Here is a 129,476-nt window from a genome sequence, read left to right on the forward strand (position 1 = left end):
AGCATCTGCCTCCAGATATTATTGGGGGGCCTTGGGGGACCTGGGGAGGTGGAAGTTCCATTTTTCCCCTGGGGAAGGGCACGACAGTGTAGGGCACCCTGCCCGGGGCCTGGTTGCATGGGAAGGTTCTCTTACCCCAGGGAGAGAGCATCTTTACTCCTCTGGGACCTGAGTCCCCACCAACCAAAGGAGATGCTCTTTTGTTGGCTCCCCTAGTGCTAGACACCCCTTGATCTGGGATCCCTAAGCCCATGACTCCCCACGTCCTTGTGTATAATGGGATCAGGGAGTGTGAATACCAGGGCCCTGGAGAGGTCAGTGGGCCCTGCCAGGCCTTTCTAGGGAGGATGTGCTCGCCCGTGTCAGGGCCCCGTGCCTACCCTGCCTCCAGCTTCCCACTTCCTCCTCCGTCTGAGCTGTTGCAGCAGCAGCAGCAGCACCTTCTCTCTCAACACCTTCCAACCCGGGGCCCAGCCAAGTACCACCCAGCCCACGGCAAGCAGGCACACAGCAGTCCCAGAGCTGGCACGCTCCTTGGCTCCTGCCCCTCCCCTCTGCAGGCTCCTCCATCACCTCCCTTCCTCCTTTCTGCATCTTGGAGCAGCTGTGAAGAGCCCCCTGCTCTGTCAGGGCCCCACTTCAGGTCTCCTTCGAGCTGGGGCTTTGTTTCCAGGGCCATGCCAGCCCTTGTGAGCTCCATGTCAATCTGGGCACTAGTGTGGCATCACCTTCATCCTTTATGGTCCCAAGTCAGTGCAGACCCCTGTGACTACCGTGGCTCCATCTCACTCTGTGCCAAAGCAGGCTCCACTTGGATCTACTTCCTTGTGGGCTCCATGATATTCTGAAACAACATAGGCCCTGTATTAGTTAGTTCAAGACCACCCCCCATCAATGCGCACTCCCCCCCCAGCTCCATGTCACTCTAGGTCCCGTGGGTGCCTTAGGGTGGACTGCTGTGGGCTCCTTGACATTCTGGACTAGGAGTTCAATGTTAGCTTGGGTCCAGGCAGGTACCATATTGTTCTAATTCCTTGATCCACTGAACACCATGGATAAGTACTATCTTTATCAGCACCCTGGGCCTCTCAGGACTACTGTGGGTTGTTTGTCCGTTGAGCCAAAGTGAGCTCCATGTCCTTCCTTGCAGATCATGGTTGCTCAGTTTGACTAGTAGCACTGACATCACTTAAGACTTGCTGCAAATGCAGAATCTCAGGCCCCACCCAGACCATCTGAATCAGAACCTGCATTGTTAACAAGATCTTTGATGCATATGCACTTTAAAATTTGAGCAGCACAGTTGTCAAGTTCACATCAATCTGGATCAAAGTGGAATCACGCTGACCCAATGCTATGTGAGCTCCATGGCCCCCCAGGCCAGTGTGGGCGCCATATTAAAGAGCCCCCAGTGCCACATGGGAGTTAAGGTGTTTTCCTTGTGGTTCCCCAGGCCTCTGCTTCCTCCGTCTCTCACCTTTCTTTACTTCCTCCTTGAGACCTCATCTCTAACCAACATCCTTCTTCAAAACCAAATGCTCGTTCCTCTGTCCTGAGTCTCTGGCCCCCTCCGCACAGAACCCAAGCACAGAAGGCTTTTGTCATCCTCCTCTCTGAACTGGGCTTTGGGGATCCTCCTGACCCTCCCTCCCCACCAGCCTCCAGCCGACCTCAGGCCACCCGAGCTGGAGGCTGCTGCTGTAGTTTTCCATCCCTGCTGTTCTCTGCCTTATACACACGTTGCACGGATAGATCCAAAGTCTATATCTATATATACTTCTCACCCCCCCACCCCCGGACGGCGTGCGTCTCCTTTGCCAGGCTGTGGTCGTGCAGTCTGTCGCTCGTTAAAGCACTGTCTCAGATTTGCATCTTTAATATTTTATCCAGGAAGCGCTCCTGGCTGGGGCCCTGGGAGCTGGTGTGAAGCCGACAGAATGTCAGGCCCTGGAATGGTTGCTCACGGGTGGCGGCGGTGGGACGAGCGTCTGGGGGACAGGAGAATGGTGACGCCAGTTCTTGGCTGCCGGTCTAGACGTCAGTATTAAGGTGGGCGTGGGGAGAACACATCAGGGATCAGCAGCTCCAACCTGCACAGAGAGCCTCCTTCCTGGGGCAGAGCCATCGACCTCTGATGTGAACTTGCTGTTTAGGTTCAGTGACTCCTCCAGGTCTTAGTCAATTTCATCGTCTGGGGATTTTCCAGAGGGGAGAAGCCCTTACTCCATGGGGAAGCCACAAAAAGCTCATCCTCTTATCTGGCTTCCCCCAGACCCAGGGTAAACCACGGAGGACGACAGAGTGGGAGGGAGGAGCCAGGCAGGAGAATGGCAGGTCTGGCTGGTGCTGTGTGACCTTGAGGTATCATTGAGCTGGCTGGTTTCTGTGAGTGACAGGGAACAATCATCAGCATCTTCCTCCCCTCCCTGGCATGTTGGAGATCTGAGTTAGTAGCAAGCAGTGCAGAATATTGACAGCGATCCCTTCTGTTCCCAGATATTTGTAAAGAATTTAGCTGGCAGGAGGGGGAGAGGAGGAAGAAAGATGAGGCTCTGGCCCTAGGGCAGATGGAAAAATCTGAAGATGGAAGAGGGGGAGGGGAGAGCAGATAGACACAGGCCTTTCATTCTGACCCTTACGAGGCATGAAATGCCTGATTGTGCCTGTGTCCTGAGGGTTCAGGGGGGCCTGGAGGTCGGGAGGTGGGGGGCAGGGGAAGGAGAGCCTGCTCCATCCCCTAAGCCTCTGGGGAACAAGATCCCCACTCTTTCTGCTGCAGTCTGGCAAGGCTACGCTAGACAGGGCTTCTCAGAGAAGGAGGATGGGGCATGGTCCTAGGCCCTGCCCCCCCACCTCCTGCCAAGTCTCTGGGCCGGGAGGTTTGTCTGTGCGGGACTCAGCCCTGGTTGGGGGCAGGGGCCAGTGTGTGTGAGAGGGTGTGTGTGATTATCCCTCAGCCTGCAGCTGAGACACCCCTCTACCCCAGAGCTGGCTACTCCACCCCCAGGGGCTGCATGGGAAAGTTCTTCCTGGTGTCTTGCCTCAGTTCTTTGTGTGGCCACGTCAGAACAATTACTCTCTATTTTGCTCTCTGGGGGGATTAGAGCCCTCAATTCCTGAGGTTTATTCTGCCTCCTCTACCCAGGAAGAGGCATCATGATCTAATAGGGAAGCCTGAAGGCCTGGTCTGCTTCTCTGGTCCATACCTACATACCTAGAGGGCTTGACCTCTCTGTAAAGTGATATCCTCCATTGAGCATCCCCAGCATCCATTCACTAATAAGGAGCTGGGAGGGGAGCTTAAATGGCCTCAAACACCCACGAAGGACAGCACCAAGCTGCACACCAGAGCACAGACATTTTACAGGTTAGGGAGCCCTCCACTTTCACAGTGCCCCCTATCTTCATCAACAGTTTGCAAATGCCTTTTACCTTGGGATTTTCGGTCCAAAGGATATCACATAAAAGCAGAGAGAAACTAAACCGAGAAAAGTACAGCTGCTGTGGTAGAAGTCAGGGGTGGTGGGCCAGGGAGACCTGCCTGCCCTGCTCCTTGGAAACCTTTCCAACCGCTCCCACCATCCCCTAGGGGCTCCTGAGAGGCCCTGCAGGACTCCCCGCTTGGCAGAGTACAGTTAGAAAAACATTGATCTGCAAATCTAGTTTCTTAACTCTTGGAAGCTGCCAATCAAAGGGAATGGGGGCCGGCAGAGATAGGAGTGTATGTGACAGTCCCACAGGTGACAACTTGATGGCAAAGGAAAAAGAGGTAGAATGATGCTAAAAAGCAGACATGCAAAACCTGAAGGGCTCAAGGCTGGGGCCATTTAGTTTTGGGGCAATTTTGATTGCTCCCCAAGAATCTCCAGGGCCTGGACTCATGCTCAGAGTAGGGGCCTGGTACATCTGGGAGTCTGCATGCTTGGTGGAAAGGAATTAGATGAGAAATTTGAGAAATTGCTCTCCACAATGGTTAAAATATAAAAATATGGAAAAATGTGGATCCTTGAAGGTGAGCCCTGAGCTCATTGAGTATGTTGACTCATTCAAAGAGTTCACGACAGTGGTTCTCAGTTGGGGTGATTTGGGTCCCCCACCCCAGCCCAGGAGACATTTGGCACTGTCTGGAGACAGTTTTGGGTTTTTACAACTGGGAAGAGGGTGCTGCTGGCATCTCAGGGATAGAGAGAAACCAGGGATACTGCTAAACAGCCTATAATGCACAGGACAGTCCCTTCAATAAAGAATTGCCCAGCACACCAGTAGTGCTGAGGGTGAGAAACCTTGGTCTAGACTCAAGACGATACCAGAGTCTTTACTGTATCTATTTATCCCCCACCAGAGTATGTTCCCAGAAGCTGGAAATAATGCCTTCTCTTTGTCTAGTGCATCGGCCTCTGGACTTTATGCAGAGTAGGTGTGCTGTGCTGTTCTCAGTTGCCCACTGTGTCTGATTCTTTGTGACCCCATGGACTGTAGCCCACCAGGCTCCTCTGTCCATGGGGATTCTCCCGGCAAGAATACTGGAGTGGGTTGCCATGCCCTCCTCCAGGGGATCTTCCCAACCCATGGATCGAATCCAGCTCTCCCACATGGCAGGTGAATTCTTTACCGTCTAAGCCACCAAGGAAGCCCAAGAATACTGGAGTGGGTAGCCTATCCTTTCTTTAGGGGATCTTCCTGACCCAGGAATCGAATCGGGGTCTCATGTATTGCAGGCGGATTCTTTACCAGCTGAGCTACCAGGGAAGCCCCAGGCATAGTAGGTGCTTTACAAGTATTTATTAGGTGAATGTGTGAATAAATGACCTTCCTGGACATGGTGAGCAGTTCTCTTCTTCCAATCCAGAGCCCAGTTTGCCTTGGAGAAGACATATGCTACTTCTTCAGTTTAGTTGATAGATCTTGCAGGGGATCTTGACCCTGGGCAACCCGGGGAGAAAGCTGGGGATGGCTCACCCAAAAGTGCCTGAGCTGTTGATTCAAAAAGAACAGATGCTCATTCGCAATGCAATTTACATATCATTTGCATGTTGCTTTGAATATAATTTACATGCTGCTCCTTTAAAGTCAAAAGGCACAGATCTGGCCTGGGCCTGCCTTTTCCACCTCTGTCCCTCCACTCTTTTTTGCTCACTCTCTGGGGAAACATTCAGGTTGGGCCCATATTTGCTTAGATTCCCCAGGGTCTGACACAAAAAGCTTAGGATGAGATGCAAAAAAAAGAAAAAAACCAGCAGACCCCTTGCTTTTTGCCCATTTCTTGTGGTCCAGATTCTGGCCTTTGGTGTCCCACATGTTTGAGTTTCAACTCAGCCTCTGCTGCTCCACATACTGCATGATTTTGAGCAAATTATTTAACCTCGGCCCCTCAATTCCCTCACCTGTGAAATGGGAATAATGATGGAGTTAATGGGATGATTCAGTGAGAGAATCTATTAAAGTGCCAAGCATCTGGTAGGCACACAAGAAATTGTGACTGTTATACTCACTATTAAGCCTGAGTTCTTTGAAGCAGCTGTCGTCAGAAGAAGCTGCTTTTCTGAACTTCTTGCTCTGCTGCTGGTCCCTTAGCTAATCTCTTTCTCCTTTTTGAAACTCTCCCTGCTCTTGGCTTTGTATTCTGAATTTCCTTCCACCTTGCTGGCCACTCTTTCTTATTCTGAGTCCTTCTTCCCTGTCTACCTCTAAGGTTTGGAGGGTCCTAGGGCCCCTCACCTTTTCTCCCTGGGTGTCCCTGGCTTCAAATACTGGCCCCATGGCAGGAACTCTCAATTATTTTTCCAGCCTGGAGACTTATAATCCACACCTACATGGCATCTCCACTTGATGTCTGAAATGCATCTTAAAATCAACATTGTGATTTCTAATCCTTTTCCTTTCCCAGGCATCTCTACTTAGGAAAATGATACTGTCATCTCCCCAGTTGCTCAAGCCCAGAGGCCCAGAATAAGTCTTTGATTTCCTCTCTCCCTCATCCCCTGTTTTAGTTATCTCTTGCTATGGAACACATTATTCCCAAATTCAGTGGCTTAAAGTAATAAGCATTTACTATCTCAAATAATACATGCTTCTTTGAGTCAGGGATCCAGAAATAACTTATATAGGTTCATGGTCTCTCATGAGGTTGTACTCAAGGTGTTAGTGAAGGGGACTTCTCTGGTGGTCCAGTGGTTGAGAGTCTGCCTGCCAATGCAAGGCACATGGATTTAGCTCAGTTGGTAAAGAATCTGCCTGCAATACAGGAGACCCCAGTTCGATTCCTGGGTCGGGAAGATCTGCTGGGGAAGGGGTAGGCTACCTACTTCAGTATTCTTGGGCTTCCCTTGTGACTCAGCTGGTAAAGAATTCACCTGCAATTCGGAAGACCTGGGTTCGATCCCTGGGTTGGGAAGATCCCCTGGAGAAGGGAATGGCTACCCACTACTGTATTCTGGCCTGGAGAATTCGCAAAAAGTTGGACACAGCTGAGCGACTTTCATTTCACTTCACTTCCGAGAAGATTTCACATGCTGTGGAGTGACTAAGCCTGAGCACCGCAACGACTGGAGCCCGTGCTCTGCAATAAGAGAAGCCCCCACAGTGAGAAACTGGCACGCCGCAACTAGAGAAAGCCCTCACACGGCAACGAAGACCCAGTGCAAAGAAAAGCAAATAAATAACAAATAAAAATTTTAAAAGGTGTCATTGAGGATGCAGTCATTCAAAGGCTTGCCTGGGCTGGAGGATCTGCTTCCAAGGGGACTCACATTTCTGTTAAGCTGATGCTGATGGTTGGCAGGAAGCCTACCTTCCTTGCCATGCAGACACCACAGAGCTGCTTGAGTGTCCTCATACCATGCTGGCTGGCTTTCTCAGGACGAGTGATCTAAGAGAGGGCAGAGAGCAAGACGCAGTCCCTTCTCTGATCTTACCTTGAAAGTCTCACACTGTTACTTCTGTCATGTTCCATTCATTAGGTTTGAATCACTAAGTCCAGCTCGCATTCAAGTGGAGGAGAATTAAGTTCTGTTTCTTGAAGGGAGGCATGTCAAAGAATTCATGGGTGTATTTTAAAACGCTACCTAAGTATATCCTGAATTATCTACTTCTCTTCATCTCTACTGCCGCCATTCCAGTCCTAATCACCCTCATCACTCACCTCTGCTATGGCAGTGGCCTCTGGACTGACTTTTTTTGGGAAAAAAAAATTAAAACTTTTAAGTTTATATTGGAGTACAGCCGATGAACAATGTTTTGATAGTTTTAGGTGCATAGCAGAGCGACTCAGCCATACATATACACATATCTATTCTCCCCCAAACTCCCCTCTCACTCAGGCTGCCACATAACATTGAGCAGAGTTCCCAGTGATAGACAGGAAGTCGTTGGTGGTTATCCATTCTAAATACAGCAGTGTGGCTATGCTGATTGACTTTCTTGCTACTACTCATGCCCCTCTACAATCCATTCTCCACAAAGCAGCAGGAAGACTGTGCGACAGTTTCACTCCCATGTGGGGGTTCTAGTTAATGATGATGAACTGCATCTCCTTTCCCTTTTAAGATCCCACTAAGATGGTAGTAAAGAAAGAAAGAAGGTATAAATCCATAAGGACAGAGAAAACGATATCTCAGCAGATAAAGGATTTCAGCAACGTTTTGGAAGATTAGAAGTGGATTGAGGAATAGTCCTAGATTTAGTGATGAGGACAGAGGAAGACAGATGATAATAAGGGATAAGGGCATTCAGAAGTATCAGTGTAGGCAGAGGTGCAGAGGTGAGTCATGGGGTGGATGAACAGTTGACCTTCTGCACAACTGCTCTGCACAGAGAGGCAGAAGATCAGAATTTTCTTACCTGAAGAAACTGAAAGGCTCTGAAGAAAAATTCCATAGAGGAATATTTGGAGCGTTTCCAGCAAAACAGTTGGCTCTTTGCCCAATCACTAAAAAGCAAAATCCACCAGTAAAAAAAAACCCTTACCCCTTCCTGTGGCATTTCCAGTCTGCTTTTTAAAGTTTTTCATTAAATAGAAATGGTTGAGCAAAGATCACCTGACTAATAAAGAAAACTCTTGTGTCCTAGGAAAGACATCAAGAGGAGTCAGAAGTGCACAAAATTTATTGTGGGTAATGCTCGTGGAAAATCTTCAGACTGTGATGTAGGACTGACATGTGAGAAAGAAGTGGCAGAAGGAGAGAGGGCTGGGGAGGGTGAGTTTCAGTCTGTGGTGGGACACACAGTCTCAGCCAGAGCTTCAGAGTGACAATTGCCCACGAGGGGAGACCCTGCTGGGCTGAGACGGCCCAGTGGTAAAACCCCCCACTGTGCTGGGTAATTGGTTGGAGTTGCCTGAGGAAAGTGTGTCCTCAGTTCAAACACTGCAGTTGATTCAGAAATCGTGGAAGCTGAAGTTTGTCAGCTGACAGCCCTCCTCAAGGAGGGCTTTCTTGAAGTGAGATCTGAGTGGCTGCTACAATCCCAGCCTGAAAGAGAAAGACAAAAAAGGAAGAAAAGCTGAGGAAATAGGGAAAAAACTCAAACCAACTTAAACACACCCCTCCCGATAATTAGTATCCTCTAATAATTATTTTAAAAAGAATAGAAAGCAGTGAAAAAGAGCTATAAAGAACAAGAGAGAGAGTTCGTTCTTTATTAAATAGACAACAGAATGGTTGGGAAGTAAAACAAACAAAAATCACCTGGAGAGTAGCAGAACAAAAAGACAAAGAGATGAAATTCATTGAGCACCACTATGTTCTAGTCTCCAATGATAAGCAGCAGACAGAATCCGAAGTGCATGCACTTGAGATACTCCCAAGAAAAGAAACAGGTGGGGAAGAAGGTACAGAATACTTGGGTGGACCAGTCCAGGAGGTTCAATGTTCAACTGATAGGGGTTTCAGAAAAAGAAGGCAGAAATGAAGAGGGAAGGAAATAGACAAAAAGTTAATACAAGAAAATTTCACAGACTTGAGGGACATGAATGTCTGAAATGAATGATCTGAACTTCTGCGTTGGCCTAAGATAGGGTAACAGGGGATAGGTTTACTCTCCTATCTGTAATACCTGAAAAGCCAGACAAAACATATGAAACAATAAAGTTCAGATGTTAGAAATCAGGCAGCACAGGACAATGAGAGAAGAGAGAGAAAGCTATAAGCTCTACAGTTGTCCCAGCCTACTGCCTGGAGTGTTTCCTGGCCACAGGACAGGGAGGGGTAACTCAAATAGAGCCTGGTGGTCTACTTGAGTTTTAGTAAATTTATACAGTTGTGTACCTGAGATGGTAGGTTTAAACTCAACCATTTCAATAATTGCAATCAACATACAAGGTCTAGGGCTTCCCTGGTGGCTCAGTGGTAAAGAATCCGCCTGCCAATACAGGAGACTTGGGTTCTATCCCTGGTTTGGGAAGATCCCCTGGAGAAGGAAATGGCAACCCATGACAGTATTCTTGCCTGGGAAATCCCATGGACAGAGGAGCCTGGCTTGTTAAGGCCCTGGAGTTGCAAAAGAGTAGGATACAATTTAGTGGCTAAACAATAGCAATAATACATAGTCTAGATAACCTAATTAAAAGGCAGATAAAAGGAAAGACCCAACTATATGCTGTCTATAGGAAGCCCACTTAAAGTCACAAGTAGATAAAAAGTAAGAAGATATACCATGCTAACACTAATCAAAAGAATGCTGAAATGGCTGTATTAATAAAGGATATGTCATGCTAATACTAATCAAAAGGGCTATATTAACATCTGATAAAATAAATTTCAGAACAAAGATCATCACAAAGGACTAAGAGGGCCATTTCATAATGATAATAGGGTGATTTCAATGAGAAGATATGTGTTAGTTCTCAGTTGTGTCCGACTCTGTGCAACCCCATGGATTGTAGCCCACCAGGCTCCTCTCTCCATGAGATTCTCCAGGCAAGAATACTGGAGTAGGTTGCCATTCTCTTCTCCAGCGGATCTTCCAGACCTAAGAATCGAAGCCAAGTTTCCTGCATCGTAAGCAGATAATTTTTTAATTTAACTATAGTTGATTTACAATACTATGTTAGTTTCAGATGTTCAACTTCAGGTTCTTTTTCATTATAGGTTTTTACAAGATATTAAATATTGTTTCATGTGCTATACAGTACATCCTTGCTGTTTATTTTATATGTAGTGGTGTGTATCTATTAATCCCATATGCCTAATTTATCTCTCTGCCTCCTCTTTGCCTTGGTAACCATAAGTTTGTTTTCTATATCTGTGAGTTTGTTTCTGTTTTGTAATTAAGTTGATTTGTATTATTTTTTCAGATTCTACATATCAGTGATATCACACAATATCTGTCTTTCTCTGTTTGACCTGTTTTACTTAGTATGATAATCTCAAGGTCTGTTCAGTTGCTACAAATGGCAATGTTCCATTCTCTTTCATGGCTGGGCAATATTCCATTGTATATGTATTCACTACATCTTCTTTATCAGTTCACCTGTGTATGGACATTTAGATTGTTTCCATGTCTTGGCTGTTGTAAAGTAGTGCTGCTATGAACATTGGGGTATATGTATCTTTTTAAAAAATATTTATTTATTTATTTTTGACTGTGCTGGGTCTTAATCACAGTACATGGTATCTTCATTGAGGCGTGTGGACTTCTGTCTAGCCATGACATGCAGGCTCCAGAGCGCGTGGCCTCTGTGGTTGGCGGCATGCAGGCTTAGTTGTCCCGCGGCATGTGGGATCTTAGTTCCCCAATCAGGGATGGAACCTGAGTCCCTTGCATTGGGAGGTGGATTCTGAACCACTGAACCACGGGGGATATCCCTGAGGTATATGTGTCTTTTTAAATTAGAGTTTTCATCTTTTCTGGATATATGCCCAGGAGTGGGGTTGCTGGATCATATGGGAACTCTATTTTTAGTTTTATAAGGAACCTCCATACTGCTTTCCATAATGGCTACACCAATTTACATTCCCACAAGTAGTTTAGGAGGGTTCCCTTTTCTTCACACTCTCTCCAGCATTTATTATTTGTAGACTTTTTGATGATGATTCTGACTGGTGTGAGGTGATACCTCATTGTAGTTATGATTTGCATTTCTCTAATAATTAGTGATGTGGAGTGTATTTTCATGTGCCTGTTAGCCATCTGTATGTCTTCTTTGGAGAAATGTCTATTTAGGTCTTCTGAAGAGGACATAATTCTAAAGGTTTATTTGCAAAGCTTCAAAATACATAAAACAAATACTGATAGAAATGGACATTTATAAGTACAGTCAGAGATTTTAACATTCCTCTCAACAAGTGATAAAACGAGAGAAAATCAGTAAGAATATAAAAGGTTTGACCAGTACTATTAACTAATTTGACATATATACATAATACATATTTATATTATGCTTGAGCTCCCTTGATGGCTCAGTCAGGAAAGAATTTTTCTGCAATGCAGGAGACCTGGGTTCAGTCCTTAAATTGGGAAGATCCCCTGGAGAAGGAAAGGACAACCCACTCCAGTATTCTTGCCTAGAGAATTCCATGGATAGAGAAGCCTGACTGGCTATAGACCATGTGGTCACAAAGAGTTGGACACAATTAAGAGACTACCACTGTCTTCATATTTATATTATATAGTTTTCTATGTGTGTATTAAAAGACGCTCGCTCCTTGGAAGAAAAGCTATGACAAACTAGACAGCATATTAAAAAGCAGAGACATCACTTTGCCAACAAAGGTCCATCTAGTCAAAGCTGTGGTTTTTCCAGTAGTCATGTATGGATGTGAGAGTTGGACCATAAAGAAAGCTGAGCACCAAAGAATCGATACTTTTGAACTGTGGTGTTGGAGAAGACCCTTGAGAATCTTTAGACTGCAAGGAGACCAAACCAATCCATCCTAAAGGAAATCAATCCTGAATATTCATTGGAAGGACTGATGCTGAAGCTGAAGCTCCAGTACTTTGGCCACCTGACGTGAAGAGCCAGCTCATTAGAAAAGACCCTGATGCTGGGAAAGATTGAAGGCAGGAGGAGAAAGGGATGACAGAGGACAAGATGGTTGGATGGGATCACTGACTCAATGGACATGAATTTGAGCAAACTCCAGGAGATGGTGAAGGACAGGGAGACACGGTGTGCTGCAGTCCATGGGGTCACAAAGAGCTGGGCATGACTGAGCAACTGAAAAACAACAGCATGTGCACTGTTATATTATCTGTGAAAACGATTATTTCTTCCATTTTAATCATTATACCTGTTATATAATTTTCTTGTGTTATTGCATCAACTAGAATTTCCAGTACAATGTTAAGTAGTGGTGATAGAGACATCCTTGTCTTATTTCCTATCTCAGAGGAAGGCTTTTGATAGTTTGGCATTTATCAGATTAAGGATATTTTCTTCTCTTCCTACTTTGCTAAGAGTTTTTTTTTTTTTTTTTTAAAGATCTTGAATTGGTGTAGAATTTTTTCAAGTTCTTCTGCATCTACTGAGATAATCATATGGGTTTTGTACTTTATTTTGATAAAGAGATAAGTAACTATTTGATTTTCTAATGTAAAATAAGTCTTGTACTCCTGGAATAAACCCAAATTGGTAGGTATGTACTATTCTTTTATATATTATTATATTGGCTATGCTAATATTTGGTTTAAATTTTTTTCCATTTCTGTTCAACAGAGAGACTGACTTGTATTTTTCTTTTCTTTGTAATATCTCTATCATGTTTCAATATCAAGTTTATAATAGCCTCATATAATGGATTGGGAACTGCTTTTTTCTTTCTCATTTTGGAAGAGTTTCTTGAATAAGTTTTATATCTCTCCTTTAAATATTTGGAAGAATTTACTAGTGAAGCCATCTGGGCCTGGTGTTTTCTTTGTGACTAGACTTTCAATTACTGATTCAATTTCCTTCATGGATATGGAACTAGGCAGATTTTTAAATTTATTCTTGTTTCAGTTTAGGTAAGTTGTGCTTTTTAAAGAATTATCTCATTTTTTCCAGATTTACAAGTTTAGTCATATAGTAATTAATAACATCCTCATTATTTTTTTAAAACTTTTTAGTGGAGGCACAACATGCAAAGTGCACACATCTTACAGCTTGATGAATTTTTCCCTTGGTGTATGGTGTAATCACTCTCAGATCAAAATGTAGAATTTTTAAATTTATTTGTTTTTTGGCCACATGCTGTGCAGTGTCTGAGATTTTAGTTCCCTGACCAGGGATTGAACCTGTGCCCTCTGCAGTGACAGCATGATGTCCTAATCACTGGATAACCTGGGAATTCCCTTCTTTTTTGTTATATCCACTAGTTCATTTTATTATTTCAGTTCAGTTCAGTTCAGTCGCTCAGTCGTGATCAACTCTTTGTGATCCCATGGACTGCAGCACGCCAGGCTTCCCTGTCCATCACCAACCCCTGGAGCCTACTCAAACTCACATCCATCATGTTGGTGATGTTGTCCAACCATCTCATCCTCTGTCGTCCCTTTCTCCTCCTGCCTTCAATCTTTCCCAGCATCAGGGTCTTTTCCAATGAGTCAGTTCTTCGCATCAGGTGGCCAAAGTATTGGAGTTTCAGCTTTAGCATCAGTCCTTCCAACGAATATTCAGGACTGATTTTCTTTAGGATGGATTGGTTGGATCTCCTTGAAGTCCAAGGGATTCTCAAGAGTCTTCTCCAACACCACAGTTCAAAAGCATCAGTTCTTCTGTGCTCAGCTTTCTTTATAGTCCAACTCTCATATCCATTCATGACTACTGGAAAAACCATAGCTTTGACCAGACAGACCTTTATTGGTAAAGTAATGTCTCTGCTTTTTAATATGCTGTCTAGGTTGGTCATAGCTTTGATTCCAAGGAGCAAGTGTCTTTTAATTTCATGGCTGCAATCACCATCTGCAGTGATTTTGGAGGCCCCCAAAATAAAGTCTCTCACAGTTTCCATTGTTTCCCCATCTATTTGCCATGAAGTTATGGGCCCGGATGCCATGACCTTAGTTTTCTGAATGTTGAGTTTTAAGCCAACTTTTTCACTCTCCTCTTTCTGTTTCATCAAGAGGCTCTTTAGTTCTTCTCCAATTTCCGCCATAAGGGTGGTGTCATCTGCATACCTGAGATTATTGATATTTCTCCTGGCAATCTTGATTCCAGCTTGTGATTCATCCAGCCCAGCATTTCTCATGATTTCTGCACGTAACTTAAAAAATAAGCAGGGTGACAGTATACAGCCTTGACATACTCCTTTCCCGATTTGGAACCAGTCTGTTGTTCCATGTCTAGTTCTAACTTTTGCTTCTTGACCTGCATACAAATTTCTCAGGAGGCAGGTCAGGTGGTTTGGTATTCCCATCTTTTCAAGAATCTTCCACAGTTTATTGTGATCCACACAGTCAAAAGCTTTGGCATAGTCAATAAAGCAAAAGTAGATGTTTTTCTGGAACTCTCTTGCTTTTTCAATGATCCAGCGGATGTTGGCAATTTGATCTCTGGTTCCTCTGTCTTTTCTAAATCCAACTTGAACATCTGGATGTTCATGGTTCATGTACTGTTGAAGCCTGGCTTGGAGAATTTTGAGCATTACTTTACTAGCGTGTGATACGAGTGCAATTGTGCAGTAGTTTGAACATTCTTTGGCATTGCCTTTCGTTGGGATTGGAATGAAAAGTGACCTTTTCCAGTCCTGTGGCCACTGCTGAGTTTTCCAGATTTGCTGGCATATTGAATGCAGCAATTTCACAGCATCATCTTTTAGGAGTTGAAATAACTCAGTTGGAATTCCATCGCCTCCATGAGCTTTGTTTGTAGTGATGCTTCCTAAGGCCCACTTGACTTCGAATTCCAGGATGTTTGTCTCTAGGTGAGTGATGAAACCATCGTGGTTATCTGGGTCATGATCTTTTTTGTATAGTTCTGTGTATTCTTGCCACCTCTTCTTAATATCTTCTGTTTCTGTTAGGTCCATACCATTTCTGTTCTTTATCGTGCTCATCTTTGGATGAAATGTTCCCTTGGTATCTCTAATTTTCTTGAAGAGATCTCTAGTCTTTCCCATTTTATTGTTTTCCTCTATTTCTTTGCAGTGATTACTGAGGAAGGCTTTCTTATCTCTCCTTGCTATTCTTTGGAACTCTCTTTCAAATGGGTATATCTTTCCTTTTCTCCTTTGCCTTTAGCTTCTCTTCTTTTCTCAACTATTTGTAAGGTCTTGTCAGACAACCATTTTGCCTTTTTGCATTTCTTTTTCTCAGGGATGGTCTTGATCACTGCCTCCTGTACAATGTCACAAACCTCTGTCCATAGTTTTTCAGGCACTCTGTCTATCAGATCTAACCCCTTGAATCTATTTCTCACTTCCATGGTATAATTGTAAGGGATTTGATTGAGGTCATATCTGAATGGTCTAGTGGTTTTCCCTACTTTCTTCAATTTAAGTCTGAAATTGGCAATAAGGAGTTCATGATCTGAACCACAGTCAGCTCCTGGTCTTGTTTTTGCTGACTGTATAGAGCTTCTCCATCTTTGGCTGCAAAGAATATAATCAATCTGATTTTAGTATTGACCATCTGGTGATGTCCATGTGTAGAGTCTTCTCTTGTGTTGTTGGAAAAGGGTGTTTACTATGACCAGTGCATTTATTATTTAGATTCCACATATTAATGATACCATACAGTATTTGTTTTTCTTTGTCTGACATTTCATTTAACATAACACACTCGAAGGCCACCCATGTTGCTGCAAATGGCAACATTTCATTCTTTTTTATGACTGAGTATTAATCCATTGTATATATATTCCACAACTTTTTTATTTATTCATCTGTTGATGGACACTTACGTAGCTTCCATATCTTGACAATTGTAAACAATGGTGCTATGAACATTGAAGTATGTATATCTTTTCAAATTAGCGTTTTTGTATTTTCTGGAAATATGTCCAGGAGTGAAATTGCTGAGTCATATATTAGTTCTGTTTTTAGTTTTTTTGAGAAACCTCCATTTTGTTTTCCACAGTGTTTGCACCAATTCACATTCTCACCAATAGTATATGAGGGTTTGTCCATATTCTTTTGAATCTGGTTTCTTTCATTTAACATTATGTTTGTGAGATTCACCCATTTTATTATATGCAGCAAAATTTCATTCATTTTCATTGTTGTATAAAATTTCATTGCATGAGTGTTATACAATTTATCCATTCTACTATTGATGGGCACTTGTCTTTTTTTCCCCAGTTTTTGGCTCTACATTTTTTTTACTAGAAATATACATTCATATTTCTCATGTATCTAGGAGTAGAGTTGCTATATCACAGGGTAAGCTATGTTTATCTTTCATGAAAGCTGTCAAGTGATTTCCAGAGTGATTATGTCAATTCACACTCCCATATAAATTCTAAGTTTAAAAAATTTTAGCCATACTTGCAGATGTGCATTGGTATTTCACTGTGGTTGTAATTTGCATTTTCCTGATGCCTAGTGATTTGAGCACTTTTCCATATGTATCTGTTGATATTTGAATATTCTCTTTTGTAAAGTGTATTCAAGTGTTTTTTTTTAAATTGGATTGCTTGATTTTTTAAAGTATTTAGTAAGATTGTTCATGTGTTCTGTGGTTTGCGTTTTCAACTTTCTTTATGGGGTCTTTTTTTATTTTCAAATTTATTTGTTTATTTATAAATAGCTGCTTGAGGGCTTTCTCTAATTGCAGTGAGTGGGGGCTACTCTCTAGTTGAGGTGCACAGGCTTCTCATTAAGATGAATTCTTTCGTTATGGAGCATGGGCTCTAGGCACACAGGCTTCAGTTGTTGTGGGTCGTGGGCTCCAGAGTGCTGGCTCAGTAGTTATAGTTCATGGATTTAGTTGCTCTGTGGCATGTGGGATCTTCCTGGACCAGGGATCAAACCTGTGTCCTCTACATTAGCAGGTGGATTCTTAACCACTGGACCACCAGGGAAATCCTATGGTATCTTTTGATGTACAGAGTTTTAAAATTTTTTTTATTAACTTTCTTTTGGCTGCACCATGCAGCATGTAGGATCCTAAGGTCTTTGACTAAGGATTGAACATGTGCGCCCTGCACTGGAAGTGTGGTATCTTAACCACTGGACCACCGGAGAATTCCTGAGGTTTTTCATTTTAATGAAGTCAAACCTATCAATATTTTATTTTATCTCTAGTGTTTATTGTGCCTGGTTTAAGAAATGTTTGCCTTCCCCAAAGCCATGTAAATTCCTTTCTTTTTTTTCTCCCCAATTATTTTTTTTAGTTGGAGGCTAATCACTTTACAATATTGTAGTGGTTTTTGCCATACGTTGACATAAATCAGCCATGGATTTGCATGTGTTCCCCATCCTGAACCCCCCTCCCTAAGATTTTTTTTTCAGAAGCTTTATTTGTTTTCTCTTCCACATGTATATCTATGATCCATCACAAGTAAAATTTTGGATATGTTAGAGGTAGGAGCCAAAGTTTCATTTTTCCTATGTGAATATTCTATTACACAATTCATTGAAAAGTACCATCTTTTCCCCCACTGAATTGCAGTTGTGCCTTTGCTGTATATTAGATAATGATATCGGAGAAGGCAATGACACCCCACTCCAGTACTCTTGCCTGGAAAATCCCATGGATGGAGGAGCCTGGTAGGCTGCTGTCCATGGGGTCTCGAAGAGTCAGACACGACTGAGCGACTTCACTTTACATTTCACTTTCATGCATTGGAGAAGGAAATGGCAACCCACTCCAGTGTTCTTGCCTGGAGAATCCCAGGGACGGCGGAGCCTGGTGGGCTGCCGTCTATGGGGTTGCACAGAGTCAGACACGACTGAAGTGACTTAGCAGCAGCAGCAGCAGCAGATAATGATATATGTGCTGGTCTGTTTCTGGGCTATATTCTGTACCAATGGTCTATTTGCCTACCCTTGTGCTAGTATATTACTGTAGATTTATCTATCATCTATCTCTTTTTTTTTTTAATTAATTAATTTTTGGTTGTGCTGGGTCTTCGTTGCTGTGCGCAGGGTTTCTCTGGTTTTGGTGAGTGGGACTACTCTTCGCTGGGGTGCACAGGTTTCTCATTGCAGTGGCTTCTCTTGTTGCAGAGTCTGGGGGCTCCTGGCACTCGGGCTTCAGTAGTTCTGGCTCTCCTGCTCTAGAGCACGGGCTCAGTAGCTGTGGCACACCAGTTTCAGTTGCCCACAACATGTGAAATCTTCCCAGACCAGGGATGGAACCTGTGTCCCCTGCTATGGCCGGCGGATTCTTATGCAGTGAACCACCAGGGAAGTCTTATTTATCACTTATATTAAGTCCTGCCATCTGATCCTGTAAGTCTTTTAACTTTGCACTTCAAGATTTCCTTAGTTAATCTAGTGCCTTTGCATTTCCACATAAATTTTAGAATCAATTTGTTCATATCTGCAAAAAGAAGTCCTTTCAGGATTTTGATTGGTATTTCATTCAATTTATTAAAAATTAAGAGAATAATTGACATCTTTATAATATTGAATCTCCTGATTGCTAACATGGTATTTCTAGTTAGGTCTTCTTCCATTTCTCAGACCAGTTTCTACTTTTCATTAGTATTTTGCACATCTTTTGTTATGTTTATTCCTATGTATTTGATTTTTTTATGTTTTTGTATGTTGTACTTTCTGTTAAACTCTATTTTCTTATTATTTATTGTCAGTATATAGAAAATTAATTGATTGGATATTGATCTTGTATCTAGAGACCTTGCTAATTTTACTTATCAATTCTAATAGTTTATCTACAGGTTCGGTTAGATTTTCTACATATAAAGTTATATCATCTATTAATTACAGTTTTGCTTTTTTCATTCTAACATCATATCCTTTCCTTGCTTAATTGCACTGGACGTCATATGGAATAAATGCCTTGTTCTTAAATTAAGAGAAGAACTTTCAATATTTTTCATTAAGTATGAAGCTAACTATAAATTTTTTAACCTTGGTTTTAAGCTCCTTGAGTGAGTGGAAGTCACTCAGTCGTGTCCAACTCTTTGTGACCCTGTCAACTATTCAGTCCATGGAATTCTCCAGGCCAGAATACTGGAGTGAGTAGCCTTTTCCTTCTCCAGGGGATCTTCCCAACCCAGGGATCGAACCCAGGTCTTCCACATTGCAGGCAGATTCTTTACCAGCTGAACCACAAGGGAAACTGAAGAATGCTGCAGTGGGTAGCCTATCCCTTCTCCACCTATCCCTTCCCGACCCAGGAATCGAACCAGGGTCTCCTGCATTGCAGGTGGATTCTTTACCAACTGAGCTATCATATCCTAAAGCACTTTGTATATAATTGACATGCTACTTATATATATGATTAAATTTTTATTGAAGCCTAATTTGCAATAAAATGCACAGATTTTCAAGTATATAGTTTTGACAAAAGTATATATATCTCCGAGCACTTGTCTCATGCATCCAACCTGGACTGGCGGTCTGTTTCACACTTGATAATATACATTTTTCAATGCTGTTCTCTCAGATCATCCCACCCTGACCTTCTCCCATAGAGTCTTGGATGACCCAGAGGGATGGGATGGGGAGGGAGGTGGGAGGGGGGTTCAGGATGGGGAACACATGTAAATCCATGGCTGATTCATGTCAATGTATGGCAAAAAACCACTACAATATTGTAAAGTAATTGGTCTCCAGCTAATAAAAATAAATGGGGAAAAAATAAATAAAATCAATGAAAAAAAAAGTATATATATCTCATGTGTATACCACTACCTCTACTTTTTAAGTAGAACATTTCCATCACCCCAGTAAGTTCCCTCATGCCCCTTTTCAGTTAATCTCCAGAGGAGGACTTTCCTGGTGACCCAGTGGTTAAGAATCTACCTTGTAATACAGGGGAAAGCAGTTCAAACCCTGGTCAGGAAAGTTCCCACATGCTGCGGGGCAAGTAGGGGGCCAGTGTGCTGCAACTACTGAAGCCTGTGCGCCCTAGACCCTGCTCTCTGCAACAAGAGAAATCTGCAAACTATGGCTAGAGAGTAGTCCCTGCTCACTGCAACTAGGAAGAGCCTGCATGCAGCAACAAAGACCCCAAAATAAATAAGTAAATAAAATAAAACAGTAAAAATAACTAAAAAATATTCAGAAGAAACTACTGTTCTTATCCTTCTCCCCACAGATTGAAATTTGCCTATTTTAGAACCTTATATAAATGGAATCATTCAATATGTACTCTCTGTGTCCAGCCTTTTTACTAATCATAATATTTTAAAATTTATCATATTCTTGCATGCAACAGTAATTAATTCCTTTTTATTGATGAGTACTTTTCCATCTTGTGAATTTCTCACAGTTTATTTATTCACTTACCTGTTGATGAACCTTGAGTTGATTTCAGTTTGGGGCTATTATGAATATAGGTGCTATGAACGTTCTTGTACAAGTCTTTGTGTGGACATATGCTTTCAGTCCTCTTGAATAAGACCTAGGCATGCTGGGTTATAGAGTTGACATATGTCTATTTGCCCAACTATTTTCCAAAGTGGTTGTACTACTTTACATGTAGGAGAATTCTAATCGCCTGCATCTTCTCAATATGTAGTATTTTCAGACTTTAATTTTAGTTATTTTGATATGCATACTGTTGTGCTTTTAGTTTGAATTTCACTGGTGACCGAGGACCTTGAATGTTTTTTCATTTGCTTATTTGCCATTCCAGTATCTTTCATGAAGTGCCTCTTCCAAGTCTTTTACCTATTTGAAAAATGTATTGTTTCTTTCTCTTACTGAGTTATGCAACTTATTTACTTATTCTGTATATAATTCTAGATCAGATATATGTTATGGTTATTTTCATAATCAAATCATCACTCAGTGGCTTAGTTTTTATTTGGATGATATCCTCATTTGGTGAACAGAAATTAAAAATTTTAAAGAATAATGTTTGACCACCCGTAAACTAATCCCATCACCATAAAACCCAAGACTGCAAGCCACGCGGGAGAGCAGTTCTCCTGGGTTCCCTTACCTACTGCCCTCCACCCGGGTGCCCTTTCCCAATAAAATCTCTTGCTTTGTCAAAATAAATAAATAAATAAAGAATATTGTTTAATTTGGCTGTGCCAGGTCTTAGTGGTGGCACACAGAATCTTCAATCTTGGTTGTGGAATGAGGGATCTTTAGTTGTGGTAGGCAAACTTTTAGTTGCGGCATGTGGGATCCAGTTCCCTGACCAGGGATGGAACCCAGGCTTAATGGATTGGGAGCGTGTAGTCTTAGCCACTGGACCGCCAAGGAAGTCCTAGAAATTTTAATGAAATCCATTTTATTATTTTTTTTTCTCTTTTATGGTTAGAACTTTTTGTCTTAAGAAAATTTTTCCTACCCTGAGGCTGCAAAATATTCTTCTATGTCTTCTTGTAGAAACTTTATAGTTTTAGCTTTTGATATTTAGGTTTATGACCTATTTTGAATTAATCTTCCCATGCATGGTGTGAGATGAGGGCTGGGGCTTGTTTCATTGTTTCAGCATCAGAACGTTCATTTTCCCATTGAATTGCCTTTATGGCTTGTCAAAAACTGATTTTCATTATATGTCTATGAACATGCTGTTCCATTGATCTGTTTGTCTATCCTACACTACTACTACACTATCTTCATTGTTATATCTTTGTAGTAAGTCTTAAAATCTGATAGTGTAAGTTTTCTAAGTTTGTTCTTCAAAATTGTTTTGGTTATTTTAGGTCATTTGTATTTCCCTACACATGATAGAATCAGTTAGTCAACTTCTATTTTTAAAAATCTGCGAAGATTTTGTTTATGATAGCACTGAATCTATCGATCAACATAGGAATCATGACACCTTGACAATGTATCTTCCAATCTATGAACATGAGGTGTCTCTTTATTTGTCTTTTATTTCTTTAAGTAATATTTGTATTTTTGGTGTAGAAGTCTCACACATTTTCCATGAAATTTGTTTATTAGTATTTTATGTTTTTTTTATATTGCTAGTGGTATTTTTAAATTTTAATTTTCCTGCTGTCAGCTTATAGAAAGACAATTGATTTTTGTATGTTGACGATGTTGTTGCTAAGTTCACTCATTAGCTCTAATAGTTTTGTAGATGCCTTAGGATTTTGTTTGTATGCAATCATGTTGTATAGAAGTCAGATTTACTTCCTACCCAATCATTTCTTCAAGTTGTTTTCTTTCTTTATTGAGCTAGCTAGGATAATGTCGAGATAGAAGAAATAAGAGTAGATATCTTCATTTCTTCCAAATATTAGGGAAAAAGCACTCAATATTGCACTATTTAATATGATGTCAACTATAGGGGTTTTTCTGACACAATGGTTATCAAATTGAGAAAATTTCCTTTTATTTCAGTTATCTAAGAGTTTCAAAGTTCATGAATGGGTATGAAATTTTGTCAAGTGCTTTTTCTGAGTCTATTGAAAATGGTCAGGTAGTTTTTCTCCTTTATATTGTTAATATGATGAGTTACATAGGTTGATTTTGGAATAACAAACCAACTTTCATTGCTGGACAAAACTGCATTTGGTTATTACTATGAATAATAATAATAAATAAATATGAATTTGATTCGGTATTTTTGTGTAGGATTTTTGTGTCTCCGTTTATTAGAGATATTGGCCATAACCTGCCTGTCTTGTAAGAAGCTTATCAGGTTTTGGTACCAAGCTTATTCAAGTCTCAGAAAATGAGATGAGAAATGTTCCTTTTTTCTCTATTTTCTGAGTTTGTGTAAGGTGGTATATGTCTTGCTTAAATGCTTGGAAGAATTCTCCAGAAAAGCCATCTGGGCCTGGAGTTATCTCTGTGGGAAGAGTTTAAATGAAGAATTCAGTTTCTTTACTAGATGTAGGCCTCTTGTAACCTCAAAATTCAGCATATTCTTTTGATATTTTTGGATATTCCTGTGACAGTTTTGGTAAGTTGTGGCTTTTTCTTTTGGAGGAATTTTCCCATGTTAGTAAAATGTTCAAATGTTGACATGAAGTTGTTTTTAATATCCTTGTATTATTTTTTAACATCTGTAGGGTCCATAGTAATGTTTTAATTTTTATTCCTAATTTACTTATTTGTGCTACCCCCCACACCAGTTATTTTTCTTGCTAGGGTTTTTTTTTTTTAATCAATTTTAGTGGTCTTTTCAAAGAACCAAATTTTGGCCTTTGTTGACTTTTTTAAATTGCATTTTTTTTTTTTTCTATTTTGTTGATTTCTACTCTTGTCTTTACCATTTCCTTTCTTCTGCTTTTTTTTGGAAGGGTGGTTAATTGCTGTTTTTTGTCTAAAGATTCTTTAAATGGAAGCTTGTCATTGATTTTTATCTTTTATGCTTTTCTAATACATAAATTTAAGTCTATACATTTCTATTTGAGCATGGTTTTAGCGTATCCCATTATGATTCAGTTAAAAATATTTTGTAATTTCCATTGTGGTTTCTTCTTTAGTTCCATTGGTTATTTAGACTCTTATTAATTAATTTCTAAACTTTGATGAAGGGAGGTTCTAATTATCTTTTAGTTACTGATTTCAATTTCACTGAGTTCAAAGAATATACTACGCATGATTTTAATAACTTGAAATTTGTTAAGATTTGTTTTATGGCCCAGCATATGGGCAATTTTGTTAAGTGTGAAAATTGATATTTGAGAAGAATGTGCCTTCTGTAGTTGTTAGCTCCCTCTTTTTTTAATAGTAGTCTATAAATGTCAGGGAAATTCATTAATTATGTTGTTCAAATCATCCATTTCTCTACCAATTCTTAAAATCTACTTGTTCTATCAGTTGCCGAGAGAAAGATGCTAAAAATATAAACTACAATTGAAGGTTTATCTATTTCTCCATTAATTCTATCAGATTTTGCTTTATGTATTTTGAAATTATATTATTAGGTGCATATAACTTTAGAACTGTCATGTATTTCTGTTGGATTAACACTTTTATCATCATAAAATGTGCCTGTTGGTTTTTAGTAGTACTACTAGTCATAACATTTACTTTGTCTGACATATAAAAATATCTTAATCAAAATAAACACCAACTTTATTTTGGTTGGTGTTTGCATTGTATCTTTTTTCATCCTTTAACCTTTCTGTATTTTTATATTTAAGGTATGTCTCTTGTAAATAGCATATAATTGGATTATTTGTTATAGTTTCACATCTGTCTCTTTTAACTGGAGTATTTAGCCCACTTACATTTCACATAAATACTAATGTGTGTGTGTGTGTGTGATTCCATGGTCTGTAGCCCGCCAGGCTCCTCTCTCCATGGAATTTCCCAGGCAAGAATACTGGAGGGGGTTGCCATTTCCTACTGCAGGGGATTTTCCCAACCCAGGGATCAAACTCGAGTCTCTAGTGTCTCCTGCATTGGCAGACGGATTCTGCACCACCTGGGAAACCCAAGTATTAATATAGTGAGGTTAAATCTATCATAATCTATTTGTCTCCTATTTGGTCCTATATTCCCACCGGCAAAGGTCACAGATTGAAATGTGAGGATTTGATTGGAGAAACACTTGAACAGAAACAGGAATACCAGTTAAGAGATTGTAGCAGTTGTTTGGGTGAATAAAAAGGGCAGCTTGGATTAGATTCATGGCAATAAGGTTAGAAGAGATGCAGACAAATTAGTTTTTACAGGTAGGAAATACAGAACTTAGTGACTGGATTTAGGTGTGGGGTGAAAGAGAATAAAGAATCAAAGAAGACTCTTAGATTTCTGGTATAAGCAGCTTGGCAGATGATAGCTACCATTCAACTTAAAGATTCAGGAGGAGAAAGAGGACTAAGGGAAAAGATGATGAGATTGGTTTTAAGAGAGGCCTGATATGCATTGAATATGGGCTTCCCTGGTAGCTTAGATGATAAAGAATCTACCTGCGTTGAAGGAGACCTGGGTTCAATCCCTGGGTTGGAAAGATCCCCTGGAGAAGGGAATGAGAACCCACTGTAGTATTCTTGCCTGGAGAATTCCATGGACAGAGGGGCCTGGTGGGCTACAGTCCATGGGGTTGCAAAGAGTCAGGCATGACTGAGCGACTAACATTTTCACTTTCACGAAGGACTGGAGGTAACATCTGAGCTGGAGATATTTTTTAAATATTTGTTTATTTGGCTGCACAGGGTCTTAGTTGTGGCATGTGGGTGTTTTAGCTACAGCATCTGGGATCTAGTTCTCAGACCAGGGACTTGGGCCCCCTTCATTGGGAATGTGGAGTCTTAACCACTGGACCACCAGGGAAGTCCTGGAACTGGAGATATTAAATTGGAAACTACTAGAATATGTGGTAATTAAAACCACAGAATGTTAGGGAATTAGGATAGAAGCAGGAATTTGGAACAAAAACTTGAGGAACATCTAATATTTGAGATGAGCCAAGGAAAGTAAGAAAAAGTGGTCAAAGAGATAATAAAAGGAGAACCAAGAAAGTATCGTGTACAGGAGGCTGGGATGAGAGTATGTTTTAAGAAGAGTGCAGTAGGGACTTTCATGGCAATCCTGTGGTTTCGACTTCGCCTTCCAGTGCAGGGGGCACAGTTTGACCCCTGGTCAGGGAACTAAGATCCCACAGGCCTCAGGGCGAAGCCATAAGGTAAAGAAAAATAGAGGTGGGCAATAGGTAATTGGTGTATACTGCTGAGAGTTCAAATTAGATAGGAACTAGAACAACGGGGAATTCCCTGGTGGTCCAGTAGTTAGGACTCTGAAATTCCAGTGCAGGGAGCACAAATTTGATCCCTGTTTAGGGGAACTAAGATCCTGTATACTGCAGGCACAGTTAAAAAAAAAAAAAAAAAAAAGGACTAAAACAGGTATTCTACAGCATTAGAAAGAGAGTTTGATTGGAGTCAAGGGGAAGGGGAGGTGTGGCACAAGGCTGGAGTAGGTGGTGGAGGGGGAGGTGAGGAAAGAAGATACATTGAGATCACTACACCAGTCAGAACAGTCAGAATAGGCTAGGTTTTACTACGGCAATAAACAACCCTCAAATTGCAGTAGGTGCTTTTGAACTGTGGTGTTGGAGAAGACTCTTGAGAGTCCCTTGGACTGCAAGGAGATCCAACCAGTTCATCCTAAAGGAGATCAGTCCTGGGTGTTCATTGGAAGGACTGATGCTGAAGCTGAAACTCCAATACCTTGACCACCTCATGCGAAGGGTTGACTCATTGGAAAAGACCCTGATGCTGGGAGGGATTGGGGGCAGGAGGAGAAGGGCACGACAGAGGATGAGATGGCTGAATGGCATCACTGACTCAATGGACATGAGTTTGAGTCAACTCTGGGAGATGGTGATGCACAGGGAGGCTTGGCGTGCTGCGATTCGTGGGGTCGCAAAGAGTCAGACACGATGAGCGACTGAACTGAACTGAACTGAAAGCAGAAACTGGCAACTTTTCCTGCCAAGGGTCACCTAGTAAATATTTCAGGATCTGCAAGCTGCAACTACTATCACAGTCTACAGAGACTATAATCTCTGTCACAACTACTCAACTTGGCCATTGTAATGTAAGAATAGCCAAAGTGTAAGCAAAGGGGTGTGGCTATGTTCCAACAAACCTATATTTAGGAAAAAAGGCAGCAGGGTGGACTTGGCCTGTGGGCTGTAGTTTGCTGACCCCTCGGTTAAAGAACTCTGAGGATCATGAAAAGTGCTGCTCAGATTTCCTTCAGGTAAACCTACCATGTGGAACATGGTTGATGGACAGCCCCAGCTGCCACCCCTATGAATCCTTCTTTGCATTTATGTTGAGACATGTTTCCCCTCTGCTTCTCAGTCCCTGGGGTACTAGTGCTGGCCCATTCCTGTGGGGGTTGGGACTCTTCTAATGGGTAATCCCTCCATCAGATTTCTGAAAGCTTCTCTTTCTGCCTAATCCTTCTCACCTCTCGAGGTGTCAGAATTTCCTTGTGGTCTGATGACTCTCCACACCTACTGTGGCTCCTAACCCTTTCTCCTTCACAGGCATTTGCCCCAATAAATGTCTTACACATCTAACCCTATCAAGAATTCTGCTTTTTAGAGAAACTATCATAGCATCACGGCTTGTGTCTTGCTTGGGCTTTGTGGCCATCATGGGTTGACACGAGGCTCTGATTCACAGCATTCTCACATCAACCCCAGTTGGATGGAGCCTCCATCAGCTAGATTACTGATGGTCACTCTGGCAAGGGGATTGGAACATGGTAAATTGTGCATTAGTTCTTAAAAGCATCCACCTGCAAAGTGTTAGTTGCTCAGCTGTGTCCACTCTGCGACCCATGGACTGTAGCCCGCCAGTCTCCTCTGTCCATGGAATTCTGCAGGCAAGAATGCTGGAGTAGGTAGTCATTCTCTTCTCTAGGGGATCTTCCCAACCCAGGGATCAAACCCAGGTTTCCTGAATTTCAGGCAGATTCTTTACCACTGAGCCACCAGGGAAGCCCAAAGAACCCACCTGGAAGTAACACATGTAACTTCCATCCATCTTTCATTGACCAAAGCAGGTGACGTGGCCATTCCTAACTTCAAAGACTGGTGCAGTGGAATCTTACCACGTGCCAGGAAAAAAGAGACACAGAATAACAATCAACTGTCCTCGTGACAACCGCAATCAGTCTTCTAGAAGTATAAGGAGAAGTGGCAGATATTGAAAGTGCTTTAGAGATCAAGAGACCATCAAACATAGGAAGATGTTTGAAACCATCTTCCTGGTTTGAAACCATGTTCAGGCTCCATGTAACATCAAGAACCATCCCTTTCTTTGGTCCCTGTCTTTTTGGCTGTGTGTTTTTGTCTAGTAATACTCAGCTGCTTAGATGCAGGCATAGTGAAAGCAGCGAGTTGGATTCATTCATTTTTTTGATACTTTTTTTTTTTAAATGATGCCTCCACCTACTATGAAAGTGGAGGTTTTGTTTGTTTTGTTTAATTCTATGCCCCAAGCCTAGAACAATGATTGGTCAGTAAAGGTACTTAAGGGTTAAAAGTGGATTCCCTCTCATTGCCACTTTCTTAGGGATTACAAATTGTGTGGTGTATGTGTCCTTCCAAACCTTTTTATATGCATAGACATGTACTTTAAAATTAAAAACAGAACATATATACAGTCTTCTGAAACCCCTCCTTCCAAAAAAACTGAGTAAACATATTTTTTGTTGTTTACATGCATGCACTGCTTTATTTACTTATTTTATTTATTTGGCTGCACTGGGTCTTTGTTGCTGCATGTGGGCTTTCTCTAGTTGCAGCGAGCAGGGGCTACTCTCTAGTTGCAGTGCACAGGCTTCTCATTGCGGTCTCACGGACTTCAGTAGTTGCAGTACAGTGAGTGGCTCATTAGTTGTGGCTCGCAGACCCTAGAGTATGCAGGCTTCAGTAATTGCGACTTGAGGGCTCTAGAGCATGGCTTCAGTAGTTTCAAGGCATGTGGAATCATCCTGGACCAGGGATCGAACTCGTGTCCCCTGCCAGTGCAGGGGATTTCTATCCACTGTGCCACCAGGGAAGTCCCTGAGTAAATATTTTAAAGGATAGATTCAATATTAGAATCGTTTTGGTTTGCAAGGGACAGAAATGTCATTTAAATTGGCTTCAGCAGAAAAAAAACATGGGCGAAAAGGCTTTATTTATTCACATACTAAATTCCTACGGATAGCTGACTTGAGGTCCAACTGGGTCCAGCTGCCCAAACTTTGTCTTCATGAATTTTTCACCAGTTCATGGCTTTGATTTCCTCTGTTTGGCTTCTTGGATCAACTGTTCTATGTGAAGTCAGATGGCCATTGAAGTTCCAGATGCACTCCACTGGCTCTTCTTTCTGGAAGACTGGAAAAATCACAAGGTATTCTCTAATTTGATCCTCATTCAGATCATATGCCCTCCCCTAAACCATTCAATTTGCTTGAAGGAGGATGACCACACTGATTGATCAAGCTGAAGTTATGTGCCTGGGACTGGGAGGTGGGGCTGGCCCCACCTAATAAGGGGTCTGAGAATAGGAGAGGAGGGGTTCTCCAGAGAATGTTGGGTGGACAGGGGCTGTTTCTAGCAGGAAGGGAAACAAGTACCGGAAAGCTGAAACCACAGATTTCCATTAAAAGTGGAGTTGTTTTTCTCAAAGGATTTAACATTTTGATGAGTACTAATAAATACCCTCCAAAAGTGTTATACCAGTTTGTAATCCCACCAACAACAATGTATGTATTCTTTTCTTATCCTTACTCATGTGAACACTGAATGTTATCAGTTGCATTAATTTTTTGCCAATTTAATGGACAAAAATGGTAGTTCATTATTGTTTTAATTTGCATTTCCCTGAGCCTAGTGAATGTGAGCAACTTTTCTTATGTTTATTAGCCTTTTGTATTTAGTCTATAAATGGTCTTATTACTTTTGCCCTTCTTTTCAATTGGGTTTTCTAACTTTTTCTTGCTGACTTACAGGAGCTTGTTGTATATTAAGGGTAGTAATTAACCTTATCTATGTCTTAAATGTTGCCAATACTTCCAGCTTAGCATTCAGTTTTTAACTTTGTGGGACTTCTCACTGTAATCAAATCTGTTGATGCTTTTCCTAGTTTATGAATTTTACGTCTCGTAGAAGTCCTTCCCATCCCCAAATTATAAAAAAAATCCTTCTATATTTCTTTCTGGTGCTTTTATAGTTTGACTCTTCATGCTTGGATATTTAATCCATCTGGAATTCATTTTTATGTATGGATTTCACTTTTTTTTCCATAGATAGATAGCCACTTGTTCTAGCACGGTCTCCTTTCCTTGCTGGTTTGAAATGCTGTTTTTATCCTGTGCTAAATTCCCATGTGGTGGGAGGGGGAGACAGAGACAACTCAGAAGATAAACTGAATGGGAGTGAGGGGGAGAGAGGGATTCAGGGTGACCACAGGGCGATGGTGTAAACTGTGAAATAGGGAGAGGAAGATGAATAGGGAAAGGGAGTAAGGTGCTTAGGTCACTTTGGGGCATGTTACCTTGAAGTGCTCGTGGACATGAAGGACATTTTTAATAGAAAAACATAATAAAGCTTTATCTTATTAAATAATATTCACCATACACAGACTGCTTCTGGATCTTTCTGTTGACCTATTTGCCTATTCAGGTACTTGGTCATTCTGGACAGGCTGGGACCTGGGACCTGAGACCTTTTGCTGCAGTGCTACAGTGCTTGTGCTTGGACAAACGTCTCCTTGAGCAACAAAATAAAAAGAAATTATAAGGAACTAAAAATAACTGCATACATGCACAGATGGGGCAAATTCTGGATAACAAGATACAAAAAGATAAAAAAAAAAAAAAAACAACACCCAGCCACCACTTCTGAAGAGCTAGGAACAAAAGCAGAGTACTGTAAATGCCCCTTGCTCTCAACACCACCTAAGTAACCCCTCTGCACCAACCCCTAGACACATCCCAACCCCCTCCCCATATAAGGAACCAGCCTGCCCCCCTCCTCGGGGAGCGAGCAAAGGAAACTCTCACTTGTTTTCACTCCCCGCTGCTAGAGCAGGGGCCCCAATAAAGCCTTGCCTGAATTTCTTGTCTGGCCTCTAATAAATTTCTATTGATTGAGGAAGGCCAAGACCCCTGGTCGGTGTCAATCTACAAATGTTTGGGAAGGATCTACTATGGATGAAGATAAATCTTGTTCTTACGGCAATAGCAACTGCTTGATGGTACATTTCGATTAGTGGTGATGCAAGCAATCTGCACCCAGCCCATTATCCACATTTTTAAGAAACATTTTTTCCTCTTGGTACTCATTTATTCTTCCAGATGAATTTTAGAGTTATCTTTCTAGTTTTCATCAAAGGAATTGGAATTTTAACCTGAAGTGCATTGGATTTATAGAGTAATTTGGAGAGAATTGACAGCTTTACCAAAGTTTTCTCCCATTGTAAGAAAGTGGCATACATCTCTCCATTTATTCGGGTCTTCTTGTAAGTCCTCAGTAAAATTTATTCCTCTGTATTTCAGGTTTAATTGCTGTTATGAATAAAATCATTTTTCTAACGTTTTAAAATTGGTTTTTGTTGGTAAAAAAGAAAGCTATTGATTTTTCTATATTTTTCTCTTAACTGGCCATTTTACTGAACTTGCTGATAAGCTCTACAAGGCTTCAGTTGAATCATTGACTTTTCCAAGTAGATGATAATATAATCTGCTTGTAGTGATGATTTTACTCTTTTTCCAATACCTATATCTCATTTCTTTTTTCAGATTAACTCTTTTGTTTTATTTGATTATTACTCCTTTTTATTGACCTTTGTATAGCTTTATTGATGAATAATTGATAATACAAAGAACTACTTGTATTTAAAATGTACACTTTGATAAGTTTTCATATATACCTGTGAAGGGGCTTCTCTGATGGCTTAGTGGTAAAGAATCCACCTGCCAATGCAGAAGTCTTGGGTTTGATCCCTGGGTCTGGAAGATTCCCTGGAGAAGGAAATAGCAATCCACTCCAGTATTCTTGCCTGGGAAATCCCTAGGACTGAGAGACTGGCTGGCTACTGTCCACGGGGGTCACAAAGAGTCAGATATAACTGAGAGACTAAACAGCAACACCTGTGAAGTTATCACAAAGTCAAGATAATAAGCATATCCATTGCCCAAGAAGATTCCTTGTTTCCCCTTTTAATCTCTTGCTCTTAGTGTCCATCTTTTCCTCGCATCTGTTCAGTTCAGTGCAGTCGCTCAGTCGTGTCCGACTCTTTGAGACCCCATGAACCGCAGCACGCCAGGCCTCCCTGTCCATCACCAACTGCCAGAGTCTACACAAACCAATGTCTATTGAGTTGATGATGCCATCCAACCATCTCATCCTCTGTTGTCCCCTTCTCTTCCTGCCCTCAATCTCTCCCAGGAACAGGGTCTTTTCAAATGAGTCAGCTCTTCACATCAAGTGGCCAAAATATTGGAGTTTCAGCTTCGACATCAGTCCTTCCAATGAACACCCAGGACTGATCTCCTTTAGGATGAACTGGTTGGATCTCCTTGCAGTCCAAGGGACTCTCAAGAGTCTTGTCCAACACCACAGTTCAAAAGCATCAATTCTTCGGCGCTCAGTTTTCTTCACAGTCCAACTCTCACATCCATACATGACCACTGGAAAAACCATAGCCTTGACTAGACCGACCTTTGTTGACAAAGTAATATCTCTGCTTTTTAACATGCTATCTAGGTTGCTCATAACTTTTCTTCCAAGGAGCAAGGGTCTTTTAATTTCATGGCTGCAATCACCATCAGCAGTGGTTTTGGAGCCCAAGAAAATAAAAGTCTGTCACTTTTCCCATTGTTTCCCCATCTATTTGCCATGAAGGGATGGGACCAGATGCCTCGCGTTTGTAGGCAACCACAGATGTGTTATCTGTCACTATAGATTAGTTTGTGTTTTCCAGATATTATTAATTCATGGAATCACACTGGGCATACTCTTTGTTGTCTGGCTTCTTTCACGTAGCGTAATCATTTTGAGATTCATCTATGTTGTTGTGTGTATCAACAGTCCATTCCTTTTTGTTGCTGAGTAGTATTCCATTGGTGTTGGAGAAGACTCTTGAGAGTCCCTTGGACTGCAGGGAGATCCAACCAGTCCATCCTGAAGGAGATCAGTCCTGGGTGTTCATTGGAAGGACTGATGCTGAAGCTGAAACTCTAATACTTTGGCCACCTCATGAGAAAAGTTGGCTCATTGGAAAAGACCCTGATGCTGGGAGGGATTGGGGGCAGGAGGAGAAGGGGACGACAGAAGATGAGATGGCTGGATGGCATCACCGACTCGACGGGCATGGGTTTGGGTAGACTCTGGGTGTTTGTGATGGGCAGGGAGGCCTGGCGTGCTGCGATTCATGGGGTCGCAAAGAGTCGGACACGACTGAGCGACTGATTTGAACTGAACTGAGTATTCCATTGTATGGATATTATAATTTGTTTATTCATTCACTTATTGATGGGCATTTGGGTTTCCAGTTGTTGGTTATTACAAACAAAGCTCTTGTGAATGTTTCCATAGAAGTCTTTGTGTGGTTATATGCTTTCATCTCTCTTGGGTTGATAACTTGTGAGTGGAATTGCTGGTCATAGGGTAGGTATCTGTTTAACATTTTAAGACACTGGCAAACTGGTTTCCACAGTGGTTGTACCACTTTACATTTTTGCCAGCAGTGTATAAGAGTTCCATTTGCTCCACATTCTAACCAACATTTGGTACTGCCGTTAAAAAAATTTTAAAGCTATTCCAGTATTGATATATCACTGTGGTTTTCATGTGCATTTCCCTAATGACTGATAATGAACATCCTTCCATATGCTTATTTGCCATCTGTATATCTTCATGGTCGAAGTGTTTGTTCAAATCTTCTGCCCTTTAAAAAAAAATTCAGTTGTTTGTTTTCTTATGACGTTTTAGAGTTCTTTATATATTCTGAATGAAACTCCTTTATCACCTACATGCTTTGAAAATACTCTCTCTTAGTCTGAGACTTGTCTTTTTATATCTATAACAGTGTCTTTCAGATAGCAGACAGCTTTAATTTTTATAAAGTCCAATTTTTCAATTTTTTCTTTTAAAGTGTTTTATCTAAGAAATCTTTGCCTAACCAAAGGTGGCAAAGATTTTCTCCTATGTTTTCTAGAAATTTTACACTTTGGGGCTTATGTTTAGGTCTTAGATCAACTTTGAATTAATTTTTATATATGGTGTGAGGTATTTTATTTTGAATATGGATGTCCACATCTCCCAGAACCATTTGTTGAAAAGATTATCCTTCTTCCCCTTAGACTGCCTTTGCATCTTTGTTAAAAATCAATCATCCGTGTGTGGGTCTACTTATAGACTTTCTATTCTCTTCCTTTGGTCTATTTGTCTATCTTGATGCCAACATGCAATAGCTTCCTGATAACCTTGAGTTTACATAGTGTAAGTGTTTCAACTTGTTTTCTTTTTTATTTATTTATTTGGCTGCATTGGGTCTTAGTTTCAGCTCCAGTTGAGGTACGTGGCCTCAGTAGCCCCGCAGCATGTGGGATCTTGGTTCCTTTGTAGGGAATCAAGCCTCTGTCTCTTGCACCAAAGGGCAGATTCTTAACCCCTGGACTACCAGGGAAGTCCCAGCTTGTTTTCTTTTTAAATGAGGCAATTTATTAACCCAGCATTTGTTCTGGAAATGTTTTTAAATTTTTATTTATTTATTTATTTTTGGCTGTGCTGGGTCCTCATTGCTTCTTGGGCTTTGCTCTAGTTGCAGTGAGTTGGGGGTACTCTCTAGTTATAATGTGCAGGCTTCTCACTGCAGTGGCTTCTCTTGTTGTGAAGCAAGGGCTCTAGGGCACAATGGGCTTCAGCAGTTGTGGCTCCCAGGCTCTACAGCACAGGATCAATAGTTATGGCCCATGGGCTTGGTTGCTCTGAGGTATGTGGGATCTTCCCTGATCAGGGATGGAACCCCTGTCTCCTGCATTGGCAGGTGGATTCTCCACCACTGAGCCACCAGGGAAGCCCCCAAGCATTTGTTCTAATGCTTCTCATTGGCAGCCGCCCTGTCTGACATTTTTGTCCATATCTCTCTATCTCTGAGGTGCCAGCTTGTGACCCCCATTTGCTCCTTGTCCACCATTTTCAGCCCTTCCAGGACTTGGAGGAATTGGCAGGCCACACTCTTGGAGCCCCAGTGAAGTTGCTAGATGTAATATGGCTTCTCTGATGTCCCCATAGATCTTGGTCATGGAACCTATCTAGTACATCTCCAGAGATAGAGGTGCAGCACTGTGGAAGCCATTCCACAGGTCTCACTGGAGTTAGTAAGGTCTTTATGCTTGGCTATTTTGATGGTGTCTGCCCATCCAGGGACTTCCAGCTTCCCGGAAAAAGGCTGCCAAAGCCCTGATGAACTCCTGCTGGTTCAACTATTTTACAGCAACTCCAGGCGCTGTGGTTTCCTTACTGCCTGTCATGGGGACGTGCTCTCCAATGTTCCCCTCTTCTTCCTTTTTGAGGTTGTTTTGTCTATTCTAAGTCCCTTGTGTTTCCCTAAGAATTTTAGAATCAACTTTTCAGTTTCTAAAAAAATCCTGCTGGGTATTTGACTGGGGTTGTACTGAATTTATAGACCAATTGGGGGAGAATTGATATTTTAACAATATCAAGTCTTCTGATCCATGAGCATGGTATATCTCCATCTTATTGAGTCTCTTGATTTTTCTAAGCAGTGTTTTGTAGTTTCCAGTGTACAGGTCTTATGTATCCTTTGTCAAGCTTATCTCTAAGTAGTTCATATTTTTTGATGCTACTGTACATATTTTTAAATTTAAAAATTTTTATTATTATTATTTTTTGGTGGGATCACATGGCATTCAGGATGTTAGTTCCCCCACCAGGGATTGAACCCACACCCCCTGCAGTGAAAGTGTGAAGTCTTAAATACTGAACCGCCAGGGAAGTCCTGGTATTTTTTTTTTTTTAATGGCAATTTCCACATGTTCATTGCTAGAATATAGCATTGCTAGACTATTGATTTTGTAGATTGGTCTTACATCTCATGTGCGTGAGTGCTAAGTTGCTTGAGTTGTGTCCAATTCTCTGTGACCTTATGAACTGTAGCCCCCAAGGCTCCTCTGTCCATGGGATTCTCCAGGCAAGAATACTGGAGTGGGTTGCCATGCCCTCCTCCAGGGGCTCTTCCCGGCCCAGGGATAGAACCTGAGTCTCTTATGTCCCCTGCACTGGCAGGTGGGTTCTTTACCACTAGTACCCCCTGGGAAGCCCCATCTCACAGTCTTGCTAAACTCATCTATTCATTCTAGTATCTATATTTTTAGGTTCCATCAGATTTTGTACATGGACATTCACACTGTCTTCACATAAAGACAGTTTTAAGTCTTCCTTTCAATTCTAGATGCTTTTTCCCCCTTGCCTTAGCACACTGGCTAGAACCTCCAGAACACTGAATTGTGATGATGGGAGTAATATCTTTGCTTTGTTCTTGATGTTAGCAGGAAATCTGAGGTCCTGTTAGGAAAATTCACACTTTGAGTAGCTCCCTCTATGGGGTCTTGGATTCCTCCTCTCTGTAGAGTCTTCTGATTAGTACAATGCAATGTGCTTTAAAACTCCAGTATATTTTTTTCTCTGTCATTTTCAAACAGATTTTTAAAGATGATGTGGTAAACATATGTAGCCTTCCTGAATCAGAAATCCAGGGCTTTATCAGGCAAATGTAAACACAAAAGACTGAAGGTAGAGAGTTAGATGATCTTATAAAACAGAGACTCTGGGCTGAAAAAGGAAGAAAACAAAGGCAGAAGGGAGCTGATGGATGGGGAAAACATCTCTGGGTCAGTTGTCAGGGGGCTGAATAACAGTTGTCCAAAGAATAAGTGAACTAAAGGAGCAGAAATGAGGTCAGAGAGGAAAATGTGAGCACTTATAGGTTGGTGAAAATGTCTAAGATGTGAACAGGGGTGTAGGCAAAGGAGGAAGTGATTAAACATGTGAAGGTTGTAGAATGCAGAGGCTGGGACTTTAGAGTTACCCAGGGTACACTAGGAGGTGGGATGCCAAAAGACTTCAATAAGCTGAAAAAGGCAAGGTCAGTAGACAACACCAGTGAAGAGGGTCGAGGGTGGCACAAGGCTTTTACAGAAAGTGACAGAGTGATGGAAGCAGCAATGGGGAGCTAGAAGGACCTGACCTCACCTTCCAACCTTGGCCCTACTTCCTGACCCTGAGGTTGGGGATGAGATTGAGTGGGTGGCTGCCCCAAGAAGGGGTGACAGGACCAACAATACCCTGGGAGGTGCAAGACTTTTTCCCCACTTCTTGGGTCCCAGCTGCCCTGCCTTTGTTTAGACCTGAAGATTGGAGTTCAGCCCTGACTCAGAGCCCAGGGACAGCAGGGCTGAGCTCAGCTGGCCGGCAGCTAAAAGCAGAGAGGAGCAGGGTCTTTTGTTTCCCTCAGGGGCTCACTTCACTCTTCTGAGCCTCAGTTTTATCAGCTCTAAAATAGAAAGGTTTTAGGGAACTCCTTGGCAGTCCAGCTGTTAGCACTCCACCCTTCCATTGCAGCGGGCAGGGTTCAATCCCTGGGTGGGGAATTAAGATCCCATGAGCTATGTACTGTGGCCCCAAAAAAATTTTTTTAATTATTTTAAATAAATAAAATAGGATTTTATACACACAGAGGATTAAACAAAATAAAATAGTGTCCTAAGTGCCTAAGAATGGCCCCAACTATGATTATGTTATATTCTTCAGGTTAGGCTCTAACTTCCCCTTCTCCCTACAAAGAGCACCCTGATTTTGACCAGAAGCCCATCCACACCTGACTCAGGTTGAATCCACCTCACCTCTTGACAGTAAAAAGCTGGGGCCCAAAAAAAAAAAAAAAAAGCTGGGGCCCATTTCTCAGGACTGCTTTCGAGCCTTGAGGGTCATCCCTGAACCACCAGCTGTCACAACCTCTAAGATACTAGCATCAGATTTTGGGCTGGACTCAGATGGAGTCCACCACAGGACCAGAAGCAGGGGCTGCACGTCCTGTGAGGAGAGGGACCAGGAAGCAAAGTGCCCGTCCAGGCCACAGGGGCAGTCTAGGCCGGCGTGGCGGGGGAGGAAGGAGCTTTGCTGGTCTCACAGCCGGTGGGGGAGGGCTGCTCACCTAGGGGACTGGCAGTGACAGAGTACATGGCTGGTTACTCCGTGTGAAGCGTCTCCGCTCTGGGATCCTCCTGTTTTCTAGATCCACAAGCAGAGAAGTCCAGAGAGAACTGCCCAAGAACTTAGTGGGAGCAATTATGGAGTCTGATCTCTGTGTCCATGGCTCACTCCCCTCTCAGTCCTTGCCTTCGTATCCACCTTGAGACAGCAGATACTGGTTTCTTTTTCTCTTACCTCCCAATGTCTAGAAGAGGGTCCTGCTTCTCATAGATGCTCAGAAAACATTTCTTGGTCATTGAAGGACTGTTGAGCACTGTACCAAGTGTCTTATATCTGCATGCCCTCTCTCTAATCTTCCCTCATTTTACATATGAGGAAGCTGAGGAACAAAGACGCTAAGTGCTTAGAAAGGTGAGTAGGTGTGAGAAGAGATCTGGGTTTAAATCCTGCCTCTGCCACTAATTAGCTTTGTGTCCTTGGGCAAGTCACTTCACTTCACTTCTCTGAGCCTTGGTTTTCTCATCTGAAAGTAGCTCATCTCATGGGATTGCTGTGGGGCCCTAGAGTCCTGGCCCAGGGTGGAGACAGTGAGAGAGGGCTGAAGATTAGGGCTTGAGTCATTTCTTTGGGAGGGAGCCTTGCTTCTTTCCTGGGAGGTGGTGAAAGGTAAAGGAGACGGGTTAGGTGAATGGACAGACCTGAATTCTTATCCCATGCACATGTTGTGGGACCTTAAGGAAAGAACTTATATTTCTTTCTACTTTTCTATTGAGATTTAAATTCAGTTTCCACATCTGTAAAAAGGGGGGAAAGCCTCTTGGGTTTATTGTGAGGATTAAATGAGGCCATCTTGCGAGTGCCCATAGTAGGTGATTAATAAACATAGAGACCAGGTGTCCCCTCTACCAACCTTCCAGAAGAATCTCTCCAATGCAGCCTCTGTCCTGACCTTGTCTCCTTTAACCTGGCAAGTCTCTAACAGCTCTGTAAAGAGTTCATTTCTCGTTTTGGTCTCCCCTTCCCCAATCTTGTTTGCTCCCCCAACCAGCCAATGGGAAGAGGACATGGTCTAGGTGGCTGGCAGTTCAAAGAGAATGCTCGCTCACTCACTCCCAGCTCCCCAGCGCCCCCTTGGGTGACTTCCCCCTGTCAACTGCTATGGCTTCTTTCTGAATCATGGCACTTAAAAGCCTCGTGGGCATATGCAGGGTGCACCCCAAGCTTCTTATCTGGGCATTCACCATCAACAGCTCCTTCCCCAATGTTAGGAGAAGGCAATGGCACCGACTCCAGTACTCTTGCCTGGAAAATCCCATAGACAGAGGAGCGTGGTGGGGTGCAGTCCATGGGGTTGCAAAGAGTCAGACATGACTGAGCGACTTCACTTTCACATTTCACTTTCCTGCATTGGAGAAGGAAATGGCAACCCATTCCAGTGTTCTTGCCTGGAGAATCCCAGGGACGGCGAAGCCTGGTGGGCTGCCGTCTATGGGGTCACACAGAGTCGGACCCGACTGAAGCAACTTGGCAGCAGCAGCAGCTCCAATGTTAACCTACCCCCATCCAGTCTCTCTTGCTGCCATTCCTGCTCAGCCTTCTATACCCCCCATCTCCTACCTCAAGCATGCCCCTTGGCTGAGAACACGCTCCTCCATCTTTTCCACCCAGTAAAGTCCTGCTCTCCTTTCAAGGCCCACCTCAAATATCAATGATCTCTCTAATAAAGCTTTTCAGACCCATTTCCCTGTAGGAAATTGCTCAGCTTCTGGGCTGGTCATACACACTGTTCACAGGGGCAGCGGGATGGTGTCCACGGGTGACAGCTTTCAGCTCCTGCTTCTCTGGGAGGAGGGCAGATATGACTGGCCTCCTGTCCATTCCCCTTCGCCCCTACCCATGTCCAGGCAGCTGAACACTTGCCCAGAGCCCTCCATGGCCTCCTGGGCTTGTCCCCACCCCCATGTGGGCTCTGAGCCCCAGAGGTAGCAGGTGTACCTTTCATCCGGCAGGAAGGCTCCGACTCCACCCCACTTGGCTGGGTGCGAAGCTGTGTAGTACAGATGGGGATGTTGAAAATATCCGTGACATATTCCAAACTGGCCTACTTTCTTATCACGAGAGTCTGAGACTGAGACGGGCGAGGATGAGTGAGATGGGAGCTTGGGACCTGTTCCCACCTCCTTCTTCCTCTCTCGGCTCAGTTGTTAGACAGGAGAGGGGTTTGCAACCTCTTCCAGCCATCTCAGTCCGGTTCTGGGGCCGTGTAGTTGGGGTGTTGGTGGGGAGGCGCTATTGAAGGAGTGAGGCTGCAGTGGGCCTGGGGAGGTGGGTGGAGGAACCAAGGCCTGGGTCCTAGCTTGGGAAGCTTCCAGCCTCGGAGGCAGGACAGTGGAGGCCATCTCATTGGACTTGGGGTCTGAAGGCTTGACTTCTAGTCCTGGTTCACCTGTGAAGACTCAGGCAAGCTTCTTAACCTCTCTGGGCTTTGGTTTTCTCATCAGCAAAATGAGCTACTCAAACCTTGCTTTCCCTCCTTGAACCCTTGAGTATGGGGTTGCTTTGAAGACTGTTAAGGGCCCTGCCTTAATTAATCTACTTCTCCGCCTTTCCACCTTGGCTAGGCTGTGCCCCGACATAGTGGTTTAAGGGGTCACCAGTTCCAGCCTTCTGCCTCCCAGCAGGCCTGGCAAGGCCTCCACCCTTAATCCTGGCTTAATGATCCCTGAGTAGGGAGTCACCCACTGTCCCTGCCTAGAGCCAGGACTGTGCCTTGGACAGGAAGTTCACAATGGGAGCTAACTTCAGTCTCCCATGCTGACATGGGACACTTTGGGTGTCCTCTGGCTTGTCTCCTTCATATATGAGGTGGTCATTATTTTAGTTTTTCTCTTTGGGGGCTAGAAAGTGAAAGTGAAAGTAAAGCCCCTCAGTCATGTCCAACTTTTTGCGACCCAATGGACTGTAGACTGCCAGGCTCCTCCATCCATGGGATTTTCCAGGCAAGAATACTGGAGTGGGTTGCTATTTTCTTACATCCCCTCTTTCCCTGTTTCTCAAGATGGGCAGGATCCTTGGGGCAATTTTCTAACTCTGGGAAACTGAATGTCTTCCTGCTTACAGACCCCTTGCCCAGGATCTGGGATTTGAATTCTCCCAGGAGCGGGGTAGGGAGGTTGTTTGCGTCTCTGCCTCAGTTTTTCCAAGTCACACACCACAAGAGAAGTAAGTGGCCAAATTGGGAAAAACTGGTTGCTATGGTGCCATTAGTCAGAGCAAAACCAGAAGTAATGGTTCATATTTAAAACAGCTATTATGCACATACCCTTTATCCAGCTATTCTGCTTCTAGGAATTTATTGTACATATAAACTCACATTTTGTAAAATAAAGTAACTGGCAGGGTATCGCTTGCACCACATCTGTCAACAGGGTACCTTCATATGTGCTTGCACAGAACAATCTCTAGTTTATATTGTTGAGTGTGTATTGTCTGCTGCCATTTGGATAAAACAACACAAAAGAAATGCTTGTGAACATATAGGCAAGCCTTGAAAGACCAAAGAAGCTGGGAGTGATTATTTGTTTCTGGGCCTGGAGCTGGGTGACTGGGAACAGAGGCAGTGACAGGGAAGTTGACTTTTCTTTTTGCACCTTTTGAATTTTGCATCACATACAAATAGAATTTCCTATTAAACAACAAATCAAGGACTTCCATGGTGGTATGCTGGATAAGACGATGTCTGCCAATGGAGGGGACACAGGTTCCATCCCTGGTCTGGGAAGATTCCATGTGCTGCGCGGCAGCTAAGCCTGTGCCTTGCGACTCCTGAGCCCGTGTGCCTAGAGCCTGTGCTCTTAAATAAGGGAAACCACCACAGTGAGAAGCCCGTGCCCAGCAATGAAGACCCAGGGCAACCAAAACCCATACAAAACAAAACAAAACAAAAAAAGGAAACCAGTCAGATTAAGTTTTCCAGCCCTTAAAGTCTTGTATGTATTAATATTTGGCCCCAGTCATATACCAGTGGTTTTTACTGAGAAAGTCTGACCTCTAATAAGGAGAGTGAAGCCAGGGATGGACGGCGCAGGGAGTGGTATACGGGCCTGGATCCTATCTTGGGAAGATGCTCCTCCAGCATGGAAGCGGGGCACATGGAGGCCCAGCCACAGGAGGACCCCAGAAAATCAGGACAGCAGGTTGCCCTAAATCCGTAAGCACAGATGTTCTGGAGGATGGAGAAGACAGGGGGGACCAAGGGGACGAAAGCTTTGCCCCCAGAGAAGCAAACCAGATGGTCACAAATAAAGCTAAGTGAGTGTTAAGAAAACCCAGGGGAGAGGGACTGTCAGCTAGAATGTGTTTGCATCCATGTGCCTGTGTCTGAGGAGGGCAGGGCTGGAATTGGGAAGGTTTTATTGAGGACATGGAATTTGAGCTGGGCCTGGAAGTGGGTGTCAGGTGTCCACAGGTGCAGAGGAAGGAAAGGACAACCCCAATGTGGGGAACAGTATGGACAAGGCCATGGAGTGTGAAGGGAAGACACAGGACGTGTGTGTATGTGAGTGTTATTGCTGGAGGTAGCCAGAGATGAGGCTGCAAAGAATGGGGCTAGAGCAAAACATTTCCAGCTGTGAACTCAGGTTGTTTTTTATAAAACACCGCAAAAATGATCATGCACTAGGATGTGTGGCAATGTCAAATCATGATAAAGTTTTCTCAAACATGATTCTTCATTTCTGTACTCATCTTGTGGACCACACTTTGAGAAGCCCTGCCCTAGGGGTTCTAGGATGGGCTGCAGAAGTCAGGGAGGCCCACGTATTTCTTGCAGCTGGTCGTGTATATTTATTTGTTTAGGGAAGGGGACAAAGCTTTTGTCAGGACCTCAAAAGGTTCAAGATCTACAAAGGACACAACCCTCTGCTCTAGGGAGTGGTCACTGAAGGTCTTTGAGCAGAACGATCTAGTGAGGCTTTAGAGCTGAGGGGAGCAGAAAATGTGCCTGATTCAGCCTGAGACCCCTCCTTTCCCTGCCCATATCCAGAGAGGCTAGCCCAGGGCCAAGCTCAAGGGAAAAGGATTTGGGGGGGAGTGAGAGATGCCAGAGAACAAGGGGCCCATTTAGGGGGTAATTAAAATAATCTGTGGGAAAGAAAACTGGAGGACTTTTTCAAGCTATGTTTGGAGCAAGATGATCAGGGAGGGGTGGGCCAGCCTTGAGGGCAGATGGCACGATGTTAGCTGAAGATGGGAAGCTGAGCTCCTCAACACTTGATCAGGCATCTGCTGCCTGCCTGGGAAGCAGGAACCTGAAAGGGAGGCTCCCTTGGGATGGGAGCCAGGCAGAGCAGGAGGCTGTCAAGATGCAGTCTGGGTCCAAAAGAACTGCATCCCGGGGTCCTGTGATCGTCTTTCAAGTGTTCAAAGTGGATGCCTGGTGCCCCAAACCCTGGGGAGTGGCTGTAACTCACGTGGGCACAAACTTCTGTTTCCAAAAAAAGTAGATTCTGAAATCTGCAGATGGGTCTACTTAATGAACTCCCTGGAAAATGCCTACTACATTTTTTTTTTTTTTGAGGTGAAATTCACATAACATGAAATTCACCATTATAAAATGAACAACTCAGTGGCATTTAGTGCATTCACCATGTTGAGCAACCACCACCACTATCTAGTTCCAAAACATTTTCCCAAAAGGAAACCCCATATCCATTAGGCAATTGCACCCCATTTCTTCCTTCCCCAGACAAATCTCTATGGATTAACCTATTCTGAATATTTCCTATAAATGGAATCATACAATACCTGACTTTTTGCATCTGGCTTCTTTCACTTAACACAATGTTGAGGTTCATCATGTTAATCGTGTATTAATACTTTATTCCTTTTTATGAAAGAATAATATTCCATTGTATGGATATATCACAAATTGTTTATTCATCCATTGAAGGACATTTGGGCTATTGGGTCATATAGTAATTATACGTTTGTCTTTTTCAGGATTGCCAAACAGTTTTCTATAGCTCCTGAACCATTTTATACTCCCACCAGCAATAGAGGAGTTTCATTATCAAATAGGTAATTCTGTGACCCTGGAAGGTGGAGAGGGTTTCCAGGTGCTACCATGGGTAAAATAAGTGAGCATGATCCAGTGCCCACCATAGGCTTATAAGACTGGTTGGCAAGTCTGGGAAGGATGCTGGATAGAGTTGGAAGGCTGCCTTTCCTTTCTTTCCCAAAGCAGGTAGATCAGGTGGTGAAGTCTAGGGCCTAAAAGTCAGCTGGGTGTGGTCCTCTAGGAGTTGGGCTTGTGGTCCACCTGGGCCCCAGTAGCTCACAATATGGCCTCTCAAGGAGAGATGCAGAGTGCCTTCTTTCTCCCTGCTCTAGTCTCGTCTTCTCATCTTTCTTCTCTCTTTGCTTCCTGTGTCTAGGCAACTGAGTAGGAAGGAAGGAGGTGGGATGCTACATGCATGTTTGTGGACTCCATCCACAAGCCCTTCTCTCTACTTAGGCCCCAGGAGGTCATCCCAAAGTGAGGTGACATGCTGGGACCCCTCTCCCTCACCTTTATTCCCTCCTCCTCCCACGAGAGGGGACCCACTGGCTTCTGCAGCACCAGCATGACGCATGCAACTGGGCCATGAGATCCAGCTCTGGCCATCTCCAGCCCTCAAAGGTCAAGGTGGGGGCGGGGGGAGTCACCAGGGGCACTTACAGTGGCCGGGATTGGCTTTGGTGTTGGTTTAAGGAAAGGAGGGGGAGGTACATTCACCTGTGTTACAGAGTTCTCCTGGACACTCCTGTGTCCACAGGAGTCCACATTCCTGGACACCACAGGCCCTGTGGTGGCTTGCCAGTTGAGCTCCACTAGCAGGCAAAGCCTGAAACTGGGCAAGCAAGAAGGTGGTCTCGACCCCACTGGTTCTCAAAGCGTGGTTCCCCCGCATCAGCAATAGCCACTTTTGAGAGCTTTGTCAAAATGCAAATTCTCAGGCCCCTCCTCAGACTTACCGAATCAGGAACTTTGGGGCGTGGGACCTCCCCCGATTTTCACAAGTCCTCCAGGTGATTCTAATTCTTGCTTTGGTTTAAGAACTGCTGCCCTGCCCTGAGAGAGAGTCCTAGTAACAGAGAGGGACTCAGTGCTCCCAGTCTGATGGGAGAGACAGGACCCTCGCTGGCCATCTGACAGGGAAGACAGAATCTTGTGCTCAGAAAATTCTCAATCAGAGGGGGACATCTAGGTTTCTCAGTGCAAGTCCCTCTAGTGGGGTCCCTCCCTGCTGGAAGCACCACTATGAGTTTCTTTGGAGGGAGCTGGCTACAGTTAGGACCTCAGAGAACCCCCTCTCTTCCACTTTTTCTCTCCATTCCTCAGAAAGTGGGTTTGATGTGCTAATGAGGACATCAATTATTGAGCTTCATTAGCATTCATTACAATAACAAGCAAGGGAGAGGGGACCTCAGGGAACAGAAGAGGGTCTTTTAAAACTTACAGCCATTTACTCCTCTCCTTGGGGTGGGAGGGGGGATGGGAGAGTGAGACACACTGGAGGAGAGGCTTGAGGTTCCTGGAGACTGGGCTGTGGTCAGAAGAAAGCAACCTCCACCTCCTTGGCTCCCCAAACCAAACCAGCCCCAGAGGCCAGCTCGCTGCCCTGGTCACTCTTTCCTGGGAAGAGGGCTCTTCACAGCCCCCTCACTGCCTTTGGGCCACCCTGGTGGAGTCTGGATGGTCCAAATGGGGCTTATGATGTGCCCTAGACAGACAGTCACCTTCCTGGCAGGGTGCTTTCTCAGGGATCTGGGCTGGGGCCCTCCAAGGTGGCTGAGCGCAGTTTGGGATGTCCCACTATCATTTTCACATCACCTTTTCCCTCGTGGCTTTCCCTAGAGGCCTGTGTGCCCCTCGGCCTATAACCAGGCCCCTTCTCCCTCTTCCTGCCCAGATGTTTGTCCAGGTGCAACCCTGGCTCTGAACCCCCTTGGGGAGGGAGGAGTGATGCTGAGAATTCTCACTTCTAGGGTGCTCCCTCATGACTTTGCTCCCTTGGTCTCCCGGGAAGAGGTGAGCAGGCTGGGTGGAGTGAGAAGGGCCAAGTGGGTGGTTACGATCTGCTGCTGCTCTGCTGTTCCAATATCTCAAACAAGCCAGCAGCCCCCTCCCAACCAAGATGCAGCCAGTAATGCAGGGGAGGAAGGCCAGACATAAGTTACCTGTTGAGGAATGAGGGTGGGGGTGGGGTGGCACCTGAGGCATCTCAGGTGGAGGCAGCTGGCACATTTCTTGTGCCTGGGCACCACGCCAGCTTCCAGGAGCAATTCTGGCCTCTCAGCTGGAGAAATAATACCTGTGTTTCTCTCGCTCCGATCAGAGGTGATGGCTTCCTCCAGACTTCTCCCTAGGAGAAGGAGCTTTGGTTTTTGAGATTGGATAAGAAGGGGAGCAGGAACCTACCTTCCCTGGGGGGTGGGGGCAGAGGATTTGTTGCTGCTATTGTTCGGCTGTTAAGTCCTGTCTGACTCTGCGACCCCTTGGACTGCAGCACACCAGGCTTCCCTGTCCTTCACCATCTCCCAGGAGTTCGCTCAAATGCCTGTCCAGTGAGTCGGTGATACTTAGAGGACGGGGCAGGGTCAGTGAGGGTGGCTGGTGTCAGGCCATCTGCTTTCAGGCTCAACTCAGGCCTCAAGGATCTTTGTTTCCATTCACAAGCTGTATTCCTTCTCACTTCTCCACAGGACCCATGGAGTCCTGGATTAAGTGGAGGAAATCCTGGATTGAGGGGGGGGTTCAAATGAGCTCACAGCTATGAAGATGATCAGAAATGTTTAGGATCTGTCTCTAACAAGTGAGCCACACAAAAAACGCTACCTGAATCTGATTTAAGCTCCTCACTATGAAGTGGCCTTCGTGATGTGGGAGGTCACCCTAGGGTAGTGACTGATGGATGCATTGTCCTGCTGACACGTTTGAAAGTATTCCCAATCTCTGGGGGCTAGTTCCCAGAGTCCCCTTCCCCAAGCCCCCAAGCCCGTGGCTTATTGGAATCTAGTGTAAAGGCCAGAAAAACCTCCATGTGACAGGACAAGCATCTTTCCAGTCTTCATCCAGGGGATTATGCCCAGTTCCTCAACTCTGACATAAATAACTAGTCTAAAGCTTCAGTCACGTTCCTGTGCTCAGTTCTCTTCCCTTCCTGTAAGGTCATGAGAGTGTGTCAGATGTTGGGCCTCACCGTCAGGCAGCCCACCGGGTTAGGAGATGTGGTGGTGATATAAACGGAGGCTGGGAGCTCTGGAGTCAGGCATGTCTGGATTTGAATTTCACCTTTGCTACTCTTAGATTAGGCAAGTGGTTATGCCTCTCTCTATGGGCTTCCCTTGTGGCTCAGCTGGTAAAGAATCCGCTTGCAATGCGGGAGACCTGGGTTTGATCCCTGGGTTGGGAAGATCCCCTGGAGAAGGGAAAGGCTACCCACTCCAGTATCCTGGCCTGGAGAATTCCATGAAATGTATAGTCCATGGGGTTGCAAAGAGTTGAACATGACTGAGCGACTTTCACTTATGCCTCTCTGAGCCTCAACTCCTTTCTCTCTGAAATGGGGCTGAGAACAGCCATTTTCGCAGGGTTGTTGAGATGCTTAAATTAGAGAATATGAATAAAGCATATTAGGTGTGTGTGTGGGGGGGGGCTTCCCCCATGGCTCAGCAGGTAAAGAATGCACCTGCAATGCAGGAAGCACAGAAGACACAGGTTTGATCCTTGGGTCAGGAAGATGTCCTGGAGGAGAGCATGGCAACCCGCTCTAGTATTCTTGCCTGGAGTATCCCATGGACATAGGAACCTGGCAGGCTACAGTCCATGGAGTTGCAAAGAGTCGGACACGACTGAATTGACTTAGCATGCACACATATTAGGTGGGCACAATATGGAGAAGAGAGGAGACCTTGTCTCGTGGGGGGGGAGGTAACCTGAGGGGGAAGGGAGGGACAGCACCCTATGTGGTTGAGTTGGGGGCCTGGATGGAGGAGGAGGAACAGCAGCATCAGTCCCTAGCCTCTGGGCTCTGAGAGGCTTGGGAGGTGGCGTCCATGCAGCTGAAGGGAAGCCATCCCTCCCCTTGCCGACCCTGCCTCTACACAGGGCTTGCTGCTTCCCATGCCCATCCTGGGCAGGCAGCCAAGCCGGGAGCTGGATGAGGGCCCACAGCACGCTCAAAGGCCAAAAGATGGGCACCGTCCAGTTGGCAGAGGGAGAGGCAGCTGGCCCAGGAGGGGAGAAGTCAGGGAGCCGACTGCTGGGGTCGTGTGCCCAGACGGTGTGTCCAGGACGCGCTTGGCTGCCCTCCTGAGCTGTCTGACTGGAGTCCCTCCTCTTCCTACCCTGGCTGGGCCACCTAAGTTACTGTAGCTGGAGAGAAATTTCTAAGGGCATCAGGCAGTGTGCTTGGCTCAGGGCAGACCTGGGGGCGGGAAGGAAAGTGGAAGAGAGAGTCTTGGATTAAGGCTGCAACTGGGTAGACCAGGAAGTGGGGAAACCGGTTTGCCATTTGGGCCACTTGGGGGTGGGGTCTCCTTTCCTGCCTCTCTGCCCGCCTGCCACTCTGCCTGGTGGCCTACAGCAAAGAGAGCTACTGTGTCCCTTCCTTGCTCATCTAAGCTGGCTTTGGGAATGCCAGGAGAAAGCAAAAGGGACAGGGGTCTTGGCCCACTTTCCCCTCCCCAAGAGAAGTTTGGGAGAGAGGGGACAGGACAGAGAACCGGAGGGAGAGAGGGTGCAAACAACCAGGACAGGAGGAGGGGACAGAGCCACCTGGAGAAGTCTGTGGAGCCAACAGGTAGGCTAAGGTGGGACAGGGAGGGGGTGGGAGTAAGGCAGGGCTGAGGTAGATCTGAAGCTTTGCAGGCTTCTTGGAGGTGCCCACGGTGTCGCCAAGTGAGGTGTGAGAAGGGGCAGGAGCTGGAGCGCCCTCTTTTGGGGTCCTACTTGGCCGATGGGCAGAGACTCCCCTCACTCACAGCGCTGGCCCCTGCAGTTTCAGCAGACGCCTGCAGGAGGGGCCGCAACCCGAGCGGAGGAGGGGGGGGCGGGGAGGGGGGAGGAGACAGCCCAGCAGGGGGCTCCGGGGGACTGGGTCCCCTTGGCCCAGCCAGGTCTAAGGAGCGGACCAGGGGAGCGTCCCAGCAGAGGAGGGTCCAGACTCTCTCTGCATAGGGAGCTGTGGCTTTCGGAGGTCACCTTGGCTGAAGAGTAACCCCTGGTCCCTCCCTGCCCGTACCTCCCCCAATGTTTCTTCATCCCGCGGCGCGCCAGGGCTTGGAGAACAAGTTCCCACACCCTCGAGATGCAGCCCCCTCCTTCGGCTTTAGGCAATTGTCTCTATCATGGCTTGAGCATTGCTCAAGGTCTGAGAAGCAGGTGCAGCGGGGCGGCAGGCCTGAGCGCGCCCCGCATCCGCCGCCCGGCCGCGAGCCGCCGGATCCAGCAGTGTAACTGGAGGGCGGGAGGTGCCGGCCCCCTCCCCTCCCAGCTCCCCGCCACCCCAGAGGCCCTTTGTACGTTCCAGCCACACGCGCGTGCCCGCGCCGCGCGCGCTCCCGCCCGCAGTGACACACCCGCACCGGCGCCCGCGCGCGCGCGCACACACACACACATACACACTCGCTCTCGCACACTCGGTGACACGCCCGCGCGCGCGCGCGTACCCACACGCCCGGCCGCCGGCGCCCTCCCAGCTGGTCCACCCCGGCGGGGCCCGCGCCCCCGGCCCGCCCGCCTGGCACCGCGCCCCGGGGCTGGGGCCCAGCGAGGAGCCCGCGAGGCGGCGAGAGGGCAAGCGCCAGGCAGGCCGGCCCGGGGCCCCCGCCCCCCGCGCCCCCGCCCGATGGGGAACGCTCCGTCCCAAGGCATGTCCCTGTCTCTCTCCTTCCTAATGTGCCTCCATGCTTAAGTGGAAGGTATTTCTGTTTTCTTTGTGTGTTTTCCCCTCGGCCGGGGGCGGGGGCGGCGACCGGACCGGGGAGGCGGCGGCCGGCGGGGCAAGGGGTGCTCGGGTCGCAGGTGTGTGGGGGGCAGGGGACCGCGGCGCGCCGGGCTCGGGAGAAGGACCGGGCGAGAAGAGTGCTGGGTCCAGAGAAGGGGTCCGGCATTGGCGAGGCTGGAGACCGGGTGGGGAGGGCTTCGTGAGGCCCGGGGAAGGGAGCCCCGGAGAGGTGGGCTTCAATTTTAAAGAGGTTTGTGCGGGGCAGGGAAGGAAGGAGAGAAGAGAAAGGGGGATGGATGGTGAAGGGAGTGGGGGAGGGAGTGGTCCATCCGAGGTGGGTGAAGAGGAGGATGCTGAGAGGCGAAGGGAATGGAGAGGTGGTGGGAGCATCAAGGGCCTCTTTCCCCCCAGGTCCCAGAATGGGGTGCACGCCCTTGGATGGTGGTGGTAGGCGCTTTGCGCCAGCCCCCCAGGGAAGGAAGGGGATGAATGTATTCTGGGATTGGCTGTGTTGCCAGGATACCAGCCTGTGTTCCCGCCCCCTTCCCCTTTCCTTCCCCCCCACACCCCCCCACCCTCCCGTCACCTCGAGGCCCTAGCCCTGGAGACCTGGGAGCCTAGGTAGCAAGATAGCAGTTGCAGAAACTGGGGACCCGCTCCCCTCTCGACTGGCGGATTGGGAGGGGTCGCGAGAGGGAAGGACTGGGGGAGGGGCCATGTGATCTTAAGCCCTCCGGATGAAGAGGCCAGAGGGCGGGAGAGGGCGCCCCCAGCTGGGGAGAGAGTCTAGGGTGAGTGAGGAGGAAGGGACTGAGGGAAGCTGAGCGGCAGAGGGCGGGGCTGGGGAGGGGCCCCGCTAAGCCCCCCCCTCCCCTCCCACGCACCCCCATGCTACGTCAGAAGCTCCTGGGCCAGCTCCGAGTCCTGTCGGTGGGGGCAGCAGGATGCTGGTGGAAGCAGAGGGGGCCGGCCGGGTGCCTCCGCAGCTCGGCTGGCAGGGCCCGGCGGGGCGTGTGCGGCTGCTGGTGCAAGCCCCCCCGCCCCACCCCTCCCCATGCAGCCCTGGCAGTGCCTCCGGCGCTTTGCCCTGGCCTGGTGGGAGAGGACAGCGGAGGGCAGAGCCCGATCTCCCAGGGAGGAGGCCGGACCGAGGGACCCCGGGGGCCGAGGGGAGCCAGGTGAGCAAGAAGAGGGAATGTGCGAGGAGATCCCGGACTGGCAGCCCCTCTTCTCCAATACTAGGGAACCAGCAGGTCTTGTAGCCCTCAACTTGAAGGGAAGTGGTTTCCTGGCTGGAGCCTTGCAGAAGATGTTTGAACTCCTGTTGTTTTGGGAAGGGAAAAACAGATGAGGGCTGGGAGAGGGAATAGGTAACCAGACTTCCAGGCTTGTGAGTCTGAATATTCATTGGTGTTGAGTTGGAGCACTTGGGGGCGGGGATAGGATGCCTTCTTTCCAACTCTGAATATCTTGGTCTGGGTGACCTTGAGCCAACTGCTTTGCTGTCTAACTCCGTGCCTCAGTTTCTCATATTCCCTTCCCTACCCCTCTTGCTGTCTTCAAGAACTGATGAGGCATTTGATGGAGACTGTCACTGTGAAAATGTGGGGCTCCGTCATCACTGGTGGCAGCTGTGGTGGTGGTTTCTGGCATGGTTGTGCGTGTGTACGAACGTGGGGGGCAGTTTATGGTTTATGTGTGAGGTCTGCTGGTTGGGGCCACTGTGGGCAAGTGTCAGGGTCCGGCATTCATACAGGAAGGAAGGCTCCGGGCAAGCTGGGAGTTGTTGAGGCAGAGACTTAACTGGTGGCCTAGTGTAGAAGCAAGGGATAGGGCATAAGGGGAGGGGGTTCCAAGAATAAGATTCCCCCTCCATCCAGACTGCCTGGCACCCAAGCACCGTTGGCAGCGAGTGCAAAGGCTTTGCCCTGGCTTCCTGCCACCGTGCCTTGGGGACAAGAGGGTCTTTGTCCAGTGCCCCCCCACCCCAGCCCTGCTCCTTCCGTCCTTACCATGATGGCCAGTTCTCTGTGATGCCCCTCAGGGCTGGGATGGAGATGCAAGTGTGCTCTGGAGATCTGTATGAAGCAGCTGTGGTCTTCAGGCAGTGCTGAGTGGAGACCAGGAGCCCTCCTAGGGGAAGGTCCCTGGGAATTGGGAGGCTTGCCCCCCGCCCCTTGCTTTCTACTTGCCTCCTTGTCTCCTTGCCTAATGAGGAGGGGATGGTGTCTGGGGTCTTCACGGCCTGATTCCTGCTGGGAATCCAGGGTTCCAGGTCTCTTAAATATGTACAGGGTACAGAGTTGGGTGCTGTGATGCAAAGCCTCAGGTGATCTCTCTTTCTCTCTGGCCAGGGACCCACCCTGGAAAAAAGGTTTAATTAGAACCATTGATTCCTTCTTTGGCTGTGGGCATCGATCTCACCGGTGCGGTGAGAGCTGGGGCTGATGGTGGCATGGCTGCCCAGTCCGAACAGGGAGGGGGCTGGGCTCTTGGAAGTATCACATCTGTTTTAGTCCCGTCTCCACTCCAGGTTAGGTCTTGGGGAAGGAAAGGAGATGGGCTTGAGGTTTTGACCTGAGGGAGCTGTGTTTGGAGTCCCAGGATCATCCCTGAGTAGTGGGCCAGGCTCGGGAAGAGAGGGGCTGCTCTGTTGGAAGAGACAGTGGGCCCTTGAGGGGGCAGGCAGAGAGTTCAGGGACGGATCTGGAGCTTGCCATGAAAGCTTTGCTTTCGAGGAATCCCAAGCACTTATCTCCTCCAACCCCTGGCAAGGAGATCTGATTTCTTCCTTCATTTGTGTCTTCGAGGCCCAGAGAGGGACAGAGACTGCCTCCGAAGCCCAGTGGGCCTGCGTCTGGCCTCTGAGCCTGGCAGTCTGACCGAGCAGCCCCTGACTAGGCACAGGGGGCCGAGAGTGAGGCTTCGGCAGCCTCCCGCTGGTCTCTGGGTTTGGTGGGAGGTAGCGGACAGGTTGTGCCCCCTAAGCCCTGGCTGCCTGTCGTGGGTGGGCTGGTGCAGGTGCAGGCTTCAATAAGCCACTCAGATGCTCTTTGAAGAATCCCTTGCTGGCTTCCTAGGGCCCATTTGAGCAAAGATAATAAAAATCTGGCCGTCAGCGGGTTTGAGGGCTGCATTTGCTTCCCCTTCTTTCATTCCCAGCTCTGAAAAGCGGAGATGAAGGCTTTGGATTTGGCTGGGAAGCTGCGCTTGCCTGCCCCGAGGGAGGGAGGGAGAGGAGGAGAGCGGAGGGAGGCAGAGAAGGGAAGACCGATTTCCTGGCAGCCGGGGGATTTTCTGGGGAGGTGGGCAGAGGGGCAGGGACATGGTCCCGGACTCCCTCCGGCTTCAGTGGGGCTCCCATGCCCCTCAGCCGGGCTCCAGCCTTATCCTTCAGGTCTGGAGACTGGGAGCCCCCCTCAGCTCCACTGTTCCTACATTCACCCATTCACCGCTCTGCTCCTCAGACTCCCCACTTTCTTCCCCAGTCCCCTCCACCCCTCCATCCCTCCCGCTCTGCCCTTCCAGGGCTCTCCCCTCTTTGTCTCCCTCGCTGGACTCCTGAGTCTCCCCTTTTCTCCCCGTCTGCCCCCTCCAATCTGTCTGTCCGTCTTCTTTCCATAGCATCTGTCCTGCTTTCTAGGACCAACTGGAAGGCTGAGAAGCCAAGTTGGTTGGGGGGCTGGGGAGGAAGGGGAGCTGCAGCCACAGAAGGGATGGGCTTGAATGGACTATTATGGTCTGTCAGGTATCATAGTTACCAGAGGCCAGGCGGAAGGGGGCTGCTGAGCACTTAGAGATGTGTGTGTGGTGAGGGCGCTGTCCCCCTCCCCGCACACAGCGGGCACCTTGCCCTGACATTGGGCTTTAGACACTCAAGTTCTCCTGCCACCTTCTGCTGTTTGGCTGCTGGGAATCCAGTGCCTCGGCCTCTGGCCCCTCTCCCCTCTGATCACCCACTGCCCCAGGCATCATTGCCGCCCTGGCCCAGGGTTCCCCCACACCCACTACTCAGGCTCAGATGGGGAAGGGAGGTGGCCAAGGGAACCCTGTACAGACCCTGGGACCCCTTCACCATCATGTAAGCCCCCCATATGGAAAACAAGACTGTCATGAAAGAGCACTGGGCTGAGTAAAGAGACCTTCTTAGGATCCTTCGTTAGCGCCCAAATGTCCGAGTGACCTTGAGCAAGTCCCTTCCTGGCAAGGGCCTCTTTCCTCACCTGTGAAATAAGGGGGCGGGCTGGCTCCTCTCCAAGGTCTCTTCTGTCATTCCACCGATGTTGTGTCTCTCTTCTGGGTTATTTGCATATGCTTTGCATACATTAATGGTGCCTGCTTGAAGGGGGAGGGTGCCGCCCACAGGGACCAGAGTCCAACCCACCACTCAAGACTCCCCTTGCCCATTGGCCCAGGCTGTCACTGCGGGAATCTCCCAGAGGGATGGAAACCGGAGTGGGTGGGGGGCCGGGGCGGGGGGGGGGGGGGGCTCTGAGAATTCCCTAGGGAGGTGGCTCCTGTGTTCCAACCCTGCTAGAGGCAGAATAGGGGGGTAGCCCTAGTGGAGGGGACCCCTACCCTTGTCAGTCCTGCTCCAGAAAGTCCAAACAGGAAAGCCAAGTGGGTGTGAATTCCCTGCAGTTGCTTGTGGCTACCACTGGTTGTGTGAAACCCCAGTGAAATGGGCAGAGGGGCTTGGGGGTCTCCGTCCTCTGTTCTCAGGGCCTAAGTACCCTCTACATGCCAGGAGCTTAGCTAGGTGTAAGAGTCCCTCCCTCTGGTTTCAGCTGCCTCCCACAGCCCAGGACAGGTCCTGCCATCTTATGCCCCTACTCACTTCTACTCAGGCACCTGGGCTCTAGCTATATGTGGGTAGGAATTTGGACCTGAGAGATGGTCACTGAGACCAGGATCATTGCATGTCTGGGCGCTGCCCGGTCAGCACACTGCCTGCCCTCACGGGCCTCCTCCCCTGCCACCTGCTAGGTGCTGTGTTTGGTACAGGCCGGTGTCCTGCATCTCAACCCTCCACCTGCCTCAGTTTCTTTCACCCATCCCCTCATAATGCCCATCACATGGGGCAATACTGGGGTAAAGGTTGGCAGCATGTGCAAGATAAAGTGGGCCACTGAGTAAGATGGGGGTTTCTGAAGACAGGAGCAAAAATCACCTCTCCACCGCCACGGAGGATGGACCAGAGGACATGCAGCAAGAGGGATCCAGGTTAGATTTAGTCTCAGGGAGGAACTGACCCAGCAGGCAAATTAGTTTCTGACTATAGAATTATTGTGACGCTTAAGTGAAACAACGGATGAAAATGTCCAGCACAGTGCCTGTCACATAAGAAACAATAAATGGTATGGGGAGGGGACAGCTGTCTCTGAACGCAGTGGAGACCCTCCCCTAACCCGAGATGCAGGAGTTTGCAGGGAACGAGAAGCTGGAAGGACGATTCCAAGAAGAGCTGTTTCTCCCACGTTCAAGCTGCCGCCGCAGCCCTCCTGCCCCTCGCTCAGCACACTGGGCCCAGCCACCCTGGACACTCTGCCCTCATCCTTTCTGCTGTAGGTGGGAAGACAGAGGGTTCGGAGGCTGGGAATCCTGTTCTTCTCTCCCTCCCCCTGTCTTTGCTCAGGACAGCTTGAGAGGAAACAGGCCCACGCTGCAGCAGGAGGAATCGAGGTTAGATGGGAAGGAAATCTCACGGTGCATGAAGGGTGGCTGCTCTGAGATGCTGTTTGTGCATCTTTTCCCTCAATGATAGGTGTATAGGCACGCAAGTAGGCTAGTGTTGTACCTGGGTGCAGGGGACTGGTTAATATGACCTTTGAGATGACCTTTGGGCTATTGTCAGGAGCTTGGTAGGTCCATTTTAATCTCGTGTGGCTGTGGTAGTTGGCAGAGTGCAGGAGGCCATGATGGAGAGGAGTTCAGAGCTGCTGGGGAGGAGAAGGGACAGGGAAGTCAGTCTGATCCCCCAGGGCAGAGAGGTCAAGTGCAGGGTAAAGAGCAAGCATTGGATGGTGCCAGGTTGCCTGCCTCCCTACTGCTGTGTGACATTGGGCAAGTTAGTTGCCTCCTCTGGTCTTCAGTGTCCCTGGTGTGAGCAAGAGGATGGAACTAGAGAATCTAAGGTCCCTTCAAGCTGTCACAGGTTCTACCCATTTCCTCTCTCCTGAGACAGTACAGGCCTTGCCATACAGAGAGTGGGAATAATACTTCCCAGCTCCAAATAAACCAGGAAAAATGGAGATTTGGCCCAAGAGAATACTGGTGCTTTCGTGTGTCTGCACATGCCTTACAAACAGTCCCTCCTGCTCCAAAGGCACACCTTGTCTAAATCTGTCCGATAGACCCAGAGGATGGATAAGGGATAGGCTATAGGATTCAGCTACATCCATTTTCCTCCCACCCCAGAAAGGCTTTGCCGCACTCCATTCCAACCAGGGACTATAATCCAGTCCATATTTTCTTCTGCGGAGGCACTTCCAGCTGGTGGCTCATCTCCCCCACAACCTTTTCCTGGTTCCTGGTAGCCTCAACCACCTGGCCCAGTTGCTTGCACATCCCGGAGTGGATTAATGTTAAGACTGGGAAGGAGCTGGGTTTTTCACGTGCCTGCACCTTGGCAAACATCATCATCCCAGCACCCTGGCCTCTTTTCCACTCCAGCAACAGAGCGTGCTGGAGACCTCAGACCCAGGGGCCCACATCGGCTGTGGGGGAGCCCAGAGCCAGAGACCCCCATGTAGTGGCCCTTCCTGGAGATGTTTGTGCAAAGCCTAGGAGGCAGAGAGGGTGTGTGTCCTGCCTTCTCCTTCCACCCCGGGTGACTGATAATTGCAGACACAGCAGGCATCTGTGGCGTCACCCCAGGCCCAGCATCTGCCTCATTGGGGAAGAATTAACGATCCCAGTTCATTGGGAAGGCATGCCACGGCTCATTGAAGCCCTTGCAGATACATCCGGGCCTCTCTGCCTTCTCTCCTGGGCTGTCCCCATGCCAGTCCAGCCCCTCCCTGTGGTCAGGCTGGCCTGATGAGTCCCCATTCTTGCCTCAGCCTCCTTCTGAGTTGAAAACTGGAACTCTGGGGAAAAGCCAGGGCTACTAGGACTGACAGTGACTCTCGCTTTGCTGCCCCTGACTTTTTAGACTCTCCCTAGTCTGGGTGCTCAGGAGGACTTCTGGATGTTAAAATGAGAAGAGACCTTTGAGGGGCTTCCTGGAGCTTCTTGGTGACTGGGGAGTAGAAAAGGGCTCCTGCAGAGCCAGAAGTCATTTAATGATGAAGCTTGGGAGATCCTGAACCCACTTCTGAACCCAACAGCTCATCCCCTTCCCCTGATTCCTGGTCCATCTGCAGTTGAAGGTTAGAGTTATCTGCCTCCCACTCCTAGGACGAGGCAGAAAGGGACGGAAGCAAAGCCTTCTCTTCCCCTACTGTCCATGAAAGATAGTTTATCCTGGAGCCTGGGATGGAAGGAAGTTAGACTTTAGGCAGAACTTCCCAGATGGCACTGAATGGGAGGCAGACTAATCCTGGGGGAGGATGGATGGGAAGCAGTTCAGATCTAGAGTCAAGAGCTCAGGCTCTGGATTTGGACAGATCTGGGCTGGCTGGCATTCCAGCCCTGACACTCACTGTGTGTCTTGGGGCAAGTCACTTCACCTCTCTAAAGTTCAGTTTCCTCATCTGTAAATTGGGGCTGATCACAGTGGTTTCCTCACAGGGTGGGTACCAGGATTAAATGAGGTAATTTAGGCGTAGTTCCTGGCACATTGTGAACTTTCAGTAAATAGTAATCTTTGTCCTCATCCTCCTTACTGTCCAACTGAGAGTGAATAATGGGCCGTTCCCCCAGGAAGAAGGGGCATATATGAGAAAGTCTCTTTAGTCTTACTTAAAACCCAGATTCTCACCTCAGCCTGTTTGGGGCTGGGCCCCTGGAGCTGCCACTTAAGGATAGTGGTGAGAAGGGAGCTCGGGCTCTTGAGGCCCCCAACTCATGCCCCTCTGTCCAGCTGCCCCTTCTGGGCCCCACCCCTAACCCCACTGCCTTGTCCAGGAAGCCCTCTGGGCTTAAATATGTTAGTGAACATTTTTGATTTCTTCACCCAGTCAAGGTCCCAACATCTGGGTACAACATTTGCTTCTCCCCAGGGTGCCTGCGTCTTGGGTAATCAGTAGGAAAATTGGAACCATGAGATTGGCAGGGGGCTCTGAGGATGCTTGCAGCCAGACATGATGTGGGTGTGGATGGGTCTGAACCAGCCCAGTGAGAGCTGGGCCCAAGAGGACGCCCAGGGCACAGTGCCTGCATGCAGGCAGGTCATAGCGCTGCGTACCCCAGGATGAAAGGCAGAAGACGGGCGGCGTGGCCCTGGGGGAGGCAGCACAGTTAGAAGGACTTCCTGCGAGTGAGAGGGAGGCAGCGGGATGGACAGCTGAGAGGGGCCATGCTCTGGCAGGTTGAGGATTGGGTGAGCATGGGAGCGGGAGCTGGGCACAGGGCTTGGGCGATATGGGCAGGGGTGCCATTTTCCGGCACGGTCCCCATCACAGCGAGCGTGCGTGCGCGCTTCTCGGGTGTGAAGTACCCCTGCTTCCTCTGTTGCAGACAGAGAAGGGGGCCTTCCTCAAGGTTAGGGGGTGAGTGGAGCCAACGGGGGTCTCTTGGGCTGGGAGGGGGTTTCAGCAGAGCAGTGAAGGGAGGCCCTCAGACTCTGAACCCACCAACCTTCCCGAATGGGGTGGCCTTGGCTGGGGGAGGCAGATGGGCCCTCCAAGGTGCTCTCATCTGGGGTCTTGTGTGGGCCCCCAGTAAAGAGGCTGTCCCCATTTCTGGGAGGAGAACCAGGCCTGGCTTGTTGGCTGTCTGTCCTGGGGACCCCTCTCTGAGGAACCCCATGTTTTTTGTGTTGTCCTGCTGTCTGTCCTCCTGTCTGTCTCCTACCAATGTCTCTGTCCCTTCAGCCCCAGCTCTTGACCCAGCACCCCATCTCTGTCATGCCTGCCCCCCAGCCCTCAGGGACCATCCCGATTTGGGAGCCCTGCCCCCGCCCCATCCATTCTCCAGCTCCTCTCCTCCGGCTCTGGCCTTCATTCACACTTTCCTCCTTTCCTGTCCCTCACCCAGGGCTCCAGCGTGCAGCGGGAGGGAAGGCTCCAGGACTCTGTTCCCTCTGTTTAAAGTCTCCAGGTTGGTAAGCCAGGAGGGGGGTCTCTCCCTACCATCCTGCCTCCCACCGCTCCCCGGCGCAATGGGGGAGGGGGCTATCCCTGGTGGGCCCAGGCCTTTGCTCGGGGAGAGGGCAGCAGAGACTTGACTCTGGGGAGGGCACCTTGCCTGGCAGAGAATGTGTCCGTGTGTGCACGTGTGTGCATGTGAGTTAGTATGTGCGAGCAAACACGTGTGCATGTATATGTGTGTACTGGCTGCAAAGCTCCGTGTGGTGGGGGCTGGGCAGGGGAAGGAGAAGGCAACCCTCTGTCGAGGGACCTGGAGACCTGGGGAGAGGGGTCAGGAGTAAGGGGCCTTTCTTATGGAGGACAGCCCGTGTTCCAGCAGCAGCCAGTGGAGGGGGATGGGAGAAGATGGGACCATGTTGACTTCAGCACAGCTTTGTTGAGTTTATAGGTGCTTGTAAATCTGTGATCTCATTTCATTTGTTTAATGGTTTATTCGTTTATCCATGCATTCCTTCATTCAATATGGACTTATTGAACACCTTCCCTGTGCCAGGCACTGGGCTAGGCTTAGAGGCCAACAGTGACGAAGACAGTGAAGGTTCTTCTGTTGGTTAAGTGGTGTGGGGATAGAGGTTAAGGGGTGGCAGAGTTCACTGGCTGTGGGGCCTGAGGCTGTGGCCTGGCCAGCTGACTCGGACGGGCAGTGACCCTCTGTCCACTGATGCTCATCCGCCCCTGCTCCCCCTGCTGGCGGCTCCTCCTCACTGCAGGTCTCTGTCGAGCATCCCAGTGGCACTCCTCTCATAGTGTGGTTCCGCCAAGCAGGCAGTGACTGGACGTCCCAATCCATGCAACCTGGGGACTGTGAGCAGCATTGTTGGGCCAGAGCTGAGGCCACTTCAGAGGGCCTCTGGGAGCCCACCTCCCACTTCTGCGCCCGGAACCAGCAGCCTAGAGCCCTGGACTTGAGAATCAGCCTGATCTGGGTTCAAATGCTCACTTAAGCCTTGTCTGAGCTGCTGGCCTTGGAAAAGCCACATTTCCCTCTCTGAGCCTCAATGTCTTTGCTTATAAAATGACAGGCTGGTTGAGAAGAATATAGAAAAAGCAGCAGCCGGACCAGAGCCTGGCCCACAGCAGAGGCTGCCCCATTGCGGCTCCCTGTCTGCGCCTCCCCCAGCCCCTCCCTGGGGTGGGGCAGCTACTGTCTGAGTGCTGCCCCTGTCTCACCTTGAAGAGGGGTTGCATAGTCCCTGTCTTGGCTGTTTGCAGGCTCCGTGTCCCCCAGCCCTTCTCCACTCTCTGAAGGATGCTTCAGCTCTAGTCCGGGTGGGCAGATGGGGCAGGCAGCCCTCCTTGCCACTGTGGCTGCTGCCGCCTTGATGGCTTTTTAATAACTTTGCTCGGAGACAATCTGCAGAGCGCTCGTTTGTCTGCCTCTTAATTAAAATTACCGTTTTCCTAAAAGAGCAACGACGCTGCTCCCTTCCCTCCCCTATCAGTGGCTGCTGCCAGGAGAAGGCAGGAGTGACTTGAAATTGCTGCCTTTCCCCTCAGCCCCTGTCCTGGTCACACAAGTCACCCCCTGCCCCTCGCCACTTCTCCACACAAACAGATGGGCCAAGGCTGAGGGTCAGGAACTAGGAAAAGAGGATAGAGTGAATGTCTTCTTTTTTCACTTACCCTTTTCCGGAATACTCCCAGAAACAGGGAGTTCGGTCCCTCCCAAGACTTACTTTCTACATCTGTAAAGAACCAGAGCAACCCCTGTCCAGCTTTACCACCCAGAGTGGAATAACATGTGGGGAGGGGGGTTGAAAATGTGCTGTGAAGGGTTTTTAGATTGTTTGTGGTGGGGCAGGCATCATCTGGGGCCAGAGGCCTCCATGGGCCAGAGTCAGCTCCTCTCTGCTGACTCTGGTTAGAAGACACCTCCACGCTCCCTCCGTGGCTTAGAGAGAGCAAGGGAGTGCGGGGCTGGAAAGGTATGGGGGGTTCATTTAGTCATTACTGAGTTTGGGGGGGGGGAAAGTATTCCTGGTAATAATAAAAGTACAGATGACCAATATTTACTGAACATTTGCTGAAAGCTGTATGAGCCCTATGCTGGATCCAGCCCTGAACCTGTGCTCCCTCATTTCATCCTCATAGCTGTCGCGTGAGCTCGATGCTGTAATCTCTATTTTACAGAGGTGGTGACAGACCAGAGAGGTTAAGTGACACGCCCAGGGTCACACAGGTGACCCACCGTGGTAACTTCAGCCCTACTCCCCCTGCTGCCATTGTGCCTTCCACCGGAAGTCTTCCTTAAGTCTAGCCCCTGTCCCTCATGCTGCAGGTAGAGAGCTGTGCCTTTGCCTCACTCTCTGCACCCCTGCAAGCACGGTTCCCTGTGTTCCAAGTCACTGGGAATCCACTTCCCTCCCCCTACCGCATTCCTGGGTCCACCCCTGGGGGAGTCTCAGGGGCTTCCTGACCCTGAAGTCAGGGGTCAGAAGTGGATTGGAGGTTAGAGAATTCTCATGTGCACACCTCCTTTCGGTTCTAGCCAGAGTCCTTTTTCACTCTGGTGGGGGTGGGCTGCGTTCCTCTCCGTGGGGCCAGGGAAGAGACCCAGTGATAGGCTGGGGCAGCAGATGCTGCTCGTGAGGCGAGGGGACATGGTCATACATCATAGCTCCACCAGCAGGACTCGCCTGGGAAATGCTCTGGAGGAGCAGAAGGCGCTGTAGCCTGAAATCCAGCACTGGGAAGGACCCCTCGAAATGCCTCTGTCTCCATCAGCTCCCCGTGGGCCCCGCCTTTCCCTCTGTGACCCTCTGCTCCTGTGCCTCCTCTTCCAGGAAGGCCCTCCCTTTGTCACCTCCCACCTCTGCTCCTCCCTGAAGTGTCCCTCCCTGACCATCTTCAGGCTTGCCCCTCTGAGCACCACAGATGTCTGGTGCCTTAAATGCAATGAGCTTTCTGTTTCTGGAGGTATCCAAGTCCCAGCTGGGTGGCGTTCCTGGAATAGGGAGGACTTGCAGTTCGGTGTCGCCCCTCTGAGTTCACATTCACTCGTGGGGCAGCAAACCCAGTGCTTTCAGGGGCCAGAAGTGAGTGAAGCAGTGGATGAGGACCATAGGGAAGTGTGCTTATGTTCCTTAAAGGCATTAAAAATCAAAGAAACAAAACACTACCAGCCAAACAAAGTGCCTACCCCCCAGCGTGGCCTGGACCCATGCCTAGACCCAGTGTGGTCTTTGCTAAACTGCGATTCACTTACCTTGGCATCTTCATATTGCCCAGCGCACAGTAGGTGTGCACGCATTGTTTGTTGAGTGAATACGTGATCATATGTGTGTCAGCCACTGTGCTAGATACTCTATATATTTATTTTTTCCCCTCTGCTCAAGGTGGGCAATATTTCCCCCGTTAGAGAAATTGATCTCCAGTGAAGTAAAATAACTTATTCAATGTCACACTTACGGGAAGGGGCGTTTTTTTATTTGAACCTTGGCATTCTGTGTCCTTCCTTGAGACACCTCTATGTGACCCGGAGCACGTGCATTCCATACCTGGCCTGGCTAACAGGGTGCTCTGGTGTGGCAAGTGGGCATCTGGTTGACATGCACTGCACCCCTGTGGGGAGGTAGGGTTGAAGGAAGTGAGGACTGTGGAGGCTAGGAGGGAGTGATGCCCATCACCCCAGTGAACCCTTCCTCCCTCCGCTTCCGGTCCCAGCCCAGCAGCCTGGGGATGGTGGCGTGGTGACAGGTGCCGAGCTGCAGAGATGACAGTGCTGCTGATTCCCCCATAATTACTGTCTGATGAGATGCCAGAATTAGCCACCGTGCGAGCATGGCATGCAGATACGGGGCAGAGTGCTGGGAAGCAGCGGGGGGTGAGGGAGCCTCTCCTTCCAATTCAGGGCCCTCTGGCAGTAGGGCAGGGTCGGGTGAGGAGGAAGTAGGTTAACAAGGAGGAAGCACTGTGTGGTTAACATGCTTCAGATGTTATCATGTGGGCTGTGGTTTTCCAGTCCTTAGAGTGGCTGGACACACCCCTGCAATGCCTGGCTGTTGGACAGGGTATCAAGGGCCTCAGGCCACTAACCAGAGAATTATGGGCAGAGCACGCTGCCCACTCAAACTCCTGGGCAAAGGCTTTGGTGTTTGGAGCTGGGATATGCCTGGCTGGGGCTGACAGGGCCATAGTTGCTAGGAAGGGGCTAAGACCCCGAGCAGACTCCTGGAATCACATTAGTGAGGCCAGGCATCAGAAGGCAGAGGGAAGTGCCTCGAAGGAGCCGGCAGGTTGAACTCACTTTGCCAGGAATCATCCATCCCTGGCAGGAAGAGTCAAGTTGGCCCTTAGGCCCGAGGTCAGGGGAAACCCAAAAGTTAGGAGCAGGGGATAAGGAAGGTCCATCGTGGTCCCAGAGCAGGGCTGTGTCTGCCCTGGCATTGATTTCTCCTGGCACATGTGCTGGGGGCAGGAGGAGGGCTGGTGAATGCAGACGCAGAGGGCTCACCTGGGCTGCTCAGACCTCGTCTGGACAATCGGAGCAGTTCTGAAGGCCACCAGCTAACAGGAGCGGTTCCAGCATGAGGCTGACCCAGCAGAGGGCAGTGCGGGGAGCCCGGGGCTGAAGCCAGGCCACAGACGGAGGGACTTGAGGTGTTGGGCTGGGAAGAGAAGATTTGGGTTCAGGAGCCTTCATTCTGGCCACAAGGGAGAAGTCATGACCTACCCCGGGTCCCTCTGAGGGCCGTGGGCACAGACTCCGGCTCACTTTAAGGAAGAAGGGGCCCCACAAAGTGTCTGGTACCTTGGACATAATGAGCTCTCTGTTTCTGGAGGTATCCAAGTCCCGGCTGGATGGAGTTCCTGACATATGGAGGACTTGCAGTTCAGTGTTGGCACAGCCTGTGGCAGAGGCTGGGGGTGGGGTTCTCCACCGAATTGAGGGGTGGGGGAGGGCTGTGGAAAGGTGGGACCCCCTTCCCATCCTGGACTTCAGGGGCCCTGGGGCTGCCCTGCTCCCTGCCCCTCGTCCTTTGTCAGCCTTGCCCCGGGGAAGGGTCCCTGATCTTCTGGCGTGCGGTCTCCCCAGAAAGGATGGTGTTGAGGGTCTCTGTGCTTCACTAGGGAGGGGGCTATTCGAGTCTTCCTTCTTAGGAAGCTAGACAGACTGAGGGGATATAAGGAGCTCTGGCCCAGGGGCTGAGACAAAAACTCAGGGATGAATCAGCAGGGCATAGAGGAGGGAAGGGGGATCCCGGCTGAGAATCCCACAGTCGAGACCAGGGCTTCTCCACTTACAGCTCTGGCTGTGGGCAAGTCACCCCTTCCTGAGTCTCTGCTTTCTCATCTGTAAAATGGGAGAGAGCAACCTCACAAGGTGTGTCTGAGAACTGAATGAATAGCGGCTATCGGAGCCCCTTGGGGACTGTCCTGAGTGTGTGCCTGGTGGGAGGGTGGGTATCAGGAGTGCTGTCTTTCACGGTTGGTCCGTTTCCCCCAGAGCACCCAGCAAGCCTGGTGCTGAGTTCACATCTCGTCACTCCACACGGACGGGTGGATTTAACTGAGATGGAGGTTGGAGTCTTGGAGTCTTTTGCAGATGGAAGAGAAACTGTGCATTTCTCCCCTGCCTTCCAGCTCATGCGCCACCTTCCCAGATGCTGCTCTAGTGGGGCGGTTCAGGCTCGACACCAGGGAGAACTGAAAGATGCCCCTGGAATCCAAGTAGGCTTCCAGCTCAGGGTGGACCCAGCAGTCAGGCAGGAAACCCTGAGTCTCCTTCTGCCTTCTCAGGCTCCGCCTCTTCCATCCTCCAGAGTCTCTCCCAGTACTAACCTCAGCATCCCTAGGGAGGGAACCTAGTGGGATGCACATTTGCTGTTTGTTCTCACTCTCTTGCAGGACAGTAGAGTAGTTGACCTGTGAGGTGAGGGCTGAAACTCGCAGCCCTGTCCTTCACCCTGTGGCAGCAAGTGGAAGTGGGTCCAAGGCCCTCCAGCTCCTTGCAGGAGGCTGAGCACCTGTAGGGGGAGACAGGGCCAGGTGTGCCAGGTCTGGAAGCAGCCTCTCGGTCCTTGGCATCGCCTGGCTGGGTAAACATTGGTAAGAGTGGAGTGGCCTTCATGTTAGGACGAAATGTAAACACTTTCAGAGACCCTGAACTTGGCAAAGCAGGAGAGGGGCCACGGAAATCTCGTCTCTGAGAAGGGGTGGCTGGATTCATGATGGCAGACGGGGTCCCCAGTATCTCTCACTCCAAATTGGAGGTGCCTCAGACTAACACTTGAGGGAGCTCCCACGTGCACGGGATCTGTCAGGGGATGGTAAATGTACACGATGCATGTGCGGGCACCATGCCCTGCCTGTCCGCGTGGCATCAAAGATGGCAGAGTGGTGGGTCAGGGTGGCGGCTCTGTGGTGACCCAGTCCCAGCTGGGCCCAGGTGTGCCTTTGTGTGTGTGGATGCCTGTGGTGGGTGCAGGGGAGCCCCTAGTAACTGGGCACGTGTCCGTGAGCCTGGGCTGGGCATGTGGGCCTGCGCCACGGGGTACGCCACGTTGACGAGCGGAAGCGTGGCCTGTGGTGGAATACTGCAGGCACCAGGACCCCATCATCCTGGTGGCTGAGGGAGCTGTCTGGGTGCTGGGGCGTGGGGCTGGAAAAAGCCTCCCAGAGAGAACCTGACCCCACGAAGGGCGGTGTCTCATAGGAGGATGTGGAGGAATCCAGCCGGGCTGAGGCTCCTGTCCAACAGTTGGGAGACCCTTGAGGAAGCCTGGGTGTTGATGACACTTCCCTGTGGGGAGCTGGGGTGCATGGTGGGGCTTCCACTCCCTCGCCTCCAACAGATTGGGGTCCCTCTTCTTGGGAACAGGATGCCTCCCTCTGGGCTTGCTTTCAGCCTGAGGCAGCTTCAGGGGTTTGGTAAAGGTCCCCTTGCTCACACCTGCTGGCGAGGCCTTAGCACCCCGAGGCTCGAGCTCCGCCCCAGGGGATGGAAGGTGCTCTGACAGCCTCCCCGGAGCAGTGGCAGAGCTGGAGCACAGGCTTCTGCTTTCCCGCCTCCCCCCACCTCCCTCCGTTCCTCCCTGCCTGTGTTCCTCTCCGCTGCCTCTCCAAGGAGATGTGGGGCTGACAGGACACCTTCCCTGGGCGCGTTATGGTGGTGGAGACGCCAGGCAGGAGTCAGCTTGTTAGCGCGGGCTGTGTGGGCACATGCCAGGGCTGTTCCCAGCTTCTCCAGCGAGGGCTTCAGACTAGGGGTGACATGCTCCCCTCTGCATCTCCGCCCGCGCCCTTCCTGGGGAAACACATTAGCCAGATCTTCATCAGTCGCTAAAATGCAACCCCTTACCATCCTGGTTGTGATAAAAGCCTGACTGTGGAGTGAAAGGAAGTCAAGGGATTGGGCAGGTCAGGAAGGGACTGTCCCCCACCCGCGCCCCTGGCCGGTGCCTTTGTGCAGTGTACAACCTGCACACCCGTCTGAGTGTTAATACTTTTTTTAAAAAACAAAAACAAATGAAATGACTGAGGCTCCAAGAGGCTGCTAGCATTCTCAAGGTTACACAGCCAGACAGTGGCAGAGCTGGGTTTGAACAGAGCTCTTTCTCCCCCCAAGTTGAGTGATTTTTGGTCATGCCATAGCTTCACCTGCTTGGGGGAGGGTTGCATATCTGAAATTCTGAGCAGGAGGCTGGCTTGTCAGCCAGGAGTGGGGTCTTGTCTGAGGAGTATGACTCAGGTGCCACGTGGGGACATTGGTTTTTGTGCGGTGAGCAGCTGCTGGGCCGGGATGGGCACCTGAGGGGGTGGCTGGACTGTGACCCATGGCCCTTCTCCCTCTGGGGCCCGGGGTGCCATGGCGTTTTCCTGCTCACTGCTGATCTCTCCTAAGGAGCTTGTTAGTCTTGCCCTCCTGGGGTCTGGGGCCTGGAGAAGGGATCCCCTGGCAATTGCTTTCTGGGAAGTGGCAGAGAGGGGTGGGAAAGTCCTTGTCCCTGGGGGCCGGGATGCTCAGGCTCCATTCCTGGCTCTGCTTCCAGCTCCTGTGTGACTCAGGTTCACTCTCTGGGCCTCGGTTTCCTTCCCCGTGAGAGGCATTTGGCTGGAGTGAAAGCAGACGCAGGCAGGGCTTAGCTGAACAGTCTCGAGACATCTCTCTGCTTTGCTAAGAGAGAAGAGCCATCACCTCGCCAGGAAGAGGGCTGTCCTATGGTTGCGGGGAGTCACGGAGAGAGGGCAGCAGGTCGAAGGGGACAAGGACTCCACGGTCACGTAGAGCCAGGGCACTGAGGCCAAGCCTGGCATCTGACTGTCCCCAGGCCCCCCCCCACTCCTGAGGTGGCCTATGAGTCTCTTCGCCCCACCTAATTCTGTCCTGCAAGACCACCCAGTCTGGGTCGAGGGGGGGGGTACCTCTGCCTCAAGGAGGCCCCAGTCTAAGGGGGGCTTGCCCTGAGGGAGCTTCTAATCCAAAGAGGTAAATGGGGCCCTATCTAGTGCCCCCAGAGAGGAGGCCCAGGTCCTGGCCAGTCTAAGGGGAGACAAGGCTCTGTCCTAGGCGAGCCCCTAGTCTGATGGGGCAGACAGGGGCCCTGCTCTGGGGTGTCCCCAGCCTAAGGGGGGAGCACAAAGGCTCTAGTCTGAGAGAGGAGGCATGGGCCCTGCCCTGAGAGGTGCCCAGTTGGAGGGAAGAAGCCCTGCCCTGCGGCGCTCCCGGCCTGAGCAAGTGGACAGAGTCACGGGACAGTCAGCCTGTGGAAGGGTGGGAGGGAAGAGGTGGGGCAGGGGCCCTCTGCCTGGGGCAGTGCCCGCCCCACCCCCAGGGAGCCCGACACCCTCCCTCTCTCAGATGCCCTCTCCCTGGGGAAAGCTCCAGAACCCAGGCAGGTGAGCTCTCCCTCCCCCAGGCCTGACAGGTCCTTTAATTAGATTCCGATTCGTTTACCAACTAAGTGGCCTTCGGTGGGTTTTAAATCTGTGCAAATTGGTTTGTGTTTTTCTGCCTGCATGAAGCTGTGACTGGCAGAGCCCTACGCCCTCCCCTGCCTCCCGGCTCCCTCCCGGGCGGACTCTGTGGTCCCCACCCCACTCCCCGCCTAGAGTCTAGATGCCCAGCTTCCCTGGGGCTGGGGGGGTGGGGAGCAGGGTTCCCTGAGCAAGGGGTTAGAAGAGTCTAGGGGGGTCACAGTCCTCTTCCTCCTCTCCCCCCAGCCAGGGAAGGGAGTCCGCACAGTTAACTCACTCAGCCTCCCCCGTCCTCGGTTTCCCTGCTGTACTGCCAGGAGAATCGACCCAACCCAGGCCCTTCTCCATGGTGGCTCTGTAGATTAGGGGTGGGGGGTGGCGAGGGGGCATCCGTGTCACCAGCCAAGGACCATCCTGCCTCTGATACTCTCTCGCCTTGCACCCATCCCCCAGCACTGCCCTGCCTTGGGGAATTGGTCCATCGTGGGGATGGTCTCCACCTGGCCTCTTCCCACGTATATGCCTTCCTCCCCAACACCTCAGGAACAAGGGAAATGCCTTCCCTGGGGGCCCAGCGATGACAGCTTGCCTGGCCTTGCCCCTGTGCTCCCAGGTTTCAGGGAGTCACCTTTATTGTCTGACCATCGCCCGCATGCTTTCAAGTCCTCTCCCTTCCCTCCCAGGCCTCCTTGCCATGGGATCACCTCTCCGCTTCTTTGTCATCCCTCCTGGCCCAGGCAGAGTCTCCTGAGGAGGCCCGGCCTTCAGGGGAGTGGGGCTGGGTTGGTGGGGGATGGGGGAACACGGCGGGGGCAGGTGTGGGGGTCCATGCCAGGAGCTGGACGTGAAGCCCCATCCTTAATCCTCTTCCCCTGATGCCTGTTCCTCCCTCTGCCTGCCCCCACCTCCGAGGCTCTGGTTGGAGGGACAGGGAGACTCAACAGGGTGCTGGGCATTAGCAATTTGGGGGGATATTACACAGGAATGTTTACAGAAAGGCAATTGCCCGGAAAATGACTTTGGTTGCTGTGGTATGGGGCGGAAAAGATGGTTTTAGAAAACAGACACAGATGGGCTTCTGCTCCAAGGACCCACAGACAGACAGCTGAGTGAGGGCCGTGGGCACACAGGGGGCTAGAGCCAGGGGCGCCTGGAGACTGAGGGGTCAGCTTCTTCACCGAGGGAGGGGTGGGAAGGGATGATCCCTTCACCTCATCCAGGTTCTTGAAGCCTCTGCCAAGCTTGACCTTTGTCCTCTGGCCTCTGACCTCCCAGCACAGTGCGGTTCCTGACTGCGCAGCCAGCCGCCTAGCAGGGTGAAATTGTCAGGCACAATCGATGGTGGCAGTCGCCTCAGGGCTCCTCCTGGGTGACTGGGCTCCTCTTGCTTTGGCTGAAGATGGTGGGACTTGTGCTGCATGTATTCAAGTGTGTGTGTGTACGCAGACAGGGCATTTTGGGGTCTGAGCCAGGCCCTCCACCTTTCTGGCAATCTCCACACACAGCCCCCACTTCCCCACCACTTGCCCTGCCTGCCGACCTCACTGGGATCTAGCCCCAGGCCCTCTGGACTCCCTGAGCTGGTGCCCAGGCCACGGTTGGGGTCACACCTGTGAGACCTCGGGTCCCCACGGGAGGGGCCTTGTCCAGCCCTCCTGATCTCTGGGGAGAGGGACCCAGAGACCTGAACTCTGGTCCTCCCAGCAGGGGCCCCAGTGAGACCCTTCTTTTTTCTGTGGCTCGTGGCTTTGTTCTTCCCTCTATTTCCTCCCCTTCCTCTTTCTTCTTCCCTCTCCCTCCCCCCTCCCCTTCTCCACACCCTCCTCCTCTGAAGATGATGTCATGTGTAAATGTTGCCCAGTGGCAGCCAGAGGACAGAGCGATGGTGACATCTGGGGTAAAGATGCAAGGTGGGGAGGGGCTGGATGGCTTATGAGACAGTGTCACTGAAACCTTGGGATCTTAATTCTCATCATGAGTTACAGTGATCTCATGTGAAAGAATGCAGTGAGGATAAAAATAAATTGGGCTCATAAATAAACGTGGAATTTGGAATTGGTGGAGCAAATAACAATGTCGCTCTCTTCCCAAGCACCTGCGCCTTTATCCGCAGCTGGCCACTGGGGGGCGCCCACTGCTCCCTGGTCATCCCAGCGTCCAGGCAGGTTCATTTCCCCATGGCTCAGGCGGGGAAGGCAGAGCTGAGGGAGGCGACAGCAACCCCCCACTTCCCCACTTTCCCTTTCCCCTCATTCTGAGCTGGATTCCACTAGTCCTGGGCATCTCTCCTGTAGCTTGAATCTCTGACTCAAAAATTATAGCTGGCGTTGCACACAGGATTCTTGGAGAGATGGCAAGACCTCCAGCTTACCTCTCCGACTCCCCCAACCTCCATGCCTCAGGGGCTGTCTGTCCCAAGGCCCCTTCCATCAGTGTACCCCAGCTCTGCTTCCCCATCCAGGGTCTCCCACTTTCCCCCTGCATCCCCTGTCTCTCACCCTGCCCCAGTAGAATCCAGTCTGCTTACCGTCTTCAGGCCTCCCTGTCCCATCTGCCTCCCCAGGTGCCCCCACCCACAAGACCCCTGCCAGATAGATCCCTCAGCAGCCTCTGCCGGTGAACAGAAGCATCGATCTGCTCAGGGCCACTGCTACCCAGAGCCACTGCTGGCTAGATTGGAATCGATCTCCTTGGCTTTTCACCAGGCTGCTCTGTCTGGGGAGGGTCAGGGCCACTTGAGGCCTTGGTGGTGGCTGAAGCAGGTCTGGGGCAATGGGAAGGCTGTCCTGCTGTCCCGACAGCCCACATGCCAGGAATGTCTTTAATTCAAAACAATGTGCTTTCTCCTCATTGTCTTGCCAGCTTCTCACCCACTGCCCAGGAGGGGGATTTAGAAATGTTGTCCCCATTTTACAGATTAGTACCCTCAGGCTCTGAGAGAGAAGAGGCTTTTAGAATGGAGAACTAAAAGAATGGCTAACCTGGGACCCCTCAGAGGAAGAGCTGACTCTAAACCAAGGAGGTCTCTGGTCTGGGCTTTTGTTCTCCCAGTGTTGTGACCTCGGGCGCCCGGGGCTGAGGTAAATTCTTACCTGAGCCCTCTGAGCCCCCAAGGGTGGCGCCCCAACCAAGAATCCCAGGCCAGTTGTCTCAGTCTACTGGGGCCCCACAGAGAGGAGAGAACTCTGCACAGAGCAGGGAGCTAGGACTCCTGGGTCAGGCAGCTACCTCACCTCTTTCCCTGAGTTTCTTTGTTAAGCCAAGGATCTCAAAGGTTCTTAGTTTTCAGAAGAGTCTAAATATTTCAAATCAAAGCCCCACCTCCCCTCCGAGACAGCCCGTTGTCTCTCCTACTTCCTCTTCTCCCCCGCCACCCCCAGAATCCAGGTCCTGCCTCACCCATGACCCTGCACGCACCTGCCAGTGTCCGGGCACCTGAGACTGAGCCCTGTCGTGGAGGAGGCAGGGAGGAGTTGGTCCTTGCTCCGCTGTCTCTGGGCCTGCTCAGCGGCCTCCTCCCTATCCCCAGCGCCATCCATTGCTGTGAGGTTTACGGGGCTGTAGTCATCCATAGGGCTGTGGGCACACGTTCACTGTCTGCAGCCTCAGCCTCCCCGCTGCCTGCTCTGACAGCCCGGACCCGTACCTGCCAGCCCCACCTCGGCCCCTTTAATCAACCTGGGAGAGCCTGGATGACCCTGGACCTCCCCACCGTCCCTGCTTCTCTCAGGCTGGCATACTGCCTGCCCCACCTGTGTGCACTGAGACCCCGCCCCCAGGAGCCAGGGAAGGGCCCTGGCATAGAAGCCAGGGAAGGACGCTGGCACAGCTCCCCAGAAGCTGGCACAGAGGGTGCAGGTGGGCATGAGGAGCTCTTCTGAGTCCAGGGACGTGGAAGGGCAGGAGGGCAGATGAGAACTGACCTTTCCAGTGCACCTAGGTAGCCAGAGCCCTAGGTGGCACGGTGAGCCTGGTTGGCTGGCGCAGGCGGGTGGGGGGCGCCCTCTGGCTCAGGCAGGGCTCAAGCTGGGCTTGAAAGCTGGGCTTCCAGCAGTGAGGCTATAGGCAGAATCCACCCCACACTGGGCAAAGGAAGATAACAAAGTAAGTATCCAGGGCGCTCCGCCATGGAGGGTCTCTTCCAGCTCAGCAGTGTCCCATGAGGTAGCAATCCTCCTGTTGGTGGTGAGGGTGAGTGGAAGACAGAGTTTAAGGGTCATGGGAGGCAATCCCCTGACTCTGGTTGGGGCTATTTTTCCAGCACCCAGAGTACCAACCCCCCGTCCTGGCCCTCCTTCTTCTGGATGATTTTCAGGTCACTTCTTCCCAGCCATATTCACTGGCCACCATGGGTTGCCACTAGTGCCTCAAGAGCAAGGGCTGGGTCCCCATCAAGATGGCCCTGGGGCTCCCAGCCTCAACCAGGTGCCAGCTTCAGGAATTTTCTCGCGAACTTTCATACTGTATTAATACAAACTCAATTTGTTCTTCGTTAACTCACTTTGAATTTAATGCATTCACTTAAAAGGAAACCTTAGCTCACTGCCATCCCAAGGAATGATACCCATGAAATCAGGAGTTGGGCCTTCTTGTTTTTGTTTTTGTTTTTAAATCCTTGAAAATAAAAATAGAACTATTAATCTCTGAAGCAGCATTCCTCCCATAGTCATCTCTTGAGTGTCTGGACCTCACTTTGGGGAGCACAACCAAGGGACAGATATCTGGGGGAGGGAGGGACCCCAGACCCAGCACCAGGGTGGGGAGACAGCAGATAAACAAGGAGTGCCAGTGGTGTCATTGTTCCAGCGGTAAACAGCTGTCATCTGGCTGGAAGGCGTGGCGAGAAGGGGTGAGGTGAATCTAATAAATATTGGAGTCAAAGCTGGCCTCTACCACTTACTGCAGATTTGGGCATGTCACTGCACTTCACTGACCTCAACAGTCCCATCTCTGAAATGGGACTACAGTAATACACCCACAGCGGTGCAGCGAGGTTTGAAGGCCATGATAACTGATCAGTCAGACCCTTGGAAACTTCAGCGCGCTGGGTCTCTGGGAGCCGTTCTTCCCTTGGTTTGGGTGGGAGGTGCTGGGTCGCCTGGGTGTCTGTCCCGGAGATCTACACGCCTCGGCCACATCCAGGGAGGAGTGTGTGTGTGTGTTGGGCAAAGGGTGGCTTTCCCTGGAACGTGGCTGAATGTCCTCTTGCCTCCTGTGGTGGACAGGAGGGGCCTGAGGAACAGTGGATGTGTGGAGGGAGGGGGCCAAGAGAGGTTGCGCTGGAGGGAACCTGGCCAGGTGCCAGAATCCTCAGCGCCCCCACTTGTGCCCCCATCGGCCCCTGCATTGGGCTGCCGGTGTCTGCTACAGTGCCGGCTGCTTTCAAACCGAGGCACCCTGAGGGTTTCACCTTTGAGGCTAGTGAATTGTGAGGCTGGGGTTATGCCGGGAAAACCGTGTTTGTCTGCTAAGTGGATGATTTCTGGAAATGAGGGAGGGCAAATTCGTGTTGTGACCAGGAATATGGCTCAAGTAAACCCCAGCAGTTCCTCCCATCCCTGGTGTGGGTGACACCTTGGAACCACCGTCCCTGCTGGGCTATGGGAAGGTCAGCATGGAGGCTGGAGGGTGGGAGACCGCAGAACTGGGCCTGGGGAGGCCAGGGGAGGGCTCAGGGCTGGTGGGCAAGTGGGGACGGGCTTCAGAGTTCTGCATGGAGACCTCAACCCCCGGCCTTCTCTTTTTTTCGCTTCTGTACTGTCCTTTGTCCCCTGTGCGTCCCTTATAGGTCTTGAACTTGTGTGTGTTGGGAGGGAGACTGAAGGAAGGGAGGGGGTGGGGAGGGTCCCAGCGGGGAAAGCTTGAGCTGTTCTGTCTGCTTTCTTTGAGTTTGTCCCCAATCCATCTCTCACTGTCTTCTCTGTGCCCAGCCTCTCCTGTCTGTCTGTCTGTCTGTCTTGGGGATGGGAAGGAAAAAGGTGGTCCCAAGCCCCAGACCCTGGACCTGCATCTTCTTCAAGTGTGATTTTTGCCCTCATCCCCCCCCCCCCCATTGTTTCCTAGTCCTGGCCCTTTTCCAAGCCGACTCCCAGCCTAAAGACAAGTGTGTCCTAGACATGCTAGTCTGAGGGAGGAGGTTAGCCTCCACCCCACTCCCAAGAGGATGCTCTTGAAAGAAAGACAGTGCAGGTTCCTTTCCACAGTTTGCAGGAAGCATCTAAAAGGAACCCCGCTTCCCTCCCCTGTTCACCCCAGCTTAAGGAAGGAGGAAGGGGATGTGCGGCTGGGAGAGGTGCCCAGGACCCCTGTTCCCAGCCCCTTCTTGGCTCCTAAGGCCAGCACCTAACCCGCATCATTATCCTCCAAACCCTGCAGAAGAGCAAAAAGCTGGACACTGCCTTTGCCCCCCAGCCGTCTTGCTTGCCCCCGTTCTGCCTCTTCTGTTCCTAGTGCCTGTCGGGCAGTCCCTGCTTCACCCCAGGGGCCTCTTGCCGCCCTCCTTAGGTCAGCCCCTCCTCGCAGTGACCCCAGTGGGGGATGGGCAGTCCCAGGCCGAGCACGCACCGTGACCCCGCCGAACCCCCTCTCCCCCTCGCAGATCCGGAGCGGAGCAGCCCCCCCATGCTGTCTGCAGACGATGCCGAGTACCCGCGGGAGTACCGGACCCTGGGGGGCGGGGGCGGCGGGGGCAGCGGGGGCCGGCGCTTCTCCAACGTGGGGCTGGTGCACACGTCCGAGCGGCGGCACACGGTGATCGCCGCCCAGAGCCTGGAGGCGCTCAGCGGGCTCCAGAAGGCGGATGCCGACCGCAAGCGCGATGCCTTCATGGACCACCTGAAGAGCAAGTACCCGCAGCATGCCCTAGCCCTGCGGGGTCAGCAAGACAGGATGCGGGAGCAGGTGAGTGGGGCCGGCCGCGGGCTGGGGAGGGGGTCTGCCTTGTGCGCCCCTGACGCCAGGCTCTTCCTGATTCTGAGACGCCTCTGGGGCAGAGTAGGGGATGCGGAAGTCTGCCGGTTGGCTCTGGGGAACCTGGGGAGGAAGGGGGTGGGGGCTCAGCGCCCAGACCTCTGCCTGCAGGCTTGGAATTTGGAGCATGGGACTGGGCAGAGAAAGCCCAGCCTCCAACTGGGGCTGGTGGACTGAGAAGGAAGGCTGTTTGGGAGCTCAAGAGAGTGGTGGGAAGAAGGGATCGCCTCCAGGGCTGACTGTTCTGGGTCTGAGAATCCATCCGGTGCTGGAGTACCTTGGGGTGGGCACCTCTGTGATATGGTCCCTAAGGGAAGGTCAGGCCTTGGGAGCTTCAGAAGGCTGGGTCTGCTGTGCCCCGAAAGAGCCCAGAATTCCTGGTGCCTTTCCCTCCTCCCCCATTCTTCAGCTGTTCCTTCCCCCAAGACTTGCTGGGTGAGTTTGAACTAGAGGACTCCCCACTCTGCCTTGTTTCTCTCCTGCCATCAGTAAGCCTTAGAGGGGAGTCGGGACTCCAGCTCCCCTGGTCCAGGACTCGTCTCCTTCTACATGAGGTGCGATGTTTCCTTTGTGAAGCTCTCCCAGATCCTTGGTTCCTGGATGTATCTCTGCATCCGAGTAAGGCCTTCTTGTCTGCAAGGAAGTTCTTTCTTGGGACTGGAGAGTCCCACAATGGTGCGGGGCCTTGACAGCTGCTGCGTGTTGGTTGTTGAGACTCAGGCGTTATCTACTCTGGGGAAGAGTGGAGGGAAAGGGAATTGTTTCCATCAGCACACAAGCATCCTTTCAGCCAAGCGTTGGGGTGTCAGTCCCTGCTCCCACAGATGTCTGGCTCTGTCCGCCTTTCCAAGTACTGCTGGGCGTGGCTGGGTAGGGGGAAGACTGTGCCCACCTCCATCTTCACTGCAGGGAACAAAGATACATTGGAGCATATCTCATACCTTATCTGCCTCTCATACCACCTCCAGTTCTGTCCAACCTTTACCTTTTCCCATCTCCAGAGCACTCCCGGGAGCAGAGTTCCAACTGGGATAAGGGAGAGTTGCAGATGAAGGCGATCAGGCCTTCCCCTTCAGGGGTCCCTCTCAGTGGATTCCTTCTGCTGCTCTGACTTAGGAGGAGGGGGCAAGGCCCTTTGTGATCTAGATGGGGTGAAACTTAAGTATAAGGAGCACAGTCAGTCGGAAGAGGGTTTGGAGGAAGGGAGATCAGGTGGACAGCCCTCGTCAGGGAAGGCTTCATGGAGGAAGAGGTACTTAAACTAAGCTTAGAAGGATGAAAAGGGTCTGAATGGTCACGGAGGAGGAGAACAGTTTTAGGAGGTAGGAAGATGGGAGGTGAGTATAGATCTGAGTTGCTTTGGGGACTGGCATAGAGGTCCAACAGGCTGATGCAGAAAGCTCAGGGTGGGAGGCTGTGGGAGGTGTGGGGGGCAGATGGTGGAGACTAGGAGGGCCATGGTTGTTTTTAGATGGTGAATAGGAGGGGGCAGGGGGAGTGTCTGGAGGCAGGGGCAGAAAAGCAGGAAGAGAGTGTGTTAGGGAGGATGAAGGGAAAGGGATGGGGTGGGGGTGGGGTGGAAGGAAGATGAACAAGGCTTGTTTGCTGTCTGGATCCAGAAGGCAAAGATAGAAAAACCTGGGTGATAGGGAGATGGTGGTGGTGCTTAGGGGGAAATAAAATGGTTGGGAGGGAAATATTTGAGAGGGTGAGGGACTGGAAGAGGGGAGATGAGTTAGAGGGGGCATAGGAGTGTTTCACCGGGATGTCTGTTTAAGCACTGAATATACAACTCAAGACTCTAGAAAGGGGGTTGAGCATGAGGTGGGCAGAAATGGAAGTGGGACTTGGGATAAGTGTAGTCACCAAGGCAGAATGGAGTCTGAGAAGAGAGAGGGCTCAGGATGGATGGGAAGAGGGGAGGGACCAGGAATGTCCTATATCCCCAAGGAAGGGGAGGAAGGCCCAGCAGGAGGGCCCCCTGCACTTCTGAAGTCTGGAAACAGCCCTTGGGACCAGCCAGGATCTGTGGATCCACAGGGTATAGAGAACTCCTTTCTCGAGCTATGATGATGTAACGGGCAGTGTCAGGGGTTGGAGGTGGTGAGGGAACAAGACTCCTGGGCTGCAGACCTGTCTGGGGAGGTCTGGCCAGAAAAAAAACATGAAGACAGACTGGATGGCAGCCTCAAGGGACAGCAGGCCTGGGAGAGAGGATGTGGGCATGTTTGAGAGCCTCCTATGTGTCTGACACGTTCACTGGCACAGAGCAGGCGCTCAGTAAATACTTAGTAGATGAATCAAAGCACAGCCACTCACAAATTCATTCATTTATTCCTTCACTCTTTCATTCCCTGCCATGCGTGTAAGTGGGTAGGATCTACCGACGTTTCACTTACATCTAGTGCTCAGTGCCTAAGCCTAGCTGGGGCTCAGTACATGTTTGTGGGGTGACCGAATGAGAGACGGACGACTTTGAGGATGCTGAGGGGGAAGAGGGCCTAGAGGAACCAGGAAGGGATGGGTTTCCAGTCTCAGGTGTGGTGTGGGAGAAGAAAGCGGTCTCCCTGAGATGGGGGGAGGAAGGCGGTGCTGCAGGGCAGGGGTACACTGGGGTGAGGCCCCCTCCTTCCCACCTCTGTGGGGTAGGAGGTGACAGCTTCAGCCAGGAGGGAGTGAAGAGCTGGAAGAGGGGAGAGGTGAGGGGCAGCTCCCTTGCAGAATGTCCAGAGAGGCAGTGAAGAATTGACGAACAGGACTTCAGGAGTATCTGTTGGGGAAGGCTTTGCCCTGGGCTCAGAGAGCCTCCAACCGGGGGCTTCTGGAGAGAAAGACCCGGAAACAGCTGGAGGGCCCTAGTTAGAGGCATAGACTTGGTAAGGGACTAGCCAGTGTTGCAGGGTCCCTCTGCAGTGTGAGCTCAGCGCCAAACTGGCCCCCGGAACTCCCCGCCCTGCCCGTCCCAGTGCCCCAGCGGCTCCTGCCCGCTCCCCCTAATGGGGTGTCCCCCGCTTCGCACACACAGGTTGGCGGCTGGACCGTGGACCCCGTGTGCCTTCTCAGCTCCCTCTGCTCCCACCTCCACGGCGACTCCGCCCCCTCCGGGGCTGGCCAGCCGGCCCAGGTGAGTCACCCGCCTCCTCCCACCCCCCAAACCCATGGCAGACTTGGGCTTTGGGGAGGATATTTTTTGGGAAAGGGGAGATCCAGGATTTTAATTTTGCACCCCTTGCTCTTATATGGAGCCCGCATTTTCAGAAGACTCCTATGCCCTGTACTCTCCCCTGATAGTCTAATTCCTACCGTTCCCGCCCCACAGGGAAAGGGAAAGTGTTAGTCACTCAGTCGTGTCTGATTCTTTGCGACCCCATGGACTGTAGCCCACCAGGCTCCTCTGTCCGTGGAATTTTCCAGCAAGAATACTGGAGCAGGTTGCCATTTCCTTCTCCAATTACCTCCCCAAACCTGTGCCAAAGCTTGGCTCTGGGGAAAGAATTTTTTTGAGGGGTATTTCCTCAAATTAAAAAAAAAAGTTTTTTTTTTTTTTTTTAATTCTTCTCTCTTTTAAACTGGAGTATGTCTCTCCTACCCTCCCCCACTGGTTTTCAGGAATCTCTCGTGCCCAGTTCCCACCCCACTGCAGACCATCTCATTTCTCTATCCCCACCCGCCCTCCATCTCTGAGCAGACCCAGCCTTTCCTGATGTCTCATCAGCAGGAAGTCCTTCATGATGTCTTTCTGTCACCCCTCTCGCTACGTCCGATGCTTAATTTCAAAATTTGAAGACAACCTTGGCATCTAGCCACTTGTTCTGAACTGATTGCCTGGTTCTTCATCATGCCTCAGTTTCCCTGATGGGAAGATGGACAGGGACACCCAGAGACAGTATCTTAAGGGCTCGGCCTCCCAGCTCAGGCCTAGACATTTCCGTGGGAGAAAAACAGGCATCTGAAGCCCCAGAGGGGAGGAGGGACCAGAGAGTCAGAGTTGCAACAGGCCAGGGGCAGCCCTGAGGAGGCCTTGACTTGAGGGTGGCAGCGGAGGCACTGTGGCAGAGAATCTAAGAGGGAACCATTTCTCTCCCTTGTGCATCCTTCTTCCTCCCCCTGGAGAAGGGCAGGAAAGAATGAGGAGAAGGAAAAACGTGACAGCCTAGGAAATGGCTCCAGAGCAGGGACTCTTAGCTGTGTATAACTCAAGTCTAGCATGAGATTGGCATGCTTGGCATCACTCACAGGGCACCCAGCCCACTGCCCTTCCTGGCTCTTGGCCCAGTATTGACTGAACTTAGGGACCAGAGGTGTGTCTGCCCCCGAGGCTAGACAGCAAGTGGAATGGACTCATCTAGAGTGGTCACATGTGCGATAGAGGTCAGACTGGGACAGGGATGGGGATGAGGTGTGAGCCCCAAATGGAGCAGATGGAATGTCTTGAGTTGGAGTGGTGGAGGGAAGTGAGGCTGGATTTGGTGAACTTGGTGTCCCAGGTTATGGGGCCCCAGGCCTGTCCACATCTGGAATCTACTCTGTTGGAGGGAAGGGGAGAGCTTGAAGGGGTCTTCACCCCCAGGGCTTTGAAGTACAGAGAACAGTGGCCGTGCACAGGATCTTGTCATCACTTTATACCTAGTCCTTATTGAACTTCTCTTTCTGGATGGCTGTGTCTGAGGCCCCTTTTTGTGAAGTGCAGGACCAGAGACGTTCAGCAAATGCCAGAGTCACACAGTCGAGCAGGATCAGATGTCACCGAGGACATTTAGGCATCCTAGGTCGCCCAGGCTTGGCTCGGAATTGAATCACTGGAGAGCTAGAAGGGTCACGGTGCACCGCGGAGACCCTGGTGGGGAGAGGCTGTAAGCTCAGAGGGTGGCGGGTCCGGAGACCGGCCACTCTCCTCCCCGCCACTCTAGGCCAGATCGTTAGGGATGGAGGCCTGAAGAAGACCCTGGGAGGACCCGAAGGCCAGATTCCAAGTCGCAGCCCCTCCCCCGCTTCCACTAAGCTGTCTAACCTCCCTCTCTCTTGCTGCAACCCGAGTCCCGGGCGGCGGGCCGGCGTATCGGGTGACCGCGGCGACGCAGCCACCAGCCTCCGCCGTTCCTCGGCGGGCCTGCGCCGGCGGGGCCGCGCCGGGGAGGGGGCCGGGGAGAGGATGTGCTCGGCGGCGCGCCGTGCCGCGCCAGGTGGAGTCGCGGTTACCGGGGCGACCGGGGCCCGGGCCGGCTCGGCGGCGGCGGCTCTCGCATTGCAGCAAAGGGCACCGGCGGCGGCGGCTGCGGAGGCGGCCGGGGGAGGGGAGAGCCCGGGTGGGTGGGAGTAGGGGGCCGCCCTCCCTCCCCCTGCCCGACGCGCGACCTGGGGCTGGGGGCCCCCGGCGCATACACCTGTGGCCGCAGGTAAGGGGGAGCGGCTGCGGGGGCCGCGGTCGCCGCCTCGGGTTCCGCGGGGCGGGGGCGCGGAGACGGGAGGCCCTCCCACCCGGCTCGGAGGGGCGGTCTGGGGCTGGGGGTGCGCAGGCCGCTGAGGTTCCCGATCCCTGAGAAACGCCCCCTCCCCTCCCCCATCGCGTTCGCCGCTTTCCGCAGGGGACCGGCCCCTACCCCGACGTGCGGCTGGCGCCCCCTCCCCCAGCCTCAGAAAGTCATGACCTTTCCGGGGTGCGCCCTCGCCTCCGGTTCAGCGCCGGTCCCGCAGCACCACCACCCCCGCCCCCCACCCACACTCTGCATGGGGAAGGGGCAGGAGGCGGCCGCGTTCACAGGGGAGTCAGGCACGTGCGTCGCGGTGAGAGGCTGGAGCCCTGGCGGTGGGGGGGGTGCGTTAAGGAACCCCAGCCTGGGACGGGGTGGGGGGCGAGTGTTTACGTGGACGCGTGTTCACTGGAGTTAGGAGGTGGGTGTGTGCGCCGGTGCACGCGGAGCCAGGGGACTGGAGCTAGGGTCCGACCCATAGGGTGCCCTCCCTCTCCCGAGGCTGCGCGGTCGTTGGGGCTGGAGGTCAGGGAGGGGTAATGCACTCACCTAGCCTGCAGGGGACATCTGCCCAGGGGAGGGGAAAGATCTCAGCTGGCGGGGCTGAAGCTCCCAGGGGACAGGGCCCCGCCCTCCCAGGGAAGGAGTTGGGGAGAAAGGACCAGCTGCAGGGGGAGGGAAGAACCACCCCCACCCCCACCACCCCACCAAGGGTGCCTAGGGTGGAGGAGGCAGGATGTTAACTCCTAACCCCCCCGGAGGGAAGAAGTTGGTTCCTCTTCTCACCTGGGAGTTTGAGGACCCACTGGCACTGCTTCCTTGGGTCTCCAGGAATCTCCTTTCCCATATTACTGAAAGCCTGGTCCCTACAGAATGGATGGTTGACTTCCATATTATCCCCTTAGAACCCTCTCATTTTGCTCCTGCTCCCCTAAGACTCTTCCCTACATGTGATGACCCTCAAGTGGCTTTCCTGTGCAATCCTTCCTTTTTTCCACAGTCTCACTGTCCTCTGGAAAGGTGAGACACCCCCTTTCTGAGTCTGGGGGAGGGAGACAGCTTTACCCTTGGGTTGGGGAGCCAGCTCTCTCTGGGCCCTTCCTGCCCCCTGTCTTCCTTCCAGGGGTTTCTGGTGCTGGGCAGTTCCCAGGGAAAAGACCTAGAAGGCTGAGCAGTGCAGGGTGCCAGGAGATGGAGAGTGGTGCCAGGGAAGGGCATGCAGAGATGCACCACCCCACCCCCCTGCCCATGGCTGGTCCAGAGTTCTTGGCAATGATTTGTGGCCAAATATTTGTTGAGAGGGCCTCTTACACCAGGCACCGTGTGGGGCAGGGCAGGAGGAGCTGACACCAGGAAGAGGGTGAGGAGGAAAGGGTGCTGACAACTGCATGAGGAGAGTCCTACCTTCGCAAACAGGAGGAGCCTCTGCTCCTCTCAGTCACCCAAGGCTGTCCCAGGGGGTTAATACCCTGGAAAGAGACAGACAAGGATGCACGACATCCCCAAGGCCCCCTCCCTACTACGATTTTCCCCTCCAAGGACACTGAGTTGCCAGGAGACTGTCTCACCCTAGTGAGGACACCCTGAGAGGACCATCCTTCCCACTTTCCAGGGGGGACGGAGGGGCAGCATTCTGCGTGCCCTACGAGCCAGCGCCCCGAGTCCCGGCACTCTGGTCCCAGCCTCACTCCAAGTTCGCCAGCACAAAGACAGCTACTCTTCCCTCTGCCCGCTAGTGGGGCTTGGCTGGCCCATCCTGTGGCCCTGGTGCCACCCAGGCCTCTCCCCTGGGCCCAGCTGGTGATGTCTCCAGGTCTGAGTGCCCCAGGGATGTGCCTAGCGGTGCCTGAGGCAGGCCCATGTTGGGGGCCCACCTAACATGGCTGCAGCCGGGACCCACCCCTCTTCCACTCCCAGAGATGTGAGGTGGGCACCAGTCACATACTGAGCCTGGTGTGTTGACTTTTGGGGCTGGGTGGGGGAGGGGCATTTCCTGCTTCTTTTGAATCAGGACACATGATTGTCCTACCTGACACATGGTCTGGGACATCACAGGCCTGGTACAGTGGCTGTGGTGGCCAGAGGCACCGTGACCCGGCTAGTGGGGGGAGGGAGGCATGCGACTCTCTCTTTGTGTGTGTGCATAGTATGTGTGTGTGTGGCTTTGTGTGTCTCTGCAGTTGTTGTGTATGCGTATGTATATGTGTGAGTGGGCATCCCTGTCTCTGTGTGTTTCCATGGCTCCCTCGGGGCTAGGGCTGGGGTGGGAGGTGTGCCTCTGTGATTCTGCTTGTAGAAGTGTGTGTGAGCAGGTCAGTGTCTGGTGCAGGGTGGGGGTGGGAATAGGCTGTGCATGTTTGTATGGTTGGGGTTGGTCCACCTATGGATATCTCCGTCTGAGTTTCTGTGGTTCAGACTGTGGCCGGCTCTTCTCCGAGTGTTTCTGTCCCTTTGTGGGTGTGTCTGTTGCTCTGGGTGTGTTTGTGGTGAGGTTCTCATGGGAGGTTGTCTGAGAGTCTGTACACAGCTCCGTGGGTGGTCTGTGTGCACACCGGGGACGTGCAGCTGGATGAGGGACGGCGGCCTTCTCTGCAGAGCCGTCCATCACCACTGGGGCTGCAGACATGACTCTCATCATAAACCTTCCCTTGCCCTCTGCCTGGCTCTGCCTCCCCGTCGCAACCTCTATCACATGTCCACTCCCTCTGCTCCCCCTTCCCTTCCCCAGGCCACGGGCAGCTGTGGCTAGAGCCTGCTATTCTAGCCCCTTGCCCCCCACTCCACTCAGCACCCATGGGTGGAATGTGTCCATAGATGGTTCTAGTTACTGGCGAGGGCACAGACTTCGTTGTCCCCTTCCTCTGTCAGGCATGTGATTATTTTTTTGCATCTCTTGGAGGCAATGCCGGAGGGAGGGGTGGGGCTGTGGCCCAAATGGGATGGTCCTGGTGAGTAACCCTCTTCATCCCAGCCTTAGTGGCATCTTCCCCACCCTAAAGGTCTGAAGCCTCCTCCCAGCAGAATCCCTCTCCAGCTCCTCCCTGCCATGAAGTATTCAGACCCACAGGACACCCCACCGAGGTGCCCTCTGCCATCAGGGAGCCTTGGTGTCCCTCTCCTCTGCCAGCGGCTCTGAGGCCTAGGGAATCTCATCTGCTGGTGCCAGGCACCCCAGGGCCAGGCCATCTGCTGCCTCTGTCTCCCTGCTGAGGCTGGCACCGGTCAGCAGGGTGCCCTCAGCTTTGCCAAGAACCAGCCTAGCCTCAGGGCCACTCCTCCCTGTCCTTAGCCATCTGGAGGGGCCTTCTGGTCTCCGGAGAAGGCAGGGTGACTCTAGGTTATTGTGAATGAGGAGAAGCCTAACACGCCCATTCTGGGGGAGCAAGGAGCCCTACTCTCTCATCTGTCCACCCACAGGACATCGCCAACAATCCCTTGCTGCCCGTGGCTTCCCATCCATTGCCCAGGGCTGTGGGGTGACAGGCATCTGTCCACTTTCCCTGAAACCTGGGTCCATCATGTCACACAGGCCTGCTTGCCCTGGCCTTGGCTCCCTGCCTCTTCCACTCCCTGCCCCGTCAGCCTTCCTGTGGTCCACTTCCCATCCCACCTGGTTTCACTCAAATGCTTTCTGCTTGTCCACCTCGTTTAGTTAAGTCTAAATTCTTTTGCTCAGCATTTAAGGGTACCGCTCTAGCTCCAGCCCCTTCGCAGCTTAATATGCTACTTTCCCAGGCTCTGCCCCAAACAAACTGGACTGTCCCCTCAACACACCCAGCTCATGCCTGCCCCAGGCCCTCTGCCCTTGCTCTTCCTCCCAACCTCCAGCTGCTCATTTGTTTATGCCTAGCTCCAATGCCACCTCTTTCGGGAAGTTTCCCTCAGCTGGCACAACCAGATGCCATTTCTCTCACCCCGCAGCTCTGATTCATCTCTGCCAGCATCTCACGTGTTCTCATATCATGGTCATCTGCGTCTTTTCCTGCCTGTAACTCTCTGAGGACTGTTACCGTGACTAGATTGCGTGACTTAGAAACATCTGGAATGGCTCTCCCCTCCCCCGCTAGCAGGCCTGGAGCCTGCTCAGGGCCATCCCTGGTCTCCATAGAGAGTGGGATGTACCAGGCATGGCTTCCTTCCTGTTCCTGGGAGGGTGGAGGGCCCAGGGCTGAATGCTGAGCGCCAAGGGTCTCTAACCTACCCCTGGCCCTAGTCTCCCCTCCCAGCCCCCACATAACCATCTCTTCTCTTGTTTCCATCAGCAGCCAAACTACTGGAGTTTCAAGGTCAGTGGTGGTGCTTCTGCTTCTGTGACAACTGCATGTGCTGTCCCGCCCTCACCCCTCCCTGCACATGCTTTGCACAGGGGTGTGCGTCTGCAGGGGACCATCTAGTGTGGGCGGTGGGCCTTGGGTCTGCAGGCTGGGGCTGCTGCTTCGAGAGAGCCTGGGTTCGCCTGCCAGGAGCTTGTGAAGCCAGTGTGGCAGCTTGGGCCACCCCTACTGGAAATCTGGGTGGGGGATGCTCAGGCTTACCCTGAGACACAAGGGCATTTGGGAACGAGAGAGGCATTTCCCCCTGCTTGGAAAGACAGCTGGCTCAGAGGGAGGGACTTGGATCCCATGATCTTATTGAGGGCCTTGTTCTCTGAACTCAGACTTCATTTTCCAAATCTGGAGGAGGAAGGCCCCTCCAGACGGGAGGCCCTGTGACTACAATAGGTCCCTCATCCTTTTCTTACTTTCCACTATGGAGAGAGCTGGTCATGCCAGCAAGAGACTCACAGCCCTGCACCCCCCAAACCTGTTGCCCAAGTGGAGGGCTGAGCTCAAGGATGGTGCTCTCCTGCCTCTGGAGAGTTCGGACCATCCACAGCTAGATCCGTCTGTGCCCTCCAAGGACATCCTGCTGACCCCTGGCGGAGCACACTCTGGGACCTCCCCATCTTCTTTGGCACCAGAGTTAGAACTAAACCACGTTAGCCTGCTGCTTGCATCCTGGAGTCCCCGGTTCCTCAAATCCTGGGCATCATGACAGGGGGTGGGAGGCATACATTCCAGACTCCCCCAGTGCCATCTTGCTCCAAACATCTTGTTTGCATGCATCCTCCCAAAGAGAAGTTCTTGAATCAGAGAACCACAGAATTGTAGATTCGAGGTGTCAGGCATTATAGGCTTTTTGCAGGAAGCAGTAGCGCATAGTGGTTCAATGCATGTGGCTGAGGGCGTAACTGCCGGATGGTGAATTCCAGTCTGCTACTAAATAGCTGAGCGACCTGGGCAAGTTATATAAATTCCCTGAGCCTTGGTTTCTCTTCCATAAAATGGAGCAGTATCTATGTCATAGAGTTGATGTAAAGTGAAGGGACAAGAGACTGCATGTCCTAAATACAATGCCTGGCTCATGGGGAGCCTTACCTCGTTAGCTGTTAGCATCATGGATGCTGACATGATTCTCCACTCAGAATCACCTTGGGAACCTGTCAAAAACCTTGAACCCCAGGCTCTCACTTCCAGAGATTCAGATTCAGTGAATGTGAACCCTGGAGAGAGTGTTTTTAAAAGCTCCCAAGTGATTCTGCCCCCATCTGTGGACAGCCTTTGGGAACCTCAGGTCCTAGTCTGACCACCCCTACTCAAAGTTCCCTCTGTCTGATGTCTGACTAGGAGTCATCAGTTCCTCCCTGGAGCATCTGCAGGGACCAGTGCTCACTGCTTCCCATCTTTGGGAAGCCCTTTGCTATCTTTGCGGAGCTCTGTTTGAATGACTGTTTTGTTCTCTTCCCATCTCCCTTGTAGTCAAGAAGTCCTTCTGGATGTCTCACTTTTTCTCTGCTCTATTGTCCCAGCTCAGGGCTGGAGAGACGCGCTATTGCGCTTTCTCTCTTCTCAAGAGGGTTTTCTACAAAAGCTGTGAGAATGGAATAAGAGCCCAGAAGACCAGGATGGAGACTGGAACTGGTGGGGCAGGGAATGTGGTGTGTCTTCTCCCAGGGTTCCCTGGACAAGGGGCTGCCTTCTCAGTCCCTAGGATCCCTAGTCCCCTTGATTCTGGCTCCTGTTCCATCTTCTTATTGGCAACTTATTTGTGTCCCCCCGAGGTGATGTGGCCACCCCCTACTCTTCATCCCCGATAGCTGCCTCATCTTGCCTGAATTCTGTAGCCCCTCATCCACACTAGCCTGGCAACCACTGACCTTCCAGTTGCCTGGCAACCTCATGACCACCAGGCCAGGCCTGGTTCCCCACACTGTGAGGAAAGAGAGGGGCACAGGCCGGCCCTGGTGATCAGCCTAGAACTGAACTGCAGGCTCCAAAGTCTGGGCCCAGGCATCCCCCAAGTGGGCCCAGTTCCTATGCAGCCTCCCTCCTCCCCAGACCCACGACCACGTGCTGATCAAAGCATTATGCTCGAAGCTGGATACCCACTGATGTCCTTAAATCTGATCTGCAGCATCCTGAAGCTCTGAAGCCACTTTGGGGACAGCTGGGCACATTGCTCATCAGAAGAAGATGCTTTCTCTTTTGAGAGTGCTAATCCGATTGGAACATTAAATTGAGTTAATAGGAAGATGGAGATTAATTAGGGGTTAATCAGGATTTAGGGAAGGAGGGAGCTGAGGAGGAGAATAATTCCTTTTTAGAGATACTTTTACTGTTTGTTTGTTTTTTTAATTATAAAAATGAGGACTTCCCTGGTACTTCAGTGGTTGAGAATCCACCTTCCATTGCAGGGGATGCAGGTCTGATCCCTGGTTGGGGAACTAAGATCCCACCTGCTGTGGGGCAAGCAAGCGGGCTGCTGCAGGGCAAGTAAGCGGGCGTGCCACAACTACTGAGCCCAAGAGCTGTAACTAGAGAGCTCCAAGCGCTGCAATGAGAGATCCCCAATGCTGCAAAGACCCAACTCAGCCAAATAAATACATAAATATTTTTAAAAGACACTAGCATTATAAAAAACAAAAAATATAAAAATCATATATTCTGATTGTATAAAGTTCAAACAGCCAGGCAATGTATAAAGAGAAAGGTGTGTTTTCAGCCCCAAGATAACCAATGTTAATGGTTTTGAATGATTTGTGGTTATTAAACTAGGTAATTTATTTTATAAAAAAAAATACAACTGGGCAACATGATCTTTTTCTTGATAACATGTATATGTGATACATCTCATATATATATAATGTTGCATAACAGAATGATGTAGATCTGATTCATTATCTTTCACCCTTAAATAAATGAGTTTCTGACAGCAACCAGGTTTGAGGGGAGGAGCTGGGGCAGACTGGAAGGAGCTGTGGCTGAATGAGAGCTCCAGCCCTTCCGCCAAAAGTAGGTTCTTGAAGTGCAGTTGAAATCAGGGTGTCCCCTCTCCTAGAGAGAGGGTAATCGAACTGTCCCTGGGGCAGGGGATGGTCATTGGGTGACACCCTTCCCTAGCCCCAGGCAGATATCACCCTCGGCTGTAGCTTCAGGACAAGGGCTGCTGTGATGAGCTGGAGGAGGCCTTTCTGGGCCGCTAGCCAGGCACACTGGCCATGTGACAGCATGTGCCATGCAGGGAGGGGCTAGGCCTGGCACTTAGGCCATGCGCTTGTGTGGACTGAGCATGTGCACTGCATGCACTAGGCAGGTAGTCTGTTTGAAACTGGGGTCCAACTGGTTTGGGGGGTTTTGGGGTGGTTCTTCCAGTCACCCTAGGTCCAGGACATTGTGCCCAGCTCTGTGAGGGGCCACGCCTCCAAGAACTGGGATCCCGGGGTCCCTAGCTCTCTGTTTTCTGCTTGGACCCTGTTTTCCACCCCCACCCCAACCCTCTGAACTCCACGAAGGATAAATTCATCACTCACAAAACCGCCGCTTAATTAATGTCTGGAACTAATGCCCCAATTTGCTCAACGATTCTGCTGCTCACCTCGGTGACAAATTTGTGTTGTTGTTGTTCTTTGGAAGCTTAAAATAGCAGGCGTGCCCATGGCTCCCCGCTCAGATGGTTTCTTGTCTGGCTTCCCAGGGTGCCTGAGTCCTCTGCCCAGTCCTTACCTGCTGGGTGTCCTGGGGAGACCAAGGCCCCAAGAGGTTGGGGAACTCTCCTGCAGCCACACAACAAGTCTGAAATCCAGGAGACCCTCCTGTGTGTGTGTGTGTGTGTGTGTGTCTCGCTGGCTGGCTGGGGCTCCCCAGGCCTGGATGGGGGCAGGGGACAGAGCAAAGGGGCTGATGCCTGGTTCCTGTCGCCCCCCACCCCCATCCCTGCAGACCCGCAGCTCACGCCACACTCAGGGAGCCCAGCCTGGGCTGGCAGACCAGGCGGCCAAGCTGTCTTACGCCTCGGCCGAGTCACTGGAGACCATGTCAGAGGCCGAGCTCCCCCTAGGCTTCAGTAGGATGAACCGCTTCCGACAGAGCCTGCCCCTCTCCCGCTCAGCCAGCCAGACCAAGCTGCGCTCACCAGGTACTGCCTGTCCATCTTCCCTCCTGGCCACTGGCTCCTCCCTCTGGTCTGCCCGTCCCGGCATCCTCTCCCTCCCCTTGACCGCTTCATCTCTCAACCACCTTTCTAGGAAGACTCTGGCTCCCCTCCCCCATCCCATCTTCCCGCCCACCCCTCCGCCTCCAATCTCCTCCCCTCAGGGCCTCTCCCTCCTCACAGCTCTCTTACCAGGCTTCTCCACCTCTCTTCCCTCACTTCTGTCTCCCTCCGCACCCCCTTCCCTGTCCCTCTCTCCCTTTCTAAGCCTCCCCTCTCCCACCCCCTTCAGCAGCCCCCCTTTCCTTCATTCCCCGCTTCCCTCATCTCTCCCGCTCACTCAGTTTTTGCCCCAACTGCTCCGGCCCGAAATTCCATTTCCTCGTCCGGACTCCAATCTGCCTGGGGTCGGGGAGGTACCTTGAGAGGCCGGCAGCATGAGGAGTGCCTGGGTGCACCTGCACTCCGGGGCGGCGTCCGGCCTCAGACCCTGCCTCTGCGGGACCGGCGCGACTCCCGAAGGCTCCCCGAGCCGCCGGCGTGGTGGCGGTGGCGGCCCCGACACCAAGGGTGGCGTCTCCTTTGCAGGGGTGCTGTTCCTGCAGTTCGGAGAGGAGACTCGGCGCGTGCACATCACGCACGAGGTTAGCAGCCTGGACACGCTGCACGCACTCATCGCGCACATGTTCCCGCAGAAGCTCACCATGGGCATGCTGAAGTCGCCCAACACAGCCATCCTTATCAAAGATGAGGCTCGCAACGTCTTCTACGAGCTGGAGGACGTCCGGTGGGCGTGGCCCCGGGGGGAATGGGGTGGGCTCCCCGATACTCCTCCTCCGAGGGGGGCTCGAAGCCACAGGTCATTCCCCAGCCTCCTCCTCACCTAGCCTCAGCCCTTTCCCCCTCTCCTCCCGGAGCCCTTCCGCCCCGCCCCCTTCTTCGGTCATCTCGGCCCCACCGCCTCCCCTTTAATTCATCCACCCCTGCTGGTTGGCCTTGGCTTGAGCCAAACTGAAAATAGTTCGTGAGGCCGAGGTAAACGGGTAGAAGATGCTGGTTGTGTGTTGGTGGCAGGCAGCCTGAGATTCACTGAGCAAGGGGTTAAGGGGTTGGCTTGCCACCCCTTGCCACCCCTCTCCCCTTTGCCTGGAGGTGCCCCCTCTCATCGCAGGGCTGGGGGATGGTGACCCTCTGCACCCCTTCCTCCCCCCAGGGACATCCAGGATCGCAGTATCATCAAGATCTATAGAAAGGAGCCACTCTACGCCGCTTTCCCTGGCTCACACCTCACCAACGGGGACCTTCGGGTATGACTGGGGAGGCCCAGGGCATGGGGGAGGTTGGGCAGATGGGTCCAGGAGCAGAGCCTAGCCACTTGTCACCAGGGACCAGGGCCAGCTTTGGAGAAGGGAACGTGGAGGCTGAAGCAGAGGATGGCCTTCGTTAATTGTGGAGTCCTGGAGGTGTCCCTCCCCTCATCTGCTACTTTTCCCTCTGGTCAGATCAGGATTTCTCAAACCTGCCTCTAAATATCCTAGGAGACCGCTCTCAGGAACCGCCCCTTCCTTCTTGGCTTTCCACCCCCCACCATGGGGTGGGCTGGAGGTTTCTCCTCTCTCTGGTGCCTAGCCCTCTGCCACTTCTTCCTCCGTCCTGGGATCCCTGACGGGAAAGGGGTCGAAGATGCAGCAGGAGGGTGGGAAGGCAGAGAACAGAAGGGACTTCCTCAACGTCACGGGGTCGGGGGAGCAGCTGGCTCCTTAAGCAGGAGGCTAGGGATCCCCTTTGTGACCGGCTTGTGGGGTTCCGGGATTGTCTTCTGCACAGAGAGAGATGGTGTATGCGTCGCGGGAGTCGTCGCCCACGCGGCGCCTCAACAACCTGTCGCCAGCGCCACACCTGGCCTCAGGCTCTCCGCCGCCGGGGCTACCGTCGGGGCTGCCGTCGGGCTCGCCGTCGCGCTCGCGCCTCTCGTACGCCGGGGGACGCCCGCCCTCCTACGCCGGCAGCCCGGTGCACCACGCGGCTGAGCGGCTGGGAGGCGCCCCCGCCGCCCCGGGCGTTAGCCCGAGCCCCAGCGCCATCCTGGAGCGGCGCGATGTGAAGCCGGACGAGGACTTGGCGGGCAAGGCGGGCGGCATGGTGCTGGTGAAGGGCGAGGGCCTCTACGCCGACCCCTACGGGCTGCTCCACGAGGGCCGCCTGAGCCTGGCGGCGGCCGCCGGCGACCCGTTCGCCTACCCGGGCGCCGGTGGCCTGTACAAGCGCGGCTCGGTGCGCTCGCTCAGCACCTACTCGGCCGCCGCGCTGCAGTCCGACCTGGAGGACTCTCTGTACAAGGCGGCGGGCGGCGGCCCGCTCTACGGCGACGGCTACGGCTTCCGCCTGCCGCCCTCGTCGCCGCAGAAGCTGGCCGACGTGACCGCGCCCCCGGGCGGACCCCCGCCGCCGCACAGCCCCTACTCGGGGCCGCCCAGCCGCGGCTCGCCGGTGCGCCAGTCCTTCCGCAAAGACTCGGGCTCCTCGTCCGTCTTCGCCGAGAGCCCCGGAGGCAAGACCCGCAGCACCGGGGGCTCCTCGACGGCCGGAGCGCCCCCTTCCGAGCTCTTCCCCGGGCCTGGGGAGCGCCCGCTCGTTGGATTCGGGCCGCCTGTGCCAGCCAAGGACACGGAAACCAGGTGAGGGAGCTGGCGAGGCTCGGGGATGCGCGGGTGCGGTGGGTTAGAGGGACGCGGCAGAGTCCGTGGCAGGCTGTGTCCTGGACTCTGAGACCTGGGAGCCCTTCTAGACCCGGAATATCCTTGAGGGGTCACCAGGGTTATTTTGGCCGCGGCAGGGCAGGCACTGGACAGACATTTCATCTGCAAGCCCCAAGGTATGGATGAGAGGCCCGGAGACCTGGGTTTGCATCTGGTCCCTGAGCCTTAGTTTCCTCAACTAGAGTTGAGACTGAGACAAAACTCTTTATTTAATGCCTTTCCTGCTCGGGCACAAAACGTGCCGCCATGAGAGCTGTCCAGCACAAGGCCGGCTGAAATCCACTGGGGAGGGGGTGATTGTAAGAAGTGGGGATGAAAGAGGTACATTTCTTTAAGTAGCCTCCGAGTTGGGGAACTCGTGCCTATCACCCAGCTCCTTGCTAAGGGTGCAAGGCTGGAGGAGGTAATCATGGCACCTGCCTTCCTCTGTCCTCAAGCAGCACTGATGAGAGGTGAGGAGAAATGATTCATTCACATAGCTTTCTTGTGGCCTGTGTGCCAGGCACTGCAATGGGCACTGTTTATGCCACGTTGGGCAAACTCAGCTCCTGCCCTGTCTAGTGGGGGAGACACAGTTAAAAACAAACAAATTTGTTCTTCCCTTGGGAGGGTGTATTCCTCAAGGCAGTTGGGGACTCTGGGATGGCTTCAGAAAAGAGGTAGGGAGAAGGGCGTGCCTAGCAGGGGGAATATATGTGCAGAGGTCTAGAGGGGGCCTGGGTGAGACCCATTAGGGAGCTAGTGATGAGAGATGAGTCTGGAGAGGGAGGGGTGACTGTCAAATGCTGCTGCTCCTGCTAAGTTGCTTCAGTCGTGTCTGACTCTGTGTGACTCCATAGATGGCAGCCCACCAGGCTCCTCCGTCCCTGGGATTCTCCAGGCAAGAACATTAGAGTGGGTTGCCATTTCCTTCTCCAGACTGTCAAGTGGGGAAGGGCATTTCCAGTTAGGTGTGTGGGAGGGCTGTGGACTTGATCCTTAGGTGTTGAGACCCTTTGAATTGTCTGTGTGCTGGTGGCTGAGGAGGAAATGGTTTTCCTCTAATTATCAATCTTAGGAGAGGGGGGCTGGGCAGGAGGGACCCCATGAACAGAGATGGAGTTGATCAAGGCCACTGTCTTCCCTAGGGAGCGCATGGAGGCCATGGAGAAGCAAATTGCCAGCCTCACAGGCCTGGTGCAGAGTGCCCTACTGAGAGGTTCGGAGCCTGAGACCCCCAGGTGAGGTTCTTTTCCCAACACCACTGCCAAAGGCCTGTGGTTGGGGCAAGAGGAAGGGAAAGTAAGCAGCAAGAGCCCTGGGCTCAGCTCTGCCCATGTCTCATCATGGTGCCCTGGGTGAATCCCTTCCCTTCTCGGGGACTCCATCCTGAGACCAGGGGACTGGAAGAGTTTACGTTAAAGTCTCACCCAGCTTTGACAGTCTGGGGCCAGCCTGGACCCCGTGATGGCCATCTTTTCCCTGTACCACAGTGAGAAGATTGAAGGCTCCAATGGAGCAGCCACCCCCTCAGCACGTGAGTGACCCTTTCTTCCTCCCCCAGAGGTCCTTGCACTGTCTTAGCCTCTCTGGTCTTTTCCTAGTCTGTAAAGGGGCTACATCACCAGGCTTCAATGGGTAAATGAGTAGTCACCTTAGAAAGGCTGACCACTGGTTGGGGCAGGGAGCCAGAGCTATGCTACAGAGCTGGCTACAGTGTGGGGCCACGAGTGGGGAAGATCTTACCCCGATCTCTCCCAGCTCACGATTCATTCCCTTTCTCCTGTCTTTGTGGTCCCTGTCTGCAGCCTGTGGGTCAGGCAGCCGGAGCAGTGGGGCCACCCCAGTGTCCGGCCCTCCCCCGCCTCCGGCCAGCAGCACCCCTGCGGGGCAGCCCACTGCCATCAACCGTTTGCAGATGCAGCTGCACCTGCGTGGCCTGCAAAACAGCACGAATGACCTGCGCAGCCAGCTTCAGCAATTGCGAAAGCTCCAGGTACCACCACCTCTCCGGGGCCCCGCCCCCTCAAACCGCGCCCTACCAGAACCCACCTACTCGCCTAAACTCCTTCCCGAGAGTCTGCCCCATCCCGAGTCCCCCGCCGTTTACTGGGCTGCTCTCCGAAACCCTCCTCGAACTCCCGTCACCCCGCTGAATCTCTATTCCCTCACCAAGCCACCACCCCTGGCCCGTGTCCCCCTGTGGGCCCTCTTTCCCTTTACCTGAATCCTTCCCGCCTTCCTGGAGCCCCAGCTACCCCACTGAGCCCCCTCCTCCTGTCAGTATCCCTCAGGGCAGTCCCAGTCCCTTCCCTTCTCTCATCCCCTCCCTTGGGCGGAAGCCTTTCCCCCAGATCCCCTCAGCGTTACCTTCCTGAGCCCACACAGCCTTCCCCAGTCTGCCCTGCTTGGCAGATGGTTCTACCAGTCAGGAGCCTGGCATCCCTGTGCCCGCTCCTCGAGAGTGCCCCGGGGCCCATCAGGTGAGAATAATGAGTAGAGACAGGCTGGAGAGGGGGCAGAGAGTTGCCATCTGGGCAATGGGTAAGATCTCGGCTCCCCCCACCATTGCCTCCACTCGGCCTTAGAACTAGGTTCAAGTGTTAGTTATGTTCCGGTCCCAGCCAAGGAAACTGTCAAACCACAGTGCTTGAGTCCTTCATCGAAGCCACAGCCATGCAGCCCCAAGGTGGGCAGGGCCCTGGTAGGGTCATCTCTTGCCCCCAAATATCCCCTACCCCGTTCTCCAGCCTCTAAGATATTTCCCCAGAAAGAAACCTTGTCCTCCTCCCCCGACCTCTTCGCTGCAGCTAACTGCCACAGTCAAGCAGCCGCACCTTCCTTACGGCCCAACTTGGCATTCCTGCCTCCCTCCACCATCCCCAAGCCATTCTCCTTTTGCCTCTATGCTTCCCCAGAAAGTAACCCTCGGCCTGTTCCCCCTCACCCCCACCCTTTCGCTGCTGCTCACGGCCACAGCCGAGCAGCAGTATCGTCCGTGGAGTTCGCCCCGCGGTCGGGCTGTCCTCTGCCCGCCTCCTCCCAGTCCTCTCCCCGCAGCGCGCCTCCATTCCCTCCCACCCCCGTCCACCGGCCCATCTGCGTCCCGCAGCTACAGAACCTGGAGTCGCTGCGCGCGCTGCTGAAGGGCACGGAGGCGGAGCTGAGCATGCGCGTGTCGGAGGCGGCGCGGCGGCAGGAGGACCCGCTGCAGCGGCAGCGCACCCTAGTGGAGGAGGAGCGGCTGCGCTACCTCAACGACGAGGAGCTCATTACCCAGCAGCTCAAGTGAGGCTGGGCGCAGCGGCTGCGGGGAGGGCTGGGAGTGCGGCCTCGGTGGCCCGCAACCTGGTATTACGGGGAGGCGCAACTCGCTTCTTTCTGACTCCTAGGTGACGTGGGTCTGTTCCGAAGCCTGATTTTCGTCTCCTCTGTGGTCTGATGTCTCTGTGACCCACAAACCTTTGACCCTCTGGCAGGAGTCCTATTTTCTTTTGTTCTGGCTTGATGCCTGCTTTTGCTGTGGTCTCACTCCCTAATGGTCCAAGGTCCGGCTTCCCCGTGGCCTGCAGCCTTACTGTCATGTTTCCAGATGTCCGGTTTCATTTCTGTCCTCTGCCTGCTTTCGTTCTGGCCTGTGATCCTTGCATACTGATCCTCGAGTAGAGTTCCAGTGGGCCAGCTTGGTCACTGTTGCCACCCTCACCACCATCTCTTAGACCCGATATAGCCAAGGAGAACCCTCCTCCCATCCTACTGCCGCTGAAACAGGACTCCGAGAATAGAGAACACCCCCAAAGACTTAGACATGGAAGGGTTAACAGAAGACAGTTCTCTGATCCAAATTTAGTAAATAGCTGTCTGGCCAAGATTCGATTGTCTGGCACCATTGCAAGGAGAGGCTGCCTTCCGCTGTCCGTCCACTGAGTGAGCAGCCCCAGCCGCCTGCAGCTTTCCCTGGTCAGTCCCTGGGTCTGAGACAGAGACCCTGCTCCTCCGCCTGGTCTCCCTCTTGGCACAGGGCAGAGGGGCCCGAGCTCCAGCTCCAGCTCTGAGCAGCTGGGCGATCAGAGCAGTTTCTGCCCATCTCTGTGCTTCAGCTTCGACACCTGTGCCCAAGGTTAAGCTTTTCACAGTTCTTTCCAGAAGGGGCTTTGGCTTCTATGGGTCAACTACTCAGAACTAAGGAAGACTGCTCAGAGGAGCTCGGCTTCCTCACCAAAGTCATAATTGGCTGTATCACTTGCAAGGGGCTCCTTGAGAAGGATCCCTGCTCCTCAGCCTCGGGCCCACACAGCCTGGAGATCCATGTGCATTTCAGTGACGCACAGGGCAAGATTCCCATGACCCCTTGTGGTTGAGATGAAGTAAGGGGCCATCCCACTGCGTGGCAGTCAACTGCATCACCCCTGGTGTGAAAGCTGAGTGACAGCTCCCGTCAGATCTCCAAGTAGACGGATGGCTACCATCCCCCCTCACCCAGGGAATTCCATTTACCTAACTTTCCTGTCCTCTTTTCCCCCTTTTTTATTCAGCACAGAGGAACTGGATAGGAATTTTCAAAGGGAACTTTACTGAGACATTAAAGGAAAATAAAAGGAAATATAAAAGTACAGAGGAGGCAGGAAGGATGAAAGAACGTATTTATGCTCCTGTCATATGAGTGTCTGGTCCTCAGCTTCCTGGGGCCTCAGTTCTCCAGGAATACCAGTCTCCCTATGTGTTGCCCTGCTATCAAACCCATTGCTCTGACTGCTCACTTTAGAGAGCTTGGGGGCTGATACATTGCTTCTGGCAGGGTTCTCCATCTACTTCGAAGGTGACTTTTTGGGTGGAATCTGGACTGGGCTGCACATCAGTGCTGCAGTGGCTTTGGTCTGACCAGGAGGGACCTCCCTGCCTAGTTTCCATAGCCTCCCTGGGATTGGATGGCCCTGCTGGCCCATCCATACCCCTGCTCTAGCTTACCAGCCTCTGTCCACTTCCTTGGCTTCACTCTACCCCTTCCTTTTGCCCTGGCGTCTTGCTGGAAGTTACAGCTGATTCTGTGCTTCACTCAGCTTGGCCTACTCACCTGTAGCTCTAGCCAAGCACATTGTTTAGATGTTGCCCTTAGAGGCAGCCTCCGCTGACTGAGACCTTTGACCTCTGGAGTGTAACATAGCCCAGCCCAGCACCAACTTTATAGGCATGTGACCTGTTATTCACACAGGGTCTCATGCTTGTGTGGGCCCGTACTTGGTTCAATGCTCTGCTGTCATTATCTTGAAATTCTTAATTTTTATACTAGGGGAAAAAATCTTTATTTTGCTTTGTGCCACCTCACATTTTGTGGTTCTGCCCTGATCCTCACCTCTCAACTGTTTCAGAACTAAACCTGGGTCTGGAAAACCCCACCACTTTCTGATCCCAATGTCTAGACTTGCGCTGGTTTGGACTTTCTTGCAGAGCCTGCTCAGATTATCGGCCCCCAAACTTTGGCAGATTGTATGATCAGAAGACTGACGTGCTAATTGAGCCTAAGGGCTGGGGCCGGGGGGGGGGGCGGGGGGGGGGGGCGGCTAGTGGCTTTCCTGTATGCAGTCATTCAGGGACCCAGGGTAATGGAAATAAGTGTCTTCCAATAAGGCATATCTTCAATACGTGCCTTCCAAGATTACCCTCAGGGTCACTGTCTTTCAGCCAACAGGAAGGGGAAATGAGCGTGGAGGAGCTTACATAGGAGGACTTTAGAGAGCCAGACCTGGAAACAGCATGTACCACTACCACTCATATTCCATTGGCTAGACCTTATTTGAATGGCACTTCTACATGCAGAGGAGGCTGGGGAATGTAGTTTAGTAGCCGAGCTACTTGTTGTTGTTTAGTTGCTAAGTTGTGTCTGATTCTTTGTGACCCCATATGCAGCACATCAGGTTTCTCTGTCTTTCACTATCTCCCGGAGTTTGCTCAAACTCATGTCCATTGAGTTGGTGATGCCATCCAGCCATCTCATCCTCTGTTGTCCCCTTCTCCTCTTGCTCTCAATCTTTCCAAGCATCAGGACCTCTTCCTTTGAGTAGGCTCTTTGCATCAGGTGGCTAAAGGATTGGAGCTTCAGCTTCAGCATCAGTCTTTCCAATGAATATTCAGGATTGATTTCCTTTAGGGTTGACTGGTTTGATCTCCTTGCAGTCTGAAGGATTCTCAAGAGTCTTCTCCAACACCACAGTTCAAAAGCATCAATTCTTCCGTGCTCAGCCTTCTTTATGGTCCAACTCTCACATCCATATGTGACTACTGGAAAAACCATAGCTTTGACTATACAGACCTTTGTTGGCAAAGTAATGTCTCTGTTTTTAAATATGCTGTCTAGGTTTGTCATAGCTTTTCTTCCAAGGAGCAAGCATCTTTTAATTTTGTGGCTGCAGTCACCATCCGCAGTGATTTTGGAGCCAAGAAAATAAAGTCTGTCACTGTTTCCACTTTTTCTCCATCTATTTGCCATGAAGTGATGGGACCAGGTGCCATGATCTTAGTTTTTTGAATGTTGAGTTTTAAGCCAGCTTTTTCATTCTCTATCTAGGGATTCCCTGATAGCTCAGCTGGTAAAGAATTTGCCTTCAATGTGGAAAACCTGGATTTGGTCCCTGGGTTGGGAAGATACTCTGGAGAAAGGAAAGGCTACCCACTCCGGTATTGTGCCCTGAAGAATTCTATGGAATGCATAGTCCATGGGGTTGCAGAGAGTCTAACATGACTGAGTGACTTTCACTTTTCACTGTCTTCTTTTACCCTCATCAAGAGGCTCTTCACTTTCTGCCATTAGTGTGGTATCATCTGTATATCTGAGGTTGTTGTTATTTCTCTCAGAAGTCTTGATTCCAGCTTGTGATTCACCCAGCCCAGCATTTTACATGATATATACTCTGTAAGTTAAATAAGTGGGGTGACAATATACAGCCTTGACATACTCCTTTCCCAATTTTGAACCAGTCCATTGTTCCATGTCTAGTTCTAACTGTTGCTTCCTGGCCTGCATACATGTTTCTCAGGAGACAGGTAAGGTAGTCTGGTATTCCTATCTCTTTAAGAATTTTCTTCAGTTTGTTGTGATCCACACAATCAAAGGCTTTAGTGTAGTTAATGAAGCAGAAGTAGATTTTTTTTTTTTAATTCCCTTGCTTTTTCTATGATGCAGTAGATGTTGGCAGTTTGCTCTCTGGTTCCTCTACCTTTTATCTGGAAGTTCTCGGTTCATGTACTGTTGAAGTCTAGCATGAAGGATTTTGAGCATAACTTTGCTAGCATGTGAAATGAGCTTAATCATACAGCAGTTTGAACATTCTTTGGCATTGTCTTTCTCTGGAATTAGAATGAAAACTGACCTTTCCCAGTCCTGTGGCCATTGCTGAGTTTTCCAAATTTGCTGGCATATTGAGTGCAGCACTTTAACAGCATCATCTTTTAGAATTTGAAATAGCTCAGCTGGAGCTGTTTGTTCCACTAGCTTTGTTCATAGTAATGCTTCCTAAGACCCACTTGACTTTGCACTCCAGGGCATCTGGCTCTAGGTGAGCGACCACAGCATCATGGTTATCTGGGTCATTAAGCCTTTTATGTATAATTCTTCTGTGTATTCGTGCCACCTCTTGTTAATCTCTTTTACTTCTGTTAGGTCTTTGCTGTATCTGTCTTTTATTGTGTCCATCTTTGCATGATTCCACTGGTATTTCCTTTGGTATCTCCAGTTTTCTTGAAGAGATCTCTATTCTTCCCCATTCTATTGTTTTCCTCTATTTCTTACTCTGAGCTACTATTTGTATGTAAACTGGAGATAATAATGGTTCCCACTCCCAGGATTTGTTGTGAGGATAAAGTGAGGGGCTGAATGTGCACCTGGCACGCTGTAGGCACTTAGTACAAGATACCTCTTTAACTGGTAGTGCTGACTCACAGAATTTTGGCCTTGGCTCCAGTGTGGTCTGTTTTTTCACCCACTACTTGGATGAAGATTTATAAAGCATGCTGATAAGTTTTGCTGATGACACAGAGCTTTGAGGGGGAGCAAATCTGTTGGATGGTAGAACTGAGATTCAAAAGTTGTTCCTCCCTGGATTGTTGAGCTGAAATCCAACAGATGGGATTTGACAGGAATATATGTGATGTCCTGCATGTGGGTCAGGGATATCAGTGACTCAGGTGCAGAACTGGGATGACCTACCTGGGCAATAGTTCCTTCTTTCACTTATTCATTCCTTCCATAATTACTTACCAGACCTCTGTTCTGCTCCAGGCACCATGCCAGGTGCTGGGAATCAGAGATGAATCAGAAAGACAGGGTATCTTATTTTCTGGTTAGAGCTGCTTAGCCCAGCAAACAGGAGCTCCAGGCAGGAAGCAGACCCCCAACACCAAGTGTAAGGGGAGAGTTTCCCACTGGGACCTGGGGGTGAGTGGGAGTTAGTCACATGCGTGCATGGGGGGTGGGGAGGTGGTAGTAATGGAATGTTCTGGGCAGAGGAAATGGCATCATAGAAGCCCAGGGAGAAGGACTTTCCTGGTGGTCCGGTGGATAAGGTCCACGCTCCCAATGCAGGGCGCCTGGGTTTGATCCTTGGTCAAGGCAACTAAGCCTGCGTGCCGCAGTGGAGACCTAGTGTGGCAAACAAGACCAACCAACAGGGACAGCAGCACATACAAGGACCTCAGAGAAATTCTGGATGGTTTGAAACAGAAGCAAACCAGATGGAGAGGAAGTGGATGTGGCTAGAGAGGAACTAAGAGCAGCCCCCAGGGACTGACCCCATGCATTAGCTCATTTAATTGCTTTTCATCTCATTTAATCCTCATAGTGGCCCCAGGGGGGAGGAACTCTTACCATCCCCATTTTCTGGGGATAAGGAAACTGAGATCTGGAGACAGTTGGTAACTTCTCCAAGATCTCTTCTGGGTCAGGCAGAGTGCGGGCTGGAATGTGAATCTGTCTGACTCCAGACCCAAGTTTTCAGCTACTACCCCCATGCCTTTTGTGGCTGCACTTGAAGAGTTTGGATTTTAGCCTCAGAATGTCGGGATCCATTTCGGGTTCAACACAGGCGGCGGTGACTTGGTCTGATTTACATTTCAGAAAGATGTAGGGTGTTAAAATGACACAAGCTCAGCATAAGCCATCTGAAAATAGGAAGCAGCTTTGTCATTGAGGAAAGAGGCTGAGTGTCTGGATCATTTGAGAAAAGGTGGATGCTTCCGCGAAAAAAGAAGAGTCTCTTAGGGGCACACACACCTGCCTCCAGTTCTTTGAAAAGCTGCCAATTTCTCTGCTGTGTCCTTGGCTAATGAGAATCAGAAGGTGTGAGTCCTAGGGAGGGAGATTCTGGCTAATGCTGCTAAAGATGAGAACTTCAACACGGGGACCTGGGGCACCTGTTACGGAGTGCTTCTGAAGTCTCATCTCTGAGGTCTGGCTTTCTGATTTCACTTGGGCTTGTGGCCTGGTGGATGGCTTTTAATTTTGATCTGACCAGTGGCCTGATTTGTTCCCAGCTGTTCAGTTTCAGGGGGCTGGGCTGGGGCCAGAGGGGCTGAAAGGGTCTTTCTGTGACTGCAGTGACCTGGAGAAGTCGGTGGAGAAGATCCAGAGGGATGTGTCCCACAACCACCGCCTGGTGCCCGGGCCTGAGCTGGAAGAGAAGGCGCTGGTGCTGAAGCAGCTCGGGGAGACGCTGACCGAACTCAAGGGTGAGCCTCGGGGCACCCCCCAGCCCCACCCAAGGCATTGCACCCCCACCCCACTGCCTGTCCTCCCCGCTGTCCAGAGCTGTTCCCTCCTCCCGCTCACTCCTTCCCTTCGCCTCAGCTCACTTCCCAGGCCTGCAGAGCAAGATGCGGGTAGTGCTGCGTGTGGAGGTGGAGGCAGTGAAGTTCCTGAAGGAGGAGCCCCAGCGCCTGGATGGGCTACTCAAGCGGTGCCGGGGGGTCACGGACACCCTGGCCCAGATCCGAAGGTCATTCTATCCCTGACCTCCTATCTCTGACCTGCGATTTCCCATAGGGTCACACACCGAGCCCAGATCCCTTATTCTGACTCCCTGCAGAGGTCAGCAGTGTGCTGACTGGCTGTGACCCAGCACTTTGACCTGTGACCCCTTGCATGTTGCAGGCTTGGCGCTCCCATTTCCCAGATGCAGTCACCCCTACCCAGGCCCTTCCATCTGTCCTGCAAGATCCCAGAGCCCCCCTCACACCCCGCCTCCCCCAAGCCAGGCTTCCCTCCCAGGGAGCCATGACTCTGCTGACCTCACAGCTGCCCCCAACTCTCCCACCCCAGGCAAGTGGACGAGGGTGTGTGGCCACCCCCCAGCAACCTCCTGAGTCAGTCCCCCAAGAAGATGACGGCCGAGACGGACTTCAACAAGAGCTTAGACTTCGAAATGCCACCCCCTAGCCCTCCGCTGAACCTCCACGAGCTGAGTGGGCCAACCGAGGGGGCCCCTCCAGCCCCCAAGGCGGGCAACCCCACCAAAGGCCTGGACACTCCTGGCAAGAGAAGCGTGGACAAGGCTGTGTCTGTTGAGGTGCTGGGCCCGGGATGGGGGGGCCGGAGCTAGGCTCACACATTCTCACCACTGACCTACATTGGCCAGTGCCGACACGTGGGGACTTGTTCCTCGGGAACAAGGGAATCTGAGAAGCATACTGAGGGTGACATCAGTCCTGCTAGGCAGGAAAGCATATCATAAACCTGTGATAATCAAGGCAGTGCGGGGTTAGCACAAGAAAAGATTATGTGCTCAATGAAATAGAATAGAATGTCTAAAAGCAGGTCTAAATTTCTTCTGAGAGTACTTGGTTATGAAGGTGGCATTCCAGGCTCACAGCAAAGGCATGTAATACTCAAGAGAAGCCCGAGGCTCGGATCAGATGGGAGGCTTCCTTTGCATTCCTTGCATGTGTGGCTGAGGCCCCAGAAGTCCAGGAGCAGGGCAGCTGCTTCAGTGCTGACTGTTGGCCCTCCTCTCAAGGCTGCTGAGCGGGACTGGGAGGAGAAGCGGGCAGCCCTGACCCAGTACAGCGCCAAGGACATCAACCGGCTGCTGGAGGAGACACAGGCGGAGCTGCTGAAGGCCATCCCTGACCTAGACTGTGCAAGCAAGGCCCACCCGGGCCCAGCCCCCACCCCGGACCACAAGCCCCCCAAGACCCCCCACGGCCAGAAGGCAGCCCCCCGAACGGAGCCCAGTGGGAGGAGAGGTTCAGGTATGGGGCAGGTAGGGGGTTGCAAAGAGCCCAGAGGAGGGGAGCCCCAGCCTCAGAAACTCTCAGGTTGATGAGGGAGGTGCTTGGGAGTGAAAATCTTTGTGGGTGGGCTATTAGAGAAGAGGGGGGTGCTGACCTGACCCTTGGCCACTCAGGGGAGACCGAGACAGATGGGATAGTCCTGGACTGCATCCAGGGATTTCCCCACGGCTGCTGAGAGGACCACGCTGGGAGGATGAGAAAGCTCAGGCAGAGGGTCGTCCTCCTGCATGTTTTGTCCAAGCATGTGTGCCAGGAGCCAGGCTGTGCTGAGATGGGGTGCAGCACTGAGTGATGCAGATGTGGGTCCTGTGCTCCCCAAGCCTCTGAGCTCACAGGGGAAGCAGAAACCTGAATAGGAAATGGCAGTTGTCACTCATTCATTTATTCATTCTTGCCACCTGTATATTTGTTAAGTGCCCACTATGTGCTAGGGCTTTCCAGGTGGCACTAGTGGTGAAGAACCCGCCTGCCAATGCAGAAGACATAAGAGATGCAGGTTCAGCCCCTGGGTTGAGAAGATCCCCTGGAGAAGGGCATGGCCACCTACTTCAGTATTCTTACCTGGAGAATCCCATGGCTAGAGGAGCTTGGCGGGCTGCAGTCCATAGGGTTGCGAAGAGTCAGACACGATTGCAGTGACTTAGTGTGCATGCACACGTGTGCTAGGTGCTGGGGATAAGGCTATGACTACTTTCAAGGAGCTTAAAGTGTAGTAGGAGAATAATACTAACATCTGTGTTTATCAGGCACTTACTGTGCAGCAAAAAATAACCCCAAATGCTTTCTGTATATTAATTCATATAATTTTGCAACAAGTCCAGGAGGTGGATACAGTAATTATTCCCATTTTACAGGTGAGGACACTAAGGCTCAATGTGGTTAAGTAATCTGTCCCAGGCCATACCCAGTATGTAAATCAGAAATAGGAGGCAGGTGCTAAATGCTGTCCTACCGGAGACCCTGAGAGGGCAGGAAGTCCTTCCCATGGGAGGGGACTTTTCACTGGAGTCTTGCATTTCCCTGGCCAGTGAGAGAGGGCATTCCAGGGAGAAACATCATGTACCAATGCCTGGAGATATGTGTTTGGTGTTGCCCAGCTGGGTCCAGGCCCGAGAGTAGCAAGCAGAGCTGAAGCTGAAAGGTTGGCAGGCATGGAGGTTTGGAGTTGTGGGGACTCACTGGGGGATCAAAGGGCAAGGAATGTCAGGCTTGAGTGACTTTTCTGCAGGTTGCCCAGGAAATAGCCCCCACCCCAAGGAAGAACTGGGGGCAGGGAGAGCCTGGTGGGCAGGGTCAGACTCTTGCAATAGTACTAACTACTCTCTCCTGATGGAGGAAGGATGAAGATCTGTGCCAGGGCAGAGCTGAGGGGTGGGCGGGAAAGTGGTAGATTAGAGTAGCAATTCTCAGACTTGAATGTGCATGTGAAATCACCCAGGATCTGCTGGCACATGGATTCTGACTCAGCAGCTCGGGGTGGGGCCTGAGCTTCTGCATTTCCAACAAGCTCCCAGGTGCTGCCAGTGCTGTTGTTTTCTGGACCAGGCTTTGAGTAGAAGGGATGAGAGTGCTGTAAGCGAAGGAGTGACAGGGCTTGGGGCTGGATTGCATGGTGGGGAGGAGAGGAGGAGGAGGGGGCCTGTGTCCTTTCCTCGAGATTTCCCCTCTCCTCCTCCCTGGAGGAGGAAGCCAGGTTTACCCTAACCTTGGAGTCAGATGTGGCGCACAGACTCCAGGTTATGGGTCCTCTGACCCCCAGCCCCTTGGCTGCCCACAGATGAGCTGACAGTGCCCCGATACCGCACCGAGAAGCCCTCCAAGTCACCCCCGCCACCCCCTCCCCGCCGGAGCTTCCCCTCCTCCCATGGCCTGACCACCACACGCACCGGAGAGGTCGTGGTCACCAGCAAGAAGGACTCGGCCTTCATCAAGGTACCACCCACCACCTTGGGTAGGGGACAGGTATGTGGGGTTGAGTGGGAGGGATGCCTGAGAGGACCTCTGGAGACCCTCTGGAGTGGTCCCCTAGCTCAGAGGAGGTGGAAGGAAAGAAAGGAGGCTGGCCAGTGGTGACTCTGCTTCTGGCTCGTGCTTCCTCCATGGGAAGGGGGCCTGGCAGATGCGGAGCTGGGTGGGCAGGTGGGAGATAGTCTGGAAGGGATAGGACCTAAATGGTGAGCTGGCTGGAGGCAGACAGAGCCTGCTCTAATGAGGCCCGGGCCTTGCAGAAGGCCGAGTCCGAGGAGCTGGAGGTACAGAAGCCCCAGGTGAAGCTGCGCCGGACTGTGTCCGAGGTGGCCCGCCCAGCCTCCACACCCCCAATCATGGCCTCTGCTATCAAGGATGAGGACGATGAGGACCGCATCATCGCAGAGCTGGAGGTGGGTCAGGGGTCCCCAGGTCATCAGCCAGGTGCCCCCCTTTCCCCACCATGTGGATCTCAGGGTGGGGTGCCCAGGCTAGGATGAGGGGCTGGATTCCCGGCTCCCCCCTGAGGCTGGTTCCGGATTCTGTCCTTTTTGCCCCAGTTTCTTCTCCATTGTACAATGGGGGAGGGAGTGTAAGTCCCTCCCTGCATGTTTGAGTTTTTTGTTGCAATCTCTGAGACCCCTACTGCCCTGACACCTCCTCTGCTCTGCAACCCCACGCCCTAATATTCTGAGAATGAAGCTCTAACAACCTCCATTCTTGTGACTTGAGCCCCTCCCAGGGCTGTAAGTCCCCCAGACTCGAGTGTTCTCAGCGCCCCTCCCCGAGAGGCTGGAGACCTGCACCACCAGGGCCTCTGGGAAGAGACAAATCGCAGGGCAGAGTGACCGGTGGCCACGATGAGGGGCCAAGGAGTGAGGCTACGGTCCCCGTGCCCCCTCGTCCAAACCTGCCCCCACCTTCTGCTCCCCAGGTGTTTGAGAGAAGCTCAGTGTCTCCCCTCCCCCCCACGCCCCGCCGCCAGCCGATCCCCACCTTGCTGTCCCCCCCGGACCTGGGGCCCCCCAGGGGCTCAGCCCTGGGCCCCACATGGAAGGTAACGGGCTGCCCCCCACCTCTCACAGCGCTCTCTCTGCCTGTGCCTCCACGCTTCCTCTCCTCACTTCTCACGCTAACCCGCCAGAACGTGTCACGTGCCCGAGTCCCGCCACTGCCACAACCTCACCCCGTGGACCACCCCTCCCCGCTCCAAGGACAGGAGCATCACCCTTCCTTCCCTCTCGAGACTCCAGCAGCCTGGCATCTGGTGGCCCCTTGGGCCTGCATTTCCTTACAGGCCCCTGGTGGCTTGGGTATTTTCTTCTGATCTAGAGCCAGAGTTTTAGGTCTGGCTCGAAGCCCAGGTTCTGTCTGGGTCCAAGATTGGAGTTTGGGTCTTGCTTGCTACATGACTTTAGGCCCAGCTCAAAACCTGACTTTGTCTTGAAGCCTTGCCCAGTCCCTGCCCCCATCTCCCCACTCGGCTGCCTGTGCCAGGCGGGGGCTCTGTTTCTCTGCCTAGAATCTATGCCTTGTGCTGGGGGCCAGGACACCCAGGAGGAAGGCTCCTTTACAGCCTCTCTCCCCAACCCATGGCCCCACCTGGTCAGAGAGCTTGGGATGGAAGAAGTCCATGCGCTTCCTTGGCTGCTGGTTCTGTCTTTCAGCATCGGGAAGTTCTCCCTTCACTCTAACTTCAGTCCTTGCTGCTGTCCTGCTGCTCTTATTTCCTTTTTATTCTTTCTTGGGAATTTGCGGGTGACCTGCTGTCTGCACCCCAGGGGACTGTGCTTGGGGAGGGGGAGTCGGGGGGCAGTGGTCTGAGCATCTCTCCCTCTGCCCAGTCAGGTTGGAGCAGGAGGGCCTCTGGTCTGGGGAGGCACACGCGTGGTCACCTGTCTTGTCTGGCTCTCTGGGCCCAGACTGCTGGCTGCCACCTGATCTCTAGCCTGGCTTGAGGCCTGGTGGTGCTTTGGCTCCCTGGCGGGGGGAGCAGATGGGCGGTGAACAGGTAGACAGGCGGTCTGCTGGGCAGAGGATGGGCACAGAGCAATCCAAGGAGTCGTCTGGGGGTGAGTGGTGTGGCAGCACTGCGCTGGGCCGGCTGTGCCCTCAGCACCTGGGCACGCTGCACCCAGCCACTACTCCTTTCTGGCCCTGGAAGCTCCTGAAGGGGTCCGACGGGCAGAGCCCCTCCACTGGCCCTTTGGGCTGGCTGCCCCCCTGCATCCTGAGGCGCCATCAGGCAGTGGAGCCGGGTGGGCGTGGGTCGCCCTCACTGACTTCCCAGTCTGCACCTCCCACATCCAGGTAAGCAGGTGGCAGAGCTGGGTGGGTTCCCTTGGGAGGGGGGCTGGGGGTCCCTGCTGCCCCCCACGTGTCTCCCCATGGCTCATTTTAGTGGCAAGAGCACTGGACTTGGAGTCAGACTTCTTGGGTTCAAGTCCTGGCTCTGCCACTAGCTAGCTGTGGGTAAGTGACCTTGAGTAAATTACCGGACACACCCTCACACACCTGTTTCCTCATGTGTAAAGTGATAAGAATAGTAGCCGTTTCATGGGGAACAGAAAGGATTAAAGATGAAGGCGTATGTGGCAGTTCCTGGTATAAGACTGCTCAGAATTAGACCAGAGTTTACTCGACTGGGGTAGGGGTGATTGGGGGCCTCTCTCTGTGCCCCCATAAAAGCCAGAGCCAGGGGTGCTCACCCAGAGGCGGGTGCTCTAGCTCTGCCCAAGCTGGTGCAGCAGAGGACTTGGCTGAGCCCTGCCCACTGTGGCTGTGAAGCCCTCTGAGAAAGCTCAGAAGTAGGGGGTGGGCATGAGGAATCTGGCCTAAGATGAGGATGTCAGACCCATGCTCTGAGGCCAGAGGCCAACACCTGGTCTCCACCCCCATGGGGCTGCGGGTCTCGGACATTCAGTTCTATGTTACGAATAGCTAACATCTATCAAACACTTACACCGAGCCGGGCACTGTTCCAAGCACATGCCCACATTAGCTCACTTCATCCTCCACCAGCCTCGTGTTATTGTTACCCCATCGCACAGACAGGCAAACTCCTGGCAGTAACCATGAGACCTGCTCCCAGAATTTAACTTGGCTGCTGAGAAGTAAACATGTATAGTGGGACTTCCCAGGTGGTCCTCGTGGTAAAGAATCCACCTACCAATGCAGGAAACGTCAGAAGCTCGGGTTCAATCTCTGGGTCGGGAAGATCCCCTGGAGGACAGCATGGCAACCCACTCCAGTATTCTTGCCTGGAGAATCCTTATGGACAAAGGAGCCTAGCAGGCTCCCAGTCCATAGGGTCACAAAGAGTCGGACACAACTGAAGTGACTTATCACGCACGCATCTGTGCTTCTAAGTAAATTGGCATCTCTGCCAGGAGGTGGAGACGATAGAGTGTGGTGGAAAGAGGCCTGAGTTCTAGTCCAGCGTTGCCTCTAACTTGCTGGGTGAACTCAGTCAGGACCCTCCCCTGCCTCAGTTTCTCCATCTGCGACAGGAAGGGACTGGGCTCACCCACAGGCACCCCCCTCCCAGCTCGGGGGTGTTTGGTTACAGGGATCACACCCTCCCTCATCTCTCTTCTCCCTTCAGGCTGCCGCAGGCCCGAGGCCCTTCTCTGTCCCCCGGATCATCTTGATGGAATGTGCCCCCCACCCTCCCTCCCCACCAGAGACCAGGCTTGAGGAACCCGGTCTCGGAACAACCCCCACCCCACGACCCCGGACCTTGGCCAGCGGCCTCCTGGGCCGGGATAACCCACCAGCCCTGCCAGGGGTGGTGGCTGCGGCTTCCCAGGCCTGGAACAGCCTGATGCTAGAGAAGGAAGGGGCAGCCCTGAAGACACTGGTGACAGAGGACTGCAGCCCAGAAAGGGGAGGAGCTGGGATCCCCAGCCCTTGGGGACCTGCCCCAGAGCGGACCCAAGAACCCTCCACTGCGGAGACCTCCCCAGAGGAGACCCACAAAGACTCTGGACACCACACCCCACCCTGCAGTGGGGAGCGCAAGGCTCAGCGTGCTGCCATCACCCAGCGGATGGACAGCCTGGAGGAGACACTCCGGGAGCTGGAAGCCACTCTGAGCCAGATGGGCATGGCCTCTGCCACGGGGCCCCCTGGCAGCCCCCCACCTCTGCCCCCTGACCCCCAGGTGGCTGCCTGCCACTCCATCCTCTCCGCTTGTCTTCCTGCTCCAGTCTCTGTCTTCAGAGCTGGAGGGAGTCGGGGTCTGCAGGAGTACCACGCCAGCTCCCCTCCGCCTACTGGCCTCTCTCAGCCCCGCCACCCTCCTGGGAGCCTGGTGCCAGGCTGGGTTTGTAGGCAAAGCCCCTGGCAGGCTGGGAAGCTGGCCTGCCCAGGGATCAGCCTAACCAGCCCTGGTGGTTAGGCTCCCTCCCCTTCGTTCTGTATCTGTAAACCAACAAATAAAGTTCTTTCCCCCTTTTCCGTCCCCACGCTCCCCTTCTCCTCTCCTGTCTGACTTTCTCTGTCTCTGTGGTCTCTCTGCCTGCGCTTCTGGATCCCCAAAGCCCTTCTGGGCAGGCCTGGTCCCTGGAGTTGTTCAAGGGGGCTGGACTTGTCTGTCTCTAGGGAAACTTCGCCCCTATTCTCCCATTCAAAGGAAAGTGTGGGCCTGGGGCTGCCAATCCTACTTTGTTGGCAATTATAAAAACTGCTGGGCTTCCCTGATAGCGCAGTTGGTAAAGAATCCGCCTGCAATGCAGGAGACCTGGGTTTGATTCCTTGGTCGGGAAGATCCGCTGGCGAAGGGATAAGCTACCCACTCCTGTGTTCTTGGGCTTCCCTTGTGGCTCAGCTGGTAAAGAATCCACCTGCAATGCAGGAAACCTGGGTTTAATCCCTGGGTCGGGAAGATCCCCTGGAGATGGGAAAGGCTACCCACTCCAGTATTCTGGCCTGGGGAATTCCACGGACAGTATAGTCCTTGGGCTCGCAAAGAGTTGGACAAAACTGAGCAACTTTCACTTTCATAAAGACCCCTCTCCCAAATTTCGGGTGTGTTCTCCAGGGCCCAGGATGGAGCCCTTGCCAGGAGTGAGGATGATGCCAGGGACCCTCCCCTTAAAAACGGTCCCCCCAGAAGGGCACCAGCTGCCCCTGGGCCACCCAAGGAAACCACCAAAGAGCTCTCACTTGGGAGTTTCTGGGAATCTGGCTGGGGTTCTGTCCCCTCCCCTGTGGGGAAGCCTTAACCCTGGCCTCAGAGAGTGGGCCTGAGTCCTGGATGGGGGTTATGAAGCTCTGGGGAGGGCGCTCCAGGTCTCAGAGGGCCTACTGTACCTAGGGCACCTGTGTGATCCCATCTGCAACTCTGACTCTGTTCCTCTTCGTGCAGAGTGGCGGTGGCAGCGTGCCCCCCATGAAGGTGGTGACTCCAGGGGCCTCTCGGCTGAAGGCGGCCCAGGGCCAGGCAGGCAGCCCCGACAAAGGCAAACATGGCAAGCAGAGGGCCGAGTACATGAGGATCCAGGCCCAGCAGCAGGTAAGCCTAGGCACCGGGTGGGGGCAGGGCCGCACCCCACACAGACCCCACCCCCCACCTCACCTCCAGCCCCGGGCAGTGCTGTGCACCCCAGCTGGGTGCTGGCTGTCTCCTGCCAGTATTCTTGTGACCACCCACCTGCGGCTGTCCAGGGAGGTCCTCCCAGCCAGGACTACCCTACCAGTCCCTCAAACCATTTTCTGCTTCCTCTCTCCAGTACCGGTGCTCAGGATCTGGTTGAGAACATAGCCAGATCACTGATCACTCCTCTCGCAGAAGGCACCTCACTCAGGGCCAGAGAGGGCCATCTCCCCTGCTGCTCCTGGACAAGGCAGAGTGGGCAGACCCCAATGCCTGGGCCCTTCTGAGGCCGGTGCCCTGGGGTGTGGGAGGGGCCTTTACTCCTGGTCTTCTGACCACTCTTCCCCCTCCTCTGCTTCCTGCCCTCCGCCCTCAGGTCCCACCTGCTCCTTGGCCCTCTTCTCTCAACTCAGCCTCCCTCCTGGCTCTTTAGGCCACCTCCCAACTGAGGGAAAAACCAGTCTTGTGTTTGGGTTGTAGCAGGATGCATAGAAGTTGTGAGGGTGCTGTACCCTCTTTGAGATTAAAGGATGGTATGTAGAGGTGACAGCCTCACCCATGGCCCACCTGTGGCCTGATCAGAAGATGCAGGGTGGTCTAGATGTCAGGAAAGACCTTTAGTTCACTCATGTGGTTCAGAATTTCCAAGCAGCTCCTGTATTCTAAGTGCTAGGGGGGATTGGGGGAAGGAAATGTCCAGATGCTATGACTTGGAGAAGGATCTAGGCTCAGAGGCAGGAGGTTAGAGATGGGTAAATCTAGTCACCTCCTTGACAGAGCAGGGGACAGCTCAGAAAAGGAAGGGAACTTCCCAAGGGCCCACAGCAAGGTGGCATCAGAGCCAGGACTGGGACCCCAAAATCTCAAAGCTCTTCCCACTGCATGGCTCTGCTCCGCCTTGGGCACACAGGCCTGCTGGTTCTCTCAGAGTCCAGTGGAGACGGGCCAGCCAGGCCTCCACTAGCTCCCTGCTGGCCTGCTGTCTTCCTCACGGGTCCCCAGACACACCCAGCTTTTTCATGTCACCACGTGTATGAGTTCCCTTGTCCTGTGCAGGCTGGTCTCTCCCTCGGGGTCTAGAATGGCAGCTGACATTCTGCCAGACACACATTAACCCACTGCACACTCCCCACTCTGAGGAAGGGCCTTATCCCCATTTGACAGATGAGGAAACTGAGGCTTTACCGAAGGTCATACGGCTGACAAGTGGTGGAGGGGGTTTCAAATCCAAACTGTCTGACACCTCTGTCTCTCACCCTCCACCGCTGCCACCCCTCTACCCTGGCACACATCTGCCTGATCTCCTCAGTGGGCGTCTCCTTCGTCTGTAATTAGGTTCCCCATCTCTCCCCCTGGCTCCCAACTCCCCCAGAACCCAGCTCCTCTGCCTACTGCCCTCTCTCCTGCCCCTCCAGTCACTTGCATCGCCTCTCCTCCATTCATTCCTCGGCCCAGGCCACTCCGAGCTTTACGCCTGGGCTCGGCTAGGTCTCCAGTGGCCTCTTTACCGCCCTGCAGTCTGCTCACCTCTCTGCAGCGTGTTGGGCATACAGTCTGCCCCCACACACTGGGGGCCATGGGACCCTCCTCTGCTTGGCATTCCACCCCCCTCCTTGCTAGCCCTCACCCGCCTCCTGGCTCCTTTCTGGGAGACTCACCTATGCCCACCTCTTCGTTGCTCTGTACCCAACTTCCTCCTCAGCTTCTCACACCACACACTCCTCTCCTTGGGTACCAGCTGCCATCTCTTCTGGCCCAGGTCTCTGTTCTGAGCTCAAGCCTGCCCCCTTGCTCTCCCCTCAGGAAAGTCACCTGCCCCAGTCATCCACCTAAGCCCCATGGGGGCTCTCCTGAGCTACCCCCTACCTCAGGGATGCGGTGGTTTTCTCCTCCCACATGACTGGTCTGGCTCTCTCTCTCTCCCTTTCACTTCTCTAGTAAATGCTTTTTCTTTTTAAAAAAAAAAAAAGGGGGGGCATCTTCTCTCTAATGAAGTATTACATGTTTCTTGTAGAGATGTTTTAGTAAAGAGACATCATAAAGAGGCAAGGAAACAAATCACCCAATGTGGCAGTACCCCAGTGCAAGCCTTCCTGAGGTTTCCCTGTGAATTCTGTGACCTCTCACCTATCCTCCTAGACCGCAGGGTGGGGAGGGCTATTTTAAAATGCAGATTGGGTTGTATCACTGCCCCCAGCTTACCACCTGTGCCCTGCAGCCCCAGCTGGATTTAAAAAAAAATCAAAACTCCCTCACTGGCTGCCCTGACGCTTCACCTCCATTCGTTCCAGCTGCCCTGCATCACCTGGCCTTCCGTCCTCCAGCTGGGGCACCGTTTCTCCCAGCTCTGTTTGTGACCCTGGTCAAAGTCCTCTGCCTTCTGCAGGCTCTTTCCTCATCTGTATAATGGGGACAAGAACCCAGGGGCAGGCTTCTGAGCTCCTGTAATACTGGGTGTGGAAAATAGCTCCGAAAGCCACAGCGTGCTCTCCAAAGAGGAGTCACCCCTGTGCTCGACTGCACTGTCCCTTTGGCAGGGCCAGGGGCTGGGCGGAGGCCTCTCCCTCACTTCTTGGTTCTAACACTAGGAGCTCCAAGCTGCCTTGGCAGTGATGAAAGAGAGAGGAATAGAAGCGCCAGGACCAGACACAGAAATTGGGGTAGAAGAGTGGAGAAAGGGGTACAACTGGGCCTGGTATTACAGAGAAATCAGGGGAAATGATTGAGGAAAAGCGCTTGGATGATGTGCTCAAGGGAGCAGGATGGACTTTCCTGATGGTTCAGTGGTTAAGAATCTGCCTGCCGATGCAGGGGACATAGGTTTGATCCCTGGTCCAGGAAGATTCCACATGCCTCAGGGCGACTGAGCCCATGCTCCACAACTGCTGAGCTTGCACTCTAGAGCCTGTGTTCCACAACAAGAGAGACCACCTCAATGAGAAATCCTAGCACCGCAACTAGAGAGTAGCCCTCACTTGCTGCAACTGGAGAAAGCTAGTGTGCTGCAACAAAGACCCAGTGCTCTCTAAAATAAATAACTACATTAAAAAAAAAAAAAAGATTCAGGAGTGGGATAAGAACCAGATTCCCAGGGGACAAGGATCAAGGGCTTGGTGCGAGCATGAAAACTGAAGACACCCTCTTATACTTGGGCTAAGCAATCTGCTGAATACTTAGTGTATCTCCTTGGATGACTCCAGTGACGAGGCAGTAATGAAGTGAACAACAGGAGATGTTCAGGCACTCAGGGACCAGTGAGAGCTGGAAGCTGGACCTCCTTGGGGAGAGGGACCTGGGAGTTTAGGGAGTCCTGTGAGAGCTAAACGGTAGGCGCTCTAGTTACAGAGGGCGCAGCATGCCTGCAACATACACCGAATCGGGAGGGAGTAGAGGAGAAACTTTACCCCCTCTCTCCCTCCCCACCCCGTCCTAACCTCCACTGGCCAAACTCAACAAGAAGCCAGTCAGCCAAAGGATGGCGGGGTCGACCAACCTGGCCGCAGAGCAGAAATCAGATTTGGGGAATGCGAGGAAAAATAGAAAATAGCACTCCTTTTCTGTACCAATTTTTAGCATATATATCTTATTTAATGCTCAGAACAACTGTATATCTTCATACGTGCATTAACCACTTTGTCACTGCTACATGCCTACAGCACCTAGAACAGTTCTCGGCACATGCAGGCACTCAGTAAATATTTGTTGGCTAGGTGAATGAGTGGTTGGATGAATGAATGAATTTGCCAGTGATCAGGCCCAATCCAAATGGAAATATACAATGCAGACTTGAAATATTAATATACTAATGATATGATAATAATAACAGCTACCATTTATTGCCTGCGTCCTGAGAGCAGGCACTGGGTCTTGGGCTCTGTGTATAGTATCTCAACCTGATTCCAATGCTGTAGGGTCTGTTATCCTTGCTTAGTGGGTGAGAACATGAAGATCCAGAGAGATACCTGCCAAAGGTCGCACAGTTAGGAAGTGGCAGAGCCGGGGGCTTGAAGCCAGATTTACCAGGTACAAATGCTGCTGTCCTAATGCTGCATTCTGCTGCTTTGGCAGGAAGCATAACTTTGTGGCTGCCACCAAACTTTGGGGAGCTGCTACTCATGATGGGGATGCTGTTGATGAGAACATCAAGGGAGCAATTTTGGCCTCACTTGTGGCAGTTTGAGTAGTTTTAGCCACAAATAATAGAAACTCCAGTTCAAAACGGCTTAAACAGCAAGGAAAAGTTTTACCAGAACAAGAAGCAGGGAGGCTCCAGGGTTGGGGAATTCATATACTCAAGGACATCAGGACCTGGGTGCCTTCCATATTTTGGTTCTGTTGACACATCCTCCCACCCACACCCCAGCACAGCTGCCTTCATTTCAGGGCTGTAAGTATATGGATCATTTCTTTTTTAAAGCTTGATTTTTAAAAATTTATTTAATTTTTTTTGACTGCTGGGTTTTGGTTGCTTGCAAGGGCTTTCTCTAGTTGTAGCGAGTCAGGGCTACTCTCTGATCGCACTCTGCGGGCTTCTCATTGTGGTGGCTTCTCTTGTTGCGGAGCACAGGCTCTAGGCACGTAGGCTTCAGGAGTTGTGGCACACGGGTTTAATTGCCCTGTGTCTTGTGGGATCTTCCCAGACCAGGGATTGAACCGGTGTCCCTTGCATTACAAGGCAGATTCTCAACCATCAGACCACCAGGAAGGCCCCCAAAGATCATTTTAGAAGCAGGAGAACCTTCCCCAGAGACTCCCAGCTGATCTCCCCTCTCTTCTGATTACCCATCCCTAGGTCATCACTGGCTAGAAGGGAACAGCCTGAACTGCCATTGGTTCTATTCACCCTTGGGCTAGAGGAAGCCCTGCTTCTTCTGGCAGCCCAGTGCCTGATTCAGGCAAATAATAAGGAAGAAGGGCATGTGGGCAGGGGACGGTGGCACCAGGAATGACCCTGGAGGAGGCACCAACCCGGCTGGCAACATCAAGATGATCTGTTATTATGTGGGTGATGGTGCTCAGTCGTGTCTGACTCTTTGCCCCCATGGACTGTAGCCTATCAGGCTCCTCTGTCCATGGGATTTTCCAGGCAAGAATACTGGAGTTGGTTGCCATATCCCACTCCAGGGGATCTTCCCAACCCAGGGATTGAACCCGAGTCTATTGCATCTCCCGCATTGGCAGGCAGAGTTTTTACTCTTCAGCTACCTGGGAAGCCCCAAGATGACCCATACTTGCTTGGGAATCTGTGTCTCATAGCCTGGAGGGACAGGTCAGCATGCTCAGGGTGCCTGGTGAAGGCTAGACTCTGGCCCACAGGAAGAGGAGGGGTGTGGGGTTCAGCCCTTCGAGTGGGTCTGGCTAATGGTTCCTGGTTCCCCCCGCTAAAAGCTGACCATCTGGGTATGAGGTTTCTGCCTGTCACAGAGGTGGCAAAGCTCTTTCTCTGGACATAATTAAGAGCAACGGGGGACATAATTAAGAGCTGGTGATAGGGAAGCAATGAAAACCTTCAGAGGCAGCAGCTGTATCAGCCGGGAACTCTGAGCAGCATAGGGCAGGGCCACTGGGGACGGTTGGACATGTTCCCTCAGCTTCAGAGGAGTGGTGGGTACTCTCCTGGAAGGGAAGATGGCCTGAGAGGATGTTACAAAGCAGATGCTCACAGAGCAAGCAGAAGAGCTGTCCATGAAAGGCAGGGGCTTCCACGTAAGCTGGTGACTGCTGCTGCTCCATGAAGCTTAAAGGCCTTGCACCAGCTATGGGAGAAGAGGGAGAGGGCATCTTCCCAATGAGGACACCTCGCCTGAGTGAACGCGGGGTCACAAGGGAATGTGAAGAGACTTGGGAGAAAGTGGACAGGTCCCCTTGCCCCCCTGGGTTTGGGAGAAAAAACTCTAAATGGGAAATGGTGGGAGGGGAGGGGTGGGACTGGAACCCACAGTAAATGATGAGGGAGTAAGAGAGCTCCTGGTTGTCTTTAAATGAGTCCGTCTCCAGGCTGGGGTACCGGGACCCCTGCAACACAGGCCATGCCAGGCACATGGGTTCCACAAAGGGCTGAGCAATTCGAAGGATGTGGGGGCTGCGGGCCTGGAACCCCTCTGAGAAAGGAGTGAGCAGCCACAGTCAGGATGAAAGGGGTTAGAAGACCCAAACAGTGAACTCATGCCTGGATTTTCATAAAGGGGAAAATGTAGACCGCAGACCACAGTGTGGTGAGCAAAACCCAGAGATAGTTCGCTGTGCACATGTGGATGAAGAAATGTGATCAGCAACCTCAAGGGCAGATTCACTGTCAGCCAGTCAGGTGCCTGTGGTCACTTCCCTTCCCAGTGGCGGGGGGCATCTTGCTTTCCACTCCCCCACCCCCCTTGCAAGGCATCTGATAGAGGCTGCCAAGCAGCCAGATAATTATGTAGGTCGAGGAGAAGCGGTGTGGCCATGCCCAGGCGGGACCTGCAGGACGTCTCTGGCAGTGTGCCAAGCACTCTGCTTCCAGTTCACATCCCTCTTTTCTTAAATCAGGGCAGTTTGGTTATCACATGAGTAGTGGCTAACCAAAGCTGGGAAGGACAGTGGATACACCTACAGGGAGAAAACCTGGTCTATGTTACTCTAACCCAGTGATCTCAGAGTTAACTGTGTGGCAGGATCACGTGGGGCGCTGGCCTAAAATGCAGATTCCTGAGCTCACAGGACAGATGGTTCCTGGGGCAGGGTCCAGGAATCTGCATTTGTCAGAGGTCATCCCCTCCGAGATGCAGATGGGTCTAGAACCCTCTCACATCTCCAGGACCAGTGTAGGTGCCAGGGGTCTGCTGGAGGTGGGGAGGGGGCACGGCTGTTTCTAACCATCAGAGGTGACCAGTGAGTGCCAGACACGTCTTGAGAGGGTGGCTCCCCATTACCCACGAGGCACAGCTCAAAGCTGGAAGAACACTTGTGGGGCAGGAGGTGGGGGTGGGCGTGGGCATCCTGAGGGTTCCAAGAGGACAAGTTCACTCTTCAGCTGCCACCGGAAGACCTCCTGCTGAAGTTGGAAGGGGCCCTGGTTGGGCTGCTTCTCCCCTCCTGCCTCCGTTTTGCAGCTAATGTTTCATTTCTTCCTTCCCTTCCTTGCCCTCTCCCCCTCCCACCTGGTCTGGTTCTGCTCCCTCCCCTGCTCCCCATTCTGGTCCTGGGCTGGCCTTCCTTGTGCTTCTCCAGTCTCTCTTCAGCCTTCTGTCTTTCCTGTCAGTAACTGTGGACTTAACCGCCCACCCCAGGCCCTTTGTTCCAACCTCGTGTTCCCCTTTCTACCCCTGCTCTGACACCTTCCTGCCCTGTCTCAGAGGACCACTCTCTCCAGATGCTCCTCTGGTTTCTGTTTTTTGCAATTAATTTTCTCTTGGATTTGTGGAGATTTTTCATTTTTCAAAACTGTAGGGTGGGATAAATTGGGAGATTGGGATTGACATATAAACACTACTGTGCATTAAAGATTGGGATTCCCTGGTGGATCAGATGGTAAAGTGTCTGCCCGCAATGCGGGAGACCCGGGTTCAATCCCTGGGTCGGGAAGATCCCCTGGAGAAGGAAATGGCAACCCACTCCAGTACTCTTGCCTAGAAAACTCCATGGATGGAGGAGTCTGGTGGGCTACAGTCCATGGGGTCGCAAAGAGTCAAGACACGACTGAGCAACTTCACTTTCTTTCACTTTCTATGTATAGAACAGATAACTGAGAACCTAAAAAAACTAACTGGGGGCCAGCACAAAGGCTCCCCTTCTCTCTGACCCCAACCTCTGTTTTTGTTCTAGGCCACTAAACCATCTAAAGAGATGAGTGGTTCGAATGAGACCTCAAGCCCAGTCTCAGAAAAACCTTCAGCTTCCAGAACCTCCATCCCCGTATTGACTTCCTTTGGAGCGAGGAATTCTTCCATCTCCTTCTAGAAGCTTCCTTATAACCCCACCCTAGCCTGCCCTCCTCCCTCTTCCCTGCCATATCTCTCTTTCCTCTGCTTCCCTTCATTTCCACCTCATTGTCCAGAATCTCTGAAGAGTTTGCCATGGATGTGGCCCTCTCAGCTCTCTCTGCCTATTCCCTGTTGGTGTTTTTGGTTTTTTGAATGATTCATTTTTGTCTTTTTTTTTTTTTTAAGGGGGAAAAAAAAAGCAAACCAGTAAAACTAAAGACCAAAACACACCACCTTCCCTTGATTTCTTATTCCAAAATGGCGCACTTCCTGTCACCGTCCTTCCCTTTTCTCTTTCCCCATGCTCCCTCCCAAGTCCATCCTGAAGTTCCTGCACCCCTGCCCTCCCTTCTCACTTCCCCCCCCCATGCTTCCCAAGAGCACTCCAAACAAACTCTGAGCCACGGAGACTTGGAGGGGCAAGACACCCCCTTTTCCCCTTCTTCAGAAACCTTCCTGGAGGAAAACCTGGACATTGGACCAACCCCAAATTCAGGCTAGAAAATTGGACGTAAGGAGACTTTGGCCCGGGAGGTGCCGCACCTGCCCACCCTCAGGACATGACTGAATTCTGCTGCTTCTCTGCTCCCATCCACTCATGCCCGGGTGGGCCTGGAGTCAAGACAGGTGGGCTGCAGAGGGAGGCTAGAGTCAGAGGGGCCTCAGGGTGGTGTGACGCCGCTGAATCTGTGTGTCCCAGGAGAGGAGCTGGCTTCCCGGGACCACCTCCCCGTGGTGAGGAGCTGCCTGGCCCGTGCCAGTGGGAGGAACGGGCACCTTTGGACTGCTGGCTGTGGACCGTGGGTTGAGCAGACAGCCTGATGCTGGGGACACTGCCTTGGGAGAGGGCAGCCCCGAGGAGGGGTATCTGATACTTTTAGTTTCCTAATTTAGCACTTTAAATGACATTAACTTATTTAATGGGGTGGGATGGATAAGAATGAAGGGCCTAGCAAATTAGACTTGGAGGCCTAGAGGGTGGGAAGGGTCTTGTGAGGGAAGTGGGGGCAATAGAGAGGGGGTTGATGGGGGGCAGTGAGGACAGCTCTGACCCCACAGCTGGGCTGACTGGACCTTTAACCATCCTCTCTGAGATTTGAGGGTTTTCAGGGAAGGCGTTAGACATGGTTTTTTAAATGGGGAGCTGGTGACCCTGGTGAGATTCTCAAGGGTCACTGAGGCCTGACCAGCCAGCCAGTGCCCCCAACCTCTGGCCCGTGGGCACCCGCCTTGCAGAGGCTGTGGGCAGTGAGGCTTTTGGTGGGGGTCCTGAAAAGGGGAGGGAGACATCAGTTTTGGCTCTCAGCAACCACCCCCCCCCACCCTCAGGGCACAGTGAGGGGCCAGCAGGGAGATTCTGTGGGTGGGGGAGGAGGAGGATGGAGAGGGGTCCCCAGGGAGCAGGATTCTGTTTGGAGCACAAAGTGGAGTAAGCACAGGGGAGGAGGGGGTTGGGATTAGTGACCAACCCCTCCCCCAGAAAGCACAGAAAGAAGGAGCCATTGCAGGAGCAGAACCTTCTGGGGCCTGGCGCCTGAGGAGAGCCCGGGGGAGCTGTTGAGGGTTGGGGAGGGAGGGGACACTGGGTTGTGTTACTTCATTTTCTTTTTTTGTTGTTGTTTTTGTTGGTTCATCCTTGTTTTCTAGCTTTGGATCATTTTTGTACAAAGGCAAGCAAGCCTTTTTGAAAAATAACAAAAGAAGAGGAAAAAAATCCCTCCCAAAAAAAAAAAAAAAAAAAACCCTGGAAAATAGAAAAAAAAAAAAAAGGACCTCATAAATGATGCAATTACTTTTAATTGCAGGCAACTCTTTACATTTAAGTGAAGTGTCTTAACATTTTATATTGTTTTAAAAATATATTTACATATTATATATATATAATATACGTAATATAAATATATATAAATATTTAAAAAAGAAAAAAAAAAAAAGAAAACCACAGCATTCTCCCTGGCCGCTGATTTGGCGGGGGAGGGGGCTGGAGGGTGGGCGCATTGGCCTGGTTTCTGTGGTCCAGTGAAATGGTTTGGTTTGATTCGGCTGTACAGAGACCCCTGACTTGGAGGGGAGGGGGGAGTGGTGCCCCCTCCTCCCCCAACTCCATGACTCTTTGCTTGCTACTTTTCCCTTGCCCCACCTCCCATCCTCAGCCCTGTGCCCTGAATGTTTGCCTCACCGTCATTGTCCTGAGCTGAATGTCCCTTTGTGAGGGAGGGGAAGGGGGCGTGTCCATCCAAGAGGGGGCAAATGGAGGGAGTCCTGTGCCCCACCCCACCCGCTGCTAATGTGGAGCCCAGTGGAATTTGTACCTTTCACTTTGGTGCCAGCGCATTTATAGGAGAAGTTGTGCACAACTTGTGTGTGTGTGTGTGTGTGTGTGTGTGTGTCCACGGGCACTAGTCCATTTATTGGTGTGCAGAGGAGAGGAGGCATGAGCATGCACAGACATGGCCTCCCGCCTGTGTGTGCAGGGAGGCACGCCCACAGCGGTGCATGAAACCAGCCTGGGCGTTGGCACGCGCGCACCGGCACCTTGGCGTGGAGAAGCTTGGTGTGTAAGAACGTGTGTAATATGCGTGTGCAGACGCAGCAGCTGTGAGACCTGTATGTGTACATGGAGGGGTGTACATGGAGGTGCGTGCGTGCACACGTGTGTAGACCCCAAGTATAGAAGCGCCTGGATGTGTGTTCCCTCATCCCTGCACCACTGGTTCTGGCACTCCTCTCAAGCCCCCAGCCCCTGGGCCCTCTCAAAGTCCCCAGCACGTCAAAGCCCCCCCAGCTGCATGCGCCTCACTGCTCCGTCCATCAATGTGTGCTTGACCAAGAGAAAACCAAGACGTCTGGGGGGACCCCTGTACCTGGTCCCCCCAGCCCCTGCCCACTGTGCTGTGTTACTCGCATGGGGGGTTTCTCTCCCACCCCTTCCACAATATGCTGTTTCCCCAGGAGCCTCAGGCGTGAGGCTCTGCAAGGGGTCCCACCTGGGACCCCCCAGGGCGAGCCTGGCTCACACCCCACCCTGTCCCCCGTAGGGCCCATGTTGGTGTAGCAGTGATGGCTTCTGTGGGTATTCTGTGACCTCTGTCAGTGTAACTTGACAATTTCTAAATGGAAAAGGGTTGCTGTGTTTTCTCTGTCTCTTTTTTAATGTCCCTTTTCTTCCCCCACTTTCCTGCTCTCTTTCCTTTTTGGTTTTTCTAGCTGAGTGTTTGGGGCTTAAATAAAATTTGTTTCTTTTTTCTCTCCTGGATCTCCTTCCTAGAGGCTGCTGTCTCATTATTTCTCATCTTCACCCTGGAAGGTGCTGGGGCGGGTGGAAGAAGGGGCAATTCCTGGCAGCCAACTGCCTTACGACTTAGGGGGCAGAAGATTTAGTGGGCAGAAGACTTAGCAGGCAGAGCACGAAGTGGGAGAGGTGGAATCAGGGCCTGGGGGGGGGCTGTTGCTGCCCACAAGAGCCCTTAAGAGCCAACATCATCTGGACGCTGGAGAGGAACCCCACGAATTCATGGGGTGCCAGCTCTCCACCATCAGCAAGGATGCTACTGGCATCACTGACACCTGCAAATGACAAAGCCAGGCGGGTTAGGTGTCTTAGCGACCATCACACAGCTAATTAGATGCACAGTCAGCATTGGAGTCCAGCTCTGCCCGACTCCAAAACCAATGCCTCCCCCCAAAAACTGAATCCAGTCTGCTTACCTCCAGCTGTTCCCTGGATCGGTCCTCAGCCTCCTGCCGTTTGGATGAGCTGACCCTTTTAATGGTCTCCATCCATCCTATCAAGAACATCAGCTTTCAAATTGTTTTTTCCCAGCTGTATCTAAGTAAAAAATTCATTTTACATCTCAGTGATTTAGACGTGTCCACACACACACAAACACCCACATATTTAGTGAAATAGTACCTACTGTATACTATGCACTCCACTATTTTCTGTTATATTTTATTTTATTTTTTTATTTTCTGTTAAATTTTAAACATTTGGTCACAGCCCACTCTGGATTTCATAACCCTTGAAAGGGTCAAAACCCACAGTTTGCAAAATACTAGTCTGAAGATTTAGCCCCAGTCACATAGCATTTCTGCTTTGTCCTCCTCAAAGGCCTACTGGTTCCTCTTACACCATGCTTGCCTCTGAAATTGGAAGACCCCTGACAGGAGATTTACCCTAGATGCTGGTTGGGTGGAGCCCTGGACCCTGACCCTATAGCCAGCAAGCTGCCTGAACCCTTCCAGGCTACCACATCAGAGTCTAGCCTCCCCTGCCATCAAGTAAGCCAGCTGACCTGCTTTGGTTTTTCAGGTTTCCCTGGAATTCTGAAGCCTGTGCCACTGTCCCAGTGTGTTCTAATCGTCCTTGAGGCTGCCCTTCTAGGCACTGCCCAGCGTGACTGAGACCTGGGATGTTATTCGGTCTCCTCTACCTCCTCCTGTAAAACCATCCCTTCCATCCCATGAGATAATGACAGTGGCCTAGAACCACCCTTTTCCAGGCCTCGTTGGAACCCAGTCACACTTAGGTTGAGGATGTGCTCGCTGTCTGCAGGGAATGCCCGCTCCCTGGGTCACCCACCTGCCAAGTAGCCCTTGAGGTCTGACTGAAAGTCAGACCCCACCCCTTCTGTCCTTTTTAAAAGGCAGCAGATCTTGCCTTCTCTCTCTCATCCTATTTCCAGAAAGCTGGGCGAGTAGCCAAAACCCCTTCATCTTCCAGAATCACCCCATTCACCAACAGTTCAAGATCAAGTCATAAATGGGACCATCCGTGCATGGCAGGAGTTACGCCAGGCACTTCATTCGTCCTTCAAATGCCTCCCGGCTGTCTACTCCTGGCTGGGCCCTGCTTATTGATTCACTGGGATTATGGCTCAGCGCCTAGGAGGAGACCCAGCCAAAACAGAAGTTCCTGAGCAAAATCATGACAGACAGTGAGCCGTGCCCCAGGAAGGCAAGCAGGCCTGCAAAGACGGTGGCTGAGTAATGACGACCACCTCAGAGAGTGTGACCAGAGGCTCTGAGGTCACATTTGAGGGAAGGTCTTCAGTATCCACAGGGGGGCTGCCTGGGAGCTGGTGGCTGGGTGTCCCACACAGAAGGCCCTGAGGTAGGAAGTCATCTGTGGGTCCTAGAAAATGAATGAAACCCAAGTAGATTGAGAATTGGCAAGGAGACGCAGCGTCACAGGAGGTCTTGGTCTTGGGCAAATGTAGCAAGGAAGGTGGATTTCTTCTCAGAGCCATTGAACCAATAGGAGGGTCAAGTCAGAGGGTGACATGATCTGACGCTGTTTTTCAGAGTTTACCTGTGGCTGTGGTGTGATGAGGTGGGGTGAGGGTGGGGTACAGATGACGGCTGCCTGAGCTCATTCACAGTGAACAACCTGATGGCTGAGGGAGGGGAAACTGAGTCTTAGAGACTTTGTAGCTACAAAGTGATGGAGCTAAGACGCAAACCCATGACTCATCTCTCCTGTTAGCCATGCTTTCTTGGTGCTTTTAATACTCATCATTACACATATTAAGGACTTCCCAGGTGGCTCAGTGGGTAAAGAATCCATCTGCAATGCAGGAGATGCAGGAGACACAGGTTTGATCCCTGGCTCAGGAAGATTCCCTGGAGACAGGCATGGCAACCCACTCCAGTACATGTGCCTGGAGAATCCTATGGACAGAGGAGCCTGGCAGGCTACAGTCCATGGTTGCAAAGAGTCAGACACGATTAAAGCAATTGAGCACACAAACACACATATTAAGTGTTCATTTAATCCTTACCATATGTGCTATTACCTCCTGTCCACTGATGGGGAGAGTGACTGAGCAAAGGATTTGACTGACCTCAGGTTGGTCTCAGAACCAGATTCTAATTGATAGTAGAAAGGGGGCTTCTTTACCAATAAGAACCTGGGAAGTCCACATATTTTCTCCCTCACCATCTGTACATCTCTGAGTCCCCTGGGAGTGTTCTTCCTCCTCGATCTGAGTGGCTTACGTGATCCTAAACTCACAGGGCAGCAAAGCATCCTTTACAGTGCCAGGACCTTGGGCCCAAGGCCATCATACCCACTAGCTGACATAGGCTCCCTCAACATTCCCTAATGCCGACTGGTTGAGAGCCCTCTTAACGCCATCTGGCAGGAAGCTCCACCCCATACCCCTGGCCACCTGCCAGGAATTTCACTCAAATCCACAGACTCTCTGCTTCAGCTCAGGCCCGATAATGCAGTCCTTCCACCGGCCCATGTCAGAGAAAAATCCTTATTCCTTTAATTCAACCCAAACAGATTTGGAGTTTTCCTATGAAGTATATGTCTATCCCCATGCCAGTACCACAGTGTCTTGATTGGTGGTAAGTTTTGAAACTGGGAACTTTCAACTTGGTTTTCTTTTTCAAGATTGTTTTGGTTGTTCTAGGTCCCTCACATTTCCATAGGAATTTTAGGATCAGTTTGGCAATTTCTGCCGAAAAAGACAAAAAAATGGGGATTTTGATAGGGATTATATTCAATCTGCCATCTTAACAACATAAGATCTGAAACATGGAATATTCTGCCGAAAAAGACAAAAAAATGGGGATTTTAATAGGGATTGTATTCAATCTGCCATCTTAACAACATAAGATCTTCTGAAACATGGAATATCCGTTTATTGATATCTTTTAAAATTTCTTTCAATGATATTTTAATTTTCTTGGTACAAGTTTTGCACTTCTTTTATTAAATCTATTCCTATGTATTTTATTATTTTTGATGCTATTATAAATAGAATTGTTTTCTTAATTTCATTTTTAGATAGTTCATTGCTTATAGAAATAAAGTGGGAGGAGTGATAAAGACTTCTCTATTGAGATACAGTTGACATACAACATTGAATCAGTTTCAGGTATACAACATAATGATGGAATCTTTGTGTATATTATAAAATGATCACCATGATGAGTCTAGTTAACATCTCTCACCATCCATAGTTAGAGAAAATTTTATTCTTGTGATGAGAGTTCTTAAGATTTTCTCTCTTAGTAAAGATTTACTTTTTTGCTTTCAACTATGCAATACAGCAGTATAATTAACTATAGTTGCCACACTGTACATTACATCCCCAGGACTCACTTAAAATACAACTGAGAGCTTATACCTTTCAACTCCCTTCTCCCATTTCACCCCATTCCAACCCCCACTTCTGTCAACCACTATTTGTTCTCTGTAAGATCTTTTTTATTCCACATGTAATGAGTGCATATGGTATTTGTCGTTTCTATCTGACTTGTCTCATGTAGCATAATGTCCTCAAGATCTATCCATGTTGTCGCAAATGGCAAGATTTCTTTCTTTCTATGGCTGAATAATATTTCATTTTATGTATATACAATGATTTGTTTATCTATTTATGGTATTTGGGCTATTTCCACCTTTTGGTTATGATGAACAATGCTGCTATAAACATTCAGGTACAAGTTTCTGTTGGGACATATGTTTTCATTTCTATTGGGTATAAAGCTGGATGTGGAACTGCTGGATCATATGGTAAGTTTATTTTTAATTTTTTAAGGAACCACCAAACTATTTTTCATAGTAGCTGTACTGTCTTGCACTGCCTCCGGCAATGTTCCAGGGTTCCTATTTCTCCATATCTTCAGCAACACTTGTTATTTTCTATTTTCTTGATTTAACCTATCCTGGTGAGTGTGAAATGGTATCTCATTGTGGTTGAGATTTGCATTTTTTAAATGACAAATGAAAATAGAAAAAAAGAGAAAATTAATTAATTAAAAATTATAAAACTAAAGTTAGTTATTGGAAAAGATTGACAAAACTGATAAATACCTAGTTAGACTGACTAAGGAAAAAAACTAAATATTTGTCAGTACAAAACTGACCTTCTCCAAGAACCAACTTTTAGTTTTATCAATTTTCTCTATTTTTTAATATTTTCTGTTTCATTTATTTCCATTCTTTATTATTTCCATCCTTTGGCTTATTTTGGATTTAGTTTGTTTTTCTTTTTCTAGTTTCTTAAGATGCAAGGTTATGGTGTTGATTTGAAATCTCTCTTTGCCAATATGATATTTACAGCTATAAAGTTCCCTCAGAGAGCTAATTTAGCTGCATCCCATAAGCTTTGACATACTGTGCTTTTGCTTTCATTCATCTTAAAGTATTTCTAATTTTCCCTGTGATTTCTTCTTTGACTCATTAGATATTTAGGAGTGTGCTTTTATATTGCCACATGTTTGTGAACTTCCCAAAATCTTCTGTTGCTAACTTCTAGCTTAATTCCCTTGTGTTTGGAGAACAAACTTTGTGTGATTTCAATCCTTTTAAACTTATTAAAATTTAAATTGTAATTTAAATGTTCTGGGCATGTTTTATGGCTTAGCTTTTGGTCTATCCTGAAGAATATTCCATGCACACTTGAGGAAAATGTATATTATATTGTTGGGTGGAAGCTTCTTTGGAGATTGTTAGATCTAGTTGGTTCATAGTATTGTTTACATTTTCTACTTCCTTATTGATCTTCTGTCCAGTTGTTCTAGTCATTACTGAAAGTGACAATGTCCGACTATTGTTTTGATTTTTGTTTGCTTGTCGGTCACGCCACACAACTTGAGGGGCCAAGGATTGAACCTGTGCCCTGGGCAGTGAAAGCATGGAGCTCTAACCACTGGAATTTTCTCCAACTATTGCTTCAGATTGTCTACTTTCCTTTCAATTCTGTTAGTTTCTGCTTCAGGTTTTGTTGTTAGAAGCATATATTGTTGTTCAGTCATGCAGTCATGTCCCAGTCTTTGCGACCCCATGGACTGCAGCACGCCAGGCTTCCCTGTCCTTCACCATCTCCCGGAGCTTGCTCAAACTCATGTCCATTGAGTCGGTGATGCCATCCAACCATCTCATCCTCTGTTGTCCCCTTCTCCTCCCACCTTCAATCTTTTCCAGCATTAGGCTCTTTTCTAATGAGTCAGCTCTTTGCTTCAGGTGGTCAAAGTATTGGAGCTTCAGCTTCAGTATTAGTCCTTTCTGTGAATATTTAGGATTGATTTCCTTTAGGATTGACTGGTTTGATCTCCTTGCAGTCCAAGGGACTCTCAAGAGTCTTCTCCAACACCACAGTTCAAAAGCATCAATTCTTCAGCATTCAGGTTTCTTCATAGTCCAACTCTCACATCCATACATGCTACTGGGAAAACCATAGATTGACTATACAGAACTTTGTTGGCAAAGTAATGTCTCTGCTTTTTAATACGCTGTCTAGGTTTGTCATAGTTTTTCTTCCAAGGAGCATGCATCTTATAATTTCATGGCTACAGTCACCATCTGCAGTGATTTGAGAACCCAAGAAAATAAAGTCTGTCATTGTTCCCATTGTTATCACATCTATTTGTCATGAAATGATGGGACCAGATGCCATGATCTTCATTTTTTGAAGATCATTTTTTGAAGCATATATATTTATAATCGTTTTATCTTCTTGGTAGACTGACCCTTTTATTCTTATAAAGAAGAAACATCCTTCTTGTCTCTAGTAATGATTTTTTTTTAAAATCTTTAAAACCTATTTTATCTCATACCTGTATAACCACTCTGGCTCTCTTTCATAACTCTTTTCATCATTTCGTATCTTTTTCCATTCTCTCACTTTCAACTATTTTGTGTCTTTGAATCTAAAGTAAAGGTTTTGTGAACAGCATGTAGTTGGAGCATGTTTTTAAATCTTTTCTGCCAATCTCTGTCTTTTGATTAGGGTGTTCATTCCACTTATATTCAATATAATTACTGATAAGGTAGGATGTATGCCCACCAGTTTGCTATTTTTCATGTCTTATGTTTTTGTTGTTCTTGTAGTCCTTGATTCCTTCCCTTTTTTGTGTGAAATAGATATTTTCTAGTGTGCCTTTTTAATTCGCTGTTTTTTTCATTTATAATATTTTGAGAGAGTTATTTTCTTAGTGGTTGCCCTGGGGGTTACAATTAGTATCTTAATTTAAGACAGTTTAGTTTAGATTAATACTAACTTAATTTTCATAACATACAAAAGCTTTGCTTCATTATAACTCCATTCCCTCCTGACTCCTTTATGCTATTAATTGTCATAAAAATTTGATCTTTATACATTATAAGCCTGCCAACACAGTTTTTAATTATCATCTTATGCAACTACCTTAAAAAAACAGAGATTTAAGGACAAAAAATAGAAGAATTACAAATAAAGATGTTTATGGGAATTCCCTGGCAGTCCAGTGGTTAGGACTCCCTGCTTCCATTGTAGAGGGCATAAATTCGATCCCTAGTTGGGGAACTAAAATGCCACAAGCCATGTGACATGGCCAAAAAACAAATAAATAAATAAATAAAAATGTTTATACTGTCTTTTACAATGCCGACATGTTCCCCTTAATGGTGTCCTTTATGTTTTTGTATGGATTCAAGTTACCATCTAGTGTATTTCATTTCAGCTCACCGGACTGCATTATTTCTCATAGGGCAGACCTGCTAATGACAAATTGCCTGCTTTTCTTTACTGGAGACATCTTCATTTCTCTTTGGTTTTGAAGGAAAGCACAGGGTTTTGATCTGTCATTGTTTAGTTGCTAAGTCATGTCCGACTCTTTTGTGACCCCATGGACTATAGCCTGCCAGGCTCTTCTGCTCGTGGGATTTTCCAGGCAAGAAGGCTGGAGTGGGTTGCCATTTCCTTCTCCAGGAGATCCTCCTGGCCCAGTGACCAAACCTGTCTTTTGCATCGGCAGGCAGATTCTTTACACTGAGCCACCAGAGAAACCTGGTTTTTTATCTATTCTCACGCAAAGCTTACTATAGCCTGAAGGAAGCCCAATGGGCAGTAACCCTGTCCTTATGTCTTTCTGGGCTTAGATTTATCCTGCCTTTACCGCTTGTTAGCTGTGTGACCCTGGACAAGTATGTCATCTCTCCGTGCCTAAGATTTCCTCACATATAAAAATGGAGACAACAATGTTGTGACCATAGCTCCAAAGAGTTTTGGAGGATTAATTAAGGACATACAAAGCCCTTGGGGGCTGGTGTGAGCCCAGGATAACACTAGCTCTTAGCTCATGTTCCAATCAAAAACAGCCTCCAGGACAGAGGTGGAAGAAGGAAGCAGATTTCAGTGAGTCACTAAGCTCTTCCCAGTTTCAAGGCTCCTCCCTAGGTTCTCTTTGATGACTGTCATCTGTTTTTCCTACAGATGGCTACTA

The 129,476-nt window shown here is 50.9% G+C and overlaps 1 protein-coding gene and 1 pseudogene across 1 annotated transcript; one reads left to right on the forward strand and one right to left on the reverse strand.

The window, feature by feature from the left end:
* Positions 1 to 34,510: 34,510 nt before the first annotated feature.
* LOC136150135 (small ribosomal subunit protein eS19 pseudogene) lies at positions 34,511 to 34,949 on the reverse strand (annotated as a pseudogene).
* Positions 34,950 to 50,528: 15,579 nt separating this feature from the next.
* On the forward strand, positions 50,529 to 119,181 carry SRCIN1 (SRC kinase signaling inhibitor 1). The gene is made up of 23 exons (XM_065910900.1): positions 50,529 to 50,570; positions 50,701 to 50,818; positions 74,258 to 74,311; positions 74,406 to 74,707; positions 77,802 to 77,900; positions 84,510 to 84,533; positions 88,506 to 88,701; positions 89,305 to 89,503; positions 89,930 to 90,023; positions 90,544 to 91,394; positions 92,603 to 92,695; positions 92,948 to 92,991; positions 93,263 to 93,450; positions 94,567 to 94,742; positions 101,044 to 101,174; positions 101,293 to 101,440; positions 101,764 to 102,010; positions 102,458 to 102,692; positions 104,512 to 104,666; positions 104,963 to 105,115; positions 105,637 to 105,759; positions 110,071 to 110,217; positions 118,099 to 119,181. The coding sequence occupies exons 1-23, from the start codon at positions 50,529 to 50,531 to the stop codon at positions 118,231 to 118,233; spliced, it is 3,954 nt and encodes a 1,317-aa protein (XP_065766972.1). The 3' UTR covers positions 118,234 to 119,181.
* Positions 119,182 to 129,476: the final 10,295 nt, after the last annotated feature.

Source organism: Muntiacus reevesi, chromosome 18 (genome assembly GCF_963930625.1).
Source record: "Muntiacus reevesi chromosome 18, mMunRee1.1, whole genome shotgun sequence".
NCBI lineage: Eukaryota > Metazoa > Chordata > Mammalia > Artiodactyla > Cervidae > Muntiacus > Muntiacus reevesi.

Coding starts and splice junctions, on each gene's coding strand:
- SRCIN1 (XM_065910900.1), top strand. CDS start 50,529: ATGCTACGTCAGAAGCTCCTGGGCCAGCTCCGAGTCCTGTCG. Junction 101,441..101,763: donor ACCCTGGCCCAGATCCGAAG/GTCATTCTATCC, acceptor CTCCCACCCCAG/GCAAGTGGACGAGGGTGTGT. Junction 105,116..105,636: donor GCATCATCGCAGAGCTGGAG/GTGGGTCAGGGG, acceptor TCTGCTCCCCAG/GTGTTTGAGAGAAGCTCAGT.